General features: G+C 31.9%; 15 protein-coding genes, 1 long non-coding RNA gene and 1 pseudogene across 29 annotated transcripts in view; 12 read left to right on the forward strand and 5 right to left on the reverse strand.

The window, feature by feature from the left end:
* LOC112783873 (pentatricopeptide repeat-containing protein At5g59600-like) overlaps nucleotides 1-354 on the forward strand; it is a 1,617-nt gene extending 1,263 nt beyond the window's left edge. The window contains exon 1 of the mRNA XM_025826953.2: nucleotides 1-354. This exon is cut by the window's left edge and continues 1,263 nt beyond it. Coding sequence (XP_025682738.1) covers nucleotides 1-354 — 354 coding nt within the window.
* Nucleotides 355-988: 634 nt separating this feature from the next.
* Nucleotides 989-3,283, forward strand: LOC112783872 (rust resistance kinase Lr10-like). The gene is made up of 2 exons (XM_025826952.3): nucleotides 989-1,919; nucleotides 2,024-3,283. The coding sequence occupies exons 1-2, from the start codon at nucleotides 1,067-1,069 to the stop codon at nucleotides 3,163-3,165; spliced, it is 1,995 nt and encodes a 664-aa protein (XP_025682737.1). The 5' UTR covers nucleotides 989-1,066; the 3' UTR covers nucleotides 3,166-3,283.
* Nucleotides 3,284-3,821: 538 nt separating this feature from the next.
* LOC112783871 (LEAF RUST 10 DISEASE-RESISTANCE LOCUS RECEPTOR-LIKE PROTEIN KINASE-like 2.1) lies at nucleotides 3,822-6,918 on the forward strand. Its single transcript, XM_025826951.3, has 5 exons — nucleotides 3,822-3,901; nucleotides 4,064-4,978; nucleotides 5,192-5,224; nucleotides 5,327-5,350; nucleotides 5,527-6,918. The coding sequence occupies exons 2-5, from the start codon at nucleotides 4,108-4,110 to the stop codon at nucleotides 6,780-6,782; spliced, it is 2,184 nt and encodes a 727-aa protein (XP_025682736.1). The 5' UTR covers nucleotides 3,822-3,901; nucleotides 4,064-4,107; the 3' UTR covers nucleotides 6,783-6,918.
* Nucleotides 6,919-14,050: 7,132 nt separating this feature from the next.
* On the forward strand, nucleotides 14,051-21,229 carry LOC112783903 (rust resistance kinase Lr10). 12 transcript variants are annotated; one of them, XM_072229118.1, is made up of 8 exons: nucleotides 14,051-14,889; nucleotides 15,013-16,999; nucleotides 17,379-17,496; nucleotides 18,064-18,229; nucleotides 18,488-18,697; nucleotides 19,333-19,380; nucleotides 19,479-19,579; nucleotides 20,849-21,229. In XM_072229118.1, the coding sequence occupies exons 1-2, from the start codon at nucleotides 14,160-14,162 to the stop codon at nucleotides 16,167-16,169; spliced, it is 1,887 nt and encodes a 628-aa protein (XP_072085219.1). In that variant the 5' UTR covers nucleotides 14,051-14,159; the 3' UTR covers nucleotides 16,170-16,999; nucleotides 17,379-17,496; nucleotides 18,064-18,229; nucleotides 18,488-18,697; nucleotides 19,333-19,380; nucleotides 19,479-19,579; nucleotides 20,849-21,229. The 12 variants fall into 12 exon arrangements, 2 of the variants coding, with proteins under 2 accessions (XP_072085219.1, XP_072085220.1); XR_011878220.1 differs by lacking the exon at nucleotides 14,051-14,889 and adding an exon at nucleotides 17,578-17,613 and having other exon boundaries at nucleotides 16,584-16,999; nucleotides 18,485-18,742; XR_011878215.1 differs by lacking the exon at nucleotides 14,051-14,889 and adding an exon at nucleotides 17,578-17,613 and having other exon boundaries at nucleotides 16,584-16,999; nucleotides 18,488-18,742.
* Nucleotides 21,230-25,780: 4,551 nt separating this feature from the next.
* Nucleotides 25,781-27,403, forward strand: LOC112786679 (uncharacterized). Its single transcript, XM_025830049.3, has one exon. The coding sequence runs from the start codon at nucleotides 26,314-26,316 to the stop codon at nucleotides 27,085-27,087; it is 774 nt and encodes a 257-aa protein (XP_025685834.1). The 5' UTR covers nucleotides 25,781-26,313; the 3' UTR covers nucleotides 27,088-27,403.
* Nucleotides 27,404-28,024: 621 nt separating this feature from the next.
* LOC112783571 (pentatricopeptide repeat-containing protein At3g62470, mitochondrial) lies at nucleotides 28,025-30,324 on the reverse strand. Its single transcript, XM_072229616.1, has one exon. It carries the CDS (start codon nucleotides 30,179-30,181, stop codon nucleotides 28,274-28,276), a length of 1,908 nt encoding a protein of 635 aa, XP_072085717.1. The 5' UTR covers nucleotides 30,182-30,324; the 3' UTR covers nucleotides 28,025-28,273.
* A 5,265-nt stretch (nucleotides 30,325-35,589) lies between these two features.
* Nucleotides 35,590-37,155, forward strand: LOC112784088 (uncharacterized). The gene has a single exon (XM_025827202.3). It carries the CDS (start codon nucleotides 35,862-35,864, stop codon nucleotides 36,963-36,965), a length of 1,104 nt encoding a protein of 367 aa, XP_025682987.1. The 5' UTR covers nucleotides 35,590-35,861; the 3' UTR covers nucleotides 36,966-37,155.
* A 3,027-nt stretch (nucleotides 37,156-40,182) lies between these two features.
* LOC112783794 (WAT1-related protein At3g30340) lies at nucleotides 40,183-44,728 on the forward strand. The gene is made up of 6 exons (XM_025826869.3): nucleotides 40,183-40,420; nucleotides 40,612-40,674; nucleotides 40,757-40,873; nucleotides 41,391-41,793; nucleotides 42,756-42,907; nucleotides 44,266-44,728. Exons 1-6 carry the CDS (start codon nucleotides 40,239-40,241, stop codon nucleotides 44,441-44,443), a joined length of 1,095 nt encoding a protein of 364 aa, XP_025682654.1. The 5' UTR covers nucleotides 40,183-40,238; the 3' UTR covers nucleotides 44,444-44,728.
* A 2,065-nt stretch (nucleotides 44,729-46,793) lies between these two features.
* Nucleotides 46,794-50,499, forward strand: LOC112783796 (target of rapamycin complex subunit LST8-1-like; annotated as a pseudogene).
* Nucleotides 50,500-50,976: 477 nt separating this feature from the next.
* On the reverse strand, nucleotides 50,977-51,917 carry LOC140182767 (heavy metal-associated isoprenylated plant protein 8-like). Its single transcript, XM_072230138.1, has 4 exons — nucleotides 51,812-51,917; nucleotides 51,647-51,723; nucleotides 51,358-51,445; nucleotides 50,977-51,248 (listed from the first exon to the last, which is right to left on the reverse strand). Exons 1-4 carry the CDS (start codon nucleotides 51,915-51,917, stop codon nucleotides 50,977-50,979), a joined length of 543 nt encoding a protein of 180 aa, XP_072086239.1.
* Nucleotides 51,918-54,365: 2,448 nt separating this feature from the next.
* Nucleotides 54,366-55,358, reverse strand: LOC112784924 (uncharacterized). Its single transcript, XM_025828291.3, has one exon. The coding sequence runs from the start codon at nucleotides 55,064-55,066 to the stop codon at nucleotides 54,572-54,574; it is 495 nt and encodes a 164-aa protein (XP_025684076.1). The 5' UTR covers nucleotides 55,067-55,358; the 3' UTR covers nucleotides 54,366-54,571.
* An 11,748-nt stretch (nucleotides 55,359-67,106) lies between these two features.
* LOC112784381 (uncharacterized) lies at nucleotides 67,107-67,883 on the forward strand. The gene has a single exon (XM_025827560.3). The coding sequence runs from the start codon at nucleotides 67,232-67,234 to the stop codon at nucleotides 67,394-67,396; it is 165 nt and encodes a 54-aa protein (XP_025683345.1). The 5' UTR covers nucleotides 67,107-67,231; the 3' UTR covers nucleotides 67,397-67,883.
* A 17,247-nt stretch (nucleotides 67,884-85,130) lies between these two features.
* LOC140182768 (uncharacterized) lies at nucleotides 85,131-85,583 on the reverse strand. The gene has a single exon (XM_072230141.1). It carries the CDS (start codon nucleotides 85,581-85,583, stop codon nucleotides 85,131-85,133), a length of 453 nt encoding a protein of 150 aa, XP_072086242.1.
* Nucleotides 85,584-91,098: 5,515 nt separating this feature from the next.
* LOC112784484 (uncharacterized) lies at nucleotides 91,099-96,336 on the forward strand. Its single transcript, XM_025827714.2, has 6 exons — nucleotides 91,099-91,474; nucleotides 93,447-93,502; nucleotides 94,875-94,964; nucleotides 95,163-95,423; nucleotides 95,550-95,651; nucleotides 95,760-96,336. Exons 4-6 carry the CDS (start codon nucleotides 95,382-95,384, stop codon nucleotides 96,192-96,194), a joined length of 579 nt encoding a protein of 192 aa, XP_025683499.1. The 5' UTR covers nucleotides 91,099-91,474; nucleotides 93,447-93,502; nucleotides 94,875-94,964; nucleotides 95,163-95,381; the 3' UTR covers nucleotides 96,195-96,336.
* Nucleotides 96,337-120,461: 24,125 nt separating this feature from the next.
* On the forward strand, nucleotides 120,462-121,043 carry LOC140182862 (uncharacterized). Its single transcript, XR_011879098.1, has 2 exons — nucleotides 120,462-120,597; nucleotides 120,709-121,043. It is a non-coding gene; the product is annotated as an uncharacterized lncRNA (long non-coding RNA).
* Nucleotides 121,044-122,209: 1,166 nt separating this feature from the next.
* On the forward strand, nucleotides 122,210-128,274 carry LOC112783721 (uncharacterized). Of its 3 annotated transcripts, none has more exons than XR_011878240.1 (17): nucleotides 122,210-122,555; nucleotides 122,672-122,781; nucleotides 123,065-123,155; nucleotides 123,254-123,380; nucleotides 123,468-123,642; nucleotides 123,997-124,141; nucleotides 124,229-124,319; nucleotides 124,709-124,767; nucleotides 124,837-124,914; nucleotides 125,321-125,404; nucleotides 125,688-125,866; nucleotides 126,338-126,466; nucleotides 126,586-126,706; nucleotides 126,913-126,998; nucleotides 127,350-127,434; nucleotides 127,593-127,709; nucleotides 127,795-128,274. XR_011878240.1 is itself a non-coding variant. In XM_025826767.3 (16 exons), exons 1-16 carry the CDS (start codon nucleotides 122,466-122,468, stop codon nucleotides 127,608-127,610), a joined length of 1,620 nt encoding a protein of 539 aa, XP_025682552.1. In that variant the 5' UTR covers nucleotides 122,210-122,465; the 3' UTR covers nucleotides 127,611-128,274. The 3 variants fall into 3 exon arrangements, 1 of the variants encoding a protein (XP_025682552.1); XR_003193554.3 differs by having other exon boundaries at nucleotides 126,586-126,658; XM_025826767.3 differs by having other exon boundaries at nucleotides 126,586-126,658; nucleotides 127,593-128,274.
* On the reverse strand, nucleotides 128,210-129,831 carry LOC112783723 (chaperonin-like RBCX protein 1, chloroplastic). Its single transcript, XM_025826768.3, has 6 exons — nucleotides 129,429-129,831; nucleotides 129,229-129,323; nucleotides 128,876-128,993; nucleotides 128,728-128,744; nucleotides 128,571-128,633; nucleotides 128,210-128,453 (listed from the first exon to the last, which is right to left on the reverse strand). The coding sequence occupies exons 1-6, from the start codon at nucleotides 129,589-129,591 to the stop codon at nucleotides 128,379-128,381; spliced, it is 531 nt and encodes a 176-aa protein (XP_025682553.1). The 5' UTR covers nucleotides 129,592-129,831; the 3' UTR covers nucleotides 128,210-128,378.
* Nucleotides 129,832-144,179: the final 14,348 nt, after the last annotated feature.

Consider the following 144,179-nt stretch of genomic DNA (forward strand, 5'->3'; position numbering starts at 1 on the left):
ACCTTGCAGCATTATGCTTGTGTTGTCGATCTCTTCTGTCGCTCTGGAAAGACAGTTGAAGCATACGAATTTCTCAAGACGATGCCAATGCAAATGACAGAATCAATTGCGGGAGCTTTTCTGAATGGGTGCAATATCCATGGAAGAAGTGATTTAGCAAAATTGATGGTGGACGAACTAATGAAAATACAGTTAAAAGGACCTGTTGGATTTGTAACACTATCTAATATTTATGCAGCTGATGGTGAGTGGGATCATGTTGGAAACTTGAGGAAGGTCATGAAGGAGAAAAATGTTCACAAGAGTCCTGGTTTTAGTTGGCTTGAAAAGCCAGGTGAGACTCTTGCCATGTGACATAATATAATGTGATTGGTGTTCTAGTCTTTCACATTTCGCTGCAAAATGCAAATATGTATAGTCTGGGAGGTTTTCATAGGAAGTTCTAGTCAACTCAGTTTCGTTCATCTACTGATCAAACAACATAGAACAGATGGAGTGAGAACTCTGCTGCAGCTCATGGTTGTATTAATGCACTTCTGAGTTCTGACCATTTATGACCACAGCTTGCCAAAAGTGAAGTTTATTTTATTTTCACCTTATGTTCCCCTCCTACTACCAAACAAGAATCATTAGTCCGAAAATGTAAATAAACCAGTTTTGTGACAAATATTTATAATTTCGATATTTTTAATTTGGGATGCATTTTGTAATAATTTATTGAAATGAAATTGAATTTTATTAAAGTAATCTTGATAAATAAATACACTAATACATTATTTGTAAAATTCTAGATTCATTATAAAGAGAACGAAACATATTTTATACGAGTGTAAATACTTTCTTATAGATGTATTTTGATGGAGTGAATAATTTTTATCCCTTCTTAAAAAAAGGATGGTGAGGTCTTGAAATTGCAGTATATATGTTGCGAATTTGTTTGGAAATTTCCAGGCAAATGATGTGCGTACACAGAAGAAAACGAAGGTAATCTCTTTTGACCGTTGTTTATGCATTGAAATTTCAAAGGTATACCTGTCAAAGTGAATGAATTATTTGTTGTTTGACTATGTCAAATTATCCATATCCCTGTAGTAGTTGCAAACAGCATGACTTTGAGTGTACTATCTGCACAAAACTCGCATCTCTGTATCTAATTAGAAACCACCAGAATCTTTTAGTTTCAATTAGCATGGTGGAAGGATATCTTGTTCCAAATATGATTAGCAATTCCAATTCATTAATGTTGATGATGGTATTAATACTGGTTGGCACGGTGCCGGGGATATGCCACGGTGAAGATGGGTGTGGAGGACACAGGTGCGGATGCCATGGCCCTCCAATTCGATTCCCATTCCGTCTTAAAGACAAGGAGCCCCCTCACTGTGGTTACCCTGCCTTTGATCTCACTTGTTCTGATTCTCATGATACCTTCATTGAGTTCTCTGCTTCTCCTGTCCCACTTAAACTCCTTGTCACTGATATCCAATATGAATATAACTCTTTCCAAGTCTCTGACACGCAAAATTGCCTTCCCGCCCACTTGCTCAAACTCATAAAAAATTCTTCCTCAATTTCTCCTTTCCAGTTCAGTCGGGATCAAACTCTGAACGATATATCTTTCTTCAATTGTTCACCTGATCCGCAATATCAACTCTCCTGCCCCATTTACGTTGCTGACAGCTACGATTTACTCCTCAGTTCCAATCTCGTATCTTGCACCAAGATTTTTGACATTTCTTCAACCTTCTATGACCCACAATTAGTAGTTTGGTACAATACTTTGGATTTGTTGTGGTCGAAACCTAATTGTAGCATGTGTGAAACACAAGGCAAGAGATGTAAACTGAAGAACAATGGCACTCAAGGTGAAGTTGAGTGCTTCGGCCACCATCATAATAACTTGCTCTTCGGTTCTACAGGTGATTGATACACATTAATTATATAATAAATTATTTATCTTTCTGATTAATTCTGAGGTTATGTAATAATATTCCTGCACATGCATGCTTGTCCATGTATATAGGTGTTGTGGCAGGTTTAATTCTGCTGGCAGCAGTGGCTATTGCAGTGTTTAAGATCTATCAACATTTTAGAATGAAAGGAGAAGATCGAGCAAGAATTGACAAGTTCTTGGAAGATTACAGGGCACTCAAGCCTACCAGATTCTCTTATTCTGATATAAAGAGGATCACAAATGGTTTCAAGGACAAGCTGGGTGAAGGAGGTCATGGAGCAGTCTTCAAGGGCATGCTCTCCTCGGAAATTGGCGTAGCTGTGAAGATACTCAACAGCAACACAGAGGGTGAAGGGAAAGATTTCACCAACGAGGTGGGAACCATGGGCAAAATTCACCATGTCAATGTGGTTCGCTTACTTGGCTTTTGTGCGCAAGGATTTCATTGTGCTCTAGTTTATGATTTCTTTCCAAAAGGTTCATTGCAAAACTTCATATCCACGCCAGATAACAAGGACGTCTTCCTTGGATGGGAGAAGCTTCACCAAATTGCCCTTGGTGTTGCTAGAGGCATTGAGTATCTTCACCATGGTTGTGAGCAACAGATCCTTCATTTTGACATCAATCCCCACAATATCTTACTAGATGACAACTTCACTCCCAAGATTACTGATTTTGGGCTTGCCAAGTTGTGTTCCAAAGATCAGAGCAAAGTTTCAATGACAGCAGCCAAGGGAACCATGGGCTACATTGCGCCTGAAATTGTCTCAAGAAACTTTGGAAATGTGTCTTACAAAGCAGACATTTATAGCTATGGGATATTGTTGCTTGAAATGGTAGGAGGAAGGAAAAACATAGAGATGGAAGTTGAGGGGTCTTTAAGGATTTTATACCCCGAATGGGTGCACAATTTGCTTGATGGGGGAGATTTTCAAGTACACATTGAAGATGAGAAAGACAATAAACTTGCAAAGAAAATTGCAATTGTTGGACTACAATGCATTCAGTGGCAGCCATCAGATCGTCCTTCCATCAAAACTGTCATAAGTATGTTAGAAGGAGATGCAGACAAATTAAGTGTACCTCGTAATCTTTTCGACTTAACAAACTCTATTAGCAGAGGACGACGAATAACCCACCAGACAAGGCCTTTAAATTTAGAGTTGGAGAGGATTGAAGAATTAGATCATTGTCAAACAAGTCCTTTCTAATATGCATTATAAAGAGAGAGTATATTTTGCAATAGTTTTATCTTCTGATCAGCTCATTATTTTGGTTACTGTATTTATTTGCAATTTGATTTGGATGAAGTTTAATTGAAAATTAGCATTCTAAACTCGCCCATTACTTTAATTTAGAAGGTAATAATATACTGTAACAATGTTTTTATGGTAAATATAAAGAGATACGTAATTTATTATTGTTAATCTGACTTAATTAAGATGAGACTGAGTGTATATGCGCTGGTTAAATCATGCATCAAATTTCGAAGTAAAAATTAAGAACTATATCAGTTGGGATGACAGCTTATATAGCCAGCATCAAGTTGCAGCTAGATAATTAACTGCCTAACACATTGCTTAGTTCCGTAACAGATTTATAACTAACTACAATCAGTATAACTAACTGCTATACAACTAACTACCCACCATGTTGTCAGATTTAACTTGTAAGATTAAATATTAATATTATTACTCATTACTGTTGACTCAATAATCAATATGATATCAGCTAAAAAATAACAATAATGAATTTGATATGATAATTGATAATTATTTGTTTGATTCCCTAGAACAAGTCAAATAATCTTCTGTTTGGCACATAAGTCAAATAATCTTTCATAGTAGTAGTTTGACTTGACGTGTATGCGCGTTGGAATTTTCAAAGTAAACGAGAGAGTAGAAAGAAAGTGAGAAGAGAGAGAAGAGGAAGAAAATGCATCCCAAGGTAATAGTTGATAAAAAAATGCTCTTCGTACTTTATTTTTAATGTGTATATAAATTTTAACATGTATCTTATACTAGTGATCGACTTTTGATAGCTAATTTTAGTGTACATGAGTTGATATAAATTCGTATTATATTATAACTATTCTATCCATATAATTAGTTGTACAAGTATATCGGAGTTGAAAAGAGAAAAGAAAGCTTACCATGTGGATATGGTGCGAGGTAGGAATAAGCATTGTTTTGGTGTTACACCAAAGTTTGGTTGCCGGACAAAGGCAGAGCTGCGTGCCATCATCGTGCGGCAAAATTGCAAACATAAGTCATCCTTTCCGATTGAAAGATGACCCGGCGAATTGCGGGGACAGCAAGTACGAACTAGAATGCGTGAACGACGTGGCAATGTTACGGTTAACAGAGGAAGCAGATTACAAAGTGGAGGCCATAAATTACAACAACTACACAATCAGGTTAGTAGATCCCAACATTCAAGAGGATAATTGCTCCTCCCTCCCCCGCTACTTCTTGTACAGATTCAATTTCAGCGCTGACCCCTACCGCGTCTACCCTGTTTCCAATCATTGGGATGTCGATAACGCATACCATGCCACTCAAATGCAAGGCCCAGTTCTTGGAGATTATATCCCGCTATTTGAGCACATAATATACGTGAACTGTATCACAGCAGTGAGAGACGTGGACAAGAATAACGCTTCTTCCTCCTGCTTGGATCTGAATACATACGTAGTTGCTGGAGAGTTAGGAGCCACAGGATCGATATGGAAGCCTGGATGCCGCATCAACAAAATTGCTGCCACCTCTGGCTTGTTTCAATTCCAAAAACAGCATCCCTACAATGGTTGGGAATGGAAGGGTGAAATGGAAAAGGATGTCGATGATCCAATAGCATACAGTGATGTTCATAAGGCGCTGGCTTATGGATTTGAGGTCTCATGGTTGCATGCTATTTGCCATGAGCACCACTGTGGACCGGGAGCTTGCTACTTCAACCACACCGCTCAAAACGTTCTCTGTTATTCTCTCTGTTCTTATTCAAAGGGAGGAGCCCGCCGCTGTGGTAACTTACCTCTCTTGTACACCTGCATTTAGCATTTACAATTAGAGATAAAGTGTCATAGGACAAGATATTTTTACTTTTCGAAATTCAAATATTCTTTAGAATCGATTAGTGGTAGGACCATAACATATAAGAGTAGATTTTGTTGTTATTATTTATCATTGAGAATTTGGTTAAACCATACGATATATAATATGAAACTCATTATTCTAGGGTTTTGGAAGCAACTTCGAAGCTACACTCTAGGTACGTAAAATTCCTTGTGTCTTCTTTGCTCTTGGAGTGCATATCTATATCGATATATACAGTGAGTTAATTTTACGTTTGTGATTCTCTTTTCTCTTTCAGATTATTTGCATCCGTTTTTTTACGGTAAGATCTTGACTTCAGTCTTGTATTTTTCTACTCACATTTTCCCTTTAATTTTTTAGTAAGAAATTTTGTCTCTGCACATGAATATGTTAGCTATAAAATATAGTTAACTTACATCACTTGGTTGAAGTGATTATAATCTGTTAATCTATAACTAATTAATTATATTCGTACAGGAATGTACACTCTAATAAGGTTTAAAACTCCGAAAGATATATGGGAAACATCGTTTTTGGTTCATCCCAAGACAGCGCTCATGGGGTGGTACGGTCTATTATCATATATGGTAACAAGGATTCTGTTCGGGGTTGCATTATTAGTTGTGTTATTGATCTACAAATGGCGAAGAAGAAATTTATCAACGTATGTGAATATTGAGAATTTTCTACAGGATAATCACCTCGCTCCCATAAGGTACTCATATAGAGAAATTAAAAGTATGACACAAAATTTCAAGGTCAAATTGGGCCAAGGTGGTTTCGGCTCTGTGTACAAGGGCAAATTACGCAGTGGTCCTCATGTAGCAATAAAGATGTTGAAACAGTCCAAGACTAATGGTCAGGATTTTATTAATGAGGTTGCAACCATTGGGAGAATACATCATGTGAATGTGGTTCGACTCATTGGATTTTGTGTTGAAGGATCAAAGCGTGCACTTGTTTATGATTTCATGTCTAATGGTTCGCTTGATAAATATATTTTCTCTAAGGAAGAAAGCATTCATTTGAGTTCTGAGAAAATATATGAGATATCTTTGGGAGTAGCTCGCGGGATTTCATATCTTCATCGGGGTTGTGCTATGCAAATTCTACACTTTGATATCAAGCCCCATAATATCCTTCTTGATGAAAACTTCATCCCCAAGATTTCGGATTTTGGATTAGCTAAATTGTATCCCATAGATCGTAGCATTGTCACTTTAACTGACAAAAGAGGAACCATTGGCTACATTGCTCCGGAATTGTTTTACAATAACCTTGGTGGAGTCTCCTATAAAGCTGATGTTTATAGCTTTGGAATGTTGTTGATGGAAGTGGCAGGTAGAAGGAAGAATTTGAATCCACATGCTGAAAATTCAAGCCAAGTATTCTTTCCAACTTGGGTCTATGAACAAGTTAGCAAAGGAAAAGAAGTTGAATTGGACTGTAATGGAACAGAAGTTGAAAAGAGTATGGCAAAGAAGCTGATCATAACTGCATTGTGGTGTATACAACTCAAACCTTCCGATCGACCTTCAATGAACCATGTAGTAGAGATGCTTGAAGGAGAACTTTACAATCTAACAATGCCTCCGAAGCCTTTGTTATATCCAACTGAAAACTTGAATTCTGAACAAACCAGAGCAGGTCACTCAACAAATGCTGCAGGTGATTTTGGTGAAACTATCACTAGTAATGCTACACTAGAGAATAGCTTATCTGGTAGAAATTGACTATAGTGTCAAGTAGTTTGATTTCTCATTCTTGTAAAATAATCTTTCGAAACCAGTTTATGTTATCATGTTATGCAAAGATAATTTTTAAAGAAATACACATCTGTGCTGCACAAGCATGGCATATACTTGAAAATGTGCTAGGCAAATAACCGAGTAAATTAAAGTCACAGAAATGGACCACTTTCTTTGTAATGCTAACTTGTTGGAGAAATACAAAAGGATGTTCTTGAAATATCTTAAAACTAGAATGAAACCGCACAATGTGCGGACGGTAAATTAATGATAATATATAATAAATATTAAAAATTGATATATTTTGTAGAATTAAATTAGGGTAAAGTATATTTTTTGTCCCTGAAGTTTACTAAAAGTTTTAAAATTATTCCTAAGTTTCAATTGTTTTAATTTTATCCCATAAGTTTTCGATTTGCATCAATTTTATCCTTTAAGTTGACGCCGTTTAAATTATTCACAGACGTTAGAGATATGGCAAAGTATAGTGTGTGATGTGGCAAGAAACGTGAAACCCCCAAAATACCTATGGCTGAGTAACCCAAGTAAACCAATTGGCATCCTTTTTCAAACATAACCCGTCTGTCTTCCCTTTGCCACTAAGGAACATTGCCAGAGAAACAGAGTCATAGGAGGAAGCTTGGTGGGTGATCAGACGTCGCACCGTCAACTATAGTCTGCCACAGCGATGTGCAGGACGGCGCATGTTGTGACGCCGTCAAGACTGAGGGAGGAGTCTGGGATAGCATTCAGTCATCAACGATTCAAACTTGGATAGCGCCATTCTGATCAAGGTTTCTGACGAGATAGGCCACCATTCTAATCAATTTTGCTACTGCATGTTTGAACGGTTAGGATTTAAGGTTTCTGACGAGGTAGGCCATCATTCTGATCAAAGTTTTTTTTCATCTTCAACCTTGCAACCTCAGCCTCTTCTGTCTCTGCAACTCCATCTACCCAGGAAAAAAATGTGCACTCCTTCCCAATCTGCAACATAAACAAAAAAAAAGAACTTGAAAAAACTCATGAAGACATCAAAATAAAAAGTACTCAAAACTTACATCAAAGTATACACAGCCCCAAAATCTCCGGCCGGGATTTTCTAGTGTCTTCGACCATCTCAGTACAGGGGGTTCACCACAGTTGCATGTAAGCGTTCGTCGTCTCCGACTGCTTTTTTGTGATGATACAGAGCCTTGGGAAGCCATTCGTTAGGGTTTTTTATTCTTACAGAAAGTGAAGAAGATGAAGATGAAGACGTAAATGAAGAAGTTAATTTTAGGGTTTGAGGTTGGGATTTTTAGCCATATCATTTTTGTAATATAAATTTTTAAATAAAAAAAATAAAAATTATTTAAAAAATATTTTAGAAATGACTCACACACATAGTTGCCACATAGAACTCTTTTATTGCCACGTCACTAACGTCTGTTAATGATTTCAACGCTGTTAACGTTAAGGGATAAAATTGATGCAAATCGAAAACTTCTGGGATAAAATTGAAACAAATTGAAACTTAGGGGTAATTTTGAAACTTTTAGTAAACTTCAGGGACAAAAAGTATACTTTACCCATTAAATTAAATATGTGTAAACTAAAGTTAAATTTGAAAGGTGTTTTGTTTAAAATAATTTGTAGTACAAAAGATTTAGATGTTGGAGTTGTACAAAGTGACATTTTTATTTGGTGGTTTGATTTTTGCATTTGTTTTAGTTGATGGACTTAGTTCTCTTATGTGGCACTCGTCCTCCTTTTACTTTATTGGTTATTGTTAGAATTGTTGTTTTCTTCTTTTTGTCGTAGGTTCTTATGAAGGCATGTTCTTTATGAATTGTTGAGTTGTATGCACTTTCTATTATGTTGTTTGTTCCATCTTTGCAGTATGTTTTTCTTCCGAAGATGTGTCTTGAATTTGTATAGTTTTCTTTCTTAATCTCTTAGATATAGTTTTCCAATGACATCTATAATAAAAAGAACAAAAATGTGTAGATTTTTTTTAATAAGTTATTTTTAATAAGAATAATTGAAATAATATAAAATGAAATTACCTGTTAGTATTTTTTTTACCCACTCTGTCAGACAATGTCTCAAGTGATGCAAATTCAAAATAGTCTTGAAAAATGTTCAAAATAGTATTTTTAATTTCTTTCACAACAGTTGTGATTAAAAAGTTTGCTTTCATTGAACCTTTAATTAGCCTGTACAAATTAATTAAAATATTTTTTTCGTAAATTCAATTTAAAAATATAATAAATATGTTTGTTTTGTACCTTTTTATCTAATATAATAATTTTTAAGCAAAGAGACTCTTCTTCATTTGTGGGTGTTAATGTTTCCCATAGATGAACCACGCGAACTTTGATAAACCAATTGTCTTTTTGTTTGATGATATTGTCCAAAGAATGATGCTCTATTGAGTAAGTTTGAGATGTTGTGTAGTTCGGAAATAAATTTTTTGTGTTAAATTTGATGTCATTTGAAGAAATAGTGATAAGAGACTTATATAAGTAGTATGAAATTTGAATATTTGTAACGTAAAATTTATTATTATATTTGTAATATGAATGTTTATTATATTTAATAAGTTATTTATAGAAATCAATAAATTAACTTATAAATTTATTGTATTGTTTATAATGGTAAGATATAATAAATATATGGATATAGATTCAATGTCTTTGTAGGTTACAAATTTGATTACAAATTTTTGTATTTTTTGTTTTTTTTATTTGAAAATAATAGTTGATTTGGTAAAAATTGAGTGGTTGATTTTAATATTTTGCCAAATAAGCGATGTTACTGACATGACATTAATAAAAAAAATATTTTAAAAGTAATGTAGATAAATTTATGTATACTGTTATATATTAAGAATAGATAGATTAATCCTGTATGCTATAATACCAGCCATATGCATGTTCAGTTATTTAAAAAAAATAAATAAATAAAAACTCAACTTAAATAAATGGAGCGAAACCATACGAGTTATTAAAAAGACAAATAAAAAGATCATTATAACAACCGATATATACTAGATGTAACAAAGACTATTAACTCTAATATCATCTCCGGCGTTGTCTATTAACGACTAATGAAGTCAAATATTACCCCACTTTTTATATCTTGCCAAAGGAACTTTCAATAATTTCCTCAGCCCATGTTGCATTCTTAGCTTGTATGCATTATATTGCATGTCCATAAAACTAGAATAATCATCATATGATGATTGATGAGGACAAGTGAGATCATTATTTGCCCTGCAATTCATACTATTACAATGAATCAATGATGCAATGCTACAAAACTATAATGGATTGATGTTACGACTTATCATAATAAAGGTCACAATGTCACAACGTCAACCATGTGCAGTTGCTCTCAACCACTTGTTTCCGCTAGCTAGGTCCCACTCTACCTCAGCTCCTTCCATATTGTGCAGCTTCCAAAGCTAACAAATATGTTATTAAAATTACTCATTTTGATAACTACATTAATAACTACACCAAAATAGGAGAGCTGGGCATTTTACAAATAAAGGAGAGAACATTTTAAAATTTCTAAAAAAAATATATAATTTTCTCTTATATTAAATAAGAATTTAATTTAGTATCCTTTAAATTAGTCATTTATTTAGTCTTTTTATTATATTAATTTAAAAAAATTAAAACAAACACATTAAAATAGATTTATTATTTTTTTAAATTTAAATACAAATCTACAAAAGTCAAAAACAGATTAATTAAAATTTAAATTCAAATTTTAAATTTAAATCTTATAAATTCTAACAAATCCCAAATAAGATCTTAAATATTTCAAATCAAATTTTTATCATTAGTAAAATCTTTCTTCCGTAAAGATCTAGAACTACAGCGCTTTCCCCTCCTCACCTGTGACCGCTTTCGTCTTCTCCCGCATTGCGCACCTCTTCTGCGACGATGTCCTCCTTCGACGACGCGCTCCTCCTCGCCACGCGTGCACATCCCCGCACCTCCTCCATCGATGGCTCTTTCCAGTCCTTGGTCTCCTCCCTCGCACCACACACAACTGCCTCCTCCTCCCGTGCCTCTCTCTGTCTCTTACTCTACATTGCATCTTTCTCTGTCTACAGTAATTCTACTTGCAAAATTTTAAAAAAATTTGGTTGAGTGTTGTTCATTTTATATATATATATATATATATATATATATATATATATAATTTTTTACATGAGTTTTGGATGTGTTGATAAAATATTTACAATACATTCTTATAATTTTGGATGTGATTTAATTTTGTGTGTGTTTAATATGTAATCTAAAATTATAATGATAATAATTTATATGTGTTAATACATAATTTTAAATGTATTTATGTTATTTATTTAATTTTAGATGTGTTTTTGACATAAATTTTGAATGTTTTTAAAATTAGTACATGAAAAGTTATTACAAGTTTTTATGGTTTGGTTTGCAAAAAAATCAATATATTACAAGTGGTTATAAATTTTACGGTGATAAATATTAAAAATAAAAGTAATTTCTTAAAAATAAGAAATATGATTAATTAAAAAATTAAAATAATAAAATATTAAATTTGAACTAAATAAAGACTGAATTTTATTGTATAAGTAACATTTTTCATTAAATAAATAGTTAATAAAAAAAATCACATATACATGTATTCCAAACGGGTGTCATGATCAATTCTCCCCCCTCTGGGTGTTATGGTCCATTCTCTCCCTCTCAGTTTTTTGGATGATAGGCTCCCATTTAGGCCCGAGTCTTATGCTTGAAAAAGTGAGTATCTCCAACGGCTAATTTTTGGGAAAGAGTAGAAATTTTTTTTTTATATTTTTGAATTATGAAAAGTTATGATATTTGTGTTTGGCACTATTTTAAAGAAAATTTTTTATTTTTGAAAAGTTAATTTACAATTTTTAAAGAAGTAAAAATATATGGCTTTTAATGTTTCCTGTTTTTGGAAATACTGGTCTTCTACCTTTATTTTCTATTATTTTCACGTATTGGAAGTAATGATCTTCCACCACTATTTTTAAACTATGTTCCAATCACTGTATATCATTTTATCACTTTATTTTTATTATTAAATTCGTATTTAACATTGTATCTCAGTTTTAATTTTATTTTTTTCACATGTGATTTTATTTTGATATAACTTGTTATTATTTTTATAGTTAGTTATAGCAAGTTCTTAACCCCAATAAAAGAGGAAGAAGTTCTTATAGGAATAAAAAAAAAATAAAAACATAGCAACAAAATATACATTGACACACATTTTACATTTGTTTTTTATTTTCACCTACTATATCATACTTAATAAAACATAAAATACTAACTACACAATCATTTCTTAGGCATTGCCATCAACATTATTGTGAATTAGAATTTTAATATTCATTCTCTTGTATAAAAAAAAATTGCATTTCTTGAGTTATTTATCCAAATGTTATAACTTATAACTTTAAAATAAGTACTTCTATAACTAAAAATTCAAACATAAAATAATTTATTTATGAGTTGCTATTAATAAAAGTCCTTCTACTTTAAGCTCTTTTTCCAAAAGAGTTTATTTAAGCTGTTTATCCAAACTTGTCAGATTTAACTTGTAAGATTAAATATTAACTAAGATGAGACCCGATGCACGGGTGATAAATTAATGATAGTATATAATAAATATTAAAAATGACTATATTTTGTAGAATTAAATTAAATATGTGTAAACTAAAGTTAAATTTAAAAGATGTTTTATTTAAAATAATTTGTAGTACAAAAAATTTGAATATTAGAATTGGACAAAATAACATTTTTATTTGAACTTTCTTGGTTTCATTATCACTCTCCTGACCAAAATCCTTAGAATCTGAAGTGACTATTGGTGTTTTTTTATGAGTATCACCCTCTTCACAGATGTGTTTTTTGGCTTCATTATCACCCTCCTGACCAGAATCTTTAGAATTTGAAGTAACTATTAGTGTTTTTGTATAAATATCTTCTTTAGAATTTCTTGCTCTAACGAATAAAGAAAATTGAGGATAGTGCAGTGATGACCCTCTAATTGTTCCATGGTAAATTTGTGGGTTGAACTGTTTTGTGGGATTCTTGGGAGGCATCCAAACCAAAATTCCCTCAGCATTGGGATTGAAAAAAGGTTCTTTAAACCTACAAATAGAACATTACGGGATTGAGGCAACCATGCAGCATTATGCTTGTGTTGTCGATTTCTTATGTCGCTCTGGAAAGACAGTTGAAGCATAGGAATTTCTCAAGACGATGCCAATGCAAATGACAGAATCAATTGCGGGAGCTTTTCTGAATGGGTGCAATATCCATGGAAGAAGTGATTTAGCAAAATTGATGGTGGACGAACTAATGAAAATACAGTTAAAAGGACCTGTTGGCTTTGTAACACTATCTAATATTTATGCAGCTGATGGGGAGTGGGATCAGGTTGGAAACTTGAAGAAGGTGATGAAAGAGAAAAATGTTCACAAGAGTCCTGGTTTTAGTTGGCTTGAAAAGCTAGGTGAGACTCTTGCCATGTGACATAATATAATGTGATTGGTGGTCTAGTATTTCACATTTCGCTGCAAAATGCAAATATGTATAGTCTGGGAGGTTTTCATAGGAAGTTCTAGTCAACTCAGTTTCATTCATCTACTGATCAAAAAACATAGAACTGATGGAGTGGGAACTCTGCTGCAGCTCATGGTTGTATTAATGCACTTCTGACCATTTATAACCACAGCTTGCCAAAAGTGAAGTTTATTTCATTTTCACCTTATGTTTCCCTCTTACTACCAAACAAGAATCATTAAATCCGAGTATGTAAATAAATCAGTTTTGTGACAAATATTTATAATTTTGATATTTTTAATTTGGGACGCATTTTGTAATAATTTATTGAAATGAAATTGAATTTTATTAAAATAATCTTGATAAATAAACACACTAATACATTATTTGTAAAATTCTAGATTCATTATAAAGAGAACTAAACATATTTTATATGAGTATAAATACTTTTTTAATAGATGTATTTTGATGGAATGAATAATTTTTATCCCTTCTTAAAAAAAGGATGGTGAGGCCTTGAAATTGCAGTATATATGTTCTGCATTTGTTTGGAAATTTCCAGGCAAATGATGTGCATACACAGAAGAAAACGAAGGATAATCTCTTTTGACCGTTGTTTATGCATTGAAATTTCAAAGGTATACCTGTCAAAGTGAATGAATTATTTGTTGTTTGACTATGTCAAATTATCCATATCCCTGTAGTAGTTGACTTTGAGTGTACTATCTGCACAAAACTGGCATCTCTGTATCTAATTAGAAACCACCAGAATCTTTTAGTTTCAATTAGCATGGTGGAAGGATATCTTGTTCCAAATATGATTAGCAATTCCAATTCATTAATGTTGATGATGGTATTAATACTGGTTGGCACGGGGCCGGGGATATGCCACGGTGAAGATGGGTGTGGAGGACACAGGTGCGGACGCCATGGCCCTCCGATTCGATTCCCATTCCGTCTTAAAGACAAGGAGCCCCCTCACTGCGGTTACCCTGCCTTTGATCTCACTTGTTCTGATTCTCATGACACCTTCATTGAGTTCTCTGCTTCTCCTGTCCCACTTAAACTCCTTGTCACTGATATCCAATATGAATATAACTATTTCCGAGTCTCTGACACGCAAAATTGCCTTCCCACCCACTTGCTCAAACTCATAAAAAATTCTTCCTCAATTTCTCCTTTCCAGTTCAGTCGGGATCAGACTCTGAACGATGTATCTTTCTTCAATTGTTCACCCGATCCGCAATATCAACTCTCCTGCCCCATTTACGTTGCTGACAGCTACGATTCACTCCTCAGTTCCAATCTCGTATCTTGCACCAAGATTTTTGACATTTCTTCAACCTTCTATGACTCAGAAATGGTAGATTTGTACAATACTTTGAATTTGTGGTGGTCGAAACCTAATTGTAGCATGTGTGAAACACAAGGCAAGAGATGTAAACTGAAGAACAATGGCACTCAAGGTGAAGTTGAGTGCTTCCGCCACCATCATAATAACTTGCTCTTTGACTCCACAGGTGATTGATACACATTAATTATATAATAAATGATTTATCTTTCTGATTAGTTTCTGAGATTATGTAAATAAATATGATAATATACTAATACGCCTGCACATGCATGCATGTCCATATATATAGGTGTTGTGGCAGGTTTAATTCTGCTGGCAGCAGTGGCTACTGCAGTGTTTAAGATCTATCAACATTTTAGAATGAAAGGAGAAGATCGAGCAAGAATTGACAAGTTCTTGGAAGATTACAGGGCACTCAAGCCTACCAGATTCTCTTATGCTGATGTAAAGAGGATCACAAATGGTTTCAAGGACAAGCTGGGTGAAGGAGGTCATGGAGCAGTCTTCAAGGGCATGCTCTCCTCAGAAATCGGCGTAGCTGTCAAGATACTCAACAGCAACACGGAGGGTAAAGGAAAAGATTTCACCAACGAGGTGGGAACCATGGGAAAAATTCACCATGTCAATGTGGTTCGCTTACTTGGCTTTTGTGCGCAAGGAGTTCATTGTGCTCTAGTTTATGATTTCTTTCCAAAAGGTTCATTGCAAAACTTCATATCCACGCCAGATAACAAGGACGTCTTCCTTGGATGGGAGAAGCTTCACCAAATTGCCCTTGGTGTTGCTAGAGGCATTGAGTATCTTCACCATGGTTGTGAGCAACAGATCCTTCATTTTGACATCAATCCCCACAATATCTTACTAGATGACAACTTCACTCCCAAGATTACTGATTTTGGGCTTGCCAAGTTGTGTTCCAAAGATCAGAGCAAAGTTTCAATGACAGCAGCCAAGGGAACCATGGGCTACATTGCGCCTGAAATTGTCTCAAGAAACTTTGGAAATGTGTCTTACAAAGCAGACATTTATAGCTATGGGATATTGTTGCTTGAAATGGTAGGAGGAAGGAAAAACATAGAGATGGAAGTTGAGGGGTCTTTAAGGATTTTATACCCCGAATGGATGCACAACTTGCTTGATGGGGGAGATTTTCATGTACACATCGAAGATGAGGAAGACAATAAACTTGCAAAGAAAATTGCAATTGTTGGACTACAATGCATTCAGTGGCAGCCATCAGATCGTCCTTCCATCAAAACTGTCATAAGTATGTTAGAAGGAGATGCAGACAAATTAAATGTACCTCGTAATCTTTTCGACTTAACAAATTCTATTAGCAGAGGACGACAAATAACCCACCAGACAAGGCCTCTAAATTTAGAGTTGGAGAGGATAAAGATATTTTCAAAAAGTAGCAGTTACCTTCAAGTAGTAACAAATAAATAAGGAAGAAGTAACAAATATAAAATATGAAAATATAATTAGATACCTCAAGTAGTAATATGAAAAAAGGCCTATTGGCACCCTTTTTTCTTGCCACGCTTTTATGAGGATAGCCACTGATTTATGATTCGGCCACGCTTTTTTTTGGCACGCTTCAAAAGCGTGGCCATAGAGAGATTTTGGCACATTTTTATGAGGGTGGCCACTGATTTATGATTTGACCACCTTTTTTTGTCACGCTTCAAAAGCGTGCCCATAGAAAGAAACAGGTACGCTTTTAAAGCGTGGCTAGTTTGTCAGGATACGGGGCACATTTTTAAAGCGTGCCTATAAACTCTAATTATTTGGGACCCTAAAAAAGCGTGACGATAGGATTCCCACTTAATTTAATTTCTCACTCAAACACTTAATTTCTTTATCAGAACACTCAAAAGAGCCCTAACTTAGAAGTGAGAACCCAAACCCTCGAATCCTCTCCATTACTCAACTAAGAACCCTAAACTTTCGCAGCTCTCTCTCAGTTCGCAGCCCTCTTCATCACTGAGAAGTGAGAATCCATCGTCATCTTTCAGGTCGTAGCCCGCTCTCAACTTGCAACCCTTTATCCCTCTTTTACAACTCTTGGAAACTTCAATCGGTGCTGCCTCCGCCGGCGCACCCTCCATCGGCGCGCCCTCCGTCGGCGTTCACTCTCGCTCGCAAGGCCTCCATCAGCGCTCGTTCTCTCTCGCTCAAACCTTACCTCCGTCGACGCTGACTCAATCGTCGCTGCCTCTCCCTCAATCGTCGTTCCTCCCTCAATCGGCGCTCAACCCTCACCATAACACAAGAAGGTACGTATTTAAAGATTTAATCCCTTTTTGTTTCTCTGTTTCAACCCTCCGCAAATTTCTCTATTCAACCCTCACCATAACGCTGATTAATGTTTTCTTTTCTTATATAATCATCTCTTGCAACTGTAATCACCTCTCTTTTTGTTTTGTTTCTATTATGTGGTGAACTCTCTAGTTTGATTGCATTGGTGTGGGGAATGCGATGGATTGTCTATTTTATTATATGTGCTTTGCCTTACATGACACATGCATTTATTCGAATAGTACAGATACTTGATATAAGGTTTGAGTGATATGATCATTTGTTATTTTGTTTGATTATGATGTAAATTGCTTATTGGAATGGTTTCTGATGTTTGTCTTCAATTTTTTGGTAAAGAAATACTAAATGGAGGTTTCTTGAGGGTGTGAGGGTCTCTGGTGCACTGCCACCTAGAACGGTCTTGGTGCAGCAGTGTATCTGTGATGAAGGTGTGTTGGAAGTTCTATGCAACTATGTGAGTGCTCAATTCGTTTTCGTTCTTGTATTTGATTTTGTCTAATGGAATTGAATAGTTAGATAAAAGTTTCAATTGCAGGCAGCTCCATCAAAGAAGTTTCAACCTTCAAGACATGTAATAGGCTTATGTACTGCGGTTTGCATTTCATCAAAAGAAAATTATTTCCTAGCTTAAATGCTGTAATTTTGCAATAATCTGGTGGTAGGAAGTTAAGCATTTGACCTGAATCAAATAAGTATCCTCTGTTCATACTCATTTTTTTGGGGCCTGGATATATGTTTTTACTTTTTATCCTAATGTGTTCTCTGCGGATATGATTTGGTATAGAGAGAGTTTTACTAATACAAAAGGGAAATGATTTTATAGAGAAAGTGAACTTCTATGTATTTAATGCCATTGGAAACTCAGATTTTATCCTTCCTATAAAAATTCTTCTATTTTTGTATTCTTCACAAATGCCCTTTGTAAAACTGATAAAGATATAAATTCTGTCAGCTGTTGTCTGGTATACCAATGTGTTTTCTAGGCCAAATTTTTTAAGAGTTTGCTAAATTCATTTTTTAGGTTTCATGGGGAGAATCAAGTATGATTCAAGCTGAAAGGTTATTTTCCTGAACCCAAAGAACAAGGAAATGTTGCTGGAGAACTTCAAGGAACAGCTTGCTTTGTCTGTGAGAAGCATCCAGTGGAGCTATGCAATATTCTGGTCTACTTCATCTACCCAACCCTTGTACTAACTTCTAACTAACTGTTTCCTTGAATTTCAGTTCTGTTTTGTGATTTTTTTTTCATTTTCTGTTTCTTGAATATGTGTTGTTTGTGAAAATACCTCAATGGACTTCATATGACGAGACACATCATGACTTGTTTCTTCTTCTTCTTCTCTAATATGAACAACTCAATACAATGGCTTCTTAGACAACACCACAATTCAATAATACTACTATTCAAAATCAATTTCTTTCTATTCATGGTGCCCATTTAGCAGGGTGTTGAGTTGGGGGGAAGGATATTACAATGGAGACATTAAGACAAGGAAGACAAGTCAAGGAGTGGAACTCAATTTTGATCAGATAGGGTTGCAGCGGAGTGAGCAGCTTCGAGAGTTATACAAGTCCCTCAAAGCTGTAGAAGCCAGCCCTCAAACCAAAAGGCGTTCAGCAGCACTGTCTCCGGAGGATCTCACAGATACAGAATGGTACTATTTGGTTTGCATGTCCTTTGTATTCAACATTGGCTAAGGGTAATAATAGTAACACTAATAAATCTTCTCTTTATATGTATCTTCTTTGTCCTGTTTGCTTTGTATCCTTTTTGAAGTGAAGAGGCAGGTTGGGATGTGGTAATTACTTGCCATAGTAAGAGTCTAAGTTTCTGTTTTTCTTTAGAATGTATCATGTTATTAACTGTTATGTGTAAACATAATATCATTTGCTTCTTTTAAATTGGAAATTTAGTTCTCTATATTATAAAGGCATACTTTTATTCTGATTATATCAAATAATTGCAAGCTGAAGTTGTTATTGTAAATTTCATCCCATTGTCTCTATTTCCCCCTTTTATTTATTATTTGATCACAGAATATAGTCAGATGAGTTACTTTCACAACCCTGGAATAACTGTAGAATATCTATGATATGGTTCCTGTATACCTTTTTCTCAAACACTCAAATAACCTAATATTTGCAAAAGCCCCATATACACTATATCAATACTTTTACTTCTGCTTCTACTTAATGGAGCACCTCATATCAATACTTTTACTTCTGCTTCTACTTACTGCTATTATTATTTTTATCAGTGCACAAAGTGATGGTAAATCTGATTATGCAGGAGTTGAAAGCTAGAGGAATTAACAATAAGCACACTCTTGCTTATCAGGTTAGTTTGGACCTCATTAACTTGCTTTTTAATTGCTGAATTGTTGGCTTACCTTTTAGAGCCTCTGTTTCTTATGGAATTGTTGGATGAATTTCCAGAGTCGAGTGGGTCCGGTACAGTGGTTGAAACCATATACACATGAAACTCTCGTTGAGCTTGGTCAGAAAGGTGTGAGGAGTCTTTTAGCTGTTCCAGTGAGGTACATTATTTTTGGACTTTTACCCGGTTTTAAATTTTAATTGTGTTTTGCGTTAGACACTGTTGAAAGTTGTGAAATAGCCTTAAGAGTAAAAGACACTCCTCCTCCTTGTATCTCAGCTTTGTGAGTGAGCACATAGAGACCTTTGAAGAAATTGACATGGAGTACAGGGAGTTTGGACGGTGCATGTGATCAAGTGGGGGTAATGTGTGACAGTGTGAGCGTAGGTCCCTCTCCAATTCCACCAACCCTTTGCTTTGGTTTTTGGTTCATTAAATACAAACCAGTAAAACCACGCAATCCAAAAGGAAACAAACACATGTTTTTGGCTTTCATTTGATTCCTTTTCAACTCAAATCCCCAACGTTACGTAGGAATTTCTCCCTTTGACATATTAATTATACTTATGCCATTTTATTCTTATTTTTTATTTTTTCTTGCTCACATCCAGTAATTGAATATTTGGTCGACCTTCCTTGCTTATCTTATCTATTTCATGGATTACTTGAAAATTTCGGAATTAAAATCAATATTTCTAGTGGCCTACATTTAATTTTCCAATGCACTGACATCATTGCTTGCAGCTTATGTTATCTTTAGTCGTGTTATCCTTAAGTCATTGCTTAAGTAGAAAAAAGATATTCTATTATTATAATATTAATAATTAATAGTTCTATTACTAGTTCTATTACTAATGTATGAGTATATGCATGCATTAAGGATGGTTCTGAATCGGTAATGATGTGCTTGAGGTGTTGTGTCAACAGCAGAGTAATATGGATATCTCAAAATAGCTTGTCTCTAATGAATATAGATTGTATCTAATATTTCATTATTGTTTATAGGTTTCTGATTATATTTTACAAACTGGTCATAATGTAGTATCTGATCAGTTTCTACATTATATATATTTATATATAAATATATTTTACAAACTGTTTATAGGTGATTTATAGTATCTGATCTATATGAAATTTGGAACTTGTAATGCTATACGCTAGGCAATTATTTGACTTCAAAGAGTAATTTTGTTTTTCTCAAGAGTATAAATGGATCAAACATTGTTTTGTTTTAGCTTTATGCAATTTATGCATCCTTGCTGAGACTTTATATGCAATTTAAAGTATAACAGCATTTTCAAGCTGATAGTTACAATACAAAACTGCATTATGTTTTGTGTAGTTGTGCGTAGACTTTTTGAAATCATTATTAAATGAAGATAAAATGGTTGTGTGTGTTTTCATGGCATTTCTTTTAAACTTGTTGCAGGTAAGAAGAATGGGAAGTAAAGAAACTGCATTGATATTCATGCATGAAGAGTATAAAATCCTCAAGCGCTACAAAAATTATAGAAGTTCTTCTAAGAGGGCTATCTCCTTTTTCTAAAGCACAATGGTGTGAGCTACAAGATTCAGCAGCATGAGTTTTTGCCATTATGTTTGGATTATTGATATTTATTTTTTAATTTTTTTTATTTTTTACACAAAAAAATGACAGAGATAGAATAAGTTAATGACTTTTAATAAGTTTTATATGTATTGATATTTTTTAGCCCAATGTATTTTATAACTACTTTGGTTTGAATTTTATTAATGTAATACTAATTTTTATTAATTAATTTTTTAAATGATATTCACATATTTTTGTCAATGTTTTTTTATTATTTTTGGAGTGCATTAGAGTATGGGTAAAAGCATATGCCAGATTTTCTTTTTTGATGATAGGGATATAGCCACGCTTTAAAAGCGTGGCAATAGGATCATGTTTCTTCACTATTGGCACGCTTCAAAAGTGATACCATATCTTTTATTATTGGCACATTTCAAAAGCGTAGCCATATAAGCGTACCGATAGGTTAATACATATGGCCACTCTTAAAAGCGTGGCAAGAGTTGAAAGCGTGGCAAAAAGAAGCGTACCGATAGATTCACAAAAGCGTGGCGATAGAGCAATGATCATTCAGTTCGTAGGTACTTCTCGAATCTAATCAATTATCAATTCATAGATTTTTCCCGTAATTAAACAACTATATATATATATATATATAATCATTTTAAAGAATTTATTTAATATGTTATAATTTTACTATCATGAGAAAAATAAATAAATTTTAAAATAATTTACTTTTATATATGTACTATATATAATATATAAAGATTTTTTTAACATCTAATTAGATGTTAATGTTATTAAAATTCAAAATAAAAAAAGATAGTGGACTTAACTGAACAGTCACAAAAAAACCCAACAAAAAGCAAATATATAGATTTTGCTTAATTAAAGTTCACACAAAAAAAAAATATTCAAAATATTTTCGCTCGTCTTTTCTTTTCGCTCGTCTTTTCTTTCTACAACCCAGAAGAACTGCATACTTCAAGATCTAACATGTCCATACCAACTCTTGTAAAGAATTATACAAGTAGCATTCCGAACAAGAATGATTACAGGTCTGCAGCAGTAAGAATTCAATTACTTTCTTTTATTATATCTAATTGTCACTTAACATTTGTTTTATTTGTAGGTATACTGGTGAGGCAATTTTGGTTTGGATGCCTCCCAGGAATCAACAGTACAACCTAGAGGAACTGCATGGTAAGATTATTGAAGGATATCTCGAAAAAAAAAAAAATTAATTATTAAATTTTTTAAAAAATATTTTAATAAAATATAATTTAATTAATAAAAAATATAATTTATAAAAGAATATTTTTGTAAAAATTTATTTATTTTTTTTAAATAAATAAAATTAACATTAGTTAACACAATAAATTTAAAATGAATTAAAGAGAGGGTTTTTTAAAAATTATAACAAAAAAAATATACATTTTATAAATAAATGAAAAGAAAGTGTCATTTTAAAATTTCTCAAAAAAAAATATAATTTTCTCTTATATTAAATAAATAGTTAATAAAAGAAACCAACATGAATCACATATATATGTATTTCAAATAGGTGTTATAATCGATTCTCCCCCTCTCATAGTTTTTTGGATGATAGGCTTCCATTTAGACTTGGTTTGTAAAATTTACGTTTGGTAAAATCAAATTAAAAATGACTTTTAATAAGTACAAGCACCACAATTATATTTGATAAAATAACTTTTAAAATTTAAAAAAAATTATAATAAACATGTTTATAACGAAAAATAATTTCTTTTTACAAATTCTTTCAAATTTTATATAATATTTTAAAATAAAATAATTTTAAAATAAAAAATTATTTTATATATCGGCTCACCTTTATAGATCACAAAAAATGGGACACATATTTCAAATAAATTACTCTTATGATTATATATCTATATTTATATATGTATATACACGTTATTATAATTTTGACTAATGTTCATGCAAGAAAAAATTTATGATTGGTTTTCATAAACTAAGTTAACTTCTTCACATTTCAAAGAACAGATAAAAAACAAACAAACATCATAGATCTACTGAAAAAATACAAAAACAACGCACAAAAAAATAATATAAATAGATAGAAGTTCATATCTAATATGTGATAGAGATGTATTTGTGTTGAAATGTGTGAAGATTAGGTTGAAAAATAAAAAATATATGAAGACTCAATTAGAATTTGTGAAGGTTATGGTGAGAAGTTAAAAATATATGAGAATTTGTATGCATTATATTGCATGTCCATAAAACTAGAATCATCATCATATGATGATTGATGAGGACAAGTGAGATTATTATTTGCCCTGCAATTCATACTATTACAATGAATCATTGATGCAATGCTACAAAACTATAATGCAGTGTTGTAAGAACCGGACCGGACCGGCCGGTTCAACCGGAAAACTGGTGAACCGGTAGTCTGGCCGGTTCAGTTGAAGCTTTGGACCGAACAAGGATTTGAACCGCTTAAAATCGGGCGGTTCTTTATAAATCGGACAAAACCGGTCAAAATCGGCCGGTTCGATGTAATTCGTGAACCGGCCGGTCCTATGGTGAACCCAACAAATGCAGGTCTTGGGTGCTCCAGCAGCATTTGAAAATTGATCCAATATTCAAAAATGCATTCAAGGACCGAACAAGGATTTGAACCGCTTAAAATCGGGTGGTTCTTTATAAATTGGACAAAACCGGTCAAAATCGGCCGGTTCGATGTAATTCGTGAACCGGCCGGTCCTATGGTGAACCCAACAAATGCAGGTCTTGGGTGCTCCAGCAGCATTTGAAAATTGATCCAATATTCAAAAATGCATTTAAGGAGTGTTGTGCCTCCTTGCTAGGAGCCAACAAGGAGCACCACCAAGCTAGTATGTTCATTTGTAACTTATGCTAATTATTTTATATATTATATACATACACAACTGAATTATTTTATATTTATTTAATTTAATTTTAGTTTTATACTCAATTTTTTTTAATTCTTTAGAATTTATAAAATTATTAAAATAAGTATCAAATATTTTAATATTTACATTTACATATTAAAATGTTAGTAAAGATGTTTATTTTAAATTTTTTAGAGTATTGAGTTAGTAGGTCTTCGAAGATTTCGACTTAGGACTAATTAGTAGGGACATATAAGCATCACCACTAAATTTCACATGATAAATTAATGGAGGGACATAATGTGTTCATCGTTTATTATCTTGAAGGACAAAATTTGTACTTTATTTTTTTTCAAGGGATAATTAATCTGAAGTCGAAAATTTTAAGGACCTAATTGTCACTTTATTCAAATTTTTATTATTTTATATTTTTTATTTACGTACGACCGGTTCTATCGGTTCAACCAGTGACCCACCGGTTGAACCAGTGACCTAGTGACCCAGTAACCTGACCGATTCGATCACCGATTCGGTTCTGACAACTATGCTATAATGTACTGATGTTACGACTTATCATAATAAAGGTCACAATGTCACAACGTGAACCATGTGCAGTTGCTCTCAACCACTTGTTTCCGCTAGCTAGGTCCCACTCTACCTCAGCTCCTTCCATATTGTGCAGCTTCCAAAGCTTCATACGTAAGACAAACAAAAATGTTATACAAATAACTCATTTTGATAACTACATTAATAACTACACCAAAGTAGGAGAGCTGAGCATTTTGAGTTAGTTATGTAAGTCTCATGCTAAACAATCAATGTCAATGTTGAGCATGCATAAGCAAATGATCGATCTGCACATAAGAACAAAGGTGAAAAAGCATTTGTGTGAGTTCAAAACAAAAAGAATGAAACAAACGCATTTGAGATGCACGTGCAGAATGATTGAAGCTGCCAGTCCCTGCAAATTAGCTCATTTAACAGAACATTCTGCTTCTCTGATTTACTTCGATTTTATTTTTAGTACTAGAGATATAATCATTCATGTTATCTTTTTCTATCGGTTTAAGCTTTTGAAATGAGTAGTTTCATGACATGGTATCCGAGCGAACTTTGGTAAATCCTAAAAATAGAAAAATAACATAAGACAAATAAAAAAAAAAGAAAGTCTATGCAAAAATCAAGTAAACCAAAAAGAAGTTCTTGCTTGAGGGGAGTATTAGAGATATAAATATTCACGTTATCTCCTTTTATCAGCTTAATTTTTTTTTGGGATAATTGGTTTCATGACAATTAGAAAAGTGTGTTGCTCTTAATTGTTTGAATGATGTAATTATATTGCGTTATAAGAAAGTTGTGCTTTCATTATTCATTCATAAATAATCATTATTAATCACCTATAGCTTAATTCAACGGCAATGATGTCTCCATTTTTTTTTCTCTCTGACATCAATGTGTTATTACGCAATTAAGGCAATCCGAAATTGTGGTTTGCGATGCCGAGGGAGGACCAAATTCAGTTGGCCAACTCTTTAAACCTCTTCATTTATTCTATAATTCACTAAACTCCAACTAATTTGATTTATGTTGATCAGTTATTATTGTTAGAAAATTTTATTTTCTTAACCTGTTTTGTGGGATATATCATATATATAAAAGTATAATCATATTAGCTATTTTATATTTTGATTTACATATTAGTAGATTTTGGTTGAGGACGATCAAATAACTATACATTGAGATTAGAAACAACAATATAACTCTCATATACTTGCAAAAGAAAAAGTGAAACTCAGCCTTGAAAATGTAGCTTTCATTAAGAAAGTTTTATTATACCTGTTAATCTAGCAAAAATGTGCAGCACTGCAATAAAGTATAATTAGAAGTTGCAGCTATTGCCGACCACAGTAAACATAGATGCTTTTAATTTATTTAGTGTAGTTTGGAAGCAAGTAAGGAAGCAATAGTTGCCCTGGCAAACTGGTTCCCACATGAAAACTTTGATGAAAACACCAAACCAACCAGAAAGAGATGTGACCATATAATGTCAACATCTAAGAGAACACAAAATGGATTCCCAATAGTGCTTTGATACAAACTATTCTCCAACCTATACATAGTGATGAATTGTATATATGCTTAAGTTATTTAAGCATTGGTAATCAATCAGGTTCCTATAATTCTTTTACATTTTTCAGTTCATAGATCTGTGTTTATTAGTAGACACAGACACCCCCTTTGGTTTTGCCTCAACTTTTGTATTTTCTTGGAGAACAGAAACAGTACACCCTATATAATGATAATTTGTTTGAACTATTCTTGTAATTTCAAGGTGCAAGAAGGGCAATATAGTCAAAAAGAATAATATAATATATCTTGTATTATCTACCATGCTTTGACAAATCTACTTCTGCTAATACAGTTCCAAAGCATTTCTTTGTATTAATGGAAGCAGAGACAGTGTTGAAGCTCTTTGATTCTTGCTGGTTTGGGATTCAAGACATGAAGGAAAAAGAACCTTGTTCATCAAGTTCTCATGAAAACACAAATCATCAAACCAAAGAAGGAATATCAGAATCAGAAGAACCGATGCTTTTGCGCAGCCAAACTATTCATACAAGGTCTATGAGCGACCAATTGGACAACATGACATGCTCCATGCATGATGATTCTAGTTCCCCAGAGCTTGACATGTTGCCATCAAAGCTTCAAACCATTCTTTCAGGAAAAGACATCATGGACACTGAACAAGGTGAAAGGAAAGCACAGGTGCAAGTGCAACTTGAAGGGTTTCCTAATAAGAAGAACAACAACAACACAAGCAGAGGAAGGAAGAAGAAGAGAAGGGGAAGCAAGAGTTTATCAGACCTTGAATTTGAGGAGCTTAAAGGGTTTATGGATCTTGGCTTTGTTTTCTCAGAGGAAGACAAAGATTCAAGCTTGGCTTCAATCCTTCCTGGTTTGCAAAGGTTAGGGAAGAAGAGTGTCAGGAATGAGGAAGATGAGGAAGATGATGATGATGATGAAGAAGAAGAAGATGAGGAGAATTGTGATAAGGCTGCAGTTCCAAGACCTTACCTTTCAGAAGCATGGAAGGTCCATAAGAAAAAGAAAGAGAACCCTTTGAAGAATTGGAAGGTTCCTGCTTTGAACAATGAAAATGACATTAAAGATAGCCTCAAGTTATGGGCTCACACTGTTGCTTCCAATGTCAGATGATGATGAATAAAATAAACTTCATGGTTCAACTTCAAGTATTTTCTGTCTCACATATTTCAGATTATAACTTTGAAAATTTTGTTCAATATTTTTTGTTAATGCAGCTTCCCTTCCTATTTCATTCACTTCCTACTTCTCTATGTTGTTGAACTCTTCTACTTCTGAAATTTGCTGAATTCCACACTTCACAAACTTGGAAATATAGACAAAAAGACTAGGTCATGGTCATGGGGCAATTTCTGTAGGAATAGAACCAATGGCAGGCCTGAATATTGTACTGTTTGAAATAAGGATAACTTAAAAGGACTTCAGGCTACAGAGCTTTCAGCTTTGTTTACTTTTTTGCTTGCTAAGGTGAAGGACTTACAGTTACATTACAGTGATAGATATTTAATTTAACAGCCTGTGTTCTAAGGTAAAAAGTAATATGTTACCATGCTATGTGAAGAAGACTAAAGAAGCAGAAATCATTTTATTATTATAGCATGTAAAACATTGTGGTAAAACAATAATTAGCATGAATCATTACAAGCTGATTGGCAGAACTGTATTGGGCAAAAAGGATTGTCAATCTTATAGCAGAAGCTAATGCTTATGGGTCAGTAGTTTCTGTGTAACCAAAGAATATAGACAATGACAATTATTATGTAAAGCATTTGATTAATACTCAAAGACACTATACAAACTGTTTTAGATTATCACTACAAGTTTTGTCCAATATTATCGTCTTATCGAGAAAATTACCAATAATGGAAAAAATACCTTTCATTTTCATTGTATACATCCAATACATCCCTTTTTTAACATCTCTAAATTTTCTTCCGGGTTTATTGATATTTTATTTGAATGGAGTGACATGAAGGAATGCAAATATTTTACATGCTCATGCTACTCCATAGCTACTAAAAATTCATAAATCACCCATGTTCAATTGGTCTTTTTCTTTTAATGAACAATCTATTAATATATGAATAACTGTTTTTCATTCAAAGTGGTACATGACATCATACAATATTAGCTTATAATTTTCAAACAACATTAATATCAATATACAAATAGTGAAATACAAAGTACAAAACCAGAAGACAAAAACTAGAAGCCAAACTAGATGACTGGTAGTCAATAAAATTTCGTTATAACATTCTAGTACCAAAGAGGTTCCGCCCACGTTTGACATGCTTAGTGTTTATATGAACCGCCCACCTGAATATGTAGGCTCTCTTCTATTGGCACTTTTCCTCATCATCTCAGCCCAACTGGCAATAACATCGGAGACCTCAAATTTACCGGCAATTTTCAACTTTTCAGCTAACTCCTCAAGTATGCCAAGATTCCCAGCTTTAGAAAAATCAGCAGCAAACTTGTTATAATCAAGTTGAGGAGCTTTCATCCCCTTCCCTATCATTTCCTCTATATATCTACATGCCTCGCCTGACCTGCCCTGTCTTATAAGGCCTCCGATGAATACAGTGTAGGAATTATCATCAGGACAACACCCCATATGATGCATCTCATTCCATATGGCATGTCCCATTTCATAGTTCTTTGTCACAAAATAAGACTTCATTATCATGTTGTAAGTGTGAATGGTAGGCTTGATGCCACTTTGAGTCATCTTCTTGTATATTCGCATTGCATCATCCGGCATATGCTGGCTTGTCATCACTTTTATCAAAGCATTGTAGGTCATCCCGTCCGGTGGACAACCTCTTTCCTTCATTGTCTTCAGTAGATCAGATATCAAATCCATTTTCCTCTGCCTCCCAAACCCAGTGATCAAACACGTGTAAAGTGCAGTGTCTGGTTGACACCCACGATCTATCATTTCATCAAAATACTCTTCAGCATCTCCCATCATTTTTTGCTTGCAGAATTCCTGAATCATAATTGTGTAGCTCCTAACATTGGGAGATGGACCTTTGGCCTTCATGATTTCAAATAACTTAATGGCATCAGATTTCTTCTTACACCTTAGCAACCCTTCAAGCATAATATTATGTGCAACAATATCTGGCTTAAATCCCTTATCAATCATCTCATTCCACACCCTCCCTGCCTCTAGCAAGTTCTTTAACCTGCACCAACCATTAAGAAGTACGGTGTAAGTTCGCAAATCATGCATAAATCTACCCTTTAGTTTTTCAAAAACTGCTTGAGCTTCTTTACCAAGCTTTGCCCTGCCAAGGCTATCAAGCAACAAATTAATAGCATCAGCATCCACTTTAAACTTGTACTTCTTCATCAGATCAAAGACCCCAACAGCTTTTCTCCTCTCCTTTGAGGCAGCAAAGGATTTGATAGCAATGGAGAAAGTCTCCATTGTCAAAAGGCCCTTCTCCCCCATTTCCTCAAGCATTGCCACCATCGTCTCAAATTGTCTGGTCTTCCCAAGAATATGCATCATGGAGTTATAAGTTCTGGAATCATGGGCGAATCCAGGCCTTCCCCCGGCCCAACAAAAGAACCGGAATGCCGGCTTCCTTGCATGCTTGAACCGCTGCAGCACATCCATAACCAAATCATGTGACAACTTAACCCCATATTCATCAAGAACAGCCTCCATGTTCCTATCCAATGCAAACAATTCATCAATCACCTTGCATACTCTATCAACCTCATCTGGATCAGCACATGACTCAGCATTAAAATCCCTACCATCATCATCATCTTCTTCATCATTATCAATGCCAGATTCAACCCCAAAAACAGCATCACCATTACCAAGAGTAGCAAAACCGATAGAATTACTGACAAACGGAAACTTTAATAAGAAATTAAGATGGGAATTCAGCAGTTCTTTTTGTGGAGCAAGAAGTGAAGAGGGGTGTGGCAAAAGAAGTGGAATTTGAGAACGAGAATGATAGAGAGTGCAATTAAGAGGATAATGAAGCAAACGAGACAAGGGCAGAGAGCTACCACAAGGAAAGCGCACTTGCTCTCTTCTTTGGGATCCAATTGGTCGTCCCTGATGGAAAGAGCGTAGCTTGGTGGCGGAGATGGCATGGAAGGGGCCATTGGGGTGCCCACGACAGAACGAATTTAAAAATTGAAACTTTGAGCTGGTGGATGTTCTATTGCAGAGGGAGGTAGTCATTGAAGTGCCATTTACAGTGAAGAAAGCAACGAAAGAAGAAGGAGCAGTTGGGTGTGGAAGTGTGGCAATGAAGCAAGCGGCAAGTGGGGTAGCTCGGTAGCTGAAACTCTTTCCAATTTTCAGCAGTGAGATTGATGGGTTAACGGTTGAATGGTTGATGAACCCTCTTTTTTGGTTTTCATTGTTTGGGCCAATGAAATACAAAAACCATTATTCAATGTTATGCAGTACTGGGCTTTGGCCCAATTTTGTGACACATGCAACATATTCGACAAAAAAAATTGTAGTGTGTAACGAAAATAAGAAGTTAGATAGGATGGACCATGGACCTGAAAAGAATTATAATACAATGCAACTCTAATACTATTATTTCTCTTCTGAACAATCTCAGAAATCTGAGCAATCATCCAAAAACTTAATCAGAGATTAGGGGTGCACATGGGCCGGGTGAAGCTGGGTTTGATGTGACCCATACTCGACGCAAAATATACACCGGGTCTATTTATTAGACCCGAACCCGGCCCTGGACCCAATAAAACCAATACACTTTCGGGCTACAATTATACCGAGTGAAAACCGGGTGAAAATCGGGCCGTTAACATTACATTACGTTGATACCTTCTTGTAAGCTAGCTTTTAAAATTCCAAATTTCTAAGACTCTAACCAGTGGCGGAGCTTAGTTCAGACAAGGGGGGACCATGGCCCCCCCAAACTTTTTATAAAAAACTTAGTAGTACTTTTTCAAAAGATAAAAAATAGTTCAATTGACTTAAATACTTTACTATGACTTAAAGTATCTAATAAATTCAATAAACAACACTCTCTCTATCTTTAAATTCAAATATAAAAAATTAGATATTTTTTATTTATTTAATTTAATATTATTTTATATTTTATTATTTTAATTTAATTTTTTATATGATAAAAAATAATAAAATATTCAATAAGTATTAATATTATTGTATTTGTATAAATTGATAAAAAATTTAATAAATATTATAAATTTTAATATTTGTCCTTCTAACTTCTTCTTTACATATTTTACAGGATATATATTCAAATTTTTATATAAAATAATAATAAAAAATCAAAGAATTGATACATTTTTTAAGAGGAAGGCTAATATTTAAGAAGGAGAACATATAACTTTTACAATATCAACACCTGTAGATAGTTCTTCTACTTTAATGAATCACGAAGAAAGTGAGATATAACCTTCAAAAGTTCAAAAAGTTACATCTGATAACTTTAACCTTAACTTTTTGGAATTAGATCTTGAAAAACGGCTTTAAATTTGGTAATATCACCCAAACCAGAGAGATGAGATTAGACGAGCTTATCTTAAATGGAGTCCATATCAAAAATATTTTGACAATTATTTTCTATCTGGCCTCCCCAAAATTTTGTTTCAAGTTCCGCCACTGACTCTAACCATTATTTAACATGATAAAATTCACTTAGAAAAATATAACAAGAACCAACCATTCTTCAAAATTAAAGCATAACCACAATTAATACTAATATTGTCTAATAATACCAAATATTTAAATCAATACAAATAACACAATATTATGCATTAGTCTAAAGTCTTATGCATTCTAAACATAAAACATTAACTTATAGTCTTATAATGACTAATAACACAAAATATTAAGGTTTACAATACTTAAATTCCACATAAGAATAGTCATGATCCATCACTAATAATACAAAATATTAATTGTGCATGATGACCGGGCCATCGGGTGACCCGAGCTATGGCCCGGACCCGACCCGAAATAATGACCGGGTTTATTTTTGAGACCCTTACCCGACCCTAAACCCGATGAAATCACACCAAATTAGTCCCTAAAGTGATCGAGACCGGGCCGGATCTTCAGACCGGATCGAATCATATGCACCCCTATCAGAGACATTTATAATTGGAGATCTAAAAATTGAGAGTTATTTTTTTGTACATATTTATAGAAAAGATAACATAGGTGCATATTATCTTGTGCAAAAAAATTTAAAATTAGAACTTGGTTTTTATTTTTGGAATTTTTTTAAAGACATAATTAGCATCTTAGCTTATGATAAAAAAAAATTTATTTTTTTTTGTTTGCACTAGGATATTCATCAAGTTAAAAGCCTAAAGACTAAACTCAAGTGATATAGGCAGCCAAGACTTGGAGCTAGTGGTTGCTACCTCACAAGAAAATGAACTCTTCAGGTAGTGTTTGGTTGATATCCATGTCTCAATGAGACATGGACACGGTGACACATGTCTGTTGTTTGATTTGGTGAGATACAGAATTTTGATGAACACGGGAGGACACGGAGACACTAAATTTGTGTACCTCCAATTTGATGAGACACTGAGACACAATTTGTGAGACACTAATTTTTTACTCTTTTACCCTTATTCAATTTTTAAATTTTCAAAATTTGTCCTCTTATCTCTTCAAATATTTTTTTTTTTTACTTCCTCTTTTAGATTTTACAACCAAATTTGTTCTCCCGTTTTTTTCAAAAAAAAATTATACATTTAATTTTTTATTTATTTAAATTTTAATTAATCTTTGGTAAATTTTAGGCTTTGATTTTCTATTTTTTTTCAAAAAAAAATTGTATATTTAATATTTGAATGATAATTTGAGATGATATTAGAAGAAAAAAAATACGAAAAGAAATAAAAATTTAATAGTAATGACATGTAGCGTTTGAGGTGATAGGTGTGCAGTGGTGTTGATAAAATTGTGGTTAACTGAAGGGTAATTCAATCTTTTTTAAATATTTGTGTCTTGTTCATTATTTTTACCAAACATAATACATAGACACAAATATTTTATGTCTATATCTTTATGTCTGTGTCTTTGTGTCTATGTCTCATCCTATACATCAACCAAACGGAGTCTTATGAACTCATGTAGTGTGTGTGAGTGTGTAATACATGAATAATGCTTAAAATTAAGACCTGTCTAATCCATCTGACTAAAAAAAACTTAAATGATATAGTGATAGAGTGATGTGTGATGAATTGATCATTCTTAAGTCTTAAATTAAGATAGTGGAAATATTTTATGAAAGTTATAAAATCAAAAGTAATTAACTCTTCACTTTATTATTTTACTAATTTTTTTTATTTTATAAGATCCAAATTTTGTAATGTAATACATAAAATTGAGAACTCTCTAATCTACCTGACAAAAAAAATTATATATTTATATAAAAAAATAATATTTTTATTATATTTTATTTTATGTGCACATGTTTTATATACCTTATTTTTTATAGTACAAAAAATAAATATTTTTATCTTTTTTATTTTTTATCTTATTTTTAATTCTAAAAAATTGGAAATAAATAAGTGCACACACAAAATATTCGGATCATTTTATTTTCAAAATATTTATTATTTTGAAAGATAATTGTGTTTTTTATTTAAACCTTAAATCAATCAAAAGTAACATTATTTCAAATGGCTACAACTTATAATTAATTATTTGTCACACTTCACATGAATTATATATTTACATGAAAAAGTCTTTATACAAATTTAACAATTAAAAATTATTAAATAATTTGAGACATTTGACTATTTTAATTATGCCTATCATATATTCACGTCAAAAAAAAATCTCGATAACCACCTATAACAAAATGACTTTCCATACTTATCAAGTCATCATATTTATTTCTTTAAGATAAATGCAATAAGTTAAAGTTGCATGTCTTCGAAACTAACTCCTCTATTCATGAACTTAGTGAGACAGAAAGGATCATTGTTTGTTGCCCAGCTGCCATGCTGAGGTGAAAATTGATTAATATCCTATGATGCATGGAAACTGTTACAGACACGGATACGACATGATATGGGATACATCAATACACGAATTTTAATTTTTTACATGATCTAGGGATACACATACATATAAAATATAAAGTATTTTTTAGATAAATCATAATAATATTTTAATATTTTATTGATATTAAAATATAAATTAAATTTTTTAATGTCTTATTTTAATTATATCAAGTATTTAAAATATTTTTTGTTTTAATAAATAATGATATATACTATATCTAAATTTATTTTAAGAATATATATTAAGAATAAGACTGGACACGCTGACACGTAATGATATTTAGATGTGTCTAAACGTGTGTCCGGAGAAGAATTTTTTATTTTTTATTAAGACATGGTTGGACAAAGTAACCACGTATAGCGGACGAGTGTCGGTAAATGTCGTGTCCGATAGACACGGCAATTTAGCGAAATGTACGTGGTTCATATATCATATTACTGATTATTGACTCCAGCTATTAACTGTAAGATATGTTTTATACATGTGCAACATTGGATTTCCATGTTCTATTTTATTTAGATGTTGATACACTATCAAGAACTATACTTAACCTCGGTAAAAAAATTTAATAATAATAAAAAAGAATGATCAGGCCTATGCTAAACAAATAAGGGGTAGAAAATGACAAGGACAAAAGAAGACATAAAGTACAGTTGTGAGTGACACCTAAATATCTGTTTATTAGTGGCAACCTAATTAACTATTTTCCTAATCTGCATCCTCGTTCTCAAAGTCGATAACGTTGGAGCCAAGGATTTTTGAGAGCTATTCAGTTGTCACTACGTGCTTTAGTTCAATTTTTATAGATACAATTTAAGCTTTGATATGAATATAACCATTCTTTAAGTGTAACCATACAATCAAACCAGGACAACCTTGCATATGATTGTCTTCTTATCACCCTTTCATAACTTTTTCTTTAAATTTTAAAATCACGTTTATTCTTTTGTTAGAGATAATTCTCTTCAAATATTATCATTTGACATCCAATAAAAAATATAACCTTTTTAATATTAATTATTCTAAACTATTTAGTGTGTCTTTGGATTACAGTTTACAAACAGAAATTTGTATAAAATTGATTTTACAAATTTGATTTTGATGAAAAGTAAGTTTGTGTTAAGTAATTTATATTTGACAATCTTTATATTAAAATTGATTATAGTAAAAGAAAAATATTGTTTGGATTACATTACTCAAAATTATTTTTAGATAAAAAATTACTAAAATAGACATCAACTTAAATAATTTTTGTATATTATCTTATCATTTTAATTTAGATATCTGAATAAATATTATTAATTAATTTTATAATAAAATTAATATTTATATATTAAAATAAAAATAACATATAAAAATTGGTAATGATTGAAATAAATAAAAAAAAATTAAAACTGCTTCTTCTCTTCCAAATACTACATCAAACTAAAAATCATATAATATTAATTAATGGATTTTTTATATTATAAACTCTCTGTTTTTTTTTTTTTTTTTTCAAGACTAACTTTATGCGCTCCTCAACTTGCAATATTAGCAGTAACAGGACCTTGTCTATTCCTGTTAATAATCTTAATCAAAGTTGTGGAAATAACAATAATGATTTAGTTGTGTGTCTTAGGTGAGATTTTAACATTATTGTGGTCGATATCATCAACACGCCTGCAACAATGACGTTGTATAATATGTACAGATGCAAGATGTCCATACATCTTTGTCAACTTCCAACTTGTCGATTCCTCAGAGTTGAAGATTCTTGCCTTCTCATCCAACCTTATAATATAAACAATCTCCATTTGAAGCACAAAAAGGTTTGGTTACTTATTCAGAGGAAATGGGAGCAGCAACAGCAGTGGAAAGAACTCGCAGCAGAAAGAAGGCATCATCGAGAGGACACCACAAATTTGTAGGTGTTCGTCAGAGGCCATCAGGGAGATGGGTGGCTGAGATCAAAGATTCGTTGCAGAAGGTTAGACTCTGGCTCGGAACCTTCGACACGGCTGAAGACGCCGCTAGAGCTTATGACACTGCTGCCAGAGCCTTAAGAGGTGTCAATGCAAGGACAAACTTTGACTTGCCTGCTGCAGAGTCTGGTGGCGCCGCTGCTTCGAAGCGCGGCGCCGGTTCCGGCTTCATTCCTGATTGCACTGAGCCTTTTTCATTTGAGGATTCCAGTGAGGCTGTGGCTGATGGAGATGGCCTTCTTGGTGCACTCAAGGCTAAACTTTTTGATGTAAAGGGCGGAGGAGGGAGGTTTCCTCCGCCGGTTGTTCAATCAAGCATGGTTTCAAGGTCAACTCAGAATCAGAATCAGAATCAGAATCAGAACTGTTCTGTGAAGAATAAAGAGTTGTTTTCTTCATCAGTAGTAATGCTCCCTAATAAGATGAATAATTATAATAATAATAATAATGCCAATTGCAGCAGCACTTGTAGTTTGCCATGTTTGATTAGTACTTCATCAAACACTTGTTCTAAGAGTGGGATCATGATCCCTGCTAATGCTAATCATGATGATCATGAAGGAACTTTTAATAGCTCTCATCATCATCATCAACAATTTTGTCAAACCCCATCACCTATGACAACATGGTCAAATAATGAAGTATCATATGATCAATTACCATGGACTCATCATCAAGAGAATGGTTTTCTTGCATCTTCAAGCACAGCTACTCTTACATGGCCTAATCATCTCTCAGGGGTAAATGAGTCAAATACTGTAGATAATATGGGATATAATACAGATTATCATAATCCTGGAACATCAAATAGCAGCAGGAATAACAGTAGTATGCAATTTCCTCTGATTGGTGGAGTAAGCAATGAAGGATTTTGGACAATGGAGCAGCAACAATTTCTGCAATGTGAAGGCTCCAATTGGTTTTCTTCTAATGGATATTGGGATCCTCTTCTCTTTGTGCCCTCTGATCTATAGCTTTATTATTACTATTGTTAATATGCTATATTTTTCAATTCTTAATCTTGATATATTGTTATTAGTTTTATTCTTTTATGATTAGATATTATAGAATAACTTTTTCTTTGTTTTTTGTTCAAAGATTCACCAAAATTTCTACAATAATGAAAGTGAAGTAGAAGTGTAGAACGGTATGCTTGTTCATGAAGTCATAATTGTCATTGTGGATGAAACTCATCCCTTGAAATATCCATGATGAAATTTTAAATTATGTATTTCAATTTCCCCCCTAAGTTATTAGAGCATCAAAAAGTTACATATATTATTATGATACTTCTTTATTTTATTAAATGCTTCATTGAGAGAAACAAATACAATAATAATTAAACACAACTTGATCAGTCTTTAGATATAATTCAACGGTGGAAACTCAGGTGCAGTCGACTTCACGTGAAGTTAATAGTTGAGAACCGTTAGATGAAAATTTAGTCAAATCAGTCAAATTATCTAACGGCTCTCCGCTATCAACTTCACGTGAAGTCGAATGCACCTGAGTTTTCACCTAATTCATTACATGATTTCAGTATTTTAACTTATGGGTCCTAAAACCTCATAACATTAACTCATAAGTCCTGACAATACATTGAAGGAATGTTAGTGCTGAAGATGCCCTGATTTATTCGAATTATAGGTTCTAGTTTTCATCAAATTTGTTGTCCAACAATTCATTGATTCCACCAGCTCCCCCTTTTATCAAGTTTCCTGTCTAAGATTTAAGATACTCAAATAACAGCTCAAGCTTTAATTTATTCTTTTCATCATCTTCGGATGTATCACACCTTTTGGTACGATGAGATAAAGACAACATCCAACAGGGGAATTGATACAAACTATACAAGCTAGTTACCTAAAATTCTTTTTCTTGCTTGGTTTTATGCCAATGTATTATCTATCTAATTCATTATTAAATTTCATTTACAACTTTGCTATTCTTTGTGAATTTGTTTTCATGAGATGAAGTAGTTTTCATCCCTCAACCAAGAATAAAATTTTGAGTCCAAAATATCAAAATACACAATACTCTCAGGTCCATGGATAAAATTGTTATATATCTTGGTAGAAATTCACATGCACTTGTCTTCACGTGAAGTCCATGGTAAAAAATCGTTAGATGACAAGTTAGGCAAACCTGTCAAATCACCCGACGATTTTCGATTATCAATTTTACATAAAGACAACTGCATACGAGTCTTCACCGTATATTTATGATATACATATTATATGATTTTTTTTTTGAAAAAAAAAAGAAAAAAAAAACATTTCCCCTTGTATGACAAACACTATGAGAGGAGGCTATCATAAATTCTTGAAGAGACACAATCTGTGGTCAACACTGTTAACATTTCTTTTTTCTTCTTTTTTCCAGTGTTATGTATGTGGTGGTGTATGGGAATCTAATTAAGTTGCAGCCTGCCCTCTAAGGGAAGCAAGTGGAGGTGCACATATCTTAGATATCAATCTCAATATGTTATAAATAATAAATGAAGGGGTCTCTTAATATTCACAGATTAAAGAATTGGGGAAATAGTTGAAGGAAGCCTGAAGAAGGAACCTCATCCAGAAAAAGCATCAATGCATGACACGCATATATATATAATATATAATATATAATATATATGTTATGCAAATCAATTATTTCACTCATCACTTAGAAAAGCCAATATGCAAATGCAATAGAGTCCTATACAATAATTAGCAAATTAAATGGTGAAATAAAGAACATTTATTCTTCAAATTGATTCTCAAAATTAATTTTTTTTTAAGTTAGTTAAATTAGTCGGATGAAAAGACACCACATCCAACTCAAAATCTTGAAGTGTCAAGTTAATGTGTCTCTCATCTTATAAACTCCTCACTCTTCCTTGCTTTTTTTGATGTGAGACTAAATTCAACATTCCTCACACTTGCAACACTAACACATTGTGCCACTTACATGACCAAATCCAACTCTCAAATATGTAGGCCATGCATGCTTGGCCCCCGAGGATAATCTTATTACATTTAAAATATTTATAGTGAATCAAAGAATATGTCATTTTCATCATGTCATATCTTAATTATCCAAAAGATATGAGCAAAATTAAATTAAATTAAATCTCCAACATCTTTCAACTGCAAATTCCCTCTGAATACTTAAAGTATAGGCAAAGAATGAATTGGTGGAATGTCATGTTTAAAAAGAAGTCATTCTTTATATTTGTTAATAAGCACTTTAAAGACATAAACTTGACCACACAATTTAAGTAATTAATATTCAAAAAGTGTGAAAAGAAAGTGGTGTAAATAACATTTATTTTTTTTTTTAAAAAAAAAAAGTTGATAATTATTTAACAAGTGAGAATAATTTACATTTACTTACGTGCAAATAATTAAACTCTAAATAAATTTTGTATGAATCTACATTAAAGAATCTAATTCCTAAGGTAAGCCACTGGAAATTTTCGAACTTCAAACATCTTTAATTTGATCCTTAATTACTAAATTTAAAAAAGTCTCCCATGCTTTACACACCACTAATATTCTTTTGGTTTTTGAAGTGATTTAAATAGCTCTGAGATTTGACAAATTGTTCTGGCTCTGCATTTCTCTGCTCAATCTATTCCAAAAGATAATAAAAAAAGGAAGAGTATTAGATGCCATGTGCATGAGAGATTGAGAGGGGGAGAAGCACCATTTCTTCTAATCACAAAAAAGATTAAAATTTTAAAGATGTATATATCTCTGTACTAATCAGTAATCACAAAAGATTATTTTTTGTATATTCATTTAAAATTTGTCTAGAATAATGTAGTTCTTATTAATTACATGATTAGTAAAATGCAAAACTCGTGGCCTATATATATGTTAGGCTCATAACAAAGGAAATGATAGATTATATATGAAATTATGAATCAGCCACTAAAATTTTGTACAAGCCCTTAAGTATTGATTCTGGAATAATCTGCTTATGTTGGATATAGGCCAGGATCAGTCAAAAGAAAGCAAAAGTAAACAGCAAAGCTATTAAACTATTGTCAAAGCTGGTTGCTTAAAGTGTATGATGTGACCTACAGAATTTAATCTTGCTTTCTTACCACTTATTCTGGAATAAGTGTTTTCTTTTTTCTTTCTTTCTTTTTTTCATAATATAAATCAGCAGCAACAGGTAGTAGTTTTCTGTTGCATAAAGCTTTGTTTTATTTTTTCAATATAAAAACATAAGGGGAGGCATAGATAGTTGCATTTGCTGCAATGAGGAATTGTGATGAATGGAAACCTTTTGTAGTAATGGTAGCAATTGATTTTTGTTTTGCAGCAGTGAATATTATTCTCAAGAAAGTTCTTGAAGAAGGAATGAACCATTTGGTTTTTATTACATACCGTTTATCAATTGCTACCATTCTCTTAGCTCCAATCGGATACTTTAGGGAAAGGTTGGTATGCAATATTATTCTCTTATTTTGAAATCTCTTCATATTGTTAATATGCAGATATATCTGTCCCAAATTGTAATAATGTCTTTTCATTTGTTTATTTACTGTTTTAAGCATTGATTGATGACACTTAAACCAAATTAACCAGTTTGTTTGTATTAGACTCTAACAATGTTAATTCATCAATGCAGAAACAGTAGGCCAAGGCTCACATTTCGAGTTCTATGTTACATCTTCTTCAGTGCTATTGTGGGGTTAGTCATCAATATATATCAAATTCTATTTCTTAACATGATTGGAGTGAATGAATGAATGAATGAATGGTTTTGTTTGTAGGGCATCAGTGACACAATATTTCTTCCTGCTGGGGATCCAATATACTTCTGCTACCTTTCCTTGTGCATTCATCAACATGGTGCCTGTGATCACGTTCATTATGGCATTACCATTCGGGTATATACATAGGGAAAGTACGAGGAGTCAATGGAATATTTGTACAATGGAAGTTTAGGGAGTATTAGAGATATAATCACTGATGTTATCTTTTCCCATCAGTTGAAGCTTTTGGGATGAGTGGTATCATGACATGATATTAGAGCGCTAGATTCGAAAGGTCAAGAGTTCGATTCTTGGAGAATCCTAAAATTAGTTTAAGTTTTTGGAAAGATGTTTATTATCCCTAGTGGATTAGTTTAAGTTTTTGGGAAGATGTTTATTATTCCTAGTACTCGGATGGTTATTCTAGATAGTATAAGGAATGTTCATTTTGTAACTCAATAACCCATCGTACAGATTGGACAAATAGTCCATTGTCTCCCTAGCAGGATCCACATATACATATGCACACGTCACCTTAATTACATATAATTATATATTTGTTATATGATCTTTGTTTTCTTTAATCTATCATGCAGTCACCTTCACTTCTCTGTATATATTATTGAATGTTGATTCTTTCATTGTACTACAGGTTAGAGAGTGTGAAGATCAAGTGCAAGAGTGGGAGAGCGAAGATTCTTGGGACATTGGTGTGCATAGGGGGTGCATTGTTGTTGACACTCTATAAAGGAAAGGCCTTGTTTAACTATTCTTCTGCAACTTCTATAGCAAAGACTGGAACAAGTAGTAGTAGTAGTAGTGGAAGATGGACTATTGGTGTTGTGGCTTTGATTCTTGGAACACTGTTTTGGTCATCTTGGTATATAGTACAATCAAGCATAAGCAAGAGGTTCCCATGTCAATACTCAAGTACAGCCATGATGACCTTCTTTGGAGCCATTCAAGCAGCTTTCATAAGCTTCTCCATTCAACACCATGATTTCTCCATTTGGGTTCTCAAGGGAAAGCTTCCAATAATTGCTGTTCTCTTCTCTGTGAGTCACTTTATCTCTTCTTTTTTTCTAGAGCAAGAATATACTCATAAAAGAGTTGTTTTTGTGTAATTAAAAATCGTAATTATTTAACAATTTTTACTTATTATTTTATACAGAGACAAATTCATGAGTGATTATTTAAAAAGACTAATTCTTTTTAAAAGATTAAAATTACTTGATTTTCTATTAATACAAAACTAATAAAATTCTTACTTATCTATTTTTATTTTTATATTTTTTATACTAAGTATAAATATATAAAGATATTAGACATACAAATCTTTGTTATATACATGTATATAAAATAATTTATTTTAAAAGTAGTTATTTTACTGATATGGTGTAAAATTGTTTTAATTTGTATTATATGTGGATAAAAATTATTAAATTAATTAAACAAGGGTTGTTTGGGTGAGTTTCTAAGAAAAGATCTTTTTTGAGTTATTTTTTTTAAATCATCTTATAAAAAAGTAAAAGTAATTTTATGTTTGGGTATCTCATGTAAAAGATCTTTTTAGCTATCAATTATATTTGGGTATAACAATATAAAAGTACTTTTTTGTTTATTTATTATATGAAAAACATATTTTTTAAGGAAAAAAATCTTTTAAAAAAATATAAAATACAACTTCTCAAAAAAATATTTTTTTTTTATTTTTCTAATACTTTTATTTTTACTATAGAAATTTGTCAAACACGTTAAAAAAAATTTTTTTCATTAAAATTTTTTTTTATCAAAATAATAGTGTCCAAATAAATACTTTAATGTCTAAGTTAAATTGGTTGTGTATTGGAAAAGGGGTCACAATCTCTGTGGCTGTTTCCTGATTTGGGTTATTTCTTTACAAAAAGATAAAAGGAGAAGAGAAAAAAGTGTGGAATAGTGAAAATAATGTACAAGGGCCAAAAGTAGGTTTGATGGAATGTAAAAATTGAGGGTTAGTTAAAATTGTTTGTTGCAGGGGATGATTGGATCAGGATTGTGTTTTGTGGGGATGTCATGGTGTGTGAAGAAGAGGGGTCCAGTGTTCACTGCAGCATTCAGCCCTCTTGTTCAGATCATGGCTGCCATGATTGATATCCCTATCTTGCATGAGCAACTACATCTTGGAAGGTATACTCATCTTATTCAATAATAAAATAGGAAGAATTTTTAAGTATACTAGAAATATCGGTATTCCAATTGTTTTAACCGTTGATCTGAATTATATAAAATATATATAATATATATTAATTAAAATTAACGATTAAAACGATTGAAATACCGATGTTTCTGATACACTTAAAATTTTTTTAATAAAATATACTCTATATATTTGTCTATTTTATCTATGTATTACCTTCTTAAATTTATGTATTTGTTAGATAATATTAATTTAAGGCTGTATTAAAAAGTAAAATGACATAAATAATTAAAAAATAAGGGAATGAAATAATTTACTATAGTGTTATGCTATGTCTCACATACATTAATTATTAGTTAATTACATTGCATACATATATGTCTAAGCTCAAAATAAGTAAATTAGTTATAATATTATCTGCACATTACAAATTAGCTATTAAATTAATTATTATATATTTGATTTATTTTTAATATAAATGTTGATTTAATAATTATTTTTTAGTATGTATTTAATATAAATAATTTGGTGGCTGATTTTTTTTATGTATAGTTAGATTATTTATTTATATATACCATTGGATTGTAAAATTGCATCCTAACACCATTTTAATAAAGACACTAAAAATGTCTTTTTTTTTTAAAGACGTTTACATATGTCATGTTATTATTGGACATCTTTATTAAATCGGTTAATAATTTATTTTTTAATAATTCAGAACAAAACCGATTTATTATAGCAACAATAATAAACCCAATTGTCTGTATTATAATTATTAGACCCGATTTGATCCGATCGAATTATACAATCTAAATCGAATATCTTTAAATTTTTTTATAAAAAGATAAATATATCCTTTATTTTTTGTTTTGCGGACATTTAAATCTTTAAAAATATAAAAATACAATTAAATCCTTAAAAAAAATTGGATTTATTGTTATTGTTTAAAAAAAAACGGTTTTATTCTAATTTGTTAAGAAATTAAAAAATAACCGATTCATTAATATGTCCAATAATAATGCGACACGTAAATGTCTTTACAAAAAAAAGACGTTTTACGGGAGCATCAAAAAATCAGAATGTCTCCAACCATGCACGTACTATATGTTGCTCTATTCATAATCTTTGACATTCTTGAAGTGAAAGAATTAATGTAATTATGTCAAACTTTGTCTCTGTCTCTAAATAATGTCCACAAAATAAGAAAAAAAAAAGATATATATCCATTTTATGTTTTGAAAAAAGTAACAGTTAAAGTGAAAGGAAATTAAGGGAATAAAAAAGAAAAGAAGAAAAACAACCTTTACCTCATTACCTGATTTATTTTTTCATTGACTTTGCTGTTTAGTGTCTTGGGATCGATGTTGGTGATGATGGGATTATACATTCTTCTGTGGGGTAAGAGCAAGGAGATTCAGAATTGTGTCATCAAGTTAGTCCAAGACTCTGAACAAAGTCAACAAACCAAGGAACAAGATCCGGAAATACAAGAAGCTACGGTTTCTTGTGATTACCAGTGTCACTAACACAATTAAGTTTGTTGAATGGTGAAACTCATGTGCAGTCGACTTCACGTGAAGTTGATAATTGAGAATCGTTAGATATTTTTATTTAATAGCTCTCAACTATCAACTTCACGTGAAGTCGACTGCACATGAATTTATATATATGTTGTCAAACCCCACAACTTTAATTTCATATTCATCAACTTTGTAATTGTCACACCTAACCAAAACTTTAGGATGGGTGGAGAACCATTCGTATTTAATTAATATCTTGAATTGAGTAGTGTTGACCTTTCTTTTTCATCAGAATTTTGCATGTAAAATTCTATTTTTTTTCAAAATAAGAAAATATATAATTTTCAGATCAATAAAAAAAAACCAAAAATCAATATGTGATTTGCTACACTTGTTGCTCATTTGGGCTTACCATTTAATTAAAAAAACTTATATTTATTTTTTTGTAATATTTTAGTATGTTTGGATAAAAGTTTTCTAGCTTAAGCATAACCGATTACTAAAAAATAAAAATGAAAGGATTTTGCTTAAAGATACTTTGCTAAAATATTATTACAAACACTATTTTTAATATATTTTAATACTTTAAATGCATTGATAATTATTACACTAGTTTTATTTTTATATACTATTTTTATTTAAAGTTAATCTTACTTTTATAATTAGACCCAATGTGATTATATTCATTGCATTGCTTTTTCTTTAAGATAACATTGCCCTTGTCACCGAAAAGGAAAAGACAACTTTGATTAAAAAGTTGTGAAAAAAGAAAATACAAATTTAAATATCTTTTAAAATAAAATACGATAATCCCTTTTTTTTAAAAAAAATAAGAGAAAAAACAAATAAATTTTGAATGTTTTTATTATGAAAACAAATAAAGTTATCACCAAATTAAAATATAAATAAGTCTCTCATTTTTTTAAATAAGAGATAAAAAAAACTCTAAAAAGACCTATGAATCTACCGTTTACAAATGTTAATAACTTATTTATAATGAAATTTAGTGAGAGACTCATTTGTCTTTGACAAAATACTAAACATCTATTTGTTATTTTTTTAAAAATTAATTATATTTATTCTATTTTGTTGGTTATCCATTGTATTTTCCACTTCAACAAATTAAAAACTAATATGTTGTAGTACTCAATTTTATTAAAAATAGCTGCGAGTCAATAAATTAATACATGCATAGGATAATTGGAGTCTACCAATAACAGTAAATCCAAATCTAAATTTTTGTTTTTGGATGTGGGAATATGATAACTTTGAACGGTTGAAACAATTTGATGTTTGGCCCATTAATTTGACGAAATGGGTTGTTGATTGAGAGTTGTTTGGGAAGTAGTAAAACCTTTTTTTTTTTGAATTATGAAAAGTGAGAATACTGGTATTTAACACTATTTTAAAGAAAAGTTTTTAATTTTTTAAAAAGTTAATTCATAACTTTTTTAAAAAGTAAAAATATATGACTTTTTTCTTTTTTGATAAGTCATTCTATTATTTCTATAAAAGAATATCTTAAAACAAAAAAAATTTACTTTTATTCTTGGCCGTGTGAAAAATATTTTTTGTTTTTGAAAATACTGGCTCTCTACCACCATTCTTACGCAATGTTCTATCTGCTAGAAGCATTGGCCTTACATGATTCATCTGCTGGAAGTATTGACTCTCCACCACCATTTTCACACAATATTCCATATGAACTACCTACTACGTGTCTTTTTATCACTCTATTTTTATTATTAAATTTGTATTTAACATTGTGTGTGGTATGAAATCTCAATCTTAATTTTATTTTTTTCGCATGTGATTTTATTTTTCTATAGGTTACTACTATTTTTATAGTTAGTTATAACAAGTGCTTAACCCCAATAAAAGAGGAAGGAGTTCTAATAGGAGTAAAAATAAAAAATAAAAATAAAAATAAAAAACAACAACAAAATATATATCAACACACATTTTATATTTGTTTTTTATTTTCACCTACCATATCATATACAATAAAATAACAAATACTAACTACATAATAGTTTTTTTAGCATTGCCATCAATATTACTGTGAATTAGAATTTTAATATCCATTCTTTTGTGTAAAAAAAATTATATTTTTTGAGTTATTTATTCAAACACTACAATTTTAAAATAATTATTTTTATAACTAAAAATTCAAATACAAAATAACTTATTTATGAGTTACTATTAATAAAAATCCTTCTATTTTAAGTTCTTCTGGAAAAAGAACTTATTTAAGTTGTTTATTCAAACTGGGTTTGAGTCTAGTATGGTGATGGGCTTGACCCACTATTCCTGGGTCTGGGTTGCCTAATGATTATGGACCGGTTTGGGCTTACCCAATCAGACCGGTTCAGAGTTGAAAGCCCTCTGATTCTGCATCCTCCTCTTCGTGTTCGCGCTTTCTCTTCTCTCAGCTCCAACGCGCCGCTGCCATGGCCGTCAACGGCGTGCCGGCTGTCGCTTCCTGAGTGCCTCCACTGCTTCCATTTGTGTCCCCCTTTTTCACTTTCCGCCACCTTCCACTACGACGGCAGCATCAGCGGTTTGCCAAGCTCCTAGCCGACCACCACAACCTTATAGCACATCGCTGTCGCGTGCTGCCGCTTCAACCGCCGCGAACATCGTCGCCATCCTCATTCAATATCCTCGGTAACAGTCTCTACCACTAAGTGGTTCTCCGGCACATCTTACTTGCTTTGTAGTGTTATTATATTACTCAGATTCGAAAGATAGATCGTAGTAGCGTAGTGTTTCTAGTTCATTTTAGCTTAGTTGTTCCGTTTAAGAGATTTTATTATGAACTGTGTTTCGTTTTGATTTTGATGATCAGGTAAATGTTGCAAGGATGAGCCAGCCGACGGTGATTCTTGCCACTGCGAGTTATGATCACACCATTCGTTTCTGGGAGGCCAAGAGTGGCCGCTGTTACCGCACCATTCAATATCCTGATTCGGTTCCTTCTCATACTTTCCCTCTTTTAATTTTCGTTATGAAAATACTGGAAGTCATAGCTTAATGAATTCAAGCACATGATTTGTAATCAAATCTATGAATCTTGAAGGGGATCCAAAAGAAAAAGGAGATCAGAACATGCATAGCTGAGCTTTTTCAGTGTTTTATTGTGCATTTGCCGTTGGCAGACGGCAGTTGTGTTACTTTGTCAAGAAGACTGATTTTCTAATGTGATTTTTCCATGCATAATGCTGTGTAGCAAGTAAACAGGATGGAGATAACGCCGGATAAGCGATACCTGGCTGCAGCTGGTAATCCTCACATTCGACTGTTTGATGTTAATTCAAATAGCCCTCAACCGGTTTGTCTTTTCTACTGATAAACTTACTTCAGAAGTTTCATCTCATATATGGTTACAAATAGTAATCTCCCTGATTGTGTCGCAGGTGATGAGCTATGATTCGCATACCAATAATGTAATGGCAGTTGGGTTCCAATGTGATGGTAATTGGATGTATTCTGGTTCAGAGGATGGCACAGTCAAGATCTGGGATTTGAGGTGAAGTAGATATCATAATGCATAATAATGTTGTATGATTTACACCCTTGAATTTCTTCCATTAATTAGTATGTGCTTATTTTTATTTGATGACCTATGCAGGGCACCGGGTTGTCAAAGGGAATATGAAAGCCGTGCAGCTGTAAACACTGTAGTATTGCACCCAAATCAGGTATGTTCCTTTGTTTTTCTGTGGTTTTATTAATTTATTTCTATCTAATGATTATATCAATAATTAAAAATTTAAACTAGTATGAACAAGTTAGAAGAGAGAGATAGGGACCAATAACAATAAGTGCTTTAGTGAATCATGTCATTATAATAACTAGGGCTGAATAGGTCTAGCAATCTTTTGTTTTAATTTGTTTAGCTACTTGGCACTATATGCATTTTATTTTACTAGTAGTTTATTGACTGAGTTTCAGATCTGATTTCTGATTTCTTGACTCAATATCAACTATCAAGCAGATTTTTATGTTTCATTATGTTCCAATTAAATCATGTGGCACCGATACATCAATCTGTATTCTTTATGTTCTTCCTCTGTGGATCTCATGAATTTTGTATGTTTGATCCAACAGACTGAACTAATATCCGGTGATCAAAATGGCAATATTCGTGTTTGGGATTTGACAGCAAATTCATGCAGTTGTGAATTGGTATGAGTTATAAACTCTTCTTTTGTATATGTCATATGACTGCAGAATCAAGATTTTAAGTGCTTGCTATCTGAGGGTGAAAAAATGTAGCCTTGCCATAGTAACTCTAGCATAAAGCTTCGAAACATGTTATATGTTCCATCTCTTTAATCTCCCATCTGCAGCCTAATATACACTCAATTTGCATGAGTGGTCATGGTACTGAGTGAGCCTTGTTGTTAGTCATTCGCTTCAGAGAAGTCATTGCACAATCCTTTAATGATTTGATTGACCGTCTTTAGACTTGGCACATTGCATTATATCCTCTCTCTTTTGGTCTTTCTCTCACCCTTAGATTTAAAAATAATAATAAAAAAACAAGCGGCTTAAATATCATTTCAATATTGGAGGAAATGTAGGTGCCAGAGGTGGATACAGCTGTTCGCTCTTTGACAGTAATGTGGGATGGGAGCTTGGTAGTTGCAGCAAATAATAATGGAACTTGTTATGTGTGGCGCCTCTTGCGAGGAACTCAGGTTTCACCTTCATAAATTATTTGCAATATAATACCCTCATATCAAACTTTGGTTATCTGTCTTGATCGATTGTGCATTTTTGCAGACAATGACAAACTTTGAGCCTCTTCATAAGCTGCAAGCACACAAGGGCTATTACATTCTCAAGTGTCTTTTATCACCGGAATTCTCTGAACCTCACAGGTTTCAATTTTTCCTTTTTTTATTTTCTTGGGACCTTGTTGAGTTTTTAAACAAGCCCCCTGTATAAGAATTATCTGTGTATATTCAACATTTATAACTGATCATCAAAATTTTATCCCATTTTATATATGTATATTTTAAAAGTTATCTAAATATTTTTTATAAAATTTTAGATCAAATGTATAAATAATTCGTTAAATACAAAATTATTTATCACTTATAAATAAATAATATTATTTTTAATCATTTTTATTGTATTTTTTAATTATTTAAAAATATTTTTATCGATATTAAAATTCGAATGCATTACAAAATATTCAAGTGTAATTTCAATATATTTTATCCATTTTATAAATGTACCATATAATAATATAATAAGATAGATTAGATTAGATACACATCCCGCGCATCGCGCGGGGTCCACACTAGTTTCTTCTTATGTAAGATGCTTCATATATCTTTGTAGGTATTTGGCAACTGCATCTTCTGATCATACTGTTAAAATATGGAATGTTAAGGTTTTACGTTGGAGAAAACATTAGTTGGTAATGCATGAAGTTCTTTGACAAATCTATTGATTTCTCACTTCCTACTACTTTCCTCAAAAGTCAAAACATCATTTTCCCTAAGTAAGTTTGCCTTCATTTCCCAGGTCATCAGCGCTGGGTGTGGGATTGTGTCTTCTCTGTAGATGGTGCCTACCTTATAACAGGTACAAACTAAATCATATTTTAAAATATAGGGGGGTTTATCGGGTTTAATGTGTCCCAAACTTGAGGAGGGTTTATCGGGTTTAATGGTGCCTATCTTATAACATTACTTAACCATATTGGAAGTCTGTAATTTACTCAATTTATCAAAGTATCGCTAAGCCAATACATATTGTCATTGCAGCTTCCTCTGACACAACTGCTAGGCTTTGGAATATGTCAAGTGGTGAAGATATTAGGGTTTACCAAGGTCATCATAAGGCTACAATTTGTTGTGCCCTACACGATGGGGCTGAAGCCACACCTTCATGACATGTATGCCACATTCATTTATCCTCTTGCGCCTGTGAATGTTTACTTTTCTCATAGTATGAACTTTAGTCAATAATTTTAAACTAATGCTGTAAATCCTCATAGCGGGATAATAGACACTTTTCAAAGCAATCTATATTGCAATTTAAGAATATGTGATGTCTATGGAGAAATTCTCAGCTATAGTCTTCCCAAACTGGATTGAAAACTTCAGGTTTGATTGATAAGAGGTGGTTTCATGAGTTACTAATAATTATATTAATTGAGCATATATCGTAGTAATGAATAAAGATATCATAGGGCGTTGAATTCCAAGATCTGAATACTTAATATTCAATACTATTACTTAGGCATCAAAGTCAAAAGGCAACAAACATAATCTCATTCTTTTTCTTATTTTTCTTTCAACATGTTTTCTTTAGAATTTTTCCTAGCTATCATAAACAATTTACTAATATTCATTCCCATATACTTATTAAATATGAATATCTCCTATTGTACTTCTCTTGCAAAAGAGTAATACTCCCAACTCAAATTAAAGATTGACATTACCTTGAGTGATATGAATTCTATTATTGAAAGAAAATTATTCTTCGTTTCAAATATATATTACAAATGTCGTTGAAATGTTTTACATGATTGAACATGCAAAGGGATTTTCATCACTGAAAGTTTGATTGGGATAAGTATGTTGTGCAGAGTATTGGGGAGGGTAACTAAATATAATTTCGGGATTTTGGCATTTCTCGTTGTTTTTATTTTCTTTTTCATTATCGTCTACATTTATAATATATGCATGCTTTTTCAGTTGCTTCTTAACGTATGCTACAAGCTGGTCTTTTTCCATTGTTCCTTTAACAGTGACTTGTGACTTTTCCTTGTCCAATGCTACAGAAACAACACCTGTCACATATTCACACACCAGATGCTAAGAAAATGGTTACAGTAACCATAGTCGTATTAAATATTTAAATTAAAATATCACATTTAAAAGGAGAAAAGAAACTTATACCTTCCATTTTCTCAATTTTTCTCTTGATATCATTTTCACAGCCATCACAATATATATACATCTTAAGCATCACAGTTTTTATTATAGGCTGTTCAGAATAGTTGAAAGAAATAAAATTAGTTAACAAGAAAAGAGAGCATTAAGAAATACTCAAAAAAAAAAAAAAAAAAAAAAAGATCCAAACCTGATCTTTTTCCTTTTTTTCTTCTTTTTTTGGTTTCTCTGGCTTTATTTTTGGTGAAAGTAGCTCCACATTTTTGCTATACTTCTTCTTAAGTCTTTCCAAAACCTTCAAAGGATCTTTCACCACTTCTCCTTTCACAGTGACCTTGTTATTTTCTCTATCAATCACAATATTTTCCACTCCTATATATAATCATTGTATATACCATTTTCATTCATTGTTATCTTTTATAATATATGATAAGAGACTTATATGAAAACAAAACATTACCTTCAAGACCTCTCAAACACCTAGAAACTTTATCTGAGCAACCGTCACAATGTATGAATGCTTTCACCACCACTGCCTTGTCTGATTGTCCTCCCTTTTTTTTCATTATTTTCGTTGTTTTGGTGACAATTTTTTTTGCATACAAAACGGAGAAATAATAAATGACAATTCAATCTTGTAATTTGCTAAATAATATTAGTATTTTCCTTACATCAAAACATAATTAACTAAAAGATGCAATATAATATATACTTAGATAATAGAGAATGTAAATGAATTGCACTTTCAATTTCCTTACTTGTTTTTTTCCCATCGCTTGCCTTAACTATATTCTTTAAGTCTCAACTGATAAAGTGGAATGATGATCACTATTTCTTTGATTTTACATGTATGTGTATATATATAGTGAACATAGTTAAGCACATATGGTATGTATAGTTATTGTTATGATGACTTATATAGAAAGATGGAACAATATATCGTATATAATCTGCAATCTGAGAATCACATCTCTACATTAATAATGTTTTAATTTTAAAATAGGAGTTTTGTATAGCCATAGTAAATATACATGTCAGATTAGTTAACTGTTAAAGAAGAGTTTAAGGCAATAAAATTACAGGCATAAATTATAAAGATTTGGAGATACTCTGGATTTATTACAATTAGAACAAATTTGGCTGTAACCATAAAAATACCGGCATATTCATTCTGTTAGAATATAATTAGGATCAATTAGAATCAATTAGAATTATTTAGTATATCTGAATATTTATTATAGAATATTAGGTCTTTATTATTACGATTCTCTTAGCCCCTATAAATACCCTTCTATATTGTATCATTCAGACAACTTGAATATACACAAATCCTTCCTCCAGTTTTGTCTCTTGTTTCTAACATGGTATCAGAGCCATGGTATCCTCCTTGAAGAGGATATGTTGTTTTCCTTGCGGTGAAATCACCGTAGTTTTTGCATTTTTTTTCTATGTCATTCATCTTTCTATTTTGTCACTCCTTTGATACTTTTTCACCTCACCGACTAGCCTATTTTCTCTGTCTTCTGTTTTTTTTTCGAGTTGAATGATCAAACACCATTGTCATCTGCTGCTTACCTATTCTCATGAAGAAATCATATAGTTTTCGCTCTCTTTTGGCAGTTCCGTTTGTATTCTCTCGTGGCAGTTCCGTCTGCGTTCTCCTTCCGTCTGCATTCTCCCGTGGCAGTTCCGTCTGCGTTCTCCCGTGGCAGTTCCGTCTGCATTCTCCCGTGGCAGTTCCGTCTGCATTCTCCCGTGGCAGTTCCGTCTGCGTTCTCCCGTGGCAGTTCCGTCTGCGTTCTCCCGTGACAGTTCCGTATGCGTGTTTCCTTGTGGCAGTTCCGTATGCGTTTCTTTCTGGCAGTTCCATCTGCACTTCCTTCAGACAAGCGGCAGTTTCGTCTGCGCTTCCTTCAGACAAGCGGCAGTTCCGTCTGCGCTTCCTTCAGACTAGCGGCAGTTCCATCTGCGCTTCCTTCCGGCAGTTCTGTCTGCACCCGTTTTATCAATTTATGCAGTTCTTTTTCTATTTATTTCATTGTTTTAAATATGTTTCAAACTCACTTGAGTTTGAGGGGGATGTTAGAATATAATTAGGATCAATTAGAATCAATTAGAATTATTTAGTATATCTGAATATTTATTATAGAATATTAGGTCTTTATTATTACGATTCTCTTAGCCCCTATAAATACCCTTCTATATTGTATCATTCAGACAACTTGAATATACACAAATCCTTCCTCCAGTTTTGTCTCTTCTTTCTAACACATTCATTGCACCAAATAGTCAACCATGCATCATCCTAATTGGGACCAAATAATCTTTTTTGCTTAATTGTTATTCATGATTGTTGTTTTAATTTGCCTTAGTTAAAATTTTTAGGTTCTTTTATTGTGTTTTTGTATTTGTCTAGTTTGTGATTAGTCTTCATGGCAATACTAAAAGAATTGATTCACAAACCAAAATTCCTTTCTCCAATTTTGAGTAATAGATAAGAGCCATCTTAAAACATTTTTGACATGTGATTAATTACAAAAGTACTATTTGTACACTAAGATTAGTCATTAAAATCAGCCATTATAAATATATGTGTTGTTTAGTTCATTTTTAATGTGTATTTTGTATTCTAACATTATTTTATACTAATAATTGATTTTGGTGATTGATTTTAGTGTACACGTAAAGAGTATGTGCATAGTATCCATAGTTTACGGTTAGGACTACTGAGGTATCTAATCTCATTCGCTCTCCTAGCTTTCATCTCTCAGTGTCAATATCGGTCCAATAGAATACTTTTGCTGTTGGTGTTTTTTCCGATCTCTACGCATTTCACCACTCCACCAAAAATTTCCTCTGCCGCTATCATACTCCAACTTAATAGTTTCCACCGCCTGTCCAGCGTTGAGCCCTGGAATTTGACTGTGAATTTAAAAAGCCACCTACGTCCAATCATTCATGACTTGACATTTACTTAAGACTAGTTGTCTACTTAGTTGCCCTCTAATTGAAGCTTTTCCCATATAATTGATTGATTTTTTATTCATAAAATATAAGATTCAACAAAGAACGAACACACCCAAAAAAAAACCATACTAGCTTAGCATTACATGCATGGTTAGTGAAGCAAACATGATACATAGACACTCATATGTAGATAAATTGCATATTTATTGTTTGACACGCCATCAAATATAAATAGCATAGTTAAAGTATAGCCTCATTCAGAATGAAGGTCACTCTTGGAACCTTCTTTCTCTTTCTTCTTGCCCTTCTTGCCATGCTTATTATTATGATGAGGAATAGGGTCAGTGAAATCTGAGATATCCAAATGCACACCAGGATCATTTGCATGGAAGCTACCGCCAAGCATCATAGAGTTGTTGATGGCTTGGAAGTTGCTGTTGACATAAGTGCTCAGTGGCTCTGCTTCAACACCATGATCACGATGATGTTGATGATGAGAAGAAGCAGCTTTTCCGGGTGACTTTTCGTCCAACTCACCTTTGAGGGTGGCTCCGTCGTTGGTTCCGGCGAGCGTGATGATTCTGACGCCGTGGTCGTCGTCGTCGTGGGTGGCAGAATGGTGGTGGTGGGTTGAACCTGATTTTTGGAAATCAGTTACACGGTTAGTGATGGCAGATACCATCTCCCTGATTTCTCTGTCAAGAGAAGATTGGTTTGGTGGCTTAGCTGCAGATTCTGATGAAGGCATTATTAATAGGTGAATCTACTATATAATAATGGTGTTTGAGTTCAATCTGAATGATGATGATGAGTGTGTTTATATATATAATAACACAATGCATGCAAGAGATAAGAAGAAGAGGAGAATAAATTAAAGTGGATGAAATAACTTGGATGTGAATAAAAGGATCTTCATTCCATTTAAAAGCTAAAGGGGATTGCTTGAAACTTGGGTTAGCTTCTTCAGTTCCTTCTTGTGTGATGATCACTTATAAAAGGAAAGAATCACAACTTAAAGAAGGACAATTGACATATGGAACAAGATGAAAACTTACGCCTATAGTTATTAAAGTTTATAGTTATTAAAGCTGATATAACTATTAAGTGATTTAACATATTTAATTAAATTATTATTTAATAATTTTTAACTATTATCTTTATAGGAAGACAATTGTAAGCGAATTTTCTATCAAGAGCCCAAATTAATTAACATAAACATTTTACTATTTGTATATGTCCCAATTGAATCTATTTGCTTTTGTAATGATCAGTGAAATGGGTTTTAAATTCTCATTTTGATGTTTGAGATTCACGCGATTATTCATATTGGTCTTCGAAATTCAAAATTACCTATACTGATCTTTCATATTCAAGTCTGTGCACCAATGTGGTCTCTCGACTCTTTCCGACGAAGACTAGACAAACGGAGTGTTGAGATGGCACCCTCCCTGCCATGTTGGATGATAAGTAAACGACGTAGTTTATCTTTGACGCCCAAACAAGTCAGAAACATCGTTCAAATAGACAACTCTTTTAAATAAGTCAGACTTTTAAGGCTCCACTACTAGTGTTGTCTATTTGGACATGTTTCTAATTTGTTTGGATACCAATAATAAACCACGTTGTTTACTCATCATCCAGCGTGGTAACGAGAGTGTCATCTCAACACTTCGTTTGCTTAGATATCGCCAAAAAAAATCGAAAGATTACATTGGTACCTGAACTTAAATCTAAAGGATCAATATAAGTGATTTTAAATTTCGAGTACCAAAATGGATAATTAGGTGAATTTCAAAGACTAAAATGAGAATTTAGTCGTAAAATGGGTGTTATAATGATTTGAGAAGAAAAAGAAAAGTGTGAAACACTGATAGAGAAGCTCTCTTGGGAGTTCCAAGGAAGGTGATGGAGTATACGGTGCATACATCTTCCCCAATATATGCATATCTGTTGGGTTTTTCTCTCCTTTGTGAGGCCCAAGCCCAACATTTTGGGGGTGTATTCTTTCACCCTAGTGTCACAACCCTAATTTAGTTTTTTGAGGTTTTTTGAGAGAGAGAGAATAGCCACCAAGTGAGAGAGAAGAGGGAAAAACAGAATTCCCATTTTTGCCCAAAGCAGTAAATTTCAAATGGCAGTTTCTCAGTTGTTCACCGTTGGATCGGCTTGAAATTTAAACTGCGTGTTCTTATCATCTTGTTCTTCATTCTGATCGGTGAAGATGTTGATTGGAGGTTTGCAGTAGGAGAAATTGGTTTCGCAAGAGAGAAATTAGGTTTCCCGGTTTTACACAGAGCAGCAATTTTGGAACGGCAGTTTCTCATTCTTTCACCGTTGGATCGACGTGAAATTTGGACTGTAGATTCTTCACATCTTGTTCTTCATTCTGAACGGTGAAGATTTTAATTGGAGGTCTGCAGAGGGAGAAATTGGCTTCGATATCAGCTCTGTTTTTTGGGTATATTTCATCTTCTTGCCTATTATTTGTGAGCTTTGGTGCTTTGATGTTTTGGCTGGTTATATGCACATTTTTGTGCTTTGTTTGAGACTCTCTTGTACCTCATTTGATTATAGTGGAGCTATTTCATTGGTCTGGACGACTCGTGGTTTTTACCTCTCACCTTGAGGGGGTTTTCCACGTTAAAATCTCGGTGTGTTCTTATTATTGCTTTACTTGCTATATTTGCTTGTTATAGTTGCTGCCATATTATGTTGTGAGTGCTTCCATATTGTTTTTGTGTTGGACATTTGTGTCGTTTCCGCTGCTAGGCTCTTTCATACTGGCATCAGAGCTTGTTGGTATTTTTCTGGGCTTGTGATTCTGTGAACAATGGAAGCTAATACTAATACTAGTAGGATGATCACTCTTAATGGTCCTAATTATGATTTGTGGAAGTCAAAAATGGAAGATTTGCTTTATGTCAAGAATTTTCATCAACCAGTTTTTGGTACAGAGAAGCCTAATGATAAATCTGATGATGATTGGACTTTGTTGCATAGACAAGTCTGTGGATATATTAGGCAGTGGGTTGACGATAATGTGTTGAACCATATTATTGGAGAGACACATGCTCGGACTCTTTGGATTAAACTTGAACAGTTGTATGCTCGAAAAACTGGGAATAACAAGATGTTTTTGATCAAGCAGTTGTTGGCTTTGAAGTATACAGATGGGACATCAATGACAGATCACTTGAATAATTTCCAAGGAATTATGAATCAGTTATCTTCCATGGGCATCAAGTTTGATGAAGAGGTTCAAGGATTGTTACTTCTTGGCTCCTTACCAGACTCGTGGGAAATTCTCAGAATGTCATTGTCCAATTCTGCTCCTGATGGTGTAATCTCTATGGATCTTGCCAAGAGTAGTGTTTTGAATGAAGAGATGAGAAGAAAGTCACAAGGTACATCGACTACACATTCAGATGTTCTTGTTTCTGAGTCTAGGGGGAGAAGCAAAAGTCGAGGTCCTAAAGGTAGAGATCAAAGCAGAAGCAAGTCTCGAGAAAAGTATAAGAATATTGAGTGTCATCATTGTGGTCAAAAGGGACATGTGAAGAGATTTTGTTGGCAGCTAAAGAAGGAGAAAGCCAAGGCAAGTAAAGACAAGAGCACAAATAAAGATGATGGTAACAAGGAAGACAAGGTTAATGTAACTCATGATGATTTTCTTGTTGTTGAGGAGTTTGAATCTGTTAACCTTGTTGATAATAGCACTAGTTGGGTGATTGATAGCGGTGCTTCTATTCATGTTACATCTAGGAGGGATTTGTTTACGTCCTATACTCCTGGTGATTTTGGTGATGTGAAAATGGCTCATCAAGGTATTGCAAAATGTGCCGGTGTTGGACAGGTTTGCTTGGAAACCTCCAACGGTACCAAGTTGACTTTGAAGCGTGTGAAGCATGTTCCAGATATTCGGTTGAACTTACTTTCTGTTGGTAAGTTGTGTGATGAAGACTTGGATAGCTCATTTTCTCGTGATAGCTGGAAGCTCACCAAGGGTTCCATGGTTGTTGCTAGAGGTACAAGACACTCTACTCTTTATTTAACTCAAGCAAAGATTGTGAAAGATGTTGTTAATGCTGCTGAGTTTGTTGATGAAACTGATTTATGGCATAAGAGATTATGTCATATGAGTGAGAAAGGCATGAATATGTTATCCAAGAGGAATCTTTTATCTGGTTGTAAGGTTGCTTTGCAAAAGTGCAATCATTGTTTTGCTGGAAAACAAAACAGGGTCTCTTTTAAGAGCCATCCACCTTCAAGGAAGCCGGAGATACTTGACTTGGTGCATTCTGATGTATGTGGGCCGATGAAGACAAGAACACTTGGAGGGTCTATCTATTTTGTAACCTTTATTGATGATTATTCTAGAAAATTATGGGTTTACACTTTGAAGACCAAAGATCAAGTTTTGAATGTGTTCAAGCAATTTCAAGCTTCTGTTGAAAGAGAAACTGGGAAGAAGTTGAAATGCATTCGTACTGACAATGGTGGTGAGTACTCAGGTCCATTTGATGCTTATTGTAAAGAGCATGGTATAAGACATCAGAAGACTCCTCCAAAGACTCCTCAGTTGAATGGCTTGGCTGAAAGGATGAATAGAACACTGGTTGAAAGAGTTAGGTGCTTGTTGTCACAATCTGGATTGGCAAAATCCTTTTGGGGTGAAGCTTTGAGCACTGTTGTTCATGTCTTGAACCGGACACCATGTGTTCCCTTGCAATTTGAAGTGCCAGAGAAGGTATGGTCAGGTAATGATGTTTCTTATGATCATTTAAGAGTCTTTGGATGTAAAGCTTTTGTTCATATTCCTAAAGATGAGAGATCTAAACTTGATGTAAAGACTAGGCAGTGTATTTTTATTGGCTATGGCATGGATGAGTTTGGTTACAGGTTTTATGATCCTGTTAACAAGAAGGTGATTCGAAGTAGAGATGTTGTCTTTGTTGAAGACCAAACATTGAAGGATGTTGATCATGCGGAGAAGCCAATGGTTCAGCCTAGTGATGATTTTTCTGAGCTGGATATTACTCCCTCTATGCCTATGGTAGAAGATGGTAGAGTTGAAGCTCAAAATAATGAGCATGATACAAGTGCAGGTGAAGATGGAACAGTTGATCCAATACTTGATGAAGTTGGTGATGATGATCAAGATGAAGAACCAGCTTTAGAAATTCCTGCAAATGCACTTAGAAGGTCTACAAGAGAGAGAAAGCCTTCGTCAAGGTATTCTCCACATGAGTTTGTTTTGTTGACTGATGGGGGAGAACCTGAATGCTTTGAAGAGGCTGTTGAAGATGAAAGCAAAGCTCAATGGCTTAAAGCTATGCAAGAAGAAATGAAGTCCTTGCTTGAGAATGATACCTATGAGTTGGTGAAGCTACCGAAGGGTATGCGAGTTTTGAAGAACAAATGGGTATTCAGAATCAAGAATGAAGAACACAATTCTATGCCTCGGTATAAGGCTAGATTGGTTGTTAGAGGTTTTAGCCAGAGAAAAGGTGTTGATTATGAGGAGATCTTTTCTCCTGTTGTGAGGATGTCATCCATTCGTGCTGTGCTTGGATTAGCAGCATCTCTTGATTTGGAGATTGAGCAAATGGATGTGAAGACAGCTTTTCTTCATGGTGATTTAGATAAGGAGATCTACATGGAGCAACCGGAGGGCTTTCTTGTTAAAGGAAAGGAAGATTTTGTGTGCAAGCTTAAGAAGAGTCTTTATGGGTTGAAGCAAGCTCCAAGACAGTGGTACAAGAAGTTTGAATCTGTTATGGGAAAGCATGGTTACCGTAAGACAACTTCAGATCATTGTGTATTTGTGCAAAAATTTTCTGATGATGATTTTATCATTCTTTTGCTTTATGTGGATGATATTTTGATTGTGGGCAAGAATGCTTTGAGGATTAATGAGTTGAAGAAACAGTTGAGCAGGTTCTTTGCTATGAAGGACTTGGGTCCTGCCAAACAGATTTTGGGCATGACTATTACTCGTTATAGAGATTCCAAGAAGCTTTATTTGTCACAGGAGAAGTACATAAAGAAGGTGCTTCAAAGGTTTGGCATGAATGATGCCAAATGTGTTGCTAGTTCTTTTGCTCCTCATTTTAAGTTGAGTACCAAGCAGTGTCCAACCACTGATGAGGAAAAACAAGCAATGGATGAAATTCCTTATGCCTCAGCTGTTGGAAGCTTGATGTATGCTATGGTGTGTACTAGACCAGACATTGCTCATGCGGTTGGTACAGTGAGTCGTTTTCTCTCTAATCCAGGTAAAGAACATTGGAATGCTGTTAAATGGATTATGAGATATCTCAAAGGTACAACTAACTTGAGTTTGAGTTTTGGTGGTGAGAAACCTTTGCTAGTTGGCTTTACTGATGCAGACATGGCAGGAGATATTGATTCTCGAAAGTCTACTTCAGGTTATTTGGTCAAGTTTGCAGGGGGAGCTATTTCATGGCAGTCAAGGCTACAAAAGTGTGTTGCACTTTCTACCACAGAGGCAGAGTTTATTGCAGCAACTGAAGCATGTAAAGAGTTGTTGTGGATGAAGAAGTTTCTTGCAGCACTTGGTTTCAAGCAAGATCGTTATGTGTTGTTGTGTGATAGCCAAAGTGCTATTCATCTTGCCAAGAATTCTACTTTTCATCCAAGATCTAAACACATTGATGTTAGGTATCACTGGATACGGGATGTGTTAGATTCAAAGTTGTTGGAACTTGAGAAAGTTCACACTGATGACAATGGTGCTGATATGATGACAAAAGCATTGTCAAGAGAAAAGTTTGAAACATGTTGTTTGATCGCCGGAATGGCGAAGGCCTCCACCTAGTCGAGAAGGGGGAGATTTGTTGGGTTTTTCTCTCCTTTGTGAGGCCCAAGCCCAACATTTTGGGGGTGTATTCTTTCACCCTAGTGTCACAACCCTAATTTAGTTTTTTGAGGTTTTTTGAGAGAGAGAGAATAGCCACCAAGTGAGAGAGAAGAGGGAAAAACAGAATTCCCATTTTTGCCCAAAGCAGTAAATTTCAAATGGCAGTTTCTCAGTTGTTCACCGTTGGATCGGCTTGAAATTTAAACTGCGTGTTCTTATCATCTTGTTCTTCATTCTGATCGGTGAAGATGTTGATTGGAGGTTTGCAGTAGGAGAAATTGGTTTCGCAAGAGAGAAATTAGGTTTCCCGGTTTTACACAGAGCAGCAATTTTGGAACGGCAGTTTCTCATTCTTTCACCGTTGGATCGACGTGAAATTTGGACTGTAGATTCTTCACATCTTGTTCTTCATTCTGAACGGTGAAGATTTTAATTGGAGGTCTGCAGAGGGAGAAATTGGCTTCGATATCAGCTCTGTTTTTTGGGTATATTTCATCTTCTTGCCTATTATTTGTGAGCTTTGGTGCTTTGATGTTTTGGCTGGTTATATGCACATTTTTGTGCTTTGTTTGAGACTCTCTTGTACCTCATTTGATTATAGTGGAGCTATTTCATTGGTCTGGACGACTCGTGGTTTTTACCTCTCACCTTGAGGGGGTTTTCCACGTTAAAATCTCGGTGTGTTCTTATTATTGCTTTACTTGCTATATTTGCTTGTTATAGTTGCTGCCATATTATGTTGTGAGTGCTTCCATATTGTTTTTGTGTTGGACATTTGTGTCGTTTCCGCTGCTAGGCTCTTTCATACCACCCTTCTATTGGGATATAATTGATTTTTTTGTTGTGACTATTCGATACAAATACAATATCTCTGATTCTCTGGTGTATTTTTTACTATTTGTATTTAAAAAAAAGTAATGGATAAGAAGTAAAAGAAAAAAAAATTTAACAATACAAAAATTTACTAATAAATGCAACCAAATTAATAGAATTATATAGTAGAATGAAGGAACATGCAAACAAACCACCGACACCCAAAAAAAAGTTCTCGTAGGGTAAAGATTTTGCATTAAAATAATTATCTTCGTAGTATTGAACAAGAAAAAATGAAAATAAAGATTTAACATATTTAAAAATTAACAAATTTGTAACATTTGACGAATTAGTGATTGATTTTTGTTTTCCAACGTTAAATTTCAATGCTATTGTTCTGGAATAAGAATAAGATATTGAGAATTTAGTTAAATAAAATTAGTCACTAGATTAATATAAAGATAACGGGTATAAAAAAAATGAAGAGTTAGTTATAATTCGAGAATCTGATAAATTATAATACTAAAACGTATACTCAAGACTATAAATATTTAACAGTTACTCAGAGATAGTATAATATAAAAAAAAAATGTTGAGATAAATAATATTTTTGCATTGTAATTATTTTAAGTTTATTACTAACTTAAACATCGAAATATTTTTATAAATAAATTATCTTGTGGAAACACGGTTTACATCAGATCTTAGAATCTCATAAATTCGTAATCAACCAAAGCTATGAACAGCTACATATATAAGCTTAAATGTTTTGTTGACTAATTATATATGTATAAAATTCATTTTAAAAAATATTAGATTAAATATCTTTGGTAGATATTTTGTAAGAAAGAATCCTTGCTGAGTTGCTGCATTATTATGGAGTCTACATCATCAGCATCCTATCATGGTAGTATACACAGTGAATTAATTACTATTATTCTCAGTTGACGAAGACGCTTGCGAATAGCGATAGGTTCGGTTTGTTTTGGAGTCAGTGATTACTGATTCGGGATTAATCTCTATACCTTCTATGCCCATAGTTTGGAATTTGCGGCGCATTTGGATTGGCCCCATTTTTTATATATTCCTTCTACTTCGTTTCCCATACATATCTTTTAAGAATACCAAATGCGTTATTCAATGGATAAAGATGTCTAAAATATTTTTTTTAAGATATTTTTTAGTAATTAAAATTTAATATATATAATTAATTAAATTGTATTATTTTTGTTAAAATTAATTTTGACAAATTGGTTTAACTAAAACAATAATGAATTAAATTTTAAATTAGTCTAAATTAATATTATTTTTTATAAAAAATTACTATAATATTTTTATTAAGAGTATTGTAATAATTTTTTATAAAAATAATATTAATTTAGATCAATTTAAAATTTGATTTATTATTTTTTCGGTTAAATTAATTTATATAATTTAATTTTGACAAAAATAATACAATTTAATCAATTATATATATTTAATTTTAATTATTAAAAAATATATTTAAAAAAATATATTTTAAACATCTTTATTTGAGTACCTATCTTATTCAATTAACTATTAATTTTAAATTATATTACACGAACTATATATAATATGTCCCGTATATTATAGTGTTATTTTTTATTTTTTTGTCACAGTTGTATTTTTATCCATAACACCTAAGCCAATAACTTTAATTAAAATGTACGAAATTATTTTTGTGTACAAATCATAATTTAATTAATTTAATCTCCTATCGAGTTCAAGACTGTTCAACCATGAAGCACAGGGACCACTTGGATGCAATTCATTATTATTTATATATTTTTTTGTTTCTCTTACAGAGAAGGATCTAGAGTCTAGACAAGCCTCACATGATGCGACACATCATGGATCAATGAAACTACTAGAACCAGCAGCAACATTGTCAATAATTACATCTGCAAACTATAGTTATCATAAAGATAATGCTCGCCAAAAAATAATTATAATATAAAAATATTATATAAAAAATTTTATTTTTTTGATAAACAAATAATATATATTTTTTTATTACTTATATTTTTTATCATCTATTATTTTATTGTATGTTTAAAATTATTAATATTTTTTTTAAAATTAATTTCAGTTTTTTTCGAATCAAATTTCTAACATCTCTCAATCACATTATTATCTATTAAAATACAATAATTTTCTGCAAAATATAAAAATTAAATTAAAAAATTTTTACAACTTCTACTATACATCTTATATTTTATATATAGATTATTAAAAAATAAAAAAATATAAAAAATAAACAAAAATTAAAAAATATTTTTTTAAAAAAAATTATTAACTCATCATATTAAAATAAATAAATAAGTATACATATGAATATTAAATAAAAATATTAAAATAATTAAAATCACGGCCTATTAGTACACATATGAGATAATTTTAAAAATACAATAAGACATATAGTTTAAAATTTGATAATATTAATTATAAAAATTTATTAATTATAAATATTATAGGTATGAAATTATAAATATTATGAATACAAATTATAGATGTTATTAACATGAAATTATGGATGTTATGTGTATGAATTTATAGATGTTATGTGTAAATTTATCAATTGAATAGATTAATTTAATATCTGTGTTAACTTTATATTTATAGATGCAATAACTAAAAAATGATATGTGTATGGATGTAATATCTAATAAACATGAATTTAATTTTTAGATGTTAGTTGTATGTAATTATGGATGTTATGTATATGTAAGTATGAATGTTATGTGTATGAACTTAGTTAGTATACAATATAATTATAAATGCACATAAAAGTACACAAAAAAAATTAAATCAATTTATTACCATACCTCATAAAAGCTAATGTGGTTTTTCATATTCTCGAGAATTGGTTGACTGACAACAACCTCGTCGGGTGAGTCCGTCTGTTGTTCAAATTCTTCATCAGCACTTTCTACCATAGGTACCGTATTAAGGACGAATTCAAATGCCATACTATTTGCAACGATAAACTCGACTTCTTGTAAAATTTCTTGACTTATACACTATTCTGCTTGCAATTGTATTATAGTCATAATTTTTTAATGATCATAATTAAATTAATGGAAGGTATATATTATAAAGAATCAAGTGCAAGTAAATGCCTTAACGGAAACAAAGAATTAATGATTTTTTTGTATTTTCATTGATTGATATTAAATGTCTTAAGAAAAACAAAGAATCAAGTGTAATTAACTCAATTAATGTATATTATCATTACCGTCCATTTTTATTATTATTAATATTTAATGTATTCTTAAATATAAAAATTAAATTATAAAAAGAATATTAAGTATTGATTACAAGAATATTTAATAGTAAAGAATATGATATTATAATTAATATCATTAATAAATATAATTAATAAGAATATAATAAATGGAATGATAAGAGAGTGAAATTAAAAAATAAAACTGTTATTAAATAATATAAATAAAATAAATTATAAAAACTTTTAACTAATTATGACTAAAAATTTTTTGTTACTAAACTTTTTCCATCATAAATAATAAATGTTGCAAGCAAATCATTCTCAACAATTGAAGTCTTGAAGATATATCTACGTTATGAAGTGGATAAAATAAAACTTAAAAATGTACCGATTGAGTTTGATTTTCTTCTACTTACAAACTTTGTCCGTTATTATTGGTTTATTTTTTATTCAATTATTACTCCAATTATGTTTAATGATGGATATAAATATAGTTAGGCAATTCATATGCTGATATGCATCATAATTGATGCAAACACGTGTAGTGCTGCTGCCTAAGTCACTACTCACTAATAAGATCCTGACACTTAATAATATACAGAAGTTGTCTGTTTCCATTTTCGTCTCTTATTTACAAAAGTAACATTTATCTTAAATAGTAAATACCATAATCTCTTGGGATTCTTATTACCAAAATCAAGCAAAATTGCTAATATATAATGTAATGCACACTCGCCAACTGGTGGTCCTAGCCAATAGCCATGATGATGAATCATGAATCGTGATAAACTAAAATACAAATAATCAATTCAGAATAATTTGAAAGATGATTAGCCGTCAACGTGGCACAACGCAGCTAACAGCAACATCACATCACTAAACAAAGGGGATTAAGTATTTCTAAATGATTGAAATACCAACAATGCTACCATGGTGTTTATTTACTTAATCAGTTTAAAATTTTTTAAAATTAATTGAGTTGTTTTTTTTTGGTTAGTTAGACAATTGATTTTTATATTTTTCTTTTATTTAATTAATTTAAATTTTTTTAAATTTTAAATTTAAATTTTTAAAATTAATTAAATTATTCATTTTTTGACTGATTAGACACTTAGTTCCTATATTTTTTTTTGAGATAATATACACGTAAAACAAAGTTATTGTTGTACCTTTTTTTCACATATTTGTATAACATTTGAAATGATAGTAACCAAGTAATATATTTTGTTAGCATATATATATATATATATCAATACAAGATTCTTGTAACTTTGTAACTTGACAAAGAAATTAAATGAATAAATTAAGTAATTTTAGTAATGTTAAGATTAGTTTTTTGTAAAATTATTTTACAAAAAAAAATACTAAAAAATATTAAAATTTATTATTTTTTACAATCATTTAATTATTAATTCAATTGTTTTAATCTAATTTTTTTAATTTAATAATTCAGTAACATATTTTATTTTATATTTTTAAATATTAATAACTAATTAAAAATAATAAATAATACATTTTAATAACCTCTAAACTTTTCTAAAATAAAAAAGAAAAAGGCTAATGAAAATGAACACATAGAAAGCAATTAATAAAGACATGGGGAGGGAAAATAAATATGATTGGAGGCGAGAGGATAAGATTTGCGGGAAAAAAGAGAAAAGACCATAATAGAGACAATACAACACAAGCACACTGAATCTACCTCAAACTGGAAACCGGCTACCATTACCTTCTTACGCTTTTTGTTTTTGTTTTTCCGGATAAGAGACACACAGAGAGAAAAGTTTGGCGCCGCTGTTATTGTGCCACTGGCCCATACCGGCTACACCGGTCAACCGGTCCAGCAGCTATATATTAAAATCCAGAGAGATATCGTTCATATCAAATCGTGACACAAGAGACGAGACGCGAGCGTGATTTTAATATCTTTGAATATTCCGGATTCGAAATCGACCCGACCCGAATTTAGAGAGATGATACTGGTGGCGATCGTCGCGGAGGTGCTGGAGGAGTATACGGCGTTGCTGGCTCGCGTGGTGGAGCAGGTGTTCCGTTCAGCGCCTGTTCCCCGGCGGGTTCGCTTTCTCATCCTCCATAGTCTTCCATTCACTTCTTCTCATCCGAGGACGGTTCACTGATTCAGTTCCCTCTTCCCTGCCTCTGCTTCTTCCGTTTTTCTCTTTTCTCTCTTTATTCTGTTTTTAGGTTAATTTTTTTTTGAGTGATGGAGATTCTCGATACATGTGTACTTTCATTGCCAAGCTTCTGTAAATTCTTTTATGTATACTCTGCTTCTACTGATTTCTCTCAGATTTTATGTTTTAGCTCTTTTTTGAATTCGAGATTACTTTAGCAACGAAGGACGAGTGTTGTTAATTCAAAATTAGTTTTAGATTAGCGTTAAATGATATATGCAGATTTTGATTCTACAGTTGTTTGAATCGAGTGGCGAGTTTCAAGTTTTTGGTTCACGGTGAGTGAGTCGTGACTCGGACAATGTAAGGGGAGTGGTGTTTGGACTCAGTAGTAGTGAGTAGGCGCGGCGGAGTGTGTAGAAACTTCTCTTTTGTTTCTCTATCAATTGATTATGATAAATGATAATCTTTTTTTATTTTTGTACATAAATCTTGTTATGATATGATATTATTTATTAATTATGTTTAGATAACCTTAACACCTTGGTTTGTCTTTAGTAATTTAATACTTGCTGAAGTAGATTCCGTGGGTTACTCCTTGAAACTATTTGCATTACTATTGTATTCTGTAGCTGTCAACCTTCCCAGTCGTGCTATCAAGAGCAGAAAACTTGCTTCAACATTCTACTTTAATTTAATCTTAACTTATCATATTTCTGCTAAATTAATGTAATGTAGTAAACAGAGAAAATACATTAGCAATTAGTTATACAAGTTTATTTCAGAGCTTTGCAAATAAAGTATTGAGTAGTTCTCCGGAAGCTTTCCATATGCACGATTTGGATACTTGGTTATTTATTTAGGTGTTTGGTGTTCCACATTGGAATTTAGATGGTTGAAAGAGAGAAAGTTAGTGTGGTAAAGTATAAACTTTCGTGAAATGTATGTGTTATGATCTTAATTTAAGAATAATTAATTTATTAATTTATTATTTTATTAATTTTTTTATTTTGGAGAATTTTGATCTTATCTTTAGCCAACAAAGAGCACATGTTAAAGTTATTCATTGAATTTTTTTTTATAAAAAATATATAATTTTAGTTTTTAAATTATTTATTATGTATTTATTAAAATAAAAGGTTCAACAATTTAAAAAGCAACTCACTAGTTGTGCTGTCGCCTCCATAATAAAAAAATTCAAAATCACTCATATTTGACTTGTATGTAAAGAATGAATTTGAATTCTCTAAATTTTAAATTTTCACTTTAGAGGATAACGTGTAATATTTTATATTTGAATAATTGTTTTCTTATTTTTTTTAGTTCCACCTATCAAATAAATAATGAGAGATCACATTTTATTTTTTAAAGTGAAATTCAAAATTTAAAGGATTTAAATTCGCAAAGAATAACCATCAATTTTGTGGGGTTGAACAAAGTAACGAAGGTTTCTCCCATGCCTTTGTAAATACGGCATATTAGAATTTTTAGTACTTAGAAAGACAAGAAACTTGGTGCTTAAAAGACAAGCAATTTATTCGTTTTTTTGTATTTTAGACTGCTTAAAGATAAGCTACGTTTCTGAGTGTGTTTGTGTCTATAAAGTGGTAAATTAGTATTTTTCTACACTATATAGTGAAAAAACATTTGATTTTTCATATCTGAGAGAGATGTTTTGACTTACTGCTACATTCTTATGTTTGTTGTTCTATTTATGCTCTCATGACCGAAAATATCGTATTATTGGATTTTCAAATGAACCAGCAAAGTCAGTTCAAGTAGTGGTAATCAAAAGCCTGCTTTGCATTCAATTCTAGTATGCTGTTCTTGAATTTTGGTTATAATTTTGTTGACGAGTTGCCCTGTGGTGCTTGATAATTTTGTTTTTTTGTTTTGTTTAAGAAACCATGCTCTTGATGGGCCAATACAATTGGGGAAAAAGATATTCTATCAAATTTAAAAAGCATCCTAAATCAACCTAGTGAGTAAATACTCATAGTTGTCCCTGAGATTCACGCAAATACCCATAGTAATTCCTAAGATTCCGATTTTTCCATTGTAGTCTTCCAGATAGAGCTCCGAGCACTCAAACTGGTCTCTGGCCATATTTCAAGTGATGAGTCATCACCGGAGCTAACGTGGCCTCGGATTGCCACGTGAGAGGGGTCCAAAACGTCGTCGTTTTGGTTTGGCGTCCTTCATAGCCAAAAACGACGCCGTTTAGATGTTGCTAAAACAGTTTTTTCTCCCAACACAAACGTTTCACTTCACTCGTCTGTTCTTCTTCCACCCTCTGACTTCTTCTTTATCTCCCCATCAATGGCGTAGCCATAGGGTTGTATTCGCTGGCAAGAAAAATTTGAGAGAAGAAGTAATTCGACCAGAAGTTGTTATCGTTCTTCCCCTCCTTCACGAGAAGAATGAGGTTCTGACTTTGTGATCGGACTCAAGGTAACCTTCCCCTTTTTTTTACTTTGCATTTTGAATACAGTGTTGATTGATGATATGCAAGTTGTTAGTGTAGTTGAGGTTCTGTTATGTGTCCACCAAATCTGAATCTTATCTTTTATTGGGTTTCATAATCACAAGTGTTCTACTTCATAAACCGATTTTGGGAATATTGTTCCAATTATAGCACGTTTCTTTTTTTTTTCTTTCAGTTATTTGTGCTTTATTTTGTAAAATTAACCCTCTCTGTAGTTATTCCTGGAGATTAAGAATATGCTTCTTCCTTAATAGAAGAACTTGAAATTCCTAATTTAATAAAAAAAAATGTGCTTTTGTGATTGGGGATTTCAATGTCATGTGCATATGAAGAATCAAGAATGTATTATATTTTTGTGTCACTTTTGTGAATAGAAAATTAGAAATCATAGTTAGCTTAGATAAGATTGCTAATCACATATTTCTTCAAATGTTGTTTTGCTGAATTCATAATTTAGGGTCTTCAATTTTTCATAGTGTTGGTGATTTAATCAAGAAAGTAGCTTAGAAATTTTAGAGAGATTAAAGATGAGAAAGGTTCTGTTTTTCGGCATCTCTTGTAGAATATAATGCTAGAACTCATGCTGAGAAGATATTGGTATCCAAAAACAAGAAACTGAAAATGGAAAGAGATGAAGTAGTTAAAATTAAGATCATCCCTCCACCTGACTGTGGGAAGAAAATCTATGAAATTGATCCACTTTTTCTCACTCACTGCGACCATCTTGATTTCCGGTAACCTCACTTTTAAGCTTCATTTCCTTAAAGTATTTGTGGAACAACTATCCGAGTTGTTAGATCATGTAAATTTTTTAAATTACAGTTTCGGACGATACTTGAGATTGCGAGAGGATATCGACAAGCATGAAGGTGGCCTAGATCCATTTTCTCGCGGCCATGAAAATTTGGCTTTAGGTAAAGGTATCTAACTTCTTGCTCAGAAAGCTGTTATGAACTTATCTACAGTTTATTAATACCAACTTATTTATCAATATTACTGCTATTTTTTTGCAGTGTCACAGGAATTACTTATAGAGAATGGGCACCAGAAGCTAAGGTATATATGCTTTCATATTATATTCTTAACTCTTATTATTAAAATTGGTTTCTTTTCTTATGCTCAAATTCAATTTAAGGGGTTGTATTATTAAAAAATCTGTTTTAGATGTTCATCTAAAGTTCAACAAAAATCTTGTTTTCGATGTAGAAATATAGCTTGACATGTGTCTTAAAAATGATTGGATATTTTCTCAGTCAGCAGCATTAATTGGAGACTTCAACAATTGGAATCCAAATGCCGCTGTAATGACTCCAGTATGTTTCGGTTAATGTATGCAAATGATTGTGCTAGTTGGAGCACGTAATCATCTTCGGTTAATATATCCAAATTGAATGAATTTGGTGTGTGGGACATCTTCTTTCCAAACAATGCAGATGGTTCGCCACCAATTCCTCATCGCGAAAAAATGAACAGGAAGAAGTGTATGAAAGAAGAAGGAGAAGAGATGAACAAGACGAAGAGATGAAGTGTCTGAAAATTTGGGAATTTAGGGTTACACATAATAGGAGGGACCAATCTGGGTACAATTTAAAAATTAGCCAGCTCAGCTAGTCGTTGGGACCCCTCCAGCGTGGCAAATCGAGTCCACGTCAGCGTTCCGGTGATGAGTCATCACCAGAAATATACCCAGGGACCAGTTTGAGTGCTCGGAGCTCTATCTGGAGGACTACAATGAAAAAATTGGGATCTTAGGGATTACTATGGGTATTTACGTGAATCTCAGGGATAACTATGGGTATTTACTCTAAGCTAGCTCTCATCCTAATTACCTTAAGTTAGCGTCACTCAAGTTATCAACAGAAACATTTTACTATTTGTCTATGTCCCAATTGAGTCTATTTGCTTCTGTAATGATCAATGAAATGGGTGTTCCAATGATTTCATTGACAAGAAAAAGAAAAGTGTGAAATAATGTTATAGGTTATGATGCATGGATACTGACACGAACACGGGATACGACACACCACGGGACATGCCAACACAGATTTTAAAATGTTATAAAATACAGGGACACGTATACATATAAAATATAAATTAATTTTTTAAATATTTTTGTTGAGTCAAGAATATAAATAAATTAAATAATGATGACAAACAGAAACATTTTACTATTTGTCTATGTCCCAATTGAGTCTATTTGCTTCTGTAATGATCAATGAAATGGGTGTTCCAATGATTTCATTGACAATAAAAAGAAAAGTGTGAAATAATGTTATAAGTTATGATGCATAGATACTGACACGGATACGGGATATGACACACCACGAGACATGCCAATACAAATTTTAAAATATTATAAAACACAGGGACATGCATACATATAAAATATAAATTAATTTTTAAAATATTTTTGTTGAGTCAAGAATATAAATAAATTAAATAATGATGACAAATATTATTTTATTGGGTTAAATATTCAATTGATTTTGATTAATTAAGTTAGTGATGCAGGCCCAAATGCAGCAGCCCAACAAATTAGAACAAAGAAATAAAGGTTGTGAAAAAATTGTTGATCCACAAATAAAGAAACCAAAATGGCTGAACTGAAAATTAGTCCGAGAGAGAGAGAGAGAGAGAGAGAGAGAGAGAGAGAGAGAGAGAGAGAGAGAGAGAGAGAGAGAGAGAGAGAGAGAGAGAGAGGTTAAATATAAAACGCATGTTAAGCTAAGTTAGAGATTAAAGGTAAATAACTTCCTTTTGCATGCAAGTTGATTTCTTCACTTCTTCTCCTACTCTCTGCAACACCATTTTGGGAAATTAAAAAAAATAATGGTTGAACATTCCTGCTGTATATCAATGGTCAATAATATTTCTTGGGGGCAAAGTACAAATCTTATGTTTTGGATTTTGATAAGCTCGTTGAAAAAGTTGATTAGTGATACTGCTGTGTCTACTACGGTGATAAGATCAGTTTCAAAATCCCTAATCTTCAGGGTTGATTGAAGAAAAAGAAGGTATGATCTCTGAAATCTCAAAGTCCAAGAAGTTGACTCTAAAGGAACTCAAGCCATGACCTAGAATAAGGTACAAAAGGAAAAATGATTCTAGTAAGACAGCAAGGAGAGAGAACCCGAATAGAGAGCTGTGTGTGAAACCTCACTACTGAATTTGAAGTCTTGAAGCATTGCACCTACACTAAAGGGAGCACTCCGCTAAGATGAAAAATGAAGTTTTGAGTTCTGTTGTTGGATTCGGTTTCATAGTGTTTAAGCTGTTATGCATCAATCTCCTTCATGTTTTACTATTTTGTATTTCAGTTTTAATGTATATCTTTCTGTATCTTCTTTGAGAGGTAAAAGGATGAGAAAGAGACATTAAAAAAAGCCTAAGAGTGAAAAAGGCTGAGTGAAACACTTGAGAGAAAAATCGAGAGCGATTTCATATTTTTTTTTGCTGTATTTTCTGTCTTGTATCAAGTACCTGTGAGGTGTCCTTTACTAAGTTGGGTAAGCACTTAGTGTGAAGAGTTTAAGTATTAGCATAACTAAGTCAAGTTTAGGAAGAAACTTGTGTGTCCAGATAGGATTATGTGAATCCTAGGAAATTGGTGTATGTAATACTTTAACTATAGTAAAAATTCTACCACAGTTGTGGTGGAGATTGGATGTAGGTTGCATTGCACAAGGCAACTGAACCAGGATACATGAATATGTTAACTTCTTCCTTTCTTTTGCTGTTCTGTTTTCTGAAATTTATGAGACAAAAAGAAATTGTCTCTTAAATTTTTTGCTTCACAGTTCAAAAAGAAATCAAGTTTGAAGTTTGGTATTAAAGACTTAATCTATAAAGTAAAAGAAAGTCATAGATTCAACCCCCCTTCTCTAAACTTTATGTAACCTTCAATTGGTATCAAGAGCCAAGGTCTCAAGAATCAAGCCTAACAACTTAGAACAAAGATCCAATGGTAAACAAGTTAGGCACAACCATAGTAGCCTACACTCTAACACAAGGTGAGTTAAATAACAGACCTCCCTTCTTCAATGGGAAGAACTATGCCTACTGAAAAGAAAGGATGCAAATCTTCATTCAATCCATCGACTACAACATATGGAAGATTATTGTGAGCGGCCCTAAAATTCCAATAAAGACAAGTACTAATGGAGTGGTGACTCCAAAAGAGGAAACTGAATGGAATGACGATGGCAAGAATAAAGTGGAGCTGAATGCTAAAGCCATTAACTTGCTACACTGTGCTATCAGTTTTGAGGAGTACTGAAAAGTGTCTAGATGCAAGACAGCCAAAGAAATTTGGGAGAAACTCCAGGTTACACATGAAGGTACCAAACAAGTCAAAGAAACAAGGATTGATATGTTGCGAGTATGAGATATTTATCATGAAAGATGGAGAAAGCATTGATGAAATATTTGAGAGATTCTCAATCATTATCAACAGCCTTGATGCTATGGGCTTAACACACACTGAACAAACTCTAGTAAGAAAAGTTCTTAGATGCCTCACAAAAGAATGGGAAACAAAATTTATTGTCCTAATCGAGAGTAAAAACCTAAGTCCTATAACCTATGATGAGCTAAGAGGAAAACTTCTTGCTTATGAAACTACACACACAAGCCAAGACTCAAAGAAAAAGGGAATAACCCTTAAATCAAAAGTCGAACCAAAAGAAAGTGAATCTAGTGACAATTTTTCAGATGACGAACTTGTGTTTTTTGCTAAGAGACTTAGAAGGCTAATGAGGAACAAAGGCAAATACAAGGGCTCAAGCTCAAAAGAGTACAAAAAAGATTTGAGCAAAATGATTTTCCATAACTGCAAGGAGGCTGGACACCTCAAATACAACTGTCCAAAACTCAAGAAGGAGGACAAAGGGAAGAAAGAAAAGAAGAAAGTGCTCATGGTATCTTGAGAACGATTCGGATGAGGAAGAAGACTTTGAATATGAAGCTCAAGTCTGTTTTATGGCTGGTGAAGATCAACTGGATGAGGTAAATTACTATGACCTGTCAATAGATGATTTACATGTTATTATTGATGATCTCACTCTCAATTTTGAAAAATTGCTAAACAAATACAACAAATGCAAATCAGAAAAAAAATATTGAAAGCTGAAAATAATTTTTTGAAAGAAAATGTGAAGAAAATCGAATGTGCTTTGGATATTATTGAAGAAAATAGATTTCTGAAATCTGAACTTGAGAAACTTAAAGGAAAGCACATTGTGGATCCCTTTCCAGAGCTTGTTGCTGAAAATGAAAGATTAAATGAAATAATTAAAAGACTGAACAGTAATTTATTAAAATTTGCTCATAGTTCTAATAACTTGGACAAATTACTTGCAAATCAAAGACCATTAAAAATTTTGGTTTGAGATATGTGACAAAAGAGGATGCAGTTTTTAAAAAACCTTTTACAAAATTCATTACTTCTTCATCGAAAACAAAAACCTTTTTTTGACAAAACTGGGCCTGAATACTTCCCCAACAATGATGCTTCTTTTGAACAGTCATATTTTAATGAAGGTGCATCATCTTCTAAAACCAAACCGATTCTAAACAAACTGGGTCTGGGCTACTTAAATAATGATGAGGGTTCTTTCAAAAAACCATAGTTTCACAAAAGAACATCTCATTCAAGAAGTCCATTGCTTTCAAAAATTTTGGTTTGAGTGCATTTGCAACAAGAGATGCTAATAATAAGAATATTTTTATCAAAAGAAATGCATCTTTTTCAAAACTAAAACACCTCACTCTTTTGATTATTTCCAGCATCAAAACTTAAAATCAATTTCAGCGACATGTATCAGAAAATCATTGTTTTATTTGTAACAAAATTGGTCACTCTCACTTACAATGCTTTATTGAAAAAAGAAGAGTAGGGAGCTAAACTTATAATGTTATTTGTGATTTTAATGCACTTGCCCAACCAAGGTGGATTAACTTCAAAGGATCCAAATTAATTTGGATACCTAAAGTTACTTGAGATTGTATACAGATTTGTCTAGCATCCCAAAAAAAAAAAAGACATGTAGTACTTAGATAGTGGATGTTCTAGGCACATGACGGAAAGGTTAACATTCTTCATCAAACTCAACAAATATGATGGAGGGTTTGTGACCTTTGGAGATGATGGTAAGGACAAAATTATAGCAGTTAGAAAAGTAGGTAAAAATAATTCTACCTTCATTGATGATGTCTTTTTGGTTAATGGATTGAGACATAACTTGTTGAGTATCATTCAGTTGTGTGATTTAAGTTATTTAGTGATATTCAAAAGATTAGAATGCCGAGTGGTGAGTGAAAAGTCTAATGAGGTACTGTTTGTTGCTAATTGGTGTGATAATGTGTATGACCTCAATCTTGATGAGATAAATGATCAAAATGTAGCTTGCTTTCACTCCACAGAATCTGAAAAATAGCTATAGCACAAAAGATTGGGTCATGCAAGCATGTTCCAAATAAACAAGCTAGTCAAGAAGGGATTAGTAAGAGGTCTTCTTTTGATAAAATTTGACAAAGATATCATGTGTGATACTTGTCAAATGGACAAACAAAGAATTCATTTAAATCAAAGGAAGACATCTCTACTAAAAGACCACTTGAAATGCTACATATTGATCTATTTGGTCCAACAAGAACTCAAAGCTTTGGTGGTAAACATTATGGTTTGGTGATTATGGACGACTACACAAGATTTGGTTGGGTTCTGTTTCTTGCACATAAAAATGATGCCTTCTCAACTTTTGAGGTTTTTAGCAAGAAAATTCAAAATAAAAAAGATTTAAATATTGCTTCCATTAGAAGTGATCATGGTAAAGAATTTGAAAATCAATCATTTGAATCCTTTTGCAAGGAATTTAGAATATCACAAAACTTTTCTTACCCAAGAATACTACAACAAAATGGTATTATTGAAAGAAGAAATAGAAGCATTCAAGAAATGGCAAGCGATATGCTTTGCGAAAGTGATGTTCCAAAGTTTCTTTGGGTTGAAGCTGTCAATACGGCTTGTCATATTCTAAATAGAACAATCATAAGAAAATTTTTGAAGAAAACACCTTATGAACTTTGGAAAGGTCACCCACCAAATCTGAATTACTTATATATCTTTGGATGCAAATGTTTTGTTTTGAATAACAAGAAAAACTTAGAAAAATTTGATCCAAAGACATATGAGTGTTTGTTTGTATGATATTCCACTACTAGCAAAGCTTATAAAGTTTACCATCAAGATGCTAGAATCATTGAGGAGTCCATAGATGTTACCCTTTGTGACACTAACTTGGTTCAAAGTTTCTTAGAAGATTGTGATACAGGAACTCAAGTTGAAGGCAACAATGGAGAAGATCAAAATCAAGAAAAAGAAATGTCTGAACAACTTGAACCTGAAATTGCTTCTGTAGGAGATTCAGTAGGAAACAATTCTATTTTGTCTCCTAAATCAAGTGAAATCCATAGAAATGCAAGTTCCATGGATCCCTCAGTAACCGAATCTGTTCCTAAACCCACTAGCTCCCGTGAGTGAAGATTTTTGAAGAATTATCCATAGAAATTTGTCATTGAGGACGTCTCTTAAGGTGTCAAAACTCGATCCTCCTCTAGAAAAGCAAATGAAGAATCAAACCTAGCTTTTCTTTCTCAAATGGAGCCACAAAACATCAAGGAAGCACTTGTTGACCCCTCTTGGGTTAAGGCTTTAGAGGAAGAGTTTTGTAAATTTGAAAAGAATCAAGTTTAGACACTTGTTCCAAAGTCAAATAGAAAGAAAGTGATAGGCACCAAGTGGATCTTCAGGAACAAGTTGGATGAAAATGGAAGCATAGCTAGAAACAAAGCAAGATTATTGGTGGCACAAGGATATGATCAAGAGGAAGGAATAGATTTTGATGAATCCTTTTCCCCTGTTGTCCGAATGGAAGCCATAAGACTTCTCCTAGCTTATGCTGCTTTTTGTGATTTTAAACTGTTTCAAATGGATGTGAAATGTGCATTTTTGAATGGTGTAATAGATAGAGAAGTGTATGTAACTCAGCCACCTAGTTTTGAAAATAAGAAACTTCCTAATCATGTTTTTAAACTTTCAAATGCTCTTTATGGCTTAAGACAAGCTCCTAGAGTTTGGTCTGAAAGACTTAGTTCTTTCCTCTTGAAAAACGATTTTCAAAGAGGCACCACAGACACTACTCTATTTATTGAAAAAATCTAATAATTTTTTCATACTAGTCTAAATTTATGTTGATGACATTATTTTTGGATCAGCTAATGAAACTCTTTGTGCTGAATTTGGAAAACTTATGACAAGTGAATTTGACATTAGTATGATGGGTGAACTTAATTTCTTCCTTAATCTTCAAATCAAGCAAACTAGAAATGAAATTTTTATTCATCAAGAGAAGTATGCCAAGGAACAAGTTAAGAAATTTGGTATGAAAAATGCTAAACCCATGGGAACACCCATGTACCTAACTCAAAGTTAGAAAAGGGTAAAATTGAGAAAGATGTTGATGAGACTAGGTATAGAGGAATGATTGGTTCTCTCATGTACCTAATATCCTCTAGACATGATATAGTACAAAGTATTGAAATTTGTTCCAGATTCCAATCACAACCTAAAGAGTCACATCTTTTTGCAGTTAAAAAGATTATTAGATATGTTCATGGCACATCCAATTTTGGTTTATGGTATTCTAAGTCTAACGAGTTTTCTGTAGTTGGTTATTGTGATGCAAACTTTGGCGGAGATAGAGTTGATAGAAGAAGTACTTCAGACATATGTTGTTTTCTTGGAAGGTCTTTGAATGTCTGGTCTAGTAAGAAGCAGTCTATAGTGGCTTTATCCACTGCTGAGGCTAATTATATTGATGCCTCCTCTTGTTGTTCTCAGTTTCTTTGATTGAAAACTCAACTTGTTGATTATAAATTAAATGCTGATAACATTCCCTTGTTGTGTGACAACATGAGTGCTATAAATATTTCCAAAAATTTAGTGTTGCACTCAAGAACTAAACATATTGAAGTGAGATTTCACTCAAGAAGAGAACATGTTCAAAAGGGGAATATTAGCATTCAATTTGTTAAATCAGAGGATCAATTAGCTAATATTTTTACCAAACCTCTAGCTGAGGACAGATTTAGTAAATTAAGAACTAATCTAGGAATTCTGAGTTATGATTCCTTATTTAAAACTTGCTAATGTGTTTGTTGAAGTTTTGTTTCTCAGGTTGGGAGGAGACAATTATGGGCAAATAAAGAACCATCATCCTAAATATTATTTTCTAGACTCAATGGCAAGTTCTAAATCTTATGGACCAATCTTTCAGTTCAGAGTTCGCGTGGTCCAATGTGTTTCCTTAAACTCTATCATCTCTGGGCCCAATGAGTGTTACATCATCCATGTGTACTTTCATGTTTTGTCTTTTATTAAAAAATGTTTCAATTTTAATATTAGTTTTGTTTTACCTAGTACTTTAATTTTAAATAAAATCAAATAAAAACTTTTTAAATGATGTTTATGACTTCTCACTCTAACTACAACCCTCACCGTTTTTGCTCTGCCATGAATCATGGTTTTTATGAGGGTGTTGTCGTTCATCGTACTATCTGTCCAACTTTTCTGGCTGATTTTCCAACCTTGAAAAAGAAAGATTTTATTTTTGCTGATAATCTTCAATTTCTGGACTGGGACCATCTTTTCAAAATCAAAAAATCTGTCTACCCAGTCTTAGTTAAAAAGTTCTATGCAAATATGACCTACCATGAGGGTAGTATTCACTCATATGTGGAAGGTCGTGACCTTGTTTTGAATGAAGAATCCATAAGTGACGCTCTAAAATATACTGATGCTGGTTCCTATGCTTATACCTCTGGTAAATAGAATGAAGGGTTAGGTGTTTCCTATAAAGATGCTGTAGCTGTTGTGTGTGAAAACATCTCTCTCATTGATGATCTTACACCAACTCACAAAGTCCTTGGTTATCTTCGTGCTCAGTTGCATCGTATAGTGAATCACATTATTCTTTCTCAAAGCGGTTCATATCAAAGGGTGTCTTTCTGTGATACTATAGTCTTATATGCTATTCTCACTAAATCTGAAATTTCTTTCGCATATTTAACGGTAAGGCATATGTTTGATTGCATAAGAAGTGAGAAAGATAAGGCTTTTCCTTATGCTATGTTTTTAACTTGTATTTTTGAATATTTTGGTGTTGACCTGTCAAATGAGTCATATAAAAATAAACACTCATATCTAAAAGGAGGTGGATCAGTGAAACAACAGAAAAAGGGGCCTATTCGAACTGAAAAGGTGGTTCTTGATGATGATAATGATTATGAGCCTGATGAATCTCATCCTTCATTTGCCTCGGGGACTTCGGCCTCTACTGATCATAAGTCGCTTCTATACAGGGTGGTGAAAGATGTTGTCCAAGAGTTTGTCTCTCAATCGAACCATTTGATCACATTGAGCAAAGATCAGAGAAAACTTGCTGCCAAGCATGAAAACTTCCTCATAAAGTCCAGAGACAGAGTGGCAGTTCTCATGAAATTCATTGAAAACATCCATGAAGATAACACTATGGCCACTGACCCTGAAGATGTTGCTGATTCTGAGAAGGATGGTTCGAATACCTGAGGATGTCTTGTGTTACTAATTTCTATTATTTGGATAATTACCTTTTGGAACAATTGTACTTTGTTTTAGACTATGTTTTAGTTTGAATGACTGTAACCATTAACAATTGTTTTATTCTGCATATAGTTTAATTAGGAATCTATGAACTTTGAACTCTAACCAAGTTTCTTGCAAGGAGGCTTTGCTTCTTAAATTCTCCCTTGATGACAAAAGGGAGAGTAGTATATGATCTGGTCTATGTGATAATGTCATACTCTGTTTTGTTCTACATGCTTTTACATGCTCTGTTTTTGGAAAGTGTAATTTTTTCTAATGCCTTATTTCGATGTTAGGCGCTGCTTTAGTTTGAACTATGGTTTGGAATTCTTGATGAATGATCTATTCCTTGATAATTGTTACATTGTCTTTTAAAATGATGTGGATATATTGAGACCATGATTAGGCACAAAATTATTTGTATGTTGTACATAGTTGTGTTCTTTATGTGAATATGTGAACAGAAAACAAAAAAAGAGCACAAAGTCAGGGAGAGCAATCATTAAGAAAGATAGGAAGAGCACATCAAAAGTACTAAATGTCATCAAAGGAAAGTGCATTATTTTTATCTAATTCAATTTGTTTAATTCTATATTTGAAATTATGTTTGTCATCAAGGGAGAGATTGTTGAGTCAAGAATATAAATAAATTAAATGATGATGACAAATATTATTTTATTAGATTAAACACCCAATTGATTTTGATTAATTAAGTTAGTGATGCAAGCCTAAAAATAAAGATTGCAGCAGCCCAACAAATTGGAACAAAGAAATAAAAGTTGTGAAAGAATTGTTGATCCACAAACAAAGAAATCAAAAGGGCTGAACTGAAAATTAATCCAAACCAAGCCCAAGACATTTCAACCAGAGGGAATCAAATCAAATCCAAAGCTCACAAGCTCTGTTTGGACATACGAAAAAGAGAGAGAGAGAGAGAGAGAGAGAGAGAGAGAGAGAGAGAGAGAGAGAAAACTTCATCTTCGAAGCTCACATTCACCAGAGAAGAAAGAAAGAGACAAGTTCATCAAGAAAGCGTTCTCAAATCACACTAATAAAAGGCATGTTAAGCTAAGTCAGAGGTTAAAAGTAAATAATTTCCTTTTGCATGCAAGTTGATTTCGTCACTTCTTCTTCTACTCTTTGCAACACCATTTTAGAAAAATTAAAGAAAATTGTGGCTGAACATTCCTGCTGTATATCAATGGTTAATAATGCTTCTTGGGCCAAAGCACAAATATGATGGTTTGAATTTTGATAAGCTCATTGAAAAAGTTGATTGGTGATATTGCTGTGTCTGCTACGGTGATAAGATCAGTTTCAAAATCCGTAATCTTTAGGGTTGATTGAAGAAAGAGAAGGCATCGTCTCCGAAATCTCAAAGTCCATGAAGTTGACTCTAAAGGAACTCAAGCAGTGACCTAGAATAAGGTACAAAAAGAAAAATGATTCTGGTAAGACAGCAAGGAGAGAGAACCCGAATAGAGAGCTATGTGTGAAACCTCACTACTGAGTTTGAAGTCTTGGAAGTATTGCATCTACACTAAAGGGAGCACTCAGCCAAGATGAAAAATAAAGCTTTGAGTTCAATTGTTGGGTTCAGTTCATAGTGTTTAAGCTGTTATGCATCAATCTCCTTCATGTTTTACTGTTTTGTATTTCAGTTTCAATGTATATCTTTCTGTATCTTCTTTAAGAGGTAAAAGGCTGAGAAAAAGACATTAAGAAAAAGCCTAAGAGTGAAAGAGGCTGAGTAAAACACTTGAGAGAAAAATCAAGAGTGATTTCAGATTTCTTTTGGCTGTATTTTCTGTCTTGTATCAAGTATCTGTGAGGTGCCCCTTGCTAAGTTGGGTAAGCACTTAGTGTGAAGAGTTTAGGTATTAGTATAACCCAAGTCAAGTTTGGAAAAAAACTTGTGTGTCTAGATAGGATTGTGTAAAGCCTTGAAAATTGGTGTATGTAATACTTTGATTATAGTGAAAATTCCACCACAGTTGTGGTGGAGACTGGATGTAGGTTGCATTGCACAAGGCAACTAAACCAGGATATATGACTGTGTCAACTTCTTCCTTTCTTTTGCTGTTATATTTTCTGAAATTTATGAGACAAAAAAAAATTGTCTCTTAATTTTTTTGGTGCACAGTTCAAACAGAAATCAAGTTTGAAGTTTGGTATTAAAGACTTAATCTATAAAATAAAAGAAGGTCATAAATTCAATCTCCCCTTCTTTAAGCCTTCTGTAACCTTCAATTTTTAATATCTTATTTAATTATATCAAGTATTTGAAATATTTTTTGTTTTAATAAATAATAATATATACTATATCTAAATTTATTTCAAGAATATATATTAAGAATAAGCTGTACACACCGACATGTGATTATATTTAGGTGTGTCTAAGTGTATCTGAAGAAGAATTTTTTTATTAAGACACGGTTGGACACAGCAGATACGCGTGTTAGACGAGTGTAGGTGAGTATCATGTCCGAAATGTATCCAATACGCAAACACAGCAACTCAGCGAAGTGTCCGTGCTTCGTAGGTTATTCAAAAGTTCTTTTGGGAGTTCCAAAGTAATTGAGTGACTATTGGATATAATTATTTATATATGGGTAAAGTACTAAATTGGTTCCCTACGTTTAGGCGTAATCCTATTTTGATCCTTAAAGTTTAAAATGTCCTATTTGAATCCAAAAAAGTTTCATTTAGTTTCAATGTAGTCCCACTGTGAGGTCAAAGTTAAATAATTAACGAAATGTCCTACATGACAGCAATACAAGAACAAGGTCGATAATCTGGAGAATAAGTATAAGCTCCAGAGGTACAAAATCAACCGTAGATGCATCAATACTTTTATTTATCATTTTTCTTACAATTTAAATGAAATATTTTCTATAGAACTAAGGAGAATGATAAACAAATTTATTGATCCATCCACGGTTAATTTTGTGCCTCTGGAGCTTGTACTTATTTTTCAGATTATCAATCTTGTTGTTATGTAGGACATTTTGTTAATTATTTAATTTTAACCTCACAGTGGGACTACATTGAAGCTAAATGAAATTTTTTTGGATTCAAATAGGACACTTTAAACTTTAAGGATCAAAACAGAATTACGTCCAAACGTAGGGGACCAATTTAGTACTTTACCCTTTATATATTGATGTTATACGTGATATTTTTGCGTATATATACTTTCTCTAATATTTTGTATTATTTATATTACAAAGTAATTAATAAAAAATGAAAGAAAATATTTTTTAAACTAAAAAAATTTATAAAATAAATGCACACAAAAAAATAATGGAAACCAAATTAAGAGAATTATAGCAGTAGAATGAAGGCACATGCAAACCACCCACACCCAAAAAAATGGCAAACTTAGGGTAAAGATTTTGTATTAGACAAAATAATTTTCTTTGTAGTATTGAAAATAAAATATAATATTTAATAATATTTAAAAATGAACAATTAATGCTAGATATATAAGCTTAATTTTTATTAACTAAATTAAAGTATATACGCAAACATTAAAGCAGAACAAACGAATATTTTGAGCTAATTTTATTTGATAATCTGAATCAGTCTATTTCTTTTTTAAAACAACTTTTGGTTAGAAAGGTGGCGGACTATTCGCTTTGCCACATCTACAAAAGAGTGTCACATTCTAATTATAAAATTAATACGATAATACTAGAGATAAAAAAAAATAAGAATTTATCTTATTTAATATTTAATAATTAATAAATATTAAATAAGGTAAATTTTAGTAGATTTTGATTAAATTCTTTTAGTTACCAAGTATTTTTGAAATTAATAATATATAAGGGATGAATATTAAATGCATCAATCATCAATAAAATAAAAGTAATATTTATATTGTTTAAATGTATTACGAATAAATAAAATCATAAATCTCAGTTGACTAATAATATGACACATTTTACATGTCAAATTAATAATATATAATAGATTTTAATTTTAATTATAATAAAAAATATCATGTAATATATTTTGGTTATTAAATTAGTAATTAATGATATATTTTTTTGTTTATTCAAACGGTATTCCCCAACCTGACAGGTTAAATACTAATCTGTTGCGGATCTGAGCTCTATTTAAGAGTATGAACCCGTGCTCAGCACGGAAAAATTTATAAAAATAAAAAAAATATATAATTAGATATTTAAAAAAAAACATAATAATTATTATTTTAAAAAATTTATAAAATTATGATCAAAATAAAAGTTTAACTTAAAAATAGTGAGTAATAATTATTTTACACTTTTTTAAGTAAAATAATTATACAATGATAAGAATTTAAAATAAAATTAAAATATTTACATTATAATTCTATTTTTTCAAAGACTTCTCTATAAATAATATTAATGGTTGAATTTGCAGACATTCCTACGTGATTCATAAGTAAACTTTTAAACCTCTCTTACTCTTAACTCCGTAAAGTGTCACATATAGTTGGTCATGTGTAAAAACTGGTTTGGGCAAGTACAATCCAACATGAGATAAAGTTTGTCCCTGAGATTTATTAATTGTCATGGCAAACGATACTATTATGGAAACTGTCTTCGTTGGAATCTAACTGGGACGGTTGCATTTGTTGGTACCATATTCATTCTTGGAATCAAAGCAATATGACCAACATTGTTACCCGTTAAGACTTCACATTCTATGACATGATTTCCAAGCTTCCTAACTTGTAGCCTTGTACCATTACAAAAACCACTGGATTGGTCAATATTCCTCAGTAACATCACCGGAATACCAACCTTGAGTATTAATTTATGTGGAGGTAAATCAGAGCAATTTATGCTATTCAGTAATTCAGGACCATAGAGATCTAGTTGGCTCTCCATATTCCCTTCATTCATACAAATCGAATCTGAATTGAGATATAATTTTTTCCCTCCAGGAATAATAGCCATCAGATGGTTGTTGACCTCTTCAACAATGTCCAGCGTGGGAGCCAGTATAGTTCTTGCTTTGAAAAAATACTTTGAGGACATTATCCAAAATATTTGGATAAGAAAAATGAACCAACTCATCAAATGCCTGGTCCGAAGAAGGAATAACAATATCTCCTGGAAGACATATCTCAGATTCACCATCCATATTGTTACCTATTAGACCATCACCAGCTTTCAACAACCACTCACCAAATTGCTTTGTCTCATCTTGATCTGAAGCAGTCGTCCCTACAGAGAGTCTCACATTTTTTATTAGTTTGAGAACCTAACAAAACTTCCAAAGGCAAGACGAATTCACGGTTGAATGAACGATATCTTGTCTTGATCCTCGTAGAATGACAGGAAGAAATTGTCTAAAGTCTCCACCTAGTACAACCACTTTTCCTCCAAAGGGCAAATCTTTGTTATATGTTAGAGAAAATCTCATGATATCATCCAAGTATTTAGCAAACGCTTCATAGCAATACCTACTAACCATTCGAGCCTCATCCCAAATTATAAGTTTGGCTTTCAACAGTAGCATTGTTTAAGGGGAACCAGGTTTGATGTTACATACAAAATCCTCAGTTATATTCAGCGGTATTTTGAAACTTGAGTGTGTCATTCTTCCATTGGGAAGAAGTAAAGATGCAATACTACTTGAAGCAATGTTTAATACAATATCATCCCTTGAGCAAATCTCAGCAGACATAAGGTTCTAGAGAAATATTTTTCCAGTCCTCCCATGACCATACACAGAAAAAATCCCTTCATCACAATATATAGCTGTAACAATTTTATCGAATGCATATTTCTACTCAGGTGTTGCGATGGCTAACATGTTTGAGGCATTTTTCTTTAAATCATCCCTGTTAAAGTTTAGCTCTTCCCTGATAACCCTTTCGGTTAATAAAGAACTATCAACTTCAGTTGTTAAAGGCATAGAAGGATAGTCTTTCAAGGTTTTATCATAGGAATGTAAGATCTTGTCTATATCCATTAAGCACAATTGCTTAATCTCATCATTTGACATGGTTAACTCCGCATATTATACGATACTATAAAAATTCAATCAAACTAAAAATGATCAATAATGAAGAACTTTTATAATTGCAATTAATAAAAACTCACCCCTCACGTTCATCACAGTTCTTTGTCGATACAAAATATCATCTGAGAGTTTATGCTAACATCTATTTCAGACATGTTCTGGTCTTGAGATATTGTTGGATGTTAATAGAATGACAATAACCTCCTAACATATGATCCTGAGGCCCACGAGTTTGCTTCCTTAATTGCATCCATGAATTCTCTGTCATCTTGCAAGAGTCCAAGAGTGAAGCAGGCATCTCTATACGTAGCATAAATTGTTCTTCCTACTGTTCTTATATCTCGAAAATTCATACATCCTCTTTGAGTATTCAAGAGAAGTCATTGGTAATATTCTTCGATATTTGCTGCAAAAAACTTGGTTAAAATCCCACTTTTAAGTTGCTAAATGGATTAGGCTACACGATTTCAATTATTATGATGACAATCATGCATGAGAATTAAGTGTTATTTAAAAAAGGGTTAAGATTAACGACAAACATGCATATGTGTTAGTCATGCTCTTATTATGTTTCTCTCTTTTTTTCTTCCATATGCATCTTTGTTTAATGTGATTGATTTAGTCTATAATTTTAAATATTAAATCAGTGGAAGCTATACTGCTTGGTTCCCAACAGTCAACACTACCTGGGGATGCTTGGCATAAACTTTTCTAATACAAACCTCTCTTGTTAGTTGTAACCCATACGGGAAGAGGAAATTTAAGTCTTTAAGATGAGAATAATAAACAAAGAAGTAAGAAATAATCTGATTCTCAATTTTGTTGTGATGTGCGTATTATTTCTTATCAAAGATATACATTATACTTTTTGTAGGATGTGAAAGTAAGAGTGACTCAAACTTTGTTGTTTTTGGTCGGCATAAACTCTTATATCCAATCTGTATTATTTAATGATTATGTATCTTGGCATTAGTGCATGTCTTTGCAAGCTAAAATTTATAATTTTATATAACTGCCTATGAAAATCTTGCTAAAAGTGCTCCAACCCCTCTCTTTATTGGCCGAATACAACATGAGCTATATATTAAATCTGTTTTTGACTACAGAATCTTTTTTTATGATGAAAAAATTATATTTTCTTGCAGAAAAATATAGAACTGGATTTTGTTTTGTTCTGTTTTTAAATGAATAGTCCCAAAAAAGGCAGAAATTGATGAGGTTGAAATTATGTTATGAGGGTGAGGATCATACAAATGTGGGACTAAGTGTATAAAAACAGAGAAACAATTGTGTGTATGAATAAAATTAGAAGTACCTGCTCATTCATCAACACCATTTCAATGGAGCTAATGGATTTGGGGTCTTTGAATTTCGGTAAAGACCAAAGTCTGATTACTTTGACATGAATCTTCCAATATTCTTTTGGCAGTGCAATCATCTCCAACAAATTATATCGCCTAATAATTTTTTCTCTAGTGAAAAATAAAAGCAAACGTAAATTCTAGCAAGTACGTATAGTAAGATTGTAGGACCACACCCTTTAAAATTTTATAGCAACTAAGAGGTATATTTTTAGGTAAATCATTTTAAAATTGGAGTGCATCAAAAATCACACATCCTCCATAATCCAAAAAAAGAAAAAATCTGTCTTGATGATTTAAACAACGAAAAAAGATTTAAGTTGAAAATAAAACACTTATTCTGCATCATAAATACTGACAAATCAAAATGTACTGAGTAAAAAAAAGTATGAAAATAATATTTGAATCTATGCCTTTCTTGCAGCAGCTCACCTCCATCAGTTACAAATAGAGACTATTCCAGTGCGACGGTGATCTGAACGACAACAACATCAGTGAAAGTCTCCTCTTGCCGGTCCGCTATCTAACCTCTCTGGTCTCATTAGCATCTCCGATCATCGTCGACCTCAGCTCCTCGCCGGCACAACCCCGTCATCATCCCGTTGCCGTATGAGCAACCAGTCTTCTCGTCTTCACTGTTCTGAAGTTGCCAGTGCCAAGTCGCCGTTCTCCATTGCTGGCATATATGCTTGCTTGCTGGGAGAGAGAAGACCCAAAAAGACTAAAAAAAGACTTTAGGTGCGGGTTGAGATTAATTGTATGAGATCCGGATAGGTTTTCTATCTGCCCAACTTGAAATCAGGATTAATCTCCGTAGGTCCATGTTTTATTAAGATACAATGGAGGCAAGTAAGCCGATATAGTGCGGCCCTACTTTTTTATTCCCTTTTTATCACCATTCACAAATTCTATGCTTTGTTTGATTGTTGTATAAATTATAGATCTACATTGGGCCGCCTAGAAAATTAATTTATTTTGCTTACGTTTTAGAATGAGTTTAATTAATTATTTGTTATATAAAATTATTTTATATTTTTAATAAATCAAATCTAATGATGATATTAGTTAATAATACATAGAATAATTCCATTTAGAATGAAGAAAGTTTTGCCTTATATTACTTTTGCTTACGAAAATATAAAACATAAAACTTAACAATTCATGGAATATAAAAGACTAAGGAAATAAGGTGATTTATAAATTAACTTTAATTTATATATAATATAATTAAATTTAATGAATTCAATTAGAATAAACAATAAATTATTTATTTTATTTCAAACTTTATAAATGAATAAACCAATTAACTAATATAAGGAATTACAATTAATGTAGTAAAATTAATCAAGTATTATATACTATAATAAATTACATTCATATTTAAATATCTAATCAAATCAATTAGCTTATATAATTAAGTTATACCCAAACACTTAAAAATGCACCATTCTTAATTTAATACTATCTATATTATATAAATCACATTTAAATTTACTTTTCCGTACGTATATAATTTAAAGTAATTTACAATTTATTTGATTGAATATTATAATGTAAAATAATTTATAAATTAACGTTAATTCATATATAATATATAATTAAAATTAATGAATTTAATTAGAACAAATAATAAATTATTTATTTTATTTTAGACTTCATAAATGAAAAAACCAATTCACTAATATAACGAATTACAATTAATGTAGTATAATTAATTAAGTAATATAAATTATAATAAATTATATTAATATTTAAATATCTAATCAAATCAATTAGTTGATATAATTTAGTCATTGTAATAAATTGAATTGAATGAGTTAAAATAATTAAATCGGGAAACACTCTCCAGAGCATGCCACGTTAGCTCCATCATTAAGTGCAGAAATCCGATTTTTATATAATAGAATAGATAGATAGAATAGATAGAATAGATTATGGATCTACATTGGGCCGCCTAGAAAATTAATTTATTTTGCTTACGTTTTAGAATGAGTTTAATTAATAATTTATTTTATAAATTTATTTTATATTTTTAATAAATCAAATCTAATGATGATATTAGTTAATAATACATAAAATAATTCCGTTTAGAATGAAGAAAATTTTGCCTTATATTACTTTTGCTTACGGAAATATAAAACTTAAAACTTAACAATTCATAAAATATAAAAGACTAAGGAAATAAAGTAATTTATAAATTATCTTTAATTTATATATAATATAATTAAATTTAATAAATTCAATTAGAATAAACAATAAATTATTTATTTTATTTCAGACGTTATAAATGAATAAACTAATTAACTAATATAAGAAATTATAATTAATGTAGTAAAATTAATCAAATATTATATACTATAATAAATTATATTTATATTTAAATATCTAATCAAATCAATTAGCTTATATAATTAAGTCATACCAAAACACTTAAAATTTAAAAATGCACTGTTCTTAATTTAATACTATCTATAGTATATAAACTATATTTAAATTCATTTTTCTGTGCGTATATAATTTAAAGCAATTTACAATTTATTTGATTGAATATTATAATGTAAAATAATTTATAAATTAACGTTAATTCATATATAATATATAATTAAATTTAATGAATTTAATTAGAATAAACAATAAATTATTTATTTTATTTTAGACTTCATAAATAAAAAAAACCAATTCACTAATATAACGAATTACAATTAATGTAGTATAATTAATTAAGTAATATAAATTATAATAAATTATATTAATATTTAAATATCTAATTAAATTAATTAGTTGATATAATTAATTCATTGTAATAAATTGAATTGAATGAGTTAAAATAATTAAATCGGGAAACGCTCTCCAGAACATGCCACGCCAGCTCCATCATTAAGTGCAGAAATTCGATTTTTATATAATAGAATAGATAGAATAGATAGAATAGATAGATATCTCATTATTCGTTATTTTAACTTATCTATTATATATATTTTTTTATATTTACCACTCAATATATTAAAATACAATTTATATATCTAGATAAAAATTATATAGATATTTAATTAAAAGAGCATTTAATTTTTTAAAATATAATAACAGTTTTAATTTCTTTTATTTTTCTTTTTACATTTTTTTGTGTGTTTTTTTAAATAAAAGACAAGCCTATAGCGAAAATACACTACAAGGGATACGGAGGATGCCTGCGGCAAACTACCTGCGAAATCCCCAAATGCAGCAATTTATGGAGGATAGCTGCGGTCCAAGCGTAAATCAACATACCGACGGCAAATCTCTCTAATTTTGTGTCGAATTAAGAATGGCCGCCGCTAACCCCTTTTCAGCTGCCGATGATTTTACCCCAAATAGAGTACCCACAATCGATAATTCGAGGAACCCGCCAAAAGAAGAGTGCAGAGCGCGCGTTTCAGGTCCATCAGCCCCTTCTGCGACGAATCCTTGCCGCCATTCCTCTCCGGTCCCAGTAACAGCTGCATCGCGCTTCCCGTCTCCGAAGGGTCCCTTGCCTATCAGTTTCGTCGATTTGCCTTCAGGTATCGTCAAAACCCCTCTTCGATTGCAAGCTTCCTGCTTGTTCTTCGTTTGATAGCTCTTTCCAAATTTATGGTTGTTCGTTTGTTAGCACTAATTAAAGCTTATAATTTATATCATAATTTCTTTGCTCAATGTTAAATGGTGCATAAAGATTTCCCTTTCAATGATGTAATTTTTCACCGCCTAATTGTTATTAGGCACCGAGAGTATGATACTGGGTCTTTTCCATATGTTCTATATTCTGTCATATAATTATATAATCAATCTGTTATAAATCATTTGAATATAGGAAGGCTTATTGCATAAAAATCCATTTGATTTGTTTGAAATCATTCATTTGTTAGTTCAGGACTTTTATTAGATAGGGCACTCGTTCATGACACCATGTTACTCCATATTCATTTGAACATGTTTTTCCATGTTCAGAACTTTTTAATTGGTTACCTTCTAAAGTAATTCTTCTATCTCTTCTTATGAATTGATGCATAAAAGCTATATAGATTATTGTTTTCTTCGAATTTTTTGGTTAAACCATACAATGCTAATAAATTTGAAAAGATATCACAGCTTTCAGTGTTTTTAGGCTATGTCCCAAGTTATTCAAGTAACCATATTATTTTTAGACCTGTCTATCATATAAAATGTAATTACATAACATACCACAGTGATATTAGCCTAAAGATAGAGAGTGAGAAGACATGTTTTCCGGAGAATGATGATGAGCTATACTAAACGTTTTAACCAAAATCAAAATTTTAAATTATAATTTGGTAGGCAAACAGTTCTCCACCTATATACGGTAACAGGATTTGGATTTAAAGACAAGACATCATTTTTTGGATTTAAATCTAATCAATTAGTTGTTTATCTGCACAGCAAGGTACTATTGTCATTCCATTCAACAACCAATTAAACTTTGGCTGTGATTCCCTGCTTGCAAAAATCTCATAGAACATATTTTTATTGTTTACCAAATCTTAAGCATTTGTTATGTCTGGTTTCAATAATACTAGGATTTTGAGTGAGTTGTTTGTCTGTGGTTGAAATTTCAAGTGTCTTCAACTCACTCCTCTGCTGCCGTTTGGAGGCATTCTCCTCCTCCTCCTCCAAGAGAGCTTCATCTTCATCTTCGTCATATGGAGGAAGATCAATACCATCAGTATATTGGAGCAGCTTTTGCTTTGGTTTTAATGGAAGATGGCTTTTTGGGTTTATCAGGCTTTTCATCCATGCTGGCCAGCATGGCAGAAATGGAAACTTTTTCCTTCTTAGGGACATCTTTGCTACTAGCCTTAGTCTTTGCTGATGGACCTGCATCTTTTGCCTTTTTTCTAACCATTGTTGAAACTTAGCAACACAATCTAAAACCACATTGATTTAGTCGTCTAATCACATCTACAGTTTTGCTATGTTCTTTTCTCATGAAAAAAATATTTCACCTATCCTAGAACACTAGATAACTCAAATGCTACAAATGTATCTAAGACATGTAATTGAGTTAATCAATGCTAAATCAAAAATGTGAACATAGGAAGGTCACACAATGCATACTTCAAGTAGGATAGAATACAAATGATACATTCAGCTTTTTAATAAAAGACCAAATATTATTAACGATAACGGAACAGTAATTGAGTTGTTTGTTTGTCTGCTTTGTGAGTGAGAGTTTCTCCTTTGCATTTAGTACACTACATGCGCAAATACTTTATGTACTCTAGGAATGTTTCAAGGTTGCAATGGCCTCCACCCTTAACCCATAAGGGGTCATATTTTTCCGTTCCCACAACCTTTTTCCATGAGACCAATCAACAATATCGTCATTCGTTCCCTGCACATAATCCGTTACCGCATAAAAAAGGAATAGTCGAACTAGGTGTTGATTTATTTCGTTAAGATAGGAATGCTAGTTGTATTTTTTGTAGTGCGTTTCTTATATGATGGCTTTGTGACTATGAATTTTTGTTCATGCAGCTTGGCTAACGAAACTGCGGTCGATTTGCAGAGCTGCTTCGTCGATTTCCCTTAAGGTATGTACCAAAACTCCTCTTCGACTTCAAGGTTCATCCTTGTTCTTGGTTTGATATCTCTTTCTACCATATGCTTTTTTCTCCTTTTAATTTTTTAAAATTTAGTAGCTGAACAGGACAAAACACACTTTTTAGAAATCTATCCCAATGATTAAAGTTCAACACATGTAAAAGAAGTTGCAAACTGAACATAAAAGCTCGAGTGCAGTTATTAAATATATGAGAATGATATAAATAAAGATTGAAGAACCTTATTTTATATGGTTTGGTTTTCACAACTTTTTGCTGCCTGAATTATCTTTCTTAACAGTTCTCCGTGCTTAAATGACAAGAGGAATTAAATTGAACATATCTAATACAATTATTCTTTCTCTTGCCATAATTGATTCTTTTTATATTTTTTAATGGGGAAGGATTAATGGGTTAATTTTGCTGTGTTTATAAATCATGCCTTGAGACTTGAAAAAGCTTAAAGTTGAAATTTGAGACTGTTATATGAGTTTTACGGCAAAGCAAGTCCTAATTTTAGAATTTTTTCCCATTGTAGTTTGTTGCTGTACTTTGCCTCAGAGTAGTACAATTGGAAATTGGGTCTTGGTCTGGAAAACTAAATCCCTCTCTTAATAAAACTGATACCCTTGAATAGTTCAGTGATACTTGTCACCCGATTTGTCGTCTCTAAAATTTAATGATTTTGGAGTGATTATTCCTCATATTTATAAAATAGAACAGAATTACTTATAGTCTTGAATTAGTTGGGATAGTACAGAATTCAGAGAATTAACCCGATCAATAAAAAAAAATAAAGAAGAAAGTTGATGAATTGAGAAAAAATGAAAGGCACAGCCAATGATTATTGCTTTGCTTGTTAAGTGAGCAGCTATATCCATGACTACTTTGTGATGGAAATACATTAACAGTTTCATCATTTAATATAAAAGAATAATTTAAAAGAATAGTCAAGTCTAACTCAAATTTCAACCTAAAAAAAGATGGAAATGTGGAACACGGGACTTGTATGGAGGTGATGTCAGTGATTCATGTCAATCACCAACTCTCCCAAAATATATTCCTGGCAATTAGGCGTTAGTGTTGGTGTACTTATATTTTCTTGGCTGGTGACTATTCTTATCCAAAAAACCTTCTAATGCTGTTAATAAGTTATGCAACCTGATTTATGGTTGGCTACTTTTTTGAGATCTTCATTTTCATTATTTAGCCTTCATTGGCCACCGTACATTTAATCAAGGTTACTGATTCAATTTGATCTCAGACTTCAACTATATTCAAGTATGATTTATAATTTACCTCCTTTGTCATTATGATTTTAAACTCTAACTTCTATTCGTCTTTCCTTTTTTAATTTTTTCAGGAAGCATATCTTCTCCAGTTCATTCTTTGGCATTCAACCCATAGTTTCTTTCCTCCGTAATTTTTTTAAAAGTGCAGAATTTTACCATGAGTAAGCTCCTTCCTAACACCATTCGCATGCTATCTGTTATCCTTGATGCAAAAAAATTTATTACTATCCCCTTACAAAATCGTGATAAATTTAAGATTTTTCTTTCAACCCTTTGCCCAAATTTTTGGTAAAAGATTTTCTATCTGTATTGCGTCGTTAAATATTTATTCATCTGATTACATGATTTCATTAAAGTAGACATAGATAAGAGTTGGATATCAAAACCAAGAGGTAGTGACGAATACAGGGCCGGCTTGAACACTTTTTTGGACTTCGCTTTTGCCAATGCATCGTCCGATGGGATGATACATTGTCCATGTCCTTCGTGTGGGTTTCGGCTTTTCCAAACTAGAGAAGATGCCTACGATCATCTGCTGCTGAAACCTTTTCCTACCAATTATACCTTCTGGTTGCATCATGGTGAGAGACGCGTTGGAGAGTAAAACAAGGGAAGAAGAGGTAATATAGATTTGAATTCAAGCATATTTGGCATTTAGTTTTGATTTATCTATAGAGTAAAACAACAAAGACTTATTGAAAATATTTAAAGAAGTGGAATTCATGGTATAAATTGTAATGTCACAGTCACAAAAACAAGGGAGGACAGTTGGTAGGGGAGAAGTATGGATCCTAAAGCACAAACGACCTGATGGCAGCTATTTACACAAAGAAGCTCAGAGGATTGGTGTAAGTACACTTAATCATTTATGCTGTAACATGTTGGGTTTAGTTATTAAAATGTCTAGAGTATGCTATATTGCTTGTGTGACTGTGTAATTTTATTTATGCCTGCAGGAAAAAATAATAGAGATTGAGCAGCTGGATGAATCTACAAGAATATTGTCAGAAAATGATTCCCTTGCTCAAGCTCTCGGTAAGGAGCACCCAGGTAGAGTGCGTGGCATAGGACACGGGCCGACACCAACTCAACTATTCCGTCCGAGTTCGCAGCCGCCGGTGGATAGAGCTCAAGTAGAAGAGGCCCAAAGGATGTTGTGTGAACTACATACAGAGGTGACGACTGAAAAATTGAAAAGGAAAGCAATGGAGGATGAATTGGCAGCAGAGAAAACGAAGAGGCAAGCAGTGGAGGATGGATTGGCAGCAGAGAAATCGAAGAGGCAGGCAATCGAAAGTGTGCTGAGTTATCTGGTCCAACAGCAAGGTGGAGAGCTGCCACCAGACATCGCTGCACGGATGTATTCTCTGAATGAACATGGCGGGAATTAGAAATTAGGATATATGTGATATTTTTTTTTTCAGTATATGTTTTTTTTAATAACTATGCATTTTAAATTATTAGCTAAGTACTTTACCTTTTTCGGTGAATATTGAATTAATTTATTTATATTAAAATAAACACGTTGGTTTATTTCGTAGTTTAATATTCATGCGTTTTTAAGAATAGCGCAGAATTTTAATATAAAAAAATATAAGACGCTTCAAATTAAAAATAAAACCTAAAAAAAAAATTATGATGTAATAAGAAAAATTAATAATACTAAATAAGGATAATATTCTTTGAATTAAAAAAAATCTGGATCGTAAAATAAATGTTTTATATGATTTTATATTATAAAACAAATGCTATGAATAGCGGCGGTTTAAAACCGCCGCAAATAAAATGCATTAAAAATCTCTCAATGCAAATAGCGGCGGGTCGAAACCGCAACAAATAGTTTTTAAAAAAACGTAGTGAGGATTGCGGCGGTTCAGGTTTTGCCGCAAAAGCATGCGTGAAATCACTCAAGACAACATCGCGGCGGTTTAAAACCGCCGCAAAACGGAACGACGCAAATACCTGTTTTGCGGCGGTTATGCCAGCGGTTGCTGGAAACCGCCGCAGAATGTCATGCCCGCGCCTTTATGCGCTGCGGATGACTTGTCGCTGGCAACCTGTTTAGCGGCGGTTTAAAACCGCCGCAAATCGGCAAGTAAACCGCCACTATTCAGCGCAAGTGCCGTAGTGATAGGAAGAGATTGTAGTATTTATTGAAGAGGAAAAAATAAATATAATTAAAATTCATACATTTAAAATGTGTTTGAACTTTGAAAAATGAGATGAGACATGAAAACCCACATACACTTGGCTTCAATGAATCTGTTTATACCATTCAACTCAGTGTTCTTTAGCTTTCTGTTTTTTTCTTTTCTATTTCATATGAATTTATCAGTGCCAAATATGCATTACATAGAGTATTTTTTAATTCCATCCTAATCCATATATTATCTTTGCTAAACAAAATATAAAAGAAAAAAAGACAATAAATAAATTAAAGTTATTATTATTTAAAGAGACCATAAATATATTAGTATTTTTGTATTTTAAATAAATTAAGATCTAAATGAAAGATAACATTAATTTAAAAAAGTTAAATTAAAATTAACTCAAATATTGACATTTAAATTATAAAAAAAATTGATTTTCATATTTTATAAAATATCATACTGGCGATAATTGTAAATATGACAATACTTAAAATTAAATAAAGTAACACAGATAAAACAAATTAAAAAAAATAAAAAATAACTAAATCTTATATAAAATTTACCTATAAAATTCTGTACCAAAAAATGAATTTAATTTTAGTATATTAATAATATAAAATATTTTATATAATCATTCAATTCAATTAGATTTATCTATTTAGGTCATTATTGAAAAATAAATTTAAGATACCAACATATAATTACTTTAAATTAAGCAATAATTATCAATACTATATAAGGAACACACTATTCCACTAAGAATAATTGCCATAAGAAATAATTTTCTAATTTTCTATATTAATATTAGAAAGTTTATATAATACTATATATATAATAATATTATCATTATCAATACTATATGAAATCAAAACAAAAAAAAATCACCGTGCTAATATAATATTATCAATATTATATAAATCATCTTTGTATTTATTTTTCTGTGCATATATAATATTTAATTAACACATTAAAATATACATATATTTTGTTAATACATATATAATATAAAGTGATTTATAAATTATTTTATTGAATATTAAAAATTAGAGTAATTTATAAATTATTATAAATTCGTATATAATGTATAATTAAATTTAATGAATTCAATTAGAATAAACAACAAATTATTTATTTTATTTCAGACTTTATAAATGAATAAATTAATTAACTAATATAACAAATTACAATTAATGTAGTAAAATTAATTAAGTAATATATATTATAATAAATTATATTAATATTTAAATATCTAATCAAATCAATTAGCTGATATAATTATGTCATAGTAATAAATTGTATTGAATGAGTTAAAATAATTAAATCGGGAAACACTCTCCGGAGCATGCCACGTCAGCTCCATCATTAAGTGCAGACATCCGATTTTTATATAATAGAATAGATGTCGCTAGCCAATGAGTTACTGGGTACAGGATTCGGTAGTCCAGGAACCTTTGGACCACTTAGTGGTCCAAGTAAAAAACATATTTTTGGAGTTTTTTTATCAATTACTATGTAGTCTTTGAACTAATTTTAATTACAAATTAATCCCATATATTTTATTTAATTATAAAAATAATTTTTTATTTTATAAATTATTATTTTATCAATTATCTATTATATTTATTAACAATCAAATACAAAAATAACAACCAATTATATCCTCCATTCATCCTAATAATTCCAATTGATTAAAAAATTAACTTTGATCTCATTACGTTCGTCCATGGCTTCCAAATCGTGTTTTCTTGAAATTCAATCGATTGGTTTTTCAAAACAATCGATTGAAAGTTATAAGGTAGAATGGTAAAAAGCTTAAACCAATCGATTGTTTATACTTTCCAATCGAATGAATGCCTCAAAACAATCGATTGTTGTTGTTACTCAATCGATTGAATTCACAAAAATAACATGGATTTGCCAAATACAATCGATTGGAAAGTGATGACATTGAAGTTTTAGCCAAATTCAATCGATTGGTAATGTAATCCAATCGATTGGAAGGTGATGAAGTTGAATGTTTTGCCAATTTCAATCGATTGGTAATGGAATATCCATCTACTCAATCAATTGTTTTTTATTATACCAATAAGCTATTGAACCAACTTGGTTAAACTTGGTTACCAAAATAATTTCGTCATGTAGTATCACGAATTTAATTAATACTAGTAGAAATACATTTTCTTCGTCCAAACTAGACCAAACTATAGGATCAATGATTTAAGTTAAGTGATAAAAATTGTTTTTATGTTAATACATTGATATTGGTGCAAGAAGATAATAAGATCCTGATCATGGTGATTGAAAAAAAAATTGGATTAATGAGGATTTGTACAACCTATTTGTAATTTATGAAAGTAGAATAGAATAAATTGTGCAAAATCCTACAGAATTCTGAAAAATGAGAACATTACCAATTGATTGAGTAGATGGATATTCCATTACCAATCGATTGAATTTCAAGGAAACATGATTTGGAAGCCATGGACGAACGTAACGAAATCAAAGTTAATTTTTTAATCAATTGGAATTATTAGGATGAATGGAGGATATAATTGGTTGTTATTTTTGTATTTGATTGTTAATAAATATAATAGATAATTGATAAAATAATAATTTATAAAATAAAAAACTATTTTTATAATTAAATAAAATATATGGGGTTGATTTGTAATTAAAATTAGTTCAAAGACTACGTAGCAATTGATAAAAAAAAATTCCAAAAACATGTTTTCTACTTGGATCACTAAGTGGTCCAAAGGTTCCTGGACCACTAAATCCTGAGCCGAGTTACTGCATGCACAAGGCAGGGTTCGAACTTTCGACACTTGCTAAAGTGGACAAGTAAGTTGACCACTCGACTAACCTAAGTTAGTTTTTTTTGTTGTGAGTGCTTGCAGTTTCAGTGCCTTTGTGGTATAATTTTTTTTTTTGGTAACTGAAATAAATTAAACAAAGAAAAACAAAACAAACAAAACAAGGAACTGCCTAAATAGAGGGACAGTCCCGTTTAAGACTACTCTTAAACTCCTCCCAAGGTGAAAGAATTAATGATAACATATAAGAGAGATAGAATTGATAAAAATAAAAAAAAAGTAGGAAGGAGAGGCCTCCTTAATTTAAGAAAAAAAATTCAATTTAATTACAAAAGAGTGTCATATGACATATTTTGATTATAAAATTAATAATATATAATATATGAAAATTAAATACGTCAATCATCAACAAAATAAAAGTAATTTTATATTGATTAAATATATTATAAATAAATAAAATCATAAATTTTAGTTAACTAATGAGATAAGGTATAATATAATATATTTTGTATGTTAAATTAATAATATATAATATATTTTAATTTTACTTACAATAATACAAAATACACGTGATATATTTTTGTTAATAAATTAATAATTAATAATAATATATGAGAGATATAATGTAAAGAAGAAAAAGAAAAAAAAAGTGAGATTTACCTAATTTTAAAAGAAGAGATTTTAATTTAATTATAAAAGAATATCATATGATATATTTTTATTGTAAAATTAGTAATATATAATGGATGAATGTTAAATGTGTCAATCATCAATAAAATAAAAATAATGAGATAAAGTGTAATATGATATATTTTGTATGTCAAATTAATAATATATATGTTTTATTTTTAATTGAAATACAAAATACATGTAATATATTTTTGTTATTAAATTAATAATTAATAATAATATATAAGAGACATAGTATAGATAAAAAAAAAAGTAAAATCTCCTTAATTTTGAAAGAAGAGATTTCAAATCAATTATAAAAGAATGTCATATGGTATATTTTGATTATAAAATTAGCAACGATAATGCTAGGGGGATAAAAAAAAGTCAAAATTTGCCTTATTTAGCATTCATTAATTGTCGCAACAATTAATGAATACTAAATAAGACAAGTTACGGTTATTTTTGGTTAATTTTTTTTGGTTACCAAACATTTCTGATTAACAATATATAATAGATAAATATTAAATTCTTTAATCATTAATAAAATAAAAATATTTTTTATATTAATTAATGTATTATGAGTAAATAAAATCATAAATTTTAGTTAACTAATGAGATAGGGTGTAATTTAACATATTTTGCATGTTAAATTAATAATATATAATATATTTTAATTTCAATTGTAATATAAAATATGTGATATATTATAATTATTAAATTAGTAATTAATAATAATATATAAGAGAGATGGCATAGATAAAGAAGAAAAAGACAAAAAAAGAAAAGAGAAGAAGGTGAGATCTTCTAAATTAATTTTTGAAAGAAAAGATTTGACTTCAATTATAAAAGAATGTTATATGACACATTTTGATTGTAAAATTAATAATATACCATGAATAAATATTAAATACATCAATTATCAATAAAATAAAAATAATTTTTATATTTTTAAATGTATTACAAATAAATAAAATCGTAAATTTAAGATGACTAATTAATACCAATTAAAGCTGAATTATTTCTAATTTTTTTTCTCAACCTCCACTATAAAAATAGGTGTCTTGATAATTTTATCTTCAAAGTGCTCTTTGATAGCGACTAGTTAAATTTTATTCTCGTCCTCAAACACGTCTAATAATTCTATACAAATATTTCTCGTGATACAGAAAATAATGAGAAATCAAATTATGTCCACTTCTCTTATTGTTTTGTTTGTTGTTCTCTTCCTTGCTTCTGGTATGTACTACTAAGTAGCATTGCTTATCATCTATCCATTCATGATTCATCCTTGTCATGTGTTCTAGAAATTTTTTTTGATAACAAATAATACTATTTTATTGTTGCAGATGGTGGATTAGTAGAGGCACAACGTCTAACTAAATGTCAAGCAAAAGAACCCATTGATGTATGCACTATTCCGCATTGTTCTTCAATATGTGATCAGAAATATTCAAGTAACTTGGGGGTTGCAAGTGGCCAGTGCTTGAGTAGTACAGTCTGCAATTGTATTTACAACAGCGTCAACCCAGATTGTCATGCCAAAGATCATTTGATTTGATACAATCATTATTATGCCTTCTGCAGCTCCTTATGTATTATAATAAAAAATCCATAGTTCTATACGCCACAGCCTTGTATTATTAGAAGGATTGAATAAAAGAGCACATGCAGATTTATTTTAAAATATTTTATTTATTTCAAAAAGCACCCTAGATCAAGCTAGCTCTCATCTTAATTACCTTAAGTTAGCGCCACTCAAGTTATCAATTGAAAACATTTTACTATTTGTCTATGTCTCAATTGAGTCTATTTGCTTTTGTAATGATCAATGAAACGGGTATTCCTATGATTTCGTTGACAAGAAAAAGAAAAGTGTGAAAAAATGTGATAGAAAAGTTTTTAGGAGTTTCAAAGTAATGGAATGACTATTAGATATAATTGATTATAGAAAAAATTTCACTCTCTTGGCTTCAAACATATTAAAATGGTACTCCTATTTTTTCTATTCGTAAAATATACATTTTTTTCTCTTATAATTTTAAAATTTTTTTTTTTAATTTATTTTAAATTTTTTGTGTTAACTTTATCCAATTTTTTTAAAAAAAATAAATTGTTCTTTATAAAAATACTCTTTAACAAAATTTTATTTCTTTATTAAATTTCACTTACTAAAATACTTTTTAATAAATTATTTTTTTATTGATTAAATTGTATTTTTATAAAAATATTTTTTTTTAAGATATCCTTTAATAATTTTTTAATTATTAAATTATGATTTTGTCAAATTTTTTGTTAACAATTATAGTTATATACTTATATTTTATTATTAATTTTTTTATATCAATATATATTATTTTATCATTAAATAAAATATCTTGGTAAAATTATTTTTCGATATCAATATATATTAATTGTTTTACATATTAACAGTGATAAGTTTATTTATTTAATGTTAAAATAATATATATTGATATCAAAAAATTAATAGTATATAAAAATAATTGTTAACGAAAATTTTGATAAAATTATAATTTAATAATTAAAAAATTATTAAAGGATATTTTAGAAAAAATAATTTAATTATTAAATTTTTTAAAAAATATTTTGATAAAAATATAATTTAATTAATAAAAAAATAATGTATTAATTGGTATTTTGGTAAGTAAAATTTAATAAAAAATAAATAAATATTTTGCTAAAGAATATTATTATAAAAATAATTTATTTTTTTTTGAAAAATAGACAAAATTAGTTAACACAAAAAATTTAAAATGGATTAAAGAGGAGACTTTTTAAAAGTTATAAGAGAGATGTACATTTTATAAATGAAAAGATGAAGAGTGTCATTTTAACATTTCTTGAAAGAAGAAAGTGAAATTTTCTCTTGATTATATATTAATGTTATACATAATATTTTTGCGTATATATACTTTCTCTAATATTTTGTATTATTTATATTACAAAGTAATTAATAAAAAATGAAACAAAATATTTTTTTTTAAACTAAAAAATTTTATAAAATAAATGCACACAAAAAAATAATGCAAACCAAATTAACATAATTATAGCAGTAGAATGAAGGCACATGCAAACCACCGACACCCAAAAAAATGGCAAACTTAGGGTAAAGATTTTGTATTAGACGAAATAATTTCCTTTGTAGTATTGAAAATAAAATATAAGATTTAAGAATTAGACGAAATAATTTTCTTTGTAGTATTGAAAATAAAATATAAGATTTAAGAATATTTAAAAATGAACAATTAATGCTAGATATATAAGTTTAATTTTTGTTGACTAAATTAGAGTATATACGCAAATAATAAAATGGGATAAACTAGCATTTTGAGTTAATTTTATTTAGTGATCCGAGTCGGTCTATTTTTTTTTTAAAACAAACTTAGCGGACTACTCGTTTTGCTACATATTATATTTTGATTATAAAATTAATACGATAATAATAGAGAGATAAAAAAAATTAAAATTTATTTTATTTAGTATTAGTAATTAATAAATATTAAATAAGACAAGTTTTAGTTGATTTTAGTTAAATTATTTTGATTACTAAATATTTTTGAAATTAATAATATATAACGGATGGTTATTAAATGTGTCAATCATCAATAAAATAAAATAATATTTATATTGTTTAAATGTAGTACGAGTAAATAAAATCATAAATCTCAGTTGATTAATAAGATAGAATATAATATGACATATTTTACATGTCAAATTAATAATATATAATAAAATTTAATTTTAATTACAATAAAAAATATCGTAAGAGAGATTGAATAAATTAGTAAATTTTAAATATAATTTTAATTTGGTTTTTAAATTATTAATTAATAATAATATATAAAAGAGATAGAATAAATAGAAAAAAAAGTAGGAAGGAGATGCTTCTTTAATTTTAAAAGAAAAATTTTCAATTTAATTATAAAAGAGTGTCATATGATATATTTTAATTGTAAAATTAGTAATATATAATATAATATGAATATCAAATACGTCAATCATCAACAAAATAAAAATAATTTTATATTGATTAAATATAGTATAAATAAATAAAATCATAAATTTTAGTTAACTAATGAGATAGAGTATAATATAATATATTTTGTATGTTAAATTAATAATATATAATATATTTTAATTTTAATTACAATACAAAATACATGTGATATATTTTTGTTAATAAATTAGTAATTAATAATAATATATGAGAGAGATATAGTAGGTAAAGAAAAAAGAGACATAGAAAAGAAAAAAGAAAAAAGTGAGATCTACTTAATTTTGAAAGAAGAGATTTTAATTTAATTATAAAAGAATGTCAAATAATATATTTTGACCGTAAAATTAGTAATATATAATGGATGGATGTTATATGTGTCAATCATCAATAAAATAATTATTTATATTAATTAAACGTATTACAAGAATAAAATATAAATTTTAGTTGAATAATGAGATAAAGTGTAATATGATATATTTTGTATGTCAAATTAATAATATATATATATATAATGTTTTAATTTTAATTGCAATACAAAATATATGTAATATATTTTTTTATTAAATTAGTAATTAATAATAATATATAAGAGAGATACAATAAATAAATAAAAAAGACATGAAAAAAAAAGGTTAAATCTCTTTAATGTTAAAAGAAGATATTTTTTCAAATCAATTATAAAAGAATGTCATATGGTATATTTTGATTATAAAATTGATAATATATAATGGATGGATATTAAATGCTTCAATTATCAATAAATAAAAATAATTTTTATATTAATTAATGTATTATAAGTAAATAAAATCATAAATTTCAGTTAACTAATGAGATAGGATGTAATTTCACATATTTTACATATTAAATTAATAATATATAATATATTTTAATTACAATTATAATATAAAATATGTAATATATTTTAGTTATTAAATTAATAATTAATAATTAATAATAATATGTAAAAGATATAACAGAGATTAAGAAGAAAGAGATATAGAAAAGGAAAGGAGAGGAAGGTGAAATCTCTTTAATTAATTTTTGAAAGAAAAGATTTGATTTTAATTATAAAAAAATGTTATATGGCATATTTTGATTGTAAAGTTAATTAATAATATATAATAGATGAATATTAAATGCGTCAATCATCAATAAAATAAAATAATAAAAATAATTTTTATATTTTTAAATGTATTAGGAATAAATAAAATCAAAAATTTAAGATGAGTAATTAATACTAATTAAAGCCGAATTATTTCTAATTTTTTTCTCAACCTCCACTATAAAAATAAGTGCCTTGATAATTTTATCTTCATAGTGCTCTCTCATAGCGACTAATTAAATTTCATTCTTGTCCTCAAACACGTTTAATAATTCTGTACAAATATTTCTCGTGATACAGAAAAAAATGAAAAATCAAATTATGTCCACTTCTCTTATTGTTTTGTTTGTTATTCTCTTCTTTGCTTCTGGTATGTACTACTAAGTAGCATTGTTTATCATCTATTCATTCATGATTCATCCTTGTCATGTGTTCTAGAAAATTTTTTTTATAACAAATAATACTGTTTTATTGTTGCAGATAGTGGGTTAGTAGAGGCACAGCGTCTAACTAAATGTCAAGCGAAAGAACCCATTGATGTATGCACTATTCCGCATTGTTCTTCACTCTGTGATCAGAAGTATTCAAGTAACTTGGGGGTTGCAAGTGGCCAGTGCTTGAGTAGTACAGTCTGCAATTGTATTTACAGCAGCGTCAACCCAGATTGCCATGCCAAAAATCATATGATTTGATACAATCATTATTATGCTTTCTGTAGCTCCTTATGTATTATAATAAAAATTCCATAACTCTATACGCCATAGTTTTGTATTATTAGAAGGATTTAATAAAAGAGCACGTGCAGATTTATTTTAAAATATTTTATTTATTTCAAAAAGCACCCTAGATCAAGTTAGCTCTCATCTTAATACTCTAAGCTAGCGCCACTCAAGTTATCAAAAGAAATATTTTACTATTTGTCTATGTCTCAATTGAGTCTATTTGCTTTTTTAATGATCAATGAAACGGGTGTTCCAATGATTTCATTGACAAAAAAAAAAATGTGAAAAAATGTGATAGAAAAGTTCTTTTAGGAGTTTCAAAGTAATGGGTAACTATTAGATATAATTGGTTATAGAGAGAATTTTATTCTCTCGTCTTATAGATACTAAAATGATATTTTTTTTTTCTATTTATAAAATGTACATTTTTTGTTTTTATAACTTTTAAAAAATCTCATTTTTAATTTATTTTAAATTTTGTGTGTTAACTAATATTAATTTCATCCAATTTTAAAAAAAAAATAAATTATTTTTTATAAAAATATCTTTTAACAAAAGTTTTATTTTTTTATCATTAAATTTTATTTACCAAAATATCTTTTAATAATAAATTATTTTTATTGATTAAATTATATTTTTTTAACATATTTTTTAAAAAATTAATAGTTAAATTATTTTCTTAAAGAAATCTTTCAATAATTTTTTAATTATTAAATTGTAATTTTGCTAAGTTTTTTGTTAATAATTATAGTTATATTTTACTATTAATTTTTCGATATCAATATATATTATTTTAATATTAACTAAAAAAAACTTGGTAAAATTATTTTTTGATATCAATATATATTAATTATCATACATATTAACAATGATAAGATTTTTTAATTTAACGTTAAAATAATATATATTGATATCAAAAAATTAATAGTAAATATAAAAATAATTCTTAACAAAATTTTTTGTAAAATTATGATTTAAGAATTAAAAAATTATTGAAGAGTATTTTAGAAAAAAATAATTTAATTATTAATTTTTTTAAAAATATTTTAATAAAAATATAATTTAATTAATAAAAAAAATTATTAAAGGATATTTTAGTAAGCAAAATTTAATGAATTAAATTTTTTGCTAAAGAATGTTTTTATAAAAATAATTTTTTTTAAATGGATAAAGTTAGTTAACACAAAAAATTTAAAATAGATTAAAGAGCAGATTTTTTAAAAGTTATAAGAGGGAGAATGTACATTTTACAAATAGAAAGAAAGAGAGTATCATTTTAATATTTCTCAAAGGAGAGGAGTGAATTTTTTTTATTATGTATTGATGTAATACGTGATATTTTTGCGTATATATACTTTCTCTAATATTTTGTATTATTTATATTACAAAGTAATTAATGAAAAGCGAAAGAAAATATTTTTTTTACACTAAAAAAATTTTATAAAATAAATGCACACAAAAAAATAATGCAAACCAAATTAACAGAATTATAGCAGTAGCATGAAGGCACATGCAAATTAACGACGACTAAAAAAATGGCAAACTTAGGGTAAAGATTTTGTATTAGACAAAATAATTTTCTTTGTAGTATTGAAAATAAAATATAAGATTTAAGAATATTTAAAAATGAACAATTAATGCTAGATACAAAATTTTTTTCTTTTGTTGTCCAACGTTAAATTTTAAGGGGAGTTCTATGGTGTGGATGAAAAAAAAAAATCCACACTTATAGATATTATGTGGCAAGTCTCTTAGATGAACACGTTGTGTTTGGCCATAGTCAGGGGTTCAGTTGATGGGACACTCGGTCAGACGTTTTGCAGTTGTACTGCAAAATTGTAGAAAAATTAATCAGTCTAATTAGGTCCTAATTGTTTTTGGTAAGTTGGGGCTCTTGGGCATATTTTTTTTTTCTGTGTATGTGGCCATGAGTGGGTTTTTGGGCTTGGGTAGTCACTGGTAACAATAAAAAGAAAATGGGCTACAAATTTTGTTGGACTTTTAAAAACCATTAAGAATAGCCGAACCGAATCGGGCTGTTGGACCGGATCTAAACCAGAGGTTCACAGAAGACGACATCGTTTTGTTAGTTGAAAGGGGGAAAAGGGATTGCACGCGTTATCCCCCCCTTCTCCAACTCTTTCCTGCACCAAATAGCTACTTCCCCTAGCCTCCTCCGCAGATAGCAAACCCTAGCCTCCACCGTCACTTGTCGCCGTCTGTGGGAGTGGTACACTGCAGCCGCCCGTTCGTCGCACCCAAGGAATTCCGCTGTGGTGATCTCGTTCCTATCCCTGTCTCCTCCGCGTCTGCTGCTCGCCTGTCCGATTTCGTGGTGCTAGGCTGCTTGCGCCTCCGTCGCCAGTGAGTGGTCTAGCTCTACACGGTGGTTGCTGGCCGCCCTCCGTGTCTGTGGTTGTCGATTCTGCCTCCCAGTGTCAGCCGAGTGTCGTCGCAGTTACTGGGTTCTCGTGGTTCGGGTTTGTCGTCGCCGGCGGGAGAAGGAACTCGTGGGGACTCCTGATTTCTTGCCTTTCGAGGGGTGGTCGCGGAGTCACAGTCGCCCGTTGGTGAGTATCTGCACCATGCCTACCCTGTTCCGTATTTTTCAGATTTCCCTTGTCGTCCTATATTTGTATGTTGCTGAAATTGTATTCAATAAATTTGGCATGTTGCTGATGTAAATGTTGCGGTTCATCGGGACTTTACTAGGGTTTGGTAAATTTGTTGCTGTAACTTGAATTTGTTGCTGAATTTGTTGCTTCCCAATTAGAGAATCAGAACTTCAGGCAGTGTTTGGTTGATTGGCGTTGCACACTGATTGTACTTGATTATGAATTCTAAATGCAGAACCTTTAAATTACTAACTGATATCTTTATTCGAATGAATAAAAATATAAACAGTAAAAATGTTAAATATCTGTATTTATTTTTTTTACCGCCTTTCATAAATATTATAATAAATTTTTTTGGTGATTGAAATAAATTAAACAAAGAAAAACAAAAGAAACAAAACAAGGAACTGCTTAAATAGAGGGACAGTCCCGTTTAAGACTACTCTTAAACTCCTCCCAAGGTGAAAGAAGCTCCACATGCGAAAGTTGTAACTTCATCGCCATCTTTGCCATAGTATCTGCCACCGTGTTTGCATCTCTCATAATCAAACGAAAGTCAACACGCCAATTCCAATGCATGATATCTCTTATTTTGAGCACCAGTGGATCAATAAACCCAAAACCATCTTGAGTAACAAGATTAAATGCTTCCACACAATCCGTCTCACAAATAACATCTCGTTGACCCACATCCCAAGCTAAGAGATATCCTCTCCAAATAGCAAACAATTCTCCTTGAAGAATACTATTACTCTCAATCATTCCCAAACACCCCCTTTGCCAGCTCCCATTACAATCTCTAATAACACAAGCAAAACCAACACTATCACTCGAACCAAAATAACTAGCATCACAATTAATCTTAAAAGTACCAATGGATGGGGGATTCCAAAAACCATTTAGAGTAGAGGGAAGGGACATACGTTGTAATTCAAAAATATTTCTAAGCTCCTTTTCTGAAGTTAATGCCAGACAAATGACTTTTTCCGGAGGCCAAGTTTTATGGGGATTAAAGATGTCGTTATTCCTTGCTCGCCATATCCACCAAAGTCCCGAAAAGAACTTGAACGGGTGCTCTCTGCTATGATACAAGAACCAGTTCTTCAAATCCAAAGGATGACAAGGAATATCCAACCTTTGCCAGACAAGCTGAGCTTTTGGACAATCCCGAATACAATGTATAACCGATTCCTGGCTAGAAAGACATCTTGGACACCTATCCGATGACGACATCCCTCTTCTAAAGCGAAAACTTGCAGTAGGAAGAGCATCCTTAAGACACAACCAAGCTAAAAACTTATGCTTTTCCGGAACAAGCTGACGCCAAAGCCAAAGCCAATTCTCCCTCTCCTCCCAACCAAACAGCTGCTTACACAACCACAAGTAACCATTGCGTGAGTCATAGACTTTGGCAGCAGACCCACTCCAATACCAACCCACTTCCGGACCTGCTTGTTCATCTGGATTGTAAGAGAGAATATTATCTTTCAGATTTTGAAATAAAGGAGAATAAAGAGTATCCAAATGCCACCTACCAACCGACCAAATATCCTGTATCCGGAGATTCGAATCAGAAATGTGGACATAATCCATCTCATTAGATAACCGTCCTTCTCTCCTCCAGCTATAAAACCAAAAATTCTGGTTCAAATCTCCAATACACCAAGCAAACCCATCCTTCAACACTTTCCAAGCCTTGCAAAGACACCTCCAAATGGGAGAGTCCTTGTTCTTAGGATAACTAAAACAGTCATATAGAGATGATCGGTATTTGGCATCCAATAATTGGACCCATAGCTTGTTTGGCTGCTGGAAAAAAGTCCAAACTAGCTTCCCAAGAAGAGCAATATTTACACAATAAGGATCTCTAATCCCCAAACCTCCATATTTTTTTGGAGTAACCAGTACCTTCCAACTAACAAGATTCAATCCTCTTCCATCAACTTGTCCTTTCCAAAGAAAATTCCTCATCATAGACTCCAATTTACTAATGATTCCTTTGGGAAAAATAGAGACCTGCATCTGGTACGTGGGAATAGCAGCGGCAACAGAATTAACCAAGCAGAGTCTACCAGCCCGATTGAGTAAACTCCCTTTCCAGCTTGCTAGCCTACTCCGAATCTTATCCAGGACACCATTGAAAGCTGAACGAGTCACTCTAGAATGGCTAAGGGTAACTCCAAGATACTTGCCCAAATCCTGGACAAATCTGATAGAGGATACCCCAGTGAAAACCTCTTTCCTTGTTGCAGAGACATTCTTGGAGCAAAGTGCTTTAGACTTCTCCACATTAATCTTCATCACAGTTGCTTTGCAAAAAGTCTCTAAAACCAACATCACATTTTGCACTTGTCTCTTTGTAGCTTTACAGAATAGAAGCAAGTCATCCGCAAACATTAAATGGGATATTCTTGGTCCCCCTCTAGAAATAGCAACCGGCTCCCACAAGCCCAAATCAACCTGATGACTAATAAAGCATGCCAGTCGCTCCATACACAACACAAAAAGATAGGGTGACATAAGGTCTCCTTGTCTAAGACCTCGGCTAGGAGTAAAGCCATTCAGACGACTCCCATTCCAAAGAATAGATAAGGAAGAAGCAGTGACACAATTCATAATCAAATTAAGTGTAGGAATAGGAAAACCAAAGCTCTTAAGGGTATGAGCTAAAAACCTCCAGTCAACTCTGTCATAAGCTTTCTCCAGATCAATCTTAAAGGCCAGTGTGCCTTTCTTTGATTTAGTCTTCTTCATAAAGTGGAGGACTTCTTGAGCAATAATGATGTTGTCAGGAGTTCCTCGTCCCGGAATAAATCCTCCTTGAAGCGGGCCAACAATCTCCGCAAGATGAGGACGAAGCCTATTAACAAGGACCTTCGTGATGATCTTGTAAACTACATTGCAGAGACTAATCGGCCTGAAATCTTTCATAGATACCGGTGATTCAACCTTTGGAATGAGAACCAGTAAAGTCTCCAACATTCTCGGATCAAGAGTAACACCGGAGAATGCCTGCTTAACCATCTTCCAAACATCAAGACCAATGATCTCCCAATATTCTTTGAAGAAGAAAGCTTGAAACCAATCTGGACCTGGAGCTTTAAAAGAGTTCATGTGAAAAACAGTTGTTTTGACTTCCTCCATAGTAACTGGTGCCGTAAGATTATTGCAAGCTTCCTCATTCAGAGAAGGAAGAGGCACATCACCAAGGCAACCCAAATCAACATCATCCAAATGACAGAATAAGCTTTTATAGAAAGACTCTGCTTCTTGACTCAGAACTTCTGGATTAGTTTCCCACACTCCATCCTTGAGAAAAAGGCCATGAATCTTATTATGCTTCCTTCGCGCAAGAGTTTGAATATGAAAGAATCTTGTATTCCTATCCCCGAACCTTACCCACTGCTCTCTGGACTTTTGGAACCATAGGAGCTCTTCTTGCACTAGAGTATTATTATAATCATCAAGCAACTGTTGCTCTTTCTGACGCAAATAAATACTATCCACCACTTCCAAACGCTTTTGTAAATAATTAATCTGCTGCTCTAATTCACATTTCTTAACAAAAATGTTACCAAATACCTTCGAGTTAAACTCTAGTGAATTCTTCTGTACTTCTGAAAGCTTGCCATGAATTCCTCTATTACCAGACCACCATGACTGGTTCACAATATCTTTATACCCAGGATGAGTAGCCCAAGCAGCAACAAATCGGAAAGGTCAATTCCCTTTAGGCTGAGGACGACCTTTACAACGCACCAGAATAGGGCAATGATCAGACTGAAGCCTATTTAAAACTTCTGCATAAGCCTCTGGAAAGATAGATAACCAACTACTATTTATACAGACTCGATCAAGCTTTTTTGCCACGTCAACATAATTTTTCACCCTCCTGTACCAAGAAAACTGCCTCCCGATAGTATTCAGATCAAACAAACCACTATCCCCTAATGAAGTAGCAAACATGTCTGCTCTTTGATAAGAAAATTGACAGCCCTTAGATTCATGAGAAAATTTGACTTCATTAAAATCACCAAGAACAATCCAAGGTCCTTGAAAAACCATGGATTGTGCAACAAGATAATCCCAAAGGAAAACCCTTTTATTAAATTGAGAACTGCCATAAATACCACTACACCTCCAAATTAAATTATCAAAGTGAACCTCAACAGTAACACCCTGATCAAAAGCATCAATGAACTTACAACAAACACCCTTCATAGAGGATAGAAACCAAATACCTCCCTTATGCCCCTGTGCCTCTACTATACCAACAGAGTGATACCCCAACCTTTCCCAAAATAATTTTAAATGCTGAAAAGGGGAGTGAGTTTCAACCACAATAAAGAAAACAGGTCTAAATTTCCTAACAAGTTCCTTACAATGCATCCGGCTAACTTATTAGAAGCACCCCTAATATTCCAAACAATCATATTTAAACTATCCATAAATAATAGGGACAGAATAAATAAGAACATAAACTCTAAACAGAATCACCAACCTCAATAGGTGGTTTGTCCTGCGGTACTGGCACACTCTGATCCTCAATAATTGCCACCTTTGGACCCCCTGACACTGCACTTGCCATGCTTCCATCTACTAAGGTTTCCTCCGTTGTGCCACCATTTTTATCAACTGGCGAGTTCTGCAAGGAGGAAGGCCGAGGACGCTTCCGTAGAGAAATTCCACGACGTGCAGGAGTTCTGCGCAATGGAGATGGCGCAATTTCATGTTTTTCTTGCTTCCCCATCCTAATGCCAGTTGATTTGCCTCCATCACCATGCAAATTGGGCCTTGGAACCCTTCTCGAACCAAACTTGTGCTGCTTTCCATCTTGGTCCTTCAAACCTGATGACTGGCCTATTGTAAATTTTTTCTTACGCAGCACTTGTTGCCAGCCCTCTCCATCATCCATGCATGCCTCATTAACAAGACCATCAGGCACGTGAGGAGCCAATGATTCCGTAATCACATCCTTCCCTTTAACAACTCCTAATTTCTCACCCAAATCACGAGCTTCTGATTCAGCCTCTTTTTGAATCTCATGATTATTGTGTGGCACTAGTGTTGGGGCTTCATTATTTTTTCCATCACCAAAGGAATTTATGTTTCCTTCCAAGGACTCCTTCTCCATGCACAACGATTTATCATGCCCATACCATGCACAAGTAGCACAAATCAACTGTAAACTCTCGTACTCCACTTCATAAGTCACACCCTCCACTATAATATGTTTGATTACAGGCAACTCAAGATTAATTTGAACACAAGCTCGGGCAAATTTTTCTCTTTCTGCGAGCTTAGTAGCCAAATCTACTTTCACCAGAATCCCAATTGCAGAAGCAATTCGCAGCATTGCTTGTTCCTGGTAGCACCAAATTGGAAGTCCCGAGACTCGAATCCATACCAGCGTTGATCCAAAGGATTTTTCGCATGGCCTAAAATCCACATCCCATGGCTTTACTGCAACATAGTGACCGTCTATCAACCACGGGCCACCAAGAATGACTTTCTCACGATCCCCAGCAATATCAAATTTAACCAAAAAATATCCAAATCCCACATCCAACAAATCAAACCCTCCTTTGATGCGCCATACTATCCGGAGCTTATGCATGAGAGCCGTGTAGCCATAATACTTATCCAACACCTTGATCACGATGGCTTCCTTATAAGGTTCAGCTAGACAGCTCTTTGCCTCCTTGGTAAAACTGACACTTGGTGGACGAGAATCACCCTGCTTACCTGTCACCGTCGCGATACCATCCCCAGATAAAGACCCTACTAATGCAAAGGCCTTAGACTTTTCTGCACCAATGACTTTATCTCTAAAAGAGACCTTGGATGACTTTCCTAACCCCTCTCGAGAAAAACCCTCCTTAACACCGGATACACACCCACCCACGCTCTCCCCCTTATCTCTTCCGATGGCATGGCCATCTTCCTCACCGTGTTTCACCCTCAACCGCTCGCCCCCGCTTTCTCCTTCTCTCATAATGATAAATTGTGTTTAAAAGGTATTCTTTATTTTTATAGTTTACTGAAACTATGCAAATTTATGCTATGTAAATAATTACTAATAAAACAATAACAAAAGATAATATTCAAAAATTAATAAAAATATTTTTTTTTCTGTCTTAAATATTATTTTACTGTAGTAACATACCTCACATATTTCTTTATTTATTTATTTATTTATTTAGGTTAAATATCAAAACAATGCACTACATCCTTTTCTTTTTTTTCTCCATTTAACAATATACAATCTAACAAAATAACAGTTACATAACCTTAGCCATATCACTTGGAAATTAAAAAATCGGTTAACCCAGACAAGTCTAACAAAATTTGTAGCCCATTTTCTTTTTATTGTTACCAGTGACTAAATTTTATCCACTTTTTCTGCACTTGCATAAAAAATGTGACCCAAGCCCAAAAACCCACTTATGGTCACATACACAGAAAAAAAAATTTGCCCAAGAGACCCAACTTACCAAAAACAATTAGGACCTAATTATACTGATTAACTTTTCTACAATTTTGCAGTACAACTGCAAAATCCCTGACCGAGTGTTCCATCAACTGAACTCTCTGACTATGGCCAAGCACAACGTGTTCATCTAAGAGGTTTGCCACGTAATATCTATAGGTGTGGATTTTTTTTTCCATCCACACTATAGAACTCCCCAAATTTTAATGCTAGATATATAAGCTTAATGTTTGTTGAGTAAATTAGAGTATATATGCAAATAATAAAGCGGAATAGAGTAGCATTTTGAGTTAATTTTAATTGATGATTCGAGTCGATCTATCTCTTTTTAAAACAAGTTTTGGTTGGAAATGGTGGCTGACTACTCGCTTTGTCACATCTATAAAAGAGTGTCACCTATTATATTTTGATTATAAAATTAATACGATAATACTAAAGAAATAAAAAAAGTTAGAACTTATTTTATTTAACATTTAACAATTAATAAATGTTAAATAAGATAAATTCGAACTGATTTTGATTAAATTCTTTTGATTATCAAACATCTTCGAAATTAATAATATATAAGGGATGGTTATTAAATGCATCAATTATCAATAAAATAAAAGTAATATTTATATTATTTAAATGTATTACGAGTAAATAAAATTATAAATCTCAGTTGACTAATAAGATAGAATATAATATGACATATTTTGCATGTCAAATTAATAATATATAATAGATTTTAATTTTAATTATAATAAAAAATATCATGTGATATATTTTAGTTATTAAATTAATAATTAATGATAATAATATAAGAGAGATAGAATGGATAAAAAAAAAGTAAGAAGGAGATGCTTCCTAAATTTTAAAAGAAAAGATTTCAATTTAATTACAAAAGAGTGTTATACAACACATTTTGATTGTAAAATTAGTAATATATATTATAATATAAATATTAAATACGTCAATCATCAACATTATAAAAATAATTTTATATTGAATTAATATATTATAAATAAATAAAATCACAAATTTTAGTTAACTAATGAGATAGAGTATAATATAATATATTTTGTATGTTAAATTAATAATATATAATATATTTTAATTTTAATTGCAATACAAAATATATGCGATATATTTTTGTTAAAAAATTAGTAATTAATAATAACATAGGAGAGAGATGTAGTAGGAAAAAAAGAAAGAGACATAGAATAGGAAAAAGAAAAAAAAGTGAAATCTACTTAATTTTGAAAGAAGAGATTTTAATTTAATTATAAAAAATTGTCATATGATATATTTTGATCGTAAAATTAATAATATATAATGGAACGATGTTAAATGTGTCAATTATCAATAAAATAATTATTTATATTAATTAAGCGTATTACAAGAATAAAATCATAAATTTTAGTTGAATAACAAGATAAAGTGTAATATGACATATTTTGTATGTCAAATTAATAATATATATAATGTTTTAATTTTAATTGAAGTACAAAATAATATATGTAATATATTTTTGTTATTAAATTAATAATTAATAATAATATATAAGAGAGATAGAATAATAGATAGAAAAAAGTATTAAAAAAGTAAAATCTCTTTAATTTTGAAAGAAGAGATTTCAAATCAATTATAAAAGAATGTCATATCTCATATGGTATATTTTGATTATAAAATTAGTAATATATAATGGATGAATATTAAATGCTTCAATCATCAATAAAATAAAAATAATTTTTTATATTAATTAATGTATTATAAGTAAATAAAATCATAAATTTCAATTAACTAATGAGATAGGGTGTAATTTCACATATTTTACATGTTAAATTAATAGTATATAATATATTTTAATTACAATTATAATATAAATTATGTGGTATATTTTAGTTATTAAATTAGTAATTAATAATAATATGTAAAAGATATAGCATAGATAAAGAAGAAAGAGACATAGAAAAGAAAAGGAGAGAAAGGTGAAATCTCTTTAATTAATTTTTGAAAAAAAAGATTTGATTTCAATTATAAAAAAATGTCATATGACATATTTTGATTGTAAATTTAATTAATTAATAATATATAATGGATGAATATTAAATTCGTCAATTATCAATAAATTTTTTTTTTGGTGACTGTCAATCATCAATAAAATAAAATCATAAATTTAAGATGACTAATTAATACCAATTAAAGTCGAATTATTTCTAATTTTTTTTTTCTCAACCTCCACTATAAAAATAAGTGCCTTGATAATTTTATCTTCATAGTGCTCTCTCATAGCGACTAGTTAAATTTATTCTCGTGCTCAAACACGTCTAATAATTCTATACAAATATTTCTCGTGTTACAGAAAATAATGAGAAATCAAATTATGTCCACTTCTCTTATTGTTTTATTTGTTGTTCTCTTCCTTGCTTATGGTATGTACTACTAAGTAGCATTGCTGATCATCTATCCATTCATGATTCATCCTTGTCATGTGTTGTAGAAATTTTTTTTTGATAACAAATAATCCTGTTTTATTGTTGCAGATGGTGGGTTAGTAGAGGCACAACGTCTAACTAAATGTCAAGCGAAAGAACCTATTGATGTATGCACTATTCCGCATTGTTCTTCAATATGTGATCAAAAGTATTCAAGTAACTTGGGGGTTGCAAGTGGCCAGTGCTTAAGTAGTACAGTCTGCAATTGTATTTACAGCAGCGTCAACCCAGATTGCCATGCCAAAGATCATTTGATTTGATACAATCATTATTATGCCTTCTGCAGCTCCTTATGTATTATAATAAAAAATCCATAGCTCTCTACGCCACAGTTTTGTATTATTAGAAGGATTTAATAAAAGAGCACATGCAGATTTATTTTAAAATATTTTATTTTTGAGTTATGTTAGATAACCAATAATTTATTTAAAAACATAAACAACCACCGGTTAAATAAAAGCACACTATATTTTTAAATTACTCACTTAAATTTTAATATTAGAATAATCATTCATACACTTAGTGAAATAAATATCCAATATTTCTATTATTTACATTATTTAATATTTTCATTGTCTACCTATACTTTTTCTTTATTTATTTCAAAAAGCACCCTAGATCAAGCTAGCTCTCATCTTAATTACCTTAAGTTAGCGCCACTCAAGTTATCACCAGAAACATTTTACTATTTGTTTATGTCTCAATTAAGTCTATTTGTTTTTGTAATGATCAATGAAACGGGTGTTCCAATGATTACATTGACAAGAAAAAAGAAAAGTGTGAAAAGATGTGATAGGAAAGCTCTCTTAGGAGTTCCAAAGCAAAATTTAATGGTAAAAAATATTTTTATAAAAACAATTTTTTTTTTTAAAAAATGAATATTGTTAATACAAAAATTTAAAATGGATTAAAGAGTAGATTTTTTAAAAGTTATAAGAAAAAAAATATACATTATAAAAATAAAGGAAAGAGAAGTATCATTTTAATATTTTTTAAAGGAGGAAATTGAAAATTTTTTTTATTATATATTGATGTTATACGTGATATTTTTACGTATATATACTTTTTCTAATATTTTCTATTATTTATATTACAAAGTAATTAATAAAAAGTAAAAGAAAATATTTTTTAAACTAAAAAATTTTTATAAAATAAATGCCTCCTAAATTTTAAAAGAAAAGATTTTAATTTAATTACAAAAGTGTGTCATATGATACATTCTGATTATAAAATTAGTAATATATGATATAATATGAATATTAAATATATCAATTATCAACAAAATAAAAGTAATTTTATATTGATTAAATATATTATAAATAAATAAAATCATAAATTTTAGTTAACTAATGAAATAGAGTATAATATAACATATTTTGTATGTTAAATTAATAATATATAATATTTTATTGCAATACAAAATACATGTCATATATTTTTTTAATAAATTAGTAATTAATAATAATATATGAGAGAGATATAATAGGTAAAGAAGAAAGAAACATAAAAAAGGAAAAAGTGAGATCTATTTAATTTTAAAAGAAGAGAATTTAATTAATTATAAAAGAATGTCATATGATATATTTTGATCGTAAAATTGGTAATATATAATTGATAGATATTAAATGTGTTTTTTTTTATCAAAGATATGAGACTCAAACCCGCAACCTCTTAATTGAATATGGGAAGACTATGCCATTTGATCTATTACTCATTGGCAGATATTAAATGTGTTAATTATCAATAAAATAATTATTTATATTAATTAAACGTATTACAAGAATAAAATCATAAATTTTAGTTGAATAATGAGATAAAGTATAATATGACATATTTTGTATGTCAAATTAATAATATATTTATAATGTTTTAATTTTAATTGTAATACAAAATATATGTAATATATTTTTGTTATTAAATTAGTAATTAATAATAATATATAAGAGAGATAGAATAAAAAAAAAGTATAAAAAAAGGAAAATTTCCTTAATTTTAAAAGAAGATATTTTAAATTAATTATATGGTATATTTTGATTATAAAATTGATAATATATAATAGATGAATATTAAATGCTTCAATTATCGATAAAATAAAAATAATTTTTATATTAATTAATGTATTATAAGTAAATAAAATCATAAATTTCAGTTAACTAAAGAGATTGGGTGTAATTTCACATATTTTGCATGTTAAATTAATAATATATAATATATTTTAATTACAATTGTAATACAAAATATGTGATATACTTTAGTTATTAAATTAGTAATTAATAATAATATATAAAAGATATAGCATAGATAAAGAAGAAAGAGACATAGAAAAGGAAAAAGGGAGAAAGGTGAGATCTCCTTAATTTATTTTTAAAGAAAAAATTTAATTTTAATTATAAAAAAATGTCATATAGAATATTTTAATTATAAAATTAATAATATATAATGGATGAATATTAAATGCATCAATCGTTAACAAAATAAAATAATAAAATTATAAATTTAAGATGACTAATTAATATCAATTAAAGCTGAATTATTTCTAATTTTTTTTCTCAACTTCCACTATAAAAATAGGTGCCTTGATAATTTTATCTTCACAGTGCTCATTAAATCTTATTCTCGTCCTCAGACACGCCTAATAATTCTATACAAATATTTCTCTTAGACACAAAAAATAATGAGAAATCAAATTATGTCCGCTTCTCTTATTGTTTTATTTGTTGTTCTCTTTTTTGTTTCTGGTATGTACTACTAAGTAGCATTGCTTATCATCTATCCATTCATGATTCATCTTTGTGATGTGTTCTAGAAAAAATTTTTTTATAACAAATAATCCTGTTTTATTGTTGCAGATGGTGGGTTAGTAGAGGCACAATATCTAACTAAATGTCAAGCAAAAATACCCATTGATGTATGCACTATTCCGCATTGTTCTTCATTGTGTGATCAGAAGTATTCAAGTAACTTGGGGATCGCAAGTGGTCAGTGCTTGAGTAGGACAGTCTGCAATTGTATTTACAAAAGCGTCAACCCAGATTGTCATGCCAAAGATCATTTGATTTGATACAATTATTATTATGCCTTCTGCAGCTTTTTATGTATTATAATAAAAAATTCACTGCTCTATACACCACAACCTTGTATTAGAAGGATTTAATAAAAGAGCACATGCAGATTTATTTTAAAATATTTTATTCATTGGTATTATGTAAATCGAATAACAAGCAATGATTAATCTATCGCGAATCAAAACTCTATTTAAGAATTTACAACTAGAAAATGGGTTATTGCATATATAAAGCGGAATTTAAATCTCCGATACTAATTTAAAAAACTAGTAAATTTTCCACTAAACTAACCTAACACACTTGAATTTGTGCCAATACATTTAATTCGAAACCCAAAACATCAATCGGCTCTGAGCGTAGAAGCCCATTAGACGTTGCAGTAAGACCAAAATCAAAAATAAGAAATTCAAATAGCTAGTAAGACTTCTTTGTTTTCTTTTTCTTTGGTCAGAGTTGTTTCGTTTTGTATGTGTTAGGTTTTTGTTTTGTTCGTGTGTTTTCTCTTCTTTGGGCCTATGGCCTCTTATGTCATAAAAAAAGAACTCTTTAGTGTGCAAGAAAAAAAAAATTAAAAAGAAAAAGAAAAAGGTAAAGGAGCTGGTCTGCAATTCCGCATAATTAGGGATGTTCAAATCCAAACCGATCTAAATTAAACCGTTCATCCAATTCGATTCAAATTAAAAATCGATTAAAACCGCATTAATTTGGATTTGATTGAATTTTATTTTTTGTAAACCGTTGAATTGGATCGGATTTCGGATCTAGTTTTCATAACCGATCCAATCCAATCCAAACCACACAATGTGCTATAATATTATTATTTTATTATTATATTTACAATTATACTTATAACATGTTCAATTTGTTATACATTTTTCTATTATTCATGTATTATTATTATTTAATAAATATTTTATGTTCAAAATGCTATTTATTTATTTATTTTAACTAACGTATAATTTTATTTCTATTGTTATGTTATCGTTGACTTTTTAAGATATTGCTAAGACTTGTTATGTCATTGTTGATTATTTAAAATTTGATATTGAGACTTGTTATATGTATTTAATTTTTTTTATTTTAAAAATCGTAAATCCAAACCAATCCAAACCGATTGTGTTCGAATCGGATCGGATCGGATTTCCAAAAAAATTTCATCCAATCCAAACCGTATTACACATAGATTAAACGTTCGAATCGAATGACTTTTTTTCTTAAAACCGAACCAAACCGCACCGTGAACACCCTACGCATAAGTACATGTGTTACTTTCTTCAACCGGTTGGAGATGTTAATTGTGGTGTGGACCCCAAAGCAAATTAAAAAGATGTTGGGAATGGACTGCAATTGCAAGCAACGCCCAGATAAACGTGGGAACGAAAAATCACAAAAGGTTTTTATTGCAAAAATAAATGTTGTAAGAAAACAATCCGAAAGGGAAAAGGGAAAGGTGGCAGGTTAGTTAGTTTGAGATTTGGAAGCGCACCAAAACGCACGCATTTCTCGAAAGAAATAAATAGGGACTAAGCAGAGAGGAATCAATGAGCAAAAAAGCTTTGTCCATCTTGATGCGCGCCAGAATGAGGCCTAACAGTAATTCCAACCATTCTGTCTCTCCTCTCTCTCTAACCGTTAGTGATTTCAACTCTCAGTTTCTTTCTTTATTGCAGATTTTCGATTTCATGTTATTCGATTGTTTTCGGCTAGAATTTGATTCGTTTGTTTGTTTCTGATGAATGCACAACAGAACGCCGTGAAGCAAATGCAGCGGCACCGGAATTCCCGAGAAGGCCAATCAGCTGGAGGTGCTTCGAGAGAAGAAAATTCAGCTTCTAATGACTCCGGCAGTTCTGAGAGGTTTCTAGTTTCATTTTCTCTCTGTATAATGAGTCGATCTATACTCTCCTTATTAATAATTGATGATTTTTGTGTTGTTGAAGTTCTGAATATTTTAATACATCTATTGTTTTATATGTAACAATTTCTATTAATAAGTGTATAATTTGTGTTGTCGGATACTCGGATCCATCTATTTCTATAGTCGATCCTGCCTAGTTGCATGGACTTGTCAATGATCTAAGAAGATGTAGTAAAACTCATTGGTTTTATTTTGCTTCTGTTTATCTTTGCTTGGTCGTAGAGAGTTTATGCATGTCCGTGCCTCAATGGACTCTGCGGTATCAATGAACAAGACGGAATTTCTAGATGATGCGCTTAATAACTTCTCAGAGGTAAGTATGATCTTAGGTTTCATTGGTATGGAACTTTCTTTATGCAATTCTCTTAATATCATTGCTTATTCAATTTCCATAAGTTGACAATAATGTAGGGCTATTTTAGCTTTTCTCATGAAAACCGTCGCAAGTTGCTCCTACTCCTTGCTAGGGAGTATGATCTCAATAGGTCACAGGTTTGTGAACTGATAAAACAGTACCTTGCACTTGAACTTCCTGCTGGTGAGTGATTTTGTGTGTGTAACTCTTTGCATTATTGCTTTCAAACTCGTGTTGTGAGAGAATCAATTGTGTGATATGGTTTTACAGACAAAGCTCAAGTGAGTGAAGAAGAAGGCTTGTTTGCTTCTTTCTATCGCATTGAGCGAAACTTGAGGCATGCACTTAAGCCAGTTTATGAAGTCCTTTTTGAGCGCCTCAACACTCATCCTGGAGGGTTGAGGTTCTTGTCCATCCTTCGTGCTGATATCCTATATATTCTCACGTAAGGTTATGGCTTATGCTGCATGATTTTGTTAGCAACTTTATTGTGTCTCTATTTCCTTTAATTTAGTTATCTTGAAATGACAGTAGGAATAAATAAACAAATCTTTTTTGTATGCTGCTTCTATTAAATTTAGTGGATTTCATGTTAGAGAATTCAGTACTTCTTATCCTACAAGGCTCTGCACAAGGCTTTTCTGGTAAAATCAATTTACAGTTCATTTCATGTTTCCTGGAGAACAATGCAACCCCCCCAAAAAAAATATATATATATATAGAGAGAGAGAGAAGATAAGAGTTCATCTTTACTTTTCCAAAACTTTGAATATGATGAATCAATTCTTCCACTGTACAGAGAGGAAAATATTGCATCTCTGAGAGCATTAGATTCTTATTTACACGAGAAACTGAGTACGTGGCTTAGTCCTGCTACCTTAGAGCTTCACCAAATTACATGGGATGATCCTGCTTCTCTTCTGGAGAAAATTGTTGCATACGAAGTACCTTCTCCTTTTCATTTCCTTGAATTTTCATTTAGTGCCCCTCTTATCTTCCATTGTATGCATAATCTTCAATATCTCGTGTAGGCTGTGCACCCTATCAGCAACCTTCTAGATCTAAAGAGAAGGCTAGGAATTGGCCGTCGTTGTTTTGGATATTTACATCCTGCAATTCCTGGTCAGCATTTCTTCTAGAACATTGGTTACTAAAGATAATTGTATACTTGGCTATATCGAATCCATCACTATTTGGCTTCTCTTCAATTTGATTTTGTAATAGCCTGAAAACAACCGAGTTTTCATGTATGATGTCAAAAGAGTGAAAAGACTTTACTAATGACTGATACCCCATTATTCCGATGACGAGTAAATTGAAAAACTAATATTTGCTGTTTTTGTTTTATATAGGCTACAATTTTTACATGATTGCTTTGATGGTTTGTGACTTAATGAATTTCAGTGGTTGACAATAGACATATTCTCAAATCTACCGTAAAAGTAGTCTTGTCCTAAGATTTTAATGTGTGAAATTATTTTGTGTGCTCTGGGTTTATGTTTTCTGCTCAGGTGAACCTCTAATTTTCATTGAAGTTGCACTGCTGAAGAATATTGCCCATTCTATTCAGGTAAATATTGTCTGGACCTAGCTAACTGCTCTTCAATACCTGTGTAACCAAAAAATTTTTGTACCGCAGGACGTTCTGGAGGATAGTCCTCCTATACCTGAAAGTGAGGCAACCTGTGCACTATTCTACTCTATATCATCAACTCAGGTGCTTATATTAAAAATAGTGAAAAATTTATATTATGTTGAAGCTCAGTAGGATTTTTCCAGTGAAAGTGAGCTCTACTCTTGGGTATTTTGTCCAACTATTTATTTAATTCCCCATTTTGGTCCTTTGACTTGTTTTATTTATGTTTGAAAATTATAGCTGGCTACTTGTCTGTCTATACTGCTGTTAGTTTTCTTCCCCTGTAACAGTGGAAACGAAAAGATGAAAAAATTAATGCGAAAATAAAAACTGATAGAAAAATGATTTTTCTACTAAACTTCTAAGAAACCTGTTCTTAACAACTTAGGTCATCGGAAGGGATTCTCTACTAGATCTTCAAAAATCTCCCTAAAGAAAATAGTTGGACATAATTTTATTCCTTATTGGCATAATTATGAATTTGCAGCCTGGCTTAGCAGGGATCAATCTAGGGAAGTTTCTTATCAAACGTGTTATAACGCTGGTGAAAAGAGAGATGCCACATATATCTGTAAGTATTTTACAAATATTGCAGATTAGTACAATTTCTGGTAAAATTATTTAAATTTTAGCCATTAAACTTTCTACCTTCTCTCAAAGCTGCAGAATTCTGGACTCTTTTTTTCTTACTCTGTGTTACAATATGCGATTGCCAATAGTTGTTGTGCACATTTATGTTGTGAAAATTCTTTGGAAAAACCATTTCTTCTAGGATAATGCAATATCTTACCATATTAATATAATATTGTCATAACTTCCCACATCTAAGATTGCTGACCAATATTTGCTTGCAGACCTTTGCAACTCTCAGTCCCATCCCAGGATTCATGCAGTGGCTCTTGTCCAAATTGGCATGTCAAAAAAGGCTCGCTGAAGGAGACATGTCACAAACTCTTACTGAGGGATCCAATTTGACTTTCTATGAGAAGATACTTAAGCCAGAGGAGGAAGAAGCACTTATGAGTTTACCGAAGTAAGCTACATCCCGTTCTCATGTGGTTCTAAAGCTTACACTATTTGTTTGAAATTTTGAATTGTGCTATTTTTAGATGTTATTTGGCATCTCACCGGTTGTATGGAAGTCTTGCATTAGCATAAAGAAAATTGTTCTGATAACTGCACTACATTTGTTCTGTGTTATTCTTGCTTTCTTTGTTTCTCCTCTTTTGACGGAATAATAGTAAGCAGACAATAGGTTCCTATATTTTGAAATCAAATAAGAATCTCACATGATTTTATATAATGAAAGATGTCATATTCCAACTCAATTAATTGATAATCATATTTGATCCTTTTCTCCATGTGTTGTGCTTGTAAATAGTCATGCCCATGCCATGGCTATTAGTGATACCAATTTCTGATTGTTACACACTTTAGTTAGTGGTAACTTCTACTGGCTCCTCTCATCTATCTTAGGTGTACCTAACAGCATTATGAGTTTCAGGGATCTTGCAATGGGACAAACTGGTATGGAAACCATGTTCAACTTGCTTACTTCTACATCCTATAAGTGGATCCATTCGTCAGAACTTGTGTCAGTGTTAAAGTCTCCTTTGATGCGTTTATGTGCGAGGTATTGCAAGCAATATCGGAAATAAACAAGAGAATATTAAAGTTGCACTGAGCTAGACAGCTATGCATATATTTCATAATTTATGTTAATCTGAACTTTTTATTCTTTTTGTATTATAGATACATTCTGCAAGAGAAGAAAAGAGGGAAGGCTTTGGATTCTGTAGCAAATTTTCACTTGCAAAATGGAGCGGTATGTCTTGCAAGTGTAATATACAGTCAATAAACTTCTCTGTTATTGGTAATGGCATCCACTTTGAAACCGATAGTTTCTGTGCAATGTTTGATGCTTTGCAATATGTTCAGACGTCTTGACTGGATTTCTTTTCATTGGAAACATTCTCTGAGTTATTTTCCTAGCATTTGTTTCTCTCTATAATTTGTATGCCAAAACTGGGAGATTTCATCTAGCACCACAAGTAACATAATCTTCTTAATATATCATAGATGGTTGAAAGAATAAACTGGATGGCAGACCGATCTGAAAATGGCCTTTCCCAAAGTGCGGGCATCATGGTCAACTATGTTTATAGGTACTGTCTCTTGTAAACACTGGAGCTAGTTTTTCTGTTTTTGTTCTTACCCCAAGTATACACACCATTATATCTTTTCGCTATCAGGTGGTTCTTGGGTCTTGATAAATGTTTAGAAAATCTTGTTTGCTTAGCTGACAAATTTCCTGAAGTTCACCTTGGTTATTTTGGTGGGGTTGGGAAGAATCTTACCATTAGAAGGTGTAACAACTGTAATTGTCATTTCATGCTATTGTCGGTCACTTATGTTATTAATCTCTTTAAAAGGATGGATTTGATAAGATGAATTCAATTTAATTTTCAATTCACATTATCAAATTTGAAGTGTATGCTGATAATGCCTAATTGCAGATTGGGGCACATAGAAGAGTACGCTCATTCGTATTTCAGCAATGGGGAAATTCATGCCTCAAGTGATCTCCGTCACTATGTTGAGGTAATGCCTTCTGCTGATCTGCTTAATCTCCATTCAAGTTTGATGTGAGATATACATTTTTCAGAAATATCTTGTGCTTTTCTGGTACGGAAAGCAGAAACAAATGCATTTACTGCTATTATATATTTTAACCTTTTTGCTGTTATATACATCAACAGAGTGACAAGAAACAATGAAATCTGCTTGCTCGGATTAAACTAGGAACAAATGCATTTAAATCTAGAAATGAGGAAGCTTGTATCCTCACATGATGATTTATGTAAAGATAATTAAAGGTACGCCATTGTATATATAATGCAATACTGCGGTAGGAAACTACTTGCAAAATTTTCATACATTTCTATGTTCATACTGCCATAGATAATGACGGGGCAACTCTTGCAAGAGAGCTACATTGCAGAAGGCTATGATAAATGGTTCATGCTTGTCTTAGCAAACGTCAAGCTATATAGTTCTCTTCACAAAGAAAAAGCTCAAGCCATGTAGTAAACTATATGATGTATGTTCATATCAATATAACACTATACTGACAGCAGGCACCATCTCGAGCGAACAGTGTGCTGCTGTTACCAATTTGGTGGTTTCAGATCATTAAATGTAAAGTGTAACATAGGAAAATTGGTTAGATTCGAACTGGTCGAAGGGTTCAGCAGAATCTTGGTCAGAGAAGGCATTTTTTTGTCTTGGCTCTTCAAAAATGAAAAAGTTGATAAAGCAAAAAAGTATTAGACTAAGGTTAATAATATATTCTGTTAGATTATCAATTAACACTATATGATCTAACTCGACATTAATTCATAATTTTGCTATTTCTTACGTATACAATTCATTTGAGAACCATGGATATGAGTTTTTTCTATTACACACAGTTTATTTATGTTAACAATGTTCTGTCTCTTATTCCATAAGAGGCAATGAAGCTTGTACATTGTTGTTGGGACTATTCACTTCTCAGTTTCAACGGGAGTGGTTTCTACCACATAATCCATCATGAGCCTCGTGTTAGAGTCATCAACCATCTACAAGACAATAAAGGCAGGAACAATCAGTTGCATTTATATATACGATAAGTTGAGTTAATTTTAGCATTATCATCAACATTCTGAATACAACGAAAACGTTATTGAATTACAAACCTTAACAGCTAAGCGCTTCAAGTTGTCCCATTCAAAATCATTTTTGCAGTATGCGGATCGCACCTATAATAATTCATCATTCTATTTAGTACTCATCAAAAGTAGTTTGATAAGTGAAAATTGGACAAGCAAGTAACGAGTAATGTTCAGTACTCACTTCCATTATGCGTAGGGCTATTGTTGTACATAGAAGATCCATAAGACATTAGTTTGCAAGATTTCGTATGTTCAATCACAAAAAAAAAATGTTTGAGGTTAGATATTGGCATTGATTAAGGATTAAGTAGCTCGGTAAATGTGGTTACCTAAGTTCTTATGTCTTGATGATTCTCTCATCATACTAGCACAGAATTTGTCCCCATCATTCAATGAGTGTCTACTCAAAAATTCCATTAGCTCTTCGTATGCTTCAGGGTTGTAGCTCTGCTCAGGCATTATTATAAAATTCAACAACTGAGGTTGTAATAAAAAAATCTGACGAGTATGATATACAATTACAAAACTTAAACCTTTAAGAGTGAAAACTTTTCCTTTTTTCTTGGATGTATTTCTCATGACTGAAAGTATTTAGTATCAACACAAGCTAAGCAAGAAGAACAAAAACAAAAACCAACAAAAGCTTAGCAAAAAAGGCAAATTAAAAGAAGGAATTATCAACCTCAAGTTGAGCAGCAACAATTTTAACTGCAGTGTAGTTAAAGAAATTGTGGAGGTTATTAGCAGCCTTTTGTTCTGGTGAAGCTTCTCCGAATCCTGCATCTCACCATATATACAAATGAATCATTCTCTATTGGTATATATACATAATATAGTATATATATAGAAAGAGGAAGAGCAGAGAGTTGTAATATAACTCACCAGGTACAAACATCTTACTGCACTGTAAGCGTGTGGATTGAGAGCTCCTTCTCTTGCAAGGCCAAAACGGGTAAACTTTGTTGCTGCTTGGCATTGATGAAGAGTAGGCATAATTAGAATTTGGAAGGTGAGGAAGTGCTAGAGTTGCATAATAAGATTCCATGGTTACCACTACGGGTTCTTAACTTTGGGTGTGGAACGAGGTTTGAGTTACGGGCTATTATGGCGTCTTCATAAGGAGAAAAAAAATATCTACATGGTTCAATCCACGTAAGGAAATATCTTTGAGCTTCTGTTGAAAAGTGCCAAATTTTACATCCAAAGTGGAACCCACTATTCAACTGTGAATTGGAGAACATCGAAGGGCTTGACACAAAGGATAAACATGTCTTTTCATATTTTCAAGCAAAAATAATAGAACTAGCATTATTCTTATAGAATATTTGAGGGAGAACAAAGTGATTAATTATAACTTTATTAGTATCGTATATAGGTTGATCATTAGTATATAAAATATTAATTACTATATGATAGACGGAATACATATTTGTAACATATATGAGTTATATATGAGTTAGAGCTCGAATGGTATAGTCTTTCTATACTCATCTAAAAGATAAAGACGAATACAGTTTAGGATGAGTTTCATATGAAAAAATAAAATTACAATGATATTCATAAAAGATGTGTTTCATATAAAAAAATTATTCAAATGCTAAAAAATCATTTTAAGACCCTAAATTACCCTTTTTCTAATCCTAATCTCAACCCCCTTCTTCCAAATTTCATCCCTTCCTTTATTATTTTCAGAAATTTCACCACTTCCTTTACCAACACCACCACCACCAACCGTTAGCCTCACTTTTCTCTTTCTCCAGAGCCATAAACAACAACGACAGTGATGATCCTTTGTTTCTTGCAACCTTTACTTCTTGTAACTGTTCCTCTGCTCTACGCCTTGCGTTCTTCTCCTCTGCTAGCTTCGATGTGAGACGACACACCTCTTTGCGGCTTATTTCAATCTCCAATTCCATGAAATCAGCTCATGCCCCGATTCGGAAGTCGTTGACCTTCACAAACTGGGCAATGGAGGAGTTGCCGGTGCGCGAAAGAAGAAGATGAGGCTGATTGTTGGTGATGGTGGCGGTGATGATGGTGTTGGTGAAAGAGATGGTAAAATTGATGAAAAGAATAAAGAGAGGGTTGAAATTTGAGAGAGGGATATTAAGATTAGAATTAGAAAAAGGGTAATTTGAGATTTTTAGATTATTTTTTAATGGTTGGACAATTTTATTATATAAAATCCATCTTTTATGAGTACAATTATAATTTTATTTTTTTTTGTGAATAGATTTGTCAACGTATAAAACTTTCATGACTAAAAATAATAGTTTACTTGACATATATTACTTTTTATTGATGTTTAAATGATTATGTGATATTTAATATTTTTATAAAACGTAATACTAATTTAGTGACTATTTATATAAAGTTGTCTTTACTTATGATTTCTATACGAAATAGGGATGTCAATGGGGTGGGGGATGCCTCCCTGCTCCCCGTCCCCGTCCCCGTCCCCGCCCCATTCCCCACGTTCCCCGTGTTTCCCGCGGATCCCCATTCCCCATCTGCTTATATTGAACATTTATATGAAAATTACCATAAAAAATAAAAAAAAAACATAGAAAAAACCACAAAATGAAAATTACAACACAAAAGGGTGACGATGCGGAAGAGGGCGAACGGAAGATGGCACACGGGGCAATGCGGTGACGATGGTGGTCGGAGGCCGTGACAATGGTGGTCGGAGGTGGGTGGCTGGGACGAGGAAGAGAACGCAGAGGAAGGACGCAGAGAGAAAGGGTTTCGCAAGGAGCACTAGAGCAGGGTGAGGGAGCTGGAATGCGGCGTTCTATGCCTCTATGTGGGAACTGGGATTATGGGAAGAGAAGTTAGGGTTTTCACTATTCAATATATATATATATATGCAAAGTGAAATGACTAAAAAACCAAAATAAAAACTAAATTCTTAAAGATATTTAAGTAATTTAATATATTCGGGGATTGTGGGGAATACGGGGACGGGGACGGGGATCCTTGCTCGGGTCCCCGCATTTGCTTCGGGGGAATTTTGTCCCCCATCTCCATTCCCGCAGAAAAAATTTCCCGCCAGCGGGACCTCATTCGGGGCGGTCTCCGTGGGGATCCCCGCTGCCTGGGGATTTTTGACACCCCTAATACGAAGATAACTCAAATATAATAATTTAATCGTTCTCACTTATAATTTTTACACGAAGACAATTCATTAAATATATAATTGATTCCGTACTAAAAAAAAAGTCAATAATTTTCTTTCAATAAAAGTCTGCAATAAAATGCAGAACTCTAATTAGAACACGAATGAGCATCAAATGGCAAGTTGGGGTTAGGAACGGAACAAAGTGAAGATTCAGTCTGCTTTTTTTTTGTGGACTTTGAGTTTGATTTTCGCAGATGTGTCAACTTGCTAGAGCTTGCACACATAAAAACCCTCAACTAAGGCCAAGCATGAGATTAATTGTGGTACCATTAATGACACTTTTCATCAGCAACTGAGGATTGGGATGTTGGCTCTTTTTATGAAAACCAAACTTTGGTGCATCTAATGGCTGGAAGGTAGCCTTAGCTTAATGGGGTTACTCATAGTATTTATATACATGTTTGATGTTTCTCTTCACTCTCAAGCTACATAGAATTCTCAATTTTCTTAACACTAACAATCTAGCATTATTCAAGACATTAATCTAATCTCCACTTGAATCTGTAAATAAAAACAATATTATATATAAATATATCTTTAGATTTATATAATCTTTTATTTGCCTTCAAAGATGCATTACAATGAGGTTCTTATAATGTTCAATTCTTATGATTCTACATTTAGTGTTTTACTGTTGTATATTTTCACTTTATATGTACTTTTAGATTGCGTACGACACATGATCTATTAGGCTTAACATTTTTTTTTTCAATTTAGAAATCAGACATAAAGAGAAAATTATGCAGCGAAGTACGAAAAAAAGACCCATCAAATCATTATTAAGTAAAAAATATCTCCTTAGGAGCATTAAAATAAACATTATTTATTAAGCTTAGCGAAATTTTAAACATGTTTGTATTTTGTGTCCAAATTAAACAAAAATGATGTCCTTTAATGATTGTGAGCAAAGTAATAAATTCATAGTTTATATCTTGACTTGTAAGACTGTTGTAGTATCCTAATTCTCAAAATCGTAAAATGAAACATATATATGATTCGTAAATTAAGAAAATATAAACATATGAAGGTTTAAAAATATAAAAATAAATTCAAATTTTTACATATCTATCAATTATCAATTTTTTTGTTTTAATTATTTGTGTAGTATATTAATATACATCAATAACTAGTAGAATATATTCTTTTTGTTCCAAAGAAAGATAATTTTATAATATGTAAATAAAATTACAAGTGTCTATAGATAGGACTATCATTAGAAACAAAAAAAAAGGGGTCTCCCACACTCAAGACAAATGAGTAAAGTAGCAACGAAAATAAACTAAAGAAGAAGAGGAAATTGCAGAAAGAATAGAGAGAAATAAAAACTACTATTCAAAATATAACAAAACAAATTCAACGCTAATTCTAACTTTTTGTTTAATTTCAAAATTCAAACACTAGAATTTTTCTATTCCTATTTCTATATTTTTCTTCTATTTGTGTGATTCAAATATTTTATTCTCTTCTTCTTAACAATAAATTAATGAGTAAATGCCCAAAATGGTCCTTGAATTTCAAATCGTTATTCAATTTAGTTATCGACTTTTTAAAATGACCAATTAAGTCCCTGAAATTCAAAAAAGTGCATCTCTGTTAGACCTTTGCAGAATTATCATCTAAACGTTGATGATGTGGCATTCCAGTTGTATACTGATGTGTACCAAACTTGAATTTGATTTAAATTGGTACCTGAAATTGCTTAATAATATCCAAATTAGTCCATTTACAATTATAAAACCCTAATTCCTAAATTATTGTCTTCTCTTCTTCGATCTCTTTGATGTCTTCTTCTCTTCTTCGTCCTCTCCGCCATCTTCTAGTTTATATTTATCCTGAACTACAACATCAGTACACTTACCTAAAAACTATTTTAATTACAAGTTAATGCGGTTGGATTAATTTTAAGTTCAACACAGATTTAAATTATATGTATCCTTGCAGGTTCGTCCATTAAGCTAAAATATATTTTCCACTTTTAAAAAGGTAACCATTGTCATCATCTTCAAGGTCTTAACATCATTATCTAAGTTTGTCATTTTTCAATTGAACTCATGCAAAATTTTTTGTGAAATGGGTGTTGCACAAACTGGTTCTTCACCTCCATCAACCTAACAGAAAAAATTATAATGGATTCCATACTGCAAAGTAAAAAACGCAGGTGAATCCAAACTTAAAGTGAAACTATCTTAACATTTTCTTTAGAGCCATAATCTTACCTCATAGTTTGGACAACCATAAAATAGTCTACCAGGATTCTCTGTCGTCATTGAGTACTTCATCACTATCCGAAGTCTGCAATTACAGAAAATGGCGTTCTTACCTCCCCTGTTGCACATTCTTTTGCTGCCATAAGGTCTCTCTACAGAGTTATTCCTACTTGAGCTACTTTGACTTCTCTCCCACCACCCATCATCACTCATGCAAATGAGAAAACAAGATGAACTGGAAGATAGTGGAGAGGTCGAAGAAGAGAAGAAGATAGCGGAGAGGTCAAAGAAGAGAAGAAGACAGCAGGGAGATCAAAGAAGAGAAGACAATAATTTGGGATTAGGGTTTTATAATTGAAATTAGACTAATTTGGATATTATTAAGCAATTTCAGATACCAATTTGAATCAAATTCAAGTTTGGTACACATCAGCATACAGCTGGAATACCACATCGTCAACGTTTAGATGGCACTTCTGCAATGGACTAACGGAGATGCACTTTTCCGAATTTCAGGGATTTAATTGGTCATTTTAAAAGGTCGAAAATTAAATTGAATAGCGATTTGAAATTCATGGACCATTTTGGGCATTTACTCATAAATTAATAATACCTTTGCTCCACTAATCTAGTTTATTTATATACCAAATCAACTAATAAATCAGAATAAAAAAGAGAGTAAAATAGATAGAGCACCAATGTTAAAAGGGTTGAGGGGAAGAAATGGGAGAAGCAGAAGAACAAAGATAATGATCAATATTGATAAAAAAAAAAAGAGGAGAGAGACCGAGTGACAGAGGTGATGGTGGTGGAAGAAGAAAGAAGAGAGATTTAGCCGAGAATCAAAGGCAACACAACGACTTCAACAACAGAGACTATGGAGACGGTGAAAATGAAACAAGACTAGGATTTTGAGCACTTTTATCAGAAGCGCAATTCAACGATTTTGAGTGTTTTCCTGGTGATTCTGCATGAATGCCATTCCTCTTACTCGACGAATTGAGGGAGTAAAATCGCAAACTCGTGCAATTTCATAAGTGGGCTCGCGACTCTAACTACCTTGATTGTGAGCCTATAAAATAATTTGCACATATATTTGATTAGGTACTAAAAGCAAACAACAAGGTTTTATCAGTGTCTAATATGATAAAAGAGTGTCAACTTATCATTCTATCAAATTCGAAGGGCTACTGTAGTATCAGGAGCTCAATATCAGAGACAACAATAGTACAATTAGTACAATTAAAACCTCAGTAACCAAATCGATAACGACCATTATAAGATTTAGTGATATACGTAGAATTTTTAACTTAAACTATTTTTAATTATTTAAAGGTTAACTAATAAATAGTCTTGTTACTACAACAATACAGTTAGTAAATAAATAAAGAGTGGAAGAGCTACCATAGTATCAGGAACTCAATATCAGAGACTATAACAGTACAATTAGTATAATTAAAAATCTCAGTAACCAAATCGATACACGTCGTGAATCTCAGTAACCGTTATAGGATTTAATCACATACGCTAGATTTTTACCTTAAACTATTTTTAATTATTCAAGAATTAACTAATAAATGATCCTATTATTTTCTTACAAATAAATAAATAAAATAACTGTCTTTTAGAAAAAAATGAAATTAAAAAAATGATATGAAATTGAAAAATTTAACATGTTCTTAATCAAATGTATAAAAATATGTTGTTGTAAAACGTTTTTGTTTATTAATTAGTTGACTTAATTTAATTTTGTCTGGCTTTATTTTGGGAAGAATTCTATCATGCATCTTTTATAGAGTATAAAATTTTCATTCCATATTTAGTTACAATCGCTCATTCATCTTTTTTTATTATACCTTCTTGTTCATCTTTGATAATTTTGTGAGAATCAGTCGATGTTTTTCCACGATGTTATATCAAAATTTTTCTTATTTTAAAATATCAAAAGGAATTGGATTATTGGATATTACAGAAACTTAAATTTTTTTTTGAAATTTAGGATAGTATGTATCAGTTGATACTTTTAAATTTCAAGAAACACTTTTTATTCACCAGTCTCTACAGCTGTATTGTTTATATTAATCATCATGCAACTTCACATTGTGCTTTATCTTATAGTAATTGTGAGTTTTTCTTCTTTTTTTCATTGTGCAATGAAAATGCATTTTGCTATTCTAAGATAAGAAAATAAAACCCAAATTCAAAAAGAAACAATGAATAAAAGGCCAAAAAGATGTGGTTACATCGAACAAGAAAAGAAAAATTGAAGAATCTAAAGACACTGGTTAAATCTTGAAGATACGTCATTAGTGTTTGAGAAAAGATAAAGTAACATTTTTACCTTGCACTACATGTAGAAAAATGTATTGTATGCAGTGCATCCATCAATGGTATGGTAGTTTATTATATCTAAGCATGTATTATTATGAAAGGTCTATGCACATTTGTTTATGTCATTTATAATGCCTTTTCATAATATAACTATGATAAATCTCAGGGTCCTTGCATTTTCATGTTGAAGTTGTCCAATATTTTCTCATATATAATTTTTTTGGAAAAAAATTGTCAATATATCCTCCATTCGATTGTAATATGCAGAACTTGTTATGTTTCTTTGAACAATTTAGATAAATAACACTTATAACTAATTCTCATTTTTTTTCTTATAGGTATCCTAATATGATAATTATAGATATTTCATTGAGGTGTTTCTTATGCTGTAACAACTGTAATTATAATGTTTGCTTGCCTTCAAAGAGAATCTTAAAATTTTTTTTATAAACTCTTTTATTAACACATTGATTTTGTATCTACTATCAGACATCTACAAGGAGCATCACATATAAATTGACAAAAGATATTTACATGATCAAATTAGTCCTTTCATTTATAAGACAAATTTGTGAAGAACAAATTCAAGAATAAGAGATTAAAGCTAAAATACAAGGAATTTTAGTATTTTTATCTTAAGCTGACTTTTTTTTTCATGCATTTTTTAACAAAATTACTAACAAGAAGCTCTGATACTATGTTAGAAAAATTATATTTTGAGCTTAAGATACCACAATCTCCTTGTAGTAATGATGAGCGTATTTATTGGGACATATCCTCCTCTAGCTTTATATACTATAATAATTCATAACATTCTTATGTTATGTTTTTTATTTTATGTATTTTTGTTTTTAAAGCAATGATCATTGTGTTACTTTAATTGTTGATCTTCATAGAAGTTGTCCCAAGTGTTCATTTGAAATCTGCCTTTATTGTTGCAAAGAAATTCGCAAAGGAAGCATTTCAGTCCGATCTGAAATGAAATTTCAATATGTGATCAGGGGCTTTGATTATATGCATGGTGGTGACTATTTAACAGTGTCTAGTGATTTAGAGTCTCCAAAGGATCATCACATTAAGGTATCTACCAAATAGAATGCCAACAGTGATGAAAGTGTTAGATGTCCTCCTAAAGAATTCAGAGGTTGCGGCCACTCATCGATGGTGTTGAAGCGTGTTCTTCCACATGATTGGATATCTGAATTGGAAGCCAAAGCTAATAAAATCTTAAATTTGTTTTGCAAAATTGAACATGAAGAACCTGGAGGAGGAAGGAAGCAATTTCATACAGCAATTATATGCTGAGAGCAGCTTCTAGAGATGGCACCGAAGACAACAACATATAATGTCCAAAGTCTAGTGAGATATCAAAGGAAGGTTTAGGTCTCTTCCGGAAGCATTGGACTAATGGTAAACCAGTTATAGTTTGCGATGTTAAGTAAAGGAGAAGTCTGAGTTGGGAGCCAATGGTTATCTTGAGGGTACTATCTGAAAGCTCAGGTTACAAGATCAACTCAGATATGTCAGTGAAGGCTATTGATTGCTTGGCTATTTGTGAGGTTTGGTCTACTATTCCTTTTGGTGCTTTCATAATTAGTTTTACCAACATTTTGCTACTATTGTCATCATATGAATTAGTTAAATTTGGTGGTCGAGAGCTCTGATACCAGTATGAAAGAGCCCAACAGTGGAAATAACACAAATATCCAACACAAGAATAATATGGAAGCACTCAAAAAATTTTATGGCAGCAACTATTAATAAAATTGTGAAAGAAGGTGGAAGAATGGTTTAATAATTATGAGCAAACAAATATATCAAGTAGAGCAACCACAAGAACATACCGATATTTTAACATGAAAAACCCCCCCTCAATGTGAGAGGTAAAAACTATGAGTCATCAAAATCAATGAAATAGCTCTACTATAATCAAATATGAGGTACAAGAGAGTCTCAAACAAAGCATAAATTGTGCATACAATTAGCCAAAACACCAAAGTACCAAAGCTTACAAATGAGTAACAAGAAGAAAAATACCAAAAAATTAGAGCTTCTGTGCGAAGCATATTTCTCCATATGTGGACCTCCAATCCATATCTCCACCATCCAAAATGAAGAATAAGATGAGATGAATCTGCAGTTTCAGGCCGATCTAACGATGAACAAATGAAAAACTGCTGTTTGAAATTCGCTGCTCTGCATAAAAATGAAAATTCTGTTTTTCCTCTTCTCTCTCACTTTGTGGTTGCTCTCTCTCACTCTCAATAAGTCCCAAAAATCTGATTAGGGTAGTGACACATGGGTACAAGGAGACACCCAAAAAATTGGACTTGAGCCTCACAAAGGAGAGAAAAAATCCAACAAATCTCTCCCTTCTCGACTAGGTGGAGGCTCTCGCCTCCCGGCGATCAAACAATATCTTTCAAGCTTATATATTGATAATGTTTTTGTCATCATATTAGCACCATTATCATCAATATGAACTTTCTCAAGTTCTAACAACTTGAAATTTAACACATCCCATATCCAATGATACATAACATCGACATGTTCAGATCTTGCATGAAAATTAGAATTCTTAACAAGATGAATAGCACTTTGACTATCACATAAAAACACATAACGATCTTGCTTAAAACTAAGATTTCTAAGAAATTTATTCATCCACAACAACTCTTTACATGCTTCAATTGCTACAGCCTACAGTAAATTCTGTCTCTGTGGTACAAAGTACAATACACTTTTGTAGCCTTAACTATCATGAAATAGCTTTCCCTGCAAACTTGACCAAATAACCTGAAGTAGACTTTCAAGAATCAACACATTGTTATCAGTAATTACTATTAATTGTAATTAATTGTTAATTAGGTGCCGGCATATGAGCACCACTTTCAGGTCCCGGCATATGAGCACCAGGTTCAGATGCCGACATATGCCCAGCAGTTTCAGAATCCGGCATATGCCCAGCAGTTTCAGGATCCGGCATATGTCCAGCAGTGGCCGACATATCAGCAGCAGGCACCATATATACCGGAACCACAGCCTCCTCAGGCACCTGAGCCCTACATACCACAGCTGGTAATTCCAGCCGAGGGTCACTTTAGTCCGTTGGGTGGATCTAACACCATCAGCTTTTCTCAGGTCTTGAGAGATACAGATTATCTATTTTCGACGCCACCACAGGAAAGGCCTGCTGCATCTCAGCAGTATGGTGGTCGTCGTGCCACTTCAGGTCATGCCAGTGACTTCGACTTTGATCAGTCGATGGGTCATGTAGATCCGCCCGGTCCTTTCGCACCACCACGTGGCCAGTTGTTTGATTTGAATGAGTATCCGCAGCAGGAAGAGAGAGACTTGGTATACGACTTGCAGCACTGGTATGATCTTGTTGGAGCGAGTGCTTCGGGGATGAATGGCTCCGGTTTGTATGACATTGGTGGTGCGAGCATGACAGATGTCGATGGTCCTCGCGTTGGCAGTGGGCTGGATGCCGGTGTGTCTCAGGGTCATCCGTATAACTTACGGACACAGATTGCGCCTCCGGACAAATACACCCCATCCTTGTATTCGAATAAGACGCCGAGGAAGTAGTCTATTGTAGTTGATCTTGTATTCAGTGTTGTATTTAGATTTGTATTCAGGGTCGTATTTTATATTTAGATGATTCTGTTCAGTATTATTATTATGACATATTTAGCTTTGTTCTCGTATAACTCTATTTGGATCTAAATGTTTGTTCTCTAAAAAATTAAATAACAAAGTTAAAAACTTTATTTATTATAAATTGTTAACTAGGTTAAAGTAAATGACGAGGTTACAAAAAAGTAACATATAATTGTGAAGTAGGTCATAACAAAGTTACATTGAAAAGTTTAACCACTAATAACCTCCAGCGAAGCTTGGACCTGCGCGCTGAGGACATCGGCTGCGGCTATGTCCCTCGCGTCCACATATAGTGCACCGGCGACGACCACGCATATCCCGCGAATCCATCTCATTCAAGTAGCGGGTTGACTTCGGTCTTCCTTTTGTCGCGCGCCTCAATGTTTAGTTGGCGATCACCTTTGCTCCTTCGTATCTATCCCACGTAGATGGGTCACCCATCGGAACAAACTCGCCTCTGTACACCTTGCAAATTTTAGACATCTTGTACACATCGTGCACGTACACTTGCCAGTCAAGACGCTGGTTGGCGCAACATGCAAGCACGTGGCGATATGGAAGTCACTCGACCTAGAAATGGCCACAGTCGCAGTGTCATTGCGCAAGGTTAACAGTGTAAATGGTACCATCTTGCATTTCGTGAACCTAAAACATATCGTTGCGCCTGTCAAATCGGTTGACCACAATATTTCCTGTACGTCGGAAGCTTTCTTCAACTCTCTTCGTTGCAAATTCTGAATACGTGAATCCGTTGTGGAGATGCTCATGAGCCTCGATACTCTTCCGAGTGAACAATTCATTCAGCCGATAGAAAGTTGACCGGACAAGGGCAGTCATAGGAAGGTTGCGTGCACCCTTCAAGACAGAATTTATGCACTCTACCAAGTTTGTCATCATATGTCCCCAACGATAACCACCATCGAATGCCAACACCCATCTCTCAACACCGATCTCATCGCACCATTGAGTGTATGCCTCACCCCGCTCTTTAAGCTTTTAGTAGTTTTTGTTGTACTCCTGCTCCGTCCTAGAATATCCTGTTGAACAAACCATTTAATCATAAGCAGATGCCACAAATTTACTATGAATAGAACCATAACAGCGAGTTGAAATACATGTGTTCACCACGAGTTTATGCAAATATGGAGCCTTGAACCTCCTTAAGAAGTTAGACCCGATGTGCCTGATGCAGTACATGTGCCACGCCCTTGGTGGTGACCATGCACCGTTACTGCGAGCTATTGCAGCGTCGATGGAGGTATGGTGGTCAGAAATAATACCCACACCATCAATGGTAACAACATATCTCCGCAAATTGGTGAGAAAAAACTCCCATGCGTCTGCTGTCTCGCCCTCGGCAATCGCAAATGCAATAGGCACAATGTTTTGATTCCTATCTTGTGCAACCGCTACTAGAAGTGCACCTTTATATTTTCCGTACAGATGCGTGCCATCAACCTGCACCAGTGGCTTGCAGTGTCTGAATGCTACAATATACGGATAGAAGCTCCAAAAAATGCGGTGCATAACCCTTACACCTTGAACATCCTCACTCTCACGTTAAACGGGGAGCATTTTAATTTGAATACAAGACTTTGGCATCTTCACTGTCATTGCTTTCAACCATACTGGCAGAGTCTGGTAAGAAACTTCCCAATCACCGAAAACTTTTGTGATAGCTTTCTGCTTTGCCAACCAAGCCTTGCGGTAACTCACAGTGTAGTTGAACTTGCCTTGAACTTCTGCAATAATAGACTTCACCTTTATTGAGGGGTCTGCTTCGACCAACGGCCTGATGGCATCTGCAATTGTGCCTGAGTCCAACTTGGCATGATCTTATGAAATCGTGCCCATGGTGCATGTATGCTTGCCATTGTATCTCCTGATCTCCCAACAAGCTTTTTTTCGAATCAAGCTAGCTCGGATAAGCTAGTCGCACCCTGCACCATATCCCTTGCACTCCTCTAGAGATGGTGTAGCTTTTGATTGCAGATATCACTGACTCTCTCGAACCAAATTCTATTCCGACACTAAACTCGCCATCTTCTGCCGCAACGTTGCCTTCACCTACGACATGCGCACCACCATCAGTCAAACAAGGCAAATAAAAGAAGCACTATAGGAAACTTGAGTTAATAATCATAACATACCCGTATTCACATACTCAGGAAATTCCGGCATGCATGGCTTCGAGATCTAGAGTCCGCATAAAAGATGGAACACCAAACGGGTGTTGGCTTACAATCGCATTTGCTTCATTTTCCACCGCCGGATTGCCTGCCAAGTCTCCGTCATCGTTTTCGTCATCGACTTTATAGTTAGCTTCGAATTCCTCTTCGCTGTCATTATTATCTTCTTCCCAATCTATATCCCCGAGCTCATCAACATTGACCTCGTCACCGACCGAACCCATCCCTGACTGCTGTTCAAACTCAACGTACAGCTCTATAATCGGCACGTGAGATCGGGTTTGTTGATAAATATACAACATCTGCCGTATACTGGCATCGTCAGTGATGGGCATTATTTAAAACTGTATTAGCCCACCAAATACTTGCACAGAACTTCTGTATAAAAGATTTGCTCACCCTTTTCAAAATGTGACTTTGAATGTTATTACAAAGACCATTTTGCAACTCGACAAAACTCATGGTACATGAAATAGCAAATGACAACGTACATTCACAAACAAAAGTCACTCCTTCATGTGTGTTTGGTATAACCTCTCCGTTATAATATACTCGCAAATTCGCAACACCTTCCATAACTTCAGCCTCAACTAACTCTTTTTTTTTTGACACAGTTATCTGCTAGAAAAGCACACCACTGAGAATTTTATGCAAGAAAGAGTAAGAAGACAAGTGAAGATGAAGACGAATAAAACTGGACTTTGTATTTATAGGCAAAGCTGTGGATTTAAATATTATTTTGTGTACAAAACGTAACCTGCGTTTTGGGGCTTCCAAGAAAAAGTTTCTGACACTAACAAAATGCAACCTGCATTTGTGGGCTTCAAAAAAATTTTGAATTTTCTGGGTTAAAAAATGCAACATGCGTTTAGCCTAAAACAAAATAAAAAAATTGGAAATGCCAAAACGTAACCTACGTTTAGTGTGTTTCAAAATTAAAAAAATAATAAACAAGTACAAAACGCAACTTGCGTTTTATAACTGACCCATAGCAGTGCAATTTTTTTTATTCCCTCCATTTCATGGTGTTACAAATTAACACTTTTCATAACAAAGAAAAACAGCCTAAAACAAATTCGTTACAACTGGCAGGTCATGGAGGTGCTGCTTATCAGTTTTGGCAAGAAAACTAAGTAAAACTATTTTGAATCAGAAAGATAGAAAGCAATAAACTATAAAAAAAAAAGGGAATTAAGTTTTGTAATTTGTTATTGATCATAAAAGAAGAAATCATAATCATAGCTTTCTCTCTACAATGAGTTACACTATACATCAAGTGGCCTCTCTCTATTATATACTCTTCACAAAAACCTATGGTCCTATTATACAGTGTTAAAACTTACAATATAGGCACGGATAAAAAGAAAGAAAGAAAGCACATGTAGGAACAGAGAATGAGACTTAAATAATTAAGTCTAAGTCGGTTAACATCAACGGAAATTTTTCAAGCACAAGGACCCTAGTTTGTTCAAAGGAATTATATTAGTATATTTATGCATTAGTCTAAAATCTTAAACATTTTAAATATAAAACATTAATTTATAGTCTTATAATAACTAATAACACAAAATATTAAGGTTTATAATACTTAAATTCCACATAAGAATAGCCATCATCCATTACTAATAACACAAAATATTAATTGTGTATGATGACCGGGGCCGAGTTCGAGTGACCCGAGCCATGACTTGGAACCGACCCAAAATAATGACCGAGTCTATTTTTAAGACCCTTACCCGACCCTAAACCCGGTGAAATCACAACAAATTAGCCCCTAAAGTGTTCGGGACCAGGCCGGGCCATGCACACCCCTACTATTAATAACTTCCATAGCTTGTGTTTTTTGACTTCTGAAAATTTTGTTGTTCCTTTCCATTCATATATGCCAAATGACAGAAAAAACTAATTAGCCACCTACTATGCTTCTCTTTTTTTATTGCCATTCCTCTCAAACTCTCAAAATATTGCTTAATTATTTTTGAAATACCCCACAATTTACCATAGTCAAACAACTACACACATTTGTAACACCCTCACCGGCAAGAACGGGACCTGATAGAAA

This window comes from Arachis hypogaea, chromosome 20, assembly GCF_003086295.3.
Source record: "Arachis hypogaea cultivar Tifrunner chromosome 20, arahy.Tifrunner.gnm2.J5K5, whole genome shotgun sequence".
In the NCBI taxonomy this organism is placed as follows: domain Eukaryota; kingdom Viridiplantae; phylum Streptophyta; class Magnoliopsida; order Fabales; family Fabaceae; genus Arachis; species Arachis hypogaea.

Bases quoted from the DNA above. Each gene is read 5' to 3' on its own strand.
- LOC112783872 (XM_025826952.3), top strand. From the start codon at position 1,067: ATGTCAAATTATCCATATCCCTGTAGTAGTTGCAAACAGCATGACTTT. The intron at 1,920-2,023 runs GTGATTGATACA...CCATGTATATAG, and splicing joins CTTGCTCTTCGGTTCTACAG to GTGTTGTGGCAGGTTTAATT.
- LOC112783871 (XM_025826951.3), top strand. From the start codon at position 4,108: ATGTGGATATGGTGCGAGGTAGGAATAAGCATTGTTTTGGTGTTACAC. The intron at 4,979-5,191 runs GTAACTTACCTC...TCATTATTCTAG, and splicing joins GGGAGGAGCCCGCCGCTGTG to GGTTTTGGAAGCAACTTCGA. The intron at 5,225-5,326 runs GTACGTAAAATT...TTTCTCTTTCAG, and splicing joins ACTTCGAAGCTACACTCTAG to ATTATTTGCATCCGTTTTTT.
- LOC112783903 (XM_072229118.1), top strand. From the start codon at position 14,160: ATGGTGGAAGGATATCTTGTTCCAAATATGATTAGCAATTCCAATTCA. The intron at 14,890-15,012 runs GTGATTGATACA...CCATATATATAG, and splicing joins CTTGCTCTTTGACTCCACAG to GTGTTGTGGCAGGTTTAATT.
- LOC112786679 (XM_025830049.3), top strand. From the start codon at position 26,314: ATGGAAGCAGAGACAGTGTTGAAGCTCTTTGATTCTTGCTGGTTTGGG.
- LOC112783571 (XM_072229616.1), bottom strand. From the start codon at position 30,181: ATGACTACCTCCCTCTGCAATAGAACATCCACCAGCTCAAAGTTTCAA.
- LOC112784088 (XM_025827202.3), top strand. From the start codon at position 35,862: ATGGGAGCAGCAACAGCAGTGGAAAGAACTCGCAGCAGAAAGAAGGCA.
- LOC112783794 (XM_025826869.3), top strand. From the start codon at position 40,239: ATGAGGAATTGTGATGAATGGAAACCTTTTGTAGTAATGGTAGCAATT. The intron at 40,675-40,756 runs GTTAGTCATCAA...TTTTGTTTGTAG, and splicing joins TTCTTCAGTGCTATTGTGGG to GGCATCAGTGACACAATATT. The intron at 41,794-42,755 runs GTGAGTCACTTT...TGTTTGTTGCAG, and splicing joins TAATTGCTGTTCTCTTCTCT to GGGATGATTGGATCAGGATT.
- LOC140182767 (XM_072230138.1), bottom strand. From the start codon at position 51,917: ATGAAAAAAAAGGGAGGACAATCAGACAAGGCAGTGGTGGTGAAAGCA. The intron at 51,446-51,646 runs GTTTTGGAAAGA...TATTCTGAACAG, and splicing joins TGGTGAAAGATCCTTTGAAG to CCTATAATAAAAACTGTGAT. The intron at 51,249-51,357 runs GTATAAGTTTCT...AATATGTGACAG, and splicing joins AAAAATTGAGAAAATGGAAG to GTGTTGTTTCTGTAGCATTG.
- LOC112784924 (XM_025828291.3), bottom strand. From the start codon at position 55,066: ATGCCTTCATCAGAATCTGCAGCTAAGCCACCAAACCAATCTTCTCTT.
- LOC112784381 (XM_025827560.3), top strand. From the start codon at position 67,232: ATGATACTGGTGGCGATCGTCGCGGAGGTGCTGGAGGAGTATACGGCG.
- LOC140182768 (XM_072230141.1), bottom strand. From the start codon at position 85,583: ATGTCCTCAAAGTATTTTTTCAAAGCAAGAACTATACTGGCTCCCACG.
- LOC112784484 (XM_025827714.2), top strand. From the start codon at position 95,382: ATGGTGAGAGACGCGTTGGAGAGTAAAACAAGGGAAGAAGAG. The intron at 95,424-95,549 runs GTAATATAGATT...GTAATGTCACAG, and splicing joins GTAAAACAAGGGAAGAAGAG to TCACAAAAACAAGGGAGGAC. The intron at 95,652-95,759 runs GTAAGTACACTT...TTATGCCTGCAG, and splicing joins AAGAAGCTCAGAGGATTGGT to GAAAAAATAATAGAGATTGA.
- LOC112783721 (XM_025826767.3), top strand. From the start codon at position 122,466: ATGAGCAAAAAAGCTTTGTCCATCTTGATGCGCGCCAGAATGAGGCCT. The intron at 124,320-124,708 runs GTCAGCATTTCT...TTTTCTGCTCAG, and splicing joins TTTACATCCTGCAATTCCTG to GTGAACCTCTAATTTTCATT. The intron at 126,659-126,912 runs GTATGTCTTGCA...AATATATCATAG, and splicing joins TTCACTTGCAAAATGGAGCG to ATGGTTGAAAGAATAAACTG.
- LOC112783723 (XM_025826768.3), bottom strand. From the start codon at position 129,591: ATGGAATCTTATTATGCAACTCTAGCACTTCCTCACCTTCCAAATTCT. The intron at 129,324-129,428 runs GTGAGTTATATT...GGTGAGATGCAG, and splicing joins CAGTAAGATGTTTGTACCTG to GATTCGGAGAAGCTTCACCA. The intron at 128,994-129,228 runs GTTGATAATTCC...ATGCCTGAGCAG, and splicing joins TTGTTGCTGCTCAACTTGAG to AGCTACAACCCTGAAGCATA.